Raw genomic sequence first — 142,113 nt, 5'->3', positions numbered from 1 at the left:
AACACACAGAGATCCGCCTAGCTCTGCCTCCCAATTGCTGGGATTAAGGGCGTGCCCCACTACTGCTCGGCTTCTGCTCTGGCTTGCTCTGACCTCAAGGCAACTTTATTGACATACAAATAAAATCACATTTCAATACAAATAAAATATCACTATAGGGCAGGAGAGTTAATAGATCCCTGAGGCAAAACAGTAAAGGTATACTGTTGGCCTTGCCAACTGAAAGCCAATTGCTTCAGGTGGTTCTTAAGGACAGGTACTTGAGAAAGAGGCATTTGCTAAATTAATAGCTGCATATCATGTATCAGGATGTATGTTAATTTGCCCAAGTAAGGACACCACATCTGGCACAGCAGCTGCAATTGCAATTACTACCTCATTGGGTTTTCCGTAGTCAACTGTCATTCTCCACTATCCATCTGTCTTCTGCACTGGCCAGATAGGAGAGTTAAATATAGATGTGGTGGGAACCTCACCTCTCCATCTTTCAAGTCCTTGATGGTGGCACTAATTTCCTCCAAGGATACAATACTGTTTTTTATTCACTATTTTCTTTGGCACTTCACTATCTTCCACTAAGCCTTTCCAACCATAACAGCCCTCACTCCACAGGTCAGGAAACCAATGTGAGAATTCTGCCAGCTTCTAAGAATATCTATCTCAATTATACATTCTGGAACTGGGGACATAACTGCAGGATAAGTTCAGGGACCTACTAGACCTACTGTGAGTCGGACATCAGCCAAAACTCCATTAATAACCTGGCCTCCCTAAGCTCCTACTTTAACTGGAAGGCCACAATGTTTCTTGAGGTCTCCCAAAATTAGTGACAATTCAGAACCAGTATCCAACAGACCCTGGAAATCTGATTGTTTCCTTTCTTTTAGTGTATACTTACCCTGTAAAAGGCCATAGGTCCCTCTGGGGAAGAATTGGAGAAAGGCTAAACTTTTAGGTATCTTATCAGGATCCTTCCATGGGGGAACCTGACCACCCCTTCATTCAAGGGGTTTTGGGTCTGCAAACAAGTTCAAGTCTGTTTTGAAATTGATTCATCAGCCCAGATTGCCTTTTGCCATGATCTAATGCAGCCTTACTTTCTTTTGTTTGAGAATTTTTCTGCTTGTACAGATCGAACAGAAATGCTGTAGAATTCTTATCCAGTTCATGCCTCGAAACACCATGATTGATTAGCCAGTACCAAAGGTCCATACAAATCATGCCTGTGCTGAGCATTATGGGTCAGGCCATTATGAACATTGTTTTGTCTGTGTTGCCCATTACAATAACTATAATCACCTTGCCTTTGGTGATTTTGTGCTGCCATCTGGCCCCTGCTATTTCAGGGCCCAATTAAACCCATTGCATTTAATTTGTCCAACTGAGCAGCAGCATCTCCAGCCCTAAGGTCTGGCACAAGGAAAAGGGCAATGATAAAACTTGTCAAATGTGCTGGTGCCCCTCACCATTTTGCATCTTATAGGATTCGTGAAGGGCATGTCTTCTGGGTCTTCCCGTTGTGGAAGATTGAGTTTTTCACAGCATATACTCTAGCATTACATTTTCCTGGAGCCTTAAAATCCCTTCATCAACACCAAGCCAAGGGATATCAGGCATCCCCAACTTCTTTTTCAGTAGGCCATCTTTTGATAACCACTTCAGCCAACCATTCAAACAAGCTTTTCACAGCTTTTTTTTTTTTTAACTGTGCGAGCTTCCTACAATGGTTTAATATGGAAGCTCGAATCAAGTCCTTGATGATGGCATTCGAGGTTTAATATGTGCCCATATCAATAAACTCATCCTAATCTAGTTTTATGTTCCTTCCACCATTATCCCACCCTTAAAATCCATTCACACATGTATTCCCCAGACTTACACTTGAACAATTTAACAAAATCATTAAGCTCCTTAGTAGTGTAACGTACTTCCTCATGGACCACACATTCTGCCTCCCCTCTAGGAGCCTGCTTTGCCTTGAGTCTGGTTATAGGTCTAGAGGCAACTAGTGGTGGGCCTTGGGGACATCGGTATTCTCTTGCTTGGCGATTCCTTCAGAAAAAGTCCCTGCTGGCTTAGCAGACACTGAAGGATTAATTTCCTCAGTGAAAGGTGAAAAGGGTGGAGTTGAAGGTTCTCAGGTGAGATAAGTCCTTGAGAATCTGAGGGTTCAAAGTTCTCAGCTTCAGTAGGGTCATCCCACACATCCCCATCCCAAGTGACAGGATCCCATTCTTAACCAATTAACGCCCTCACTTTAACCGCTGACACCCTCTGAGGCTGAGACTTGAATTTTGGGTATAGTTCAGCCAACCTTATAGTGAGGGCTTCAGTTTAATTTTCTGCAACTGGAACTCTGTGGCTGCTGGAGAGAAGACTCTCGTCCATGGCACACTTAGAAAACTTTAGACTGTTTATTCGCATCTGGAGCCGGCCAACTTCATCACCAAGTTCATTGTTGTCCTTCACTGTATTCTGAAGTTGGTTAATTTTATCATGGAGCTCATTCCTATCCTTTAGCAATTTATCCAGAGAGATTAAAAGCAGCCAGCAGCAGCATTTTTCTTATTTTCCCCCAAGCTGTCAAAAGTTTCATATATAACATCACTAAATCCATTGCCACTCGCTGCTGATGAATCAAGGTAATTAAAGGCATTTATCTCTTTAAGCCTGAAATACAGTTTACACCATGAGTTTTCAGTACTTTCTGAGTTCCCAAGAGAGAAAGTGACTGGAGAGGCTTCAGTAGCTGAAAGTTCTGGTGAATTTGAAGGTGCTGGTGAATTAAAAAGCCTATTCCAGGGCCGGGTGGTGGTGGCACATGCCTTTAATCCCAGCACTCAGGAGGCAGAGCCAGCTGGATCTCTGTGAGTTCGAGGCCAGCCTGGGATACCAAGTGAGTTCCAGGAAAGGCACAAAGCTACACAGAGAAACCCTGTCTCAGAAGGGAAAAAAAAAAAAAAAAAAGCCAATTCCAGACACTTAAAAGATTCATCCTTATGCTTCTGTTTCAGTCTGGTACCAAAATCTGTATTAGTCAGGGTTCTCTAGAGTCACAGAACTTATGGAATCAGTCTCTCAATCTCTCTCTCTCTCTCTCTCTCTCTCTCTCTCTCTCTCTCTCTCTCTCTCTCTCTCGACTTCTAGGCTGCAGTCCAACAATGGCTAGTTGTAAATGGAAAGTCCAAGAATCTAGTACTTGTTCAGTCCCACAAGGTTGGGTGTCTCAGCTCGTCCTCTGCAGACGCTGGAATCCTGAAGAAGCAAGGCTCCAGTGCCAGTGAAGGAATGGATGTGCTAGCAAGGTGAGGGCAAGCAAGCAAAGAATGAATCTTTTCTTCTTCCATTGTTCTTACACAGGCTTCCAGCAGAAGGTGTGGCCCAGATTAAAGGTGTGCCTTCCAACCTCAAGGTCTGGATTAAAGGCATGTATCTTCCAGCCTCAAGATCCGAATCAAAGGCATGTTGTCTTCTTGCCTCAAGATCCGGATCACAAATGTGCCCTCCATTTCTGGATTATAGTTTATTCCAGATGTAGGCAAGTTGACAACCAAGAACAGCCATCACAGCAATTATTTCAATAATTATTCCTCCAATCTCCTTAGCGTGTCTCCAGATGAATCTGCTTTCCCAAGAGTTATTCTCCAGCCAAGTAACCGATAGGCCCAGATGGATTAACTCTTAAGGGAGAAGACAACAGTAGTTGTGTTGTAATCTTTAGGGCTACATCAGAATGTCCTAGGTCCCTCAGTGCTGAGTTTACTGGCATGTATGGCCACACCCAGCTTTTACATGGATGCTAGAAAGTTGAGGTCAGGTCCTCTTCTTAACAGCAAGTATTATTCTTACACACTGATTCATCTCTACAGCTCCAGAATCTGTAAATTTAAATTTTTATTCTCTTATTAATAGATTAGGAATTTAGGTAACGTAATATCACAAATGTTAGCTAATTATTTCCTAAATATTGATTTGATTTGGTTCAGTAATCTTGATTTCATTTCATATTTTGGAGGGACTTTGCTTGTATTCTCTTTTAGTATCCTTTTGGCTTTTGTTACTGTTTGGCCTCACATATCTCAGGCCAGCCTCAAACTTGCTATATAGCTGTGAATGACCTTGATCTTCTGATTCTTTTTTTAAAAAGATTTATTTATTTATTATGTATACAGAAGAGGGCACCAGATCTCATTACAGATGGTTGTGAGCCACCGCGTGGTTGCTGGGAATTAAACTCAGGACCTCTGGAAGAGCAGTCAGTGCTCTTAACCTCTGAGCCATCTCTCCAGCCCTGATCTCCTGGATTCTTCTGCCTCTCTTTCCTGAGTGCTGGGATCACAGGTATTTTGTCACCAGGCCCTGCTATTTTTTTTTTATTATTAAAATTACTTTGTTTGACTGTTATTCTTTTTACCAGTCCCATCTGTGTAAGAATATGCCCACAGTATTCCCTGATCATGGCTCCACTCAGGAGCCTCCTCTTTGTAGATTGGATACTGAGTATAGCTCACTGGGTGAGTTCTCCCTGAACCAGAGGATGGCTGTTTCTCCGCAGTTACACCTAGTAGTCCCCTGGGATCTAATTCACCAGAGAACAAGAGAGAAAATATTCTTCCTTTTCTTCCTCTGACTGTTGTAGGGTATCCACCAGAGAAGACTACTTGAACATGGGTTTAAACCAATAGAACTATTTTATTAGCTAGCCAGCAATTACACTGGTTGTTCTGGATTCCAGTGTAGCCCAAGCCTTTCTCAAGGTGAGCCTTTAAGCACACACACAAAAAACCATCCTGATTGCCATATTTTAGTTAATAAAAAAGTTAACTTATAGCCAGAAGTGGGACTGTAGAATCCGAAAAAGCAAGGTTAGTGCACTTAGAGACTTTCCTGGAACTATGGACTTTGATAGATTAGTTTTATTTTCATTTAGGCAGGTGGTGCTATGCTGAGTTTTATGAACTTCCGTTATGAAATCAGTTTGCTAAGGTCTGGGGGTGTGTTACATGACCACATTAGTACAGCATCCAGGTATGGTTGTCGAACACTCAGGAGGTCGGTTACACCAGTCTGCTGCTTTTAGCTGCTACTGTGTAATTCTTAGACAAAGCTTGGGCAAAAGCCAAACACTTAAACCAGTCCTTGTAATTGTTACTGCGAGTACACCAATAATGACTGACTTAAGCTGAAATTTGGTATCAGTGAGCTCTGACCTTTGTCTGCCTTATGTAACTCGCTGAGACCTTTGCAACTTGTCCAGCTTCCAGTTTTCTTTCTCATTCTGGAGAAACATCCAGTCGTCTTCTGAAATATTAACAACATCAACAAACCAACAGTCAACAAGCCTTAGCCATTATCTTTCCCAAGCAGGCATGGCCGATGTCAACACGGCTTTTATAAAAAGGTCAAATCCAAGCTGTATACACAGAAAATTAATATTGCCTGTGTAGCTGCTGTCGGACTATGGGGTTTGATAAGTCCCAAGGTTAATTCTATGGAAAACACAGGACCTTCTGCACACAGCACACAGAGCAATCTGCCATCTGTGTGCTTGGCTTTGAGTGAGTGTAGGTATTGGATAGAGATACAGTTTTATACCATGAGATCAATAATACTCACAATGACTATACTCTGCTTTGCTGTTCTCCTTTCTCAGGAGACCAGCCTCACTCAGGTAAGGCGGCTTGGGAAGACATTGTGAGACAAACATGCTTGTTTGTATCTGAAGTGAAAGGAACAAATCCCATCTCCTAAGCAGACTTCTCAGTGAGCTCAAACAGCACGGGACAGTTTAATGTATATACATAAGGCATCTGTTCCTCTACCAAACACAACCCAGTGATTTCCACCCAAGCAAACTGCACCTTCTTTGGTTCCAGCTGTTACTGGCACCAGGAAAACCATGATGCTGAGACAAAGGGTCCTCTTTATTTTCTCCGCTGATTGACAGTTGTGATGAGTGCAGAGATGGAAGCCAGAGCCTCGTGTGTTTATAGGCCCGCAGCCAGCATTCCTGCCATCTCCTCCCCCCCAACTCCCCCATCAGCCCAGGGAACTCCAGAGACCAGTGTCTCCTGCAATAGAGAACTCCATATACACAACAGGGGCATGGGGAAACCTGGGCTGGATAAGATATGTGTGTGTGTAGAGGAGCCATTTGTATGTAGCAGTAGCCATGGGAGTGTTGTACAAACAGCTAAAGCCCTGCAGGATTGTCAAGTCCAGTGAAGCTTTCCTACACAGAGACAGAGCTGTCCCTCCTACCTCACTTGTAGCTGCCTCCATGGAAATTTCAGACGCTTCTCTCCTCCTGCTCAGAGGAAGCTGGATATCACTTTCCTATACAACTCTCCCCTTTCCCCTGTCAGCCTGCCCCAACTATGTATGTACACTTAGCTATTCTCAGTGGGATGAGGAAGCTCATCAAGCTGAGGTGTGACCTTTCCCCATGGACCTTTCCCAAGGGTAGTGTGTGGAGAGCTTGCCTTCTCTCACCTTCCTGGGAAGATGACCATTTCCTTGGGGTCCCGTTTGCCTTGTCTCTTGACTTAGGAGTGGTGGTGTAGGCTTCTGCCCTGGTTTTCTTGGGAGAAACCTCTGTCCTGCTGCAAAAGAATGAAGTGCCTCATTCCTTCAGAGCATGAGCCCCTTACCCTCCTTACTCTTGGTAGGGATTGGAGCTAACTAGTGGTTCCCACCATGCTAGTCCTGATGAGGGGCCTCACTCACTTTGAAGGGTCCCTGGGAGTGCTGAAAGATTATTATGTCCACTTTCAGGTCCTTCTTGGTATTCAGTGAGGTGTACTACCTTGAGAAGAAGTCTTCTCAGATTCCAAAAGAGAGACCCCAAGAAACGTAACAGGGGTGCTGGTAGTCTTCTAGGGGATCTCCAAGCATATTCCCTGGCACAAAGAATCAAAATGTCTGGGAAGACAGAAGACCAAGTCCCAGAGAAAGCATAAATTACCACTTCATCCCTTCAGGGCAGGAGGGACGCTAAGGCTGGAAGTCTGCTGGGTGGCCCCTAGCTTGGGTGTTTCATAGGGTCATCCTCTTTCTCTTTTTGGTCCTGTCTGGAAGTCCACCCCTAAGCCATCCTACTCTTTCTCTTCTCAATGTCCTCCAGAAGCAAGAAGTCACCACGCCAGGCACTTTCTTCTCTGTGTCCCTCTAAGCCTTCTCTACAATTCAGGTCTCCAGTCCTGGAAGCAAAAGCCTTTACCCATGTGTCAATCTTGCTGGTCCCACAAGTATTTTAACAGTTCAATTAACCTTGGTTGTAGTTAGCATGCTGCAGCCTTATTCCCCGTAAATGCAGTTTCTGTGAAGATCTCTAAAATATTAAAATGAGTTCACAGACTTCCATTTTTCTTATGTTTTTGACACCCAGAAGTACTCTTGAAATATATTTCAACATTTATAAAAACAAAGCCAGCTGGGTGTGTTGGCATATCCCAGCAATCCCAGAGCTTGGAGAAGGAGAGGTGTAGGGTAAAAGAGCCAAGAAGAGAACACCCCCCACCCTGACTTGACTCCAAAACCAGGGCCAAGGGAAAGAACATCCTGACCCTGACTTGACCTTGATATTAGGGCCAAGGAAAGAACACCCTGACCCTGACTTGACCCCAAGTCCAAGACTAGAGCCAAGAAAAAGAATCCCACCAATCCTGAGCTTGCCCCAAGATCAGGTCACAAAAATCCCACCAATCCCGCCACCCTGGAAAGCTCCACCCTGCCCCCCCAACACACACACACACACACACACACACACACACACACACACACACACACCTATATAAAGCCTGACTTCTGCTCAGTTCTCTGATGCCTCTGTCTGGCTCTCTCCCAGTAAATCTCTTGTATGAGGTTTGTTGTGTGGTATAACTTTGTGGTGGTATTCCTTGGTTCCTGACTGCCAGGATGCCTTTCCCCTCAGAGATGTAACAATTGCATTAGTGTAACTTGGATAGGCTCCCCTGGTGACTGTGCTCTTCCTCCGGGTCTGAGCCTCACTGGAATCCTATCCCTCATTTCTAGTCTACCCACAAAAGACTCACCTTCGGGCTTACCAATCGATCGCTCAGCACCCCATCCACCAGTGACAATTAAGTAAGGTCCCCCTTTTGGTGGGTGTAATCACTTCCCTGAGTCAGAGGAAGTGACCACTGAGTGTCTAGCACCCCTCTGGTACTCTGGGAGTTGGAGGTACACTCAGGCACAATCTTTAGGGCTACAGCTGGCTCTCTTCACCTGGCCCCAACCTGGCCCTTAGAGCTGATCCTGCAGTTTGCTTAGGCCATTGTGCCCCTTTCCTGCCCTCTTCTCTCACCTTTTCTTTGGAGCTACCTGTAATCCCACGGCTCCTCTAGGCCCTTATGGCTTTTGCAACCCCATTCCTGACCCTTTCCTGTGGATGTGACCCCCATTCTAGAGCTCTGTGTTAGTCTTTGCCTTCTGGCCTCCACAAAAGCCCTGGCACCAGGCACCAAGTCTCTCCTTGGGCTTGGCCAGGCTAGGCGCCTCACCCCTACTGAGTGTGTTGATGGCCCATGGCTTGTGTCTTCCTCCAGACCTCCTTGAGTCCTGGGATGACCTCGACGATAGGTTGCAGTATATTTTTCCTCCCAGCTCCCTCTCATCAATGGAAATGGTGTCTTCCATACTCTCTCATTTCCCCTTTGGGATATCTCTCAGAAAACCTTCAGCCTCTATACCTGGCACCCGACCTGAAGGGCCTAAACCTGTTTGCCTTTGCAATCAAATTTGGCCTCGATATCCCTTAGATAATCAATTCAAATTTCTGCCTAATGGCACCCTAGATCCCAATAGTACACAGAACATTTACAAATATGCATGCAATCAGAGAAATGGAAAGAAATATCCTATCCCTATGTTCAAACTTCCTTTTTTCTCTTCTCCAAGCTTTTATTGTCTAGTCTCCCAGCCAAACTGAATAAATGTCCTGTCTTTTAAATTTCCCTTGATGGATCTGTAAGTTTGCTGCAGAGTAAGAGTGGGGAGTCAGAACTAGCAGAAGGAGGAGACAAGCCAGAGCAGGCCAGCTACAGCAAGCATACACTGGGGACACACTCCTTGCTGGCTGGTGTGTCTTTCCACTTCCTCCTTCAGAGTCCTCTGTCCATAGCCAGGGCTCAAACATTTCCTGTCTCTAAGCCTTCTTTGTTCACAGTTTGCTAGATTCAGCTTTACATGGATCAGATGTCTTTTAGGTATGTGGCACATTAGTCTGTTGTTTTATGCCATCCCACTTCAATTAAAAGCTGGCTCTGGAGTTGGGATATGGCTCTCCCTCCTCTAGACTCAAGCATGCTCATTTAAAGGTTGCCTCCAAAATCTCTGTGCCATATCAGGTGAGCCACCTGACGGTGTAACAGAGGAAGAAGAGAAAAATTAAATGAAGGGACGACAGGCTGTACCCAAAGGGGACCATTGCTACTCATCTCCTACCCTTTTAGTTTTGGTTTAATGCTCTAAAACTTTTGCTAAGGTATAACTCTTACCTCAAGATTTGTAAGACTATTGTGTAAACTTACTGTACCTCAAGATTTGTAAGCGTACTGGGTATGATTAAAAAGCCTATAAAATCTGTAACAAAAGGGTTCACTTAAAACTCGTAACATAGGGATTGCTAGTTAAAAATCTACACCTGAGTAATTTTAAAGGAAACATGTGGCTTGGTGCCATATTAGCTACTGTCCCTGAACTGGGATGGAGGCAGCCATGATGACTGACAGCTATCTTTGCTAGAGTTGGAAAGGATGGATTTTGACATGTGACTTCACTTCCTTCTTGATGAAAGGTGACCACATGGCATAAGCCAACCAAGGAAAAACCAACTCTCCCTAGGTATAAAGCCCAAATCAGATGATTCTTCCGCTATTTTTGATTATGCTAAAGAGCCTCCTCCTCATTGTTAGTTATTATGTCACGCTGTGTTATTCATCAAGCAGTGCAGTTTACCATTCGAGAAAAGCCACAACAAAACCCACTGTAAGAGTTTATTAAGAGAAGGAACAGAGGGGCGTGTGCTTAGGCCTATGGAAGATTGTGCAGGGAGAGAGAGGAAGAAGAGGGAGGAGGAGGCTGTGACCTGTTTTTTATGGATTGCCGCTTTCCTGCAAACACACACACACACACACACACATACACACACGCATGTGCTCACACCTGCACACATATGGGTTTCCGTAGCTATGCCACGCATGCACATAGATTACGTGATCACGCTGTGCACAAATTGCTGCAGGGATAATGTAGGATGTAAGGCCCGGGGATGACTAATCCTCTTGCTTGGCTACTGGACGGCGCATGTGCAGTCATGTAGCTGGGGGAGTGGCCAGAAATTCCAACACTTATCAACTTCAACCCACAGTCCGTTCTCCTACTCTGGCCTCTTCTGTTTCCATTCTGCCTCCTCAGCTGTAGGCCACCTAAATCAACCCTCTTGGCTGCCCACTTTCAGCCCACTGGCAGCCCTTAGTCCTCTTGTTACTTGCTCCTGCTCCACCACGGAGCCCCCTTTTCTCCCACTACCTGGCCTAAACAGGCCATGGTCCTCCCTTGTGGGAGGTTGCCACAGTGGATGCCTTGGTCAGAGTACACATCCCCTTATCAGGTGTGAGCTCTGTCAGATGGAAAAGAGATCGGGGTCCTATACCACTAATTCTCCCACCTTTATTAAGAATTCCAGTACGTTACCCAATCTCACAACCTCACCTTCCATGATGTTTATGAGTCTCACCAACAATTTTCTCCCAGAGAAGCACAGAAACCCACCAAACTAATGCTACCCACCCAGTCAGGGCTGAGGCCGTGCCTCTGGAACCCTGAATGGACTTACAATACCCAAGGGGACATCCTAGCCAAGAATTCGTTTATAACCTGCCTCCTAACTGGTCTCTGCAAGGCTACCCTTAAAGCAGTAATTTATGAAAAAAGCCAAGAGACCATCCAGGATAAACACCCAAACCCACCTCAGTTCCTAGACTGCCTTACAAAGGTCCTCTTACAATACACCAATCTGGATCTCAAGACTCCTGGTGGCAAACAACTCCTTATAACCTGTCTTCTTCTCCCAGAGTTTCCCTGATATTAGGGCCTAATTTAAATGTCTAGAGAAAGGACCCCTGACTCCACAAGCAGAACTCTTAGCCATGGCCTTCAAGGTGTGCATACCACGGGAGAGATGAGAAAGCCTGAAAACAAAAATACCTGATGCTAGCCAATGCCTTTCATCTGGCTATAGCAGCTTCCCAGGCTCCCAAAGCACTCAAACCTCCAGGTCCCTGTTTCAAATGCTGTCAGAAAGGTCACTGGGTCAAGGTCTGTCTGGACCCTTGCAAACCATTCAAACCAGGCCCATGGAACCATCAAGAGGAACATTGGGTCACTGACTGTCCTCATGTCCTTTTCAGCATGGGGACATCAGGCCAAGATTGCCCTCCAGCCAACCACCTAGGTCTGGTCCTGTGTGGTGATATTTTATTTGTGCTGAAATGTGGTGATATTTTATTTGTATGTTAATAAAGTTTGCCTGGAGATCAGAGGAAATAGCAAACCAGTAAACACAAAAGTCAGGCAGTGGTAGCACAGGCCCTTAATCCGATCACTTGGCAGGGTCTCTGTGTGTTCAAGGACACACTAGGGAACAGCCAAGCGTGGTGACACATGCCTTTAATCTCAGTACCAACCACAGAGACCAGGAGATCTGTACAGACAGGCAGTGACAAAGAAGTAAGGTAGCTGGACTAAGAGCCAATGAGAGAGCAGAACAACAAGGCAATAAAGGCATGGGTAGACAGGAAGTAGAGCACTTTTGGTAGCTGCAGAGCTGGAGAGGTAAGGTTGATGGCTATCACTATTTCCCTGATCTCTAAGGCTTTCACCCCTATATTTGGCTCCATGTAAGACCGTTTAGAAATTCATCTACAGCCCTGGACAACTGAGCGGATCCAGGCTCCCTTGGCCTGACCACCACCATCTCTGACAGGAAGCCGCAGGTAGTCATCACAGTATTAAAGTGACCCATCTCCTTCCTTCCGGACACCGGGGCCACTTTTTCAGTCCTGATGGAGTTTTAGGGATCCAACTCTCCTCATTCCCCTATTTCCAGGATATGAGACAATATTGCCTTGCCAACCTCTCCAAACCCCACCACATAGCTGTATCTTTAAGGGTATCCCTCTTACCCTCTCTTTCCTAGTGGCACCAACCTGTCCCATTCCCTTGCTGAGGGTGGACTTCCTATCCAAAGTGGGAGCCTCTCTTTCCTTTGTTTCCGCAATGTTCTTGACTCCAAGCTTGCCAACCATTCCCTCATCATCATCCTCCTCCAAACCACATAATCTAATGCACCTTTCCCTTCACTGGCCCAAGTATGGGATACCCAAAACCCCACTATAGCCAAACATCACCTCCCTCTCATCATTCAACTATAGAATTCCACCAAATATGTACCCAAGCTCAATACCCACGTTCTCTTCACAGCCTCAGGGGACTTATGCCTCTCATCTCTGACCTCTAACAAAGGAATGTGCTGTGCCCCACTTCTTCCCCCTTAACACTCCCATACTTGTGGTTAAACAACCCAATAAATGGCACCTACCCCCTTGTTCAAGATCTCTGACTTACCAACTCGGCAGTGGTTCTGCTTCACCCTGTAGTATCCAACCCCTATACTCTCCTCTCTGCCATCCCCTCAGAGACCTTCCGTTTCTCTGTCCTAGACCTCAAGAATGCATTCTGTTCCATTCCTCTCAATCTCCAAACACAAAATGCCTTTGCGTCTACTTGGACTGACCTGGATACTCGCCTTTCCACCCAACTCTCCTGGACTCCCCCAGAGGTTCTGGGATATCCCACATCTATTTGGCCAGGCTCTGGCCTCTGACTTACCCTCTCGGTCTCTTCCTAAACCCAAGCTTATGTAATACATAGACAATCTTCTCTTTGTAGTCCACCCCTGCAAATTAGCCAGGCTGACACCTCTACCTTATTAAACTTTCTGTCCAGCTGGGGATAGAGGGTCTCACTTTCTAAGGTCCCAGCTGTCCACCCCTCAACTTAGTTATCTGGGATTAGCTATCACTCCAACAACCCACAGGCCATTACCCTAGATAGAAAACACATAATTTGGTCACTCACAGTCCCCACCACCAAGGATGAATTTCTGTCCTTCCTAGGGATGACTGGTTTCTTACACTCTTGGATCCCCTTCTTCTTGCCCACCCCCTATTTGTGGCAGCTTTGGCCCCTCACACAAACCCTTCTTTGTACACGTTATTAAGCCCTTTCATAAGCTTCAGCAGGCCCTCCTCCAGGCCCTGGCCCTACACTTTCCAGATTTGACTCACCCCGTCTCACTGTATGTCATAGAGAAAAAGGGAATAGGCCTTCCGGGTCCTGGGTCACCCACTGGGACCTTCCTTTGCTCCTGTTGAATACTTATCAAAAAAACCGTGGTTGGGGATTTAGCTCAGTGGTAGAGCACTTGCCTAGCAAGTGCAAGGCTCTGGGTTCGATCCTCAGCTTCAAAAAAAAAAAAAATGTACCATAGTATCCAAGAATGAGCATTTTGGCTGTATGCTCTGGCCACAGCCAAACTTCTTATACACAAATCAAAAAAGCTAACCTTTGGGTCACCCATTACTGTCTTCTCTTTTCTCCACCTATCCTCTCCTAACATACAAGGGTCTCCACACGCTATCTCCTTCCAGAGTTCTCTCTCTTCAGGTAACATTGGTAGAGGATGCTACACCTACCTTTCAGCCATGCTCACATCTCAACATTTCAAACGGATTCAGGTTGCTGGTTTGACTCTGTCCAGGTATGTACTTCAGAACATCTGTTTCTGCTGGCTTCTGCCACCCATCATATTTGGTTCCAAATTCTAGAGTCTGCCTCTTCAGCGTCTTCCTCCACCTGCTCTCACAATCTGTCTGTCTTTGCCTACTTAGTAAGCATCTGGCTCCTGGAACCTGCTGCACCCTCCAGGCCCCACCCTGTGGGCAACTCTCTAGTTATGAAGACACTTGCTCCTCTCCCTGTACTGGAATCCTCCGTTTCTTTGCCTCCATCCCCCAGCCCCAGGAGCTGCCTGCTAAGTCCCGCAGCTGCCTTAAGCCCTTCTGGGCCTCTGTGACCTTGTCCCTCCATCTCTCAGCTCCATCCGGAAGGTTCCCAGCTTCTCTGTGCCCTCCTGAGCTTCTCTCTTGCCTCTCCCACTAGGAACTTATAGAAACTCCCTGCAGCAGAGTTCATTTTGAGACCCTTCCTCTCTTCCTCCACAGACTCAGATTTTATTAAAGCCTCACTCTGTTACTGCAAACAGCTTGGCCTCAGTACAGTTCAAATGGCCTAAATTAGCATGCTCAAGGTTCAATGATGGCAACTCCTGCCACTGCTCAAATTATCCCTGCCCTTGACCAGCTGCAGCACTGCACCTCGCCAGGACAACACAGTAGAGCTGGCCCTGGTGGTGTAAGTGTGGATGAGCTGACCCTGGGGATGTGAAAGCAGAACTGGCCCTACCACTTGCTCACTGATGCAAGAGGTGAACTAGCCCTGGCCACCACATGGAAGAGGAGGGGGATGTGGCCAGCTATCCCATGCTCACACCCTCAAGGCCAGTTCACTCTTGCCTCTGCCAGGAGGGTCAGACAAGTAGTGGGGACCACTCTCCCATTCCTCCCACACCCTGCCTTATGAAGGTGTTGTCCAGACTTCTTCAACAACAGATCCAAAAGATTTCTAACCAGACTTTTAATCAGTTGCTCTTACAGGATTATTAGCCCCTAGCTACAGTGCCAGAGGTCTACAACTTCCAATCATACCCTGGTAAAGGTGAAGTTTGCCCCCAAGAGCCTCGATGCCCCCAATCAACAGGAAGTAGTCTAATGATAACACCATCCCCTGCCCAACTCCCAACTATTTATTAATAATAAACAAAAGGGGGGGGGGATGTAGGGTAAAAGGGCCAAGGAAAGAACTTCCTTACCCTGACCTGATTCTAAGACCAGGGCCAAGGGAAAGAAAAAGACTCTCACCAATCCCTGAGCTTGCCCCAAGATCAGGCCACAAAGATTCCACCAATCCCAGGGTACCCTGGAAAGCTCCCCCTGCCCAGAAACTCTATCTAAAGCCTGACTTCTGCTCAGTTCCCTGATGCCTCTGTCTGGAGCAGGGGCTGCCACCCTTGTGGTTTTTCCCTCCCAATAAATCTCTTGTGCTGTGAGGTGTCTTTCTGTATGCTGTGAATATGTGTTGGGGCAGATTCTGGGAGCTGCTACCAGGAGAAACAAGATTTGAGAGAACAGATAATGCCATGAAGCACCATGGCAAAACATAGATTAATAGGAACAGGTTGAGTTAAGTTGTAAGAGCTAGCTATCAAGAAGCCTGAGCCATAGGCCATAAAGTTTGCAATTAATACAAGTCTCTGTGTGTTTACTTGTGACCGGGAGGGACACAGGAAAACTTCTAGCTACATTTAGTGCCCATATATGGTGGCAAGAGTTTCCACCTGAAACCTGAGAGAACTTAAGAAGAGATTCTAGAACAGGGCTAAGAGCAGCTTCCTAGTTCATGTCTGTCATTATGGGCTGTGATATAGAGACACGTCCCCTGGTCATAGCAGGCTTCAGCAGACTCGGAGACTAAGGGGGTCCAGCCCCTCGATAGTCCCCTCCTAGGGTCTGGGAAGAATCTACAACTGGCTGATAATTAATCTTTGACAAAAAGAAATGAATCTATGTACACAAAACTCCTTAGTCCATACACGTTATTATTCTGAGTCAGTTCTCTCTCTACACAGTTTCTATTCTTCTCTCCGTGCCTAGCTCCTTTCTTGCCTGATTTCTCTCTACATTTATCTGCTGTCCCCTCTACATTCTATCTTAATTCTCTCATTTTAGCTCCGCCCCATCTAGGTTCTCATCCATCTAGTTCCTTCCCATATCAGCTCCTCACCCATCTCCTTCTCTCTCATCTTGTTCTTCCCCATCTTGTTCTTCCCCATTTGGCTCTTCCTCATCTTTCATCTTGTTCCTCTAGTACTCTCTTCTAGCCTTCAATCTAGTTCTTCCCGTCAAGTTCGTTCCTCTCCAGTTCTTACCCATCTAGTTCTTCTGTTCTCTTTTTTCCTCTCTCTCCTCCTCTCCATCTCCTTATTCTCTCAGTTCTCTCTACATCTCTCAGGAGTCCAGTTATAAACCCAAGCAATAGCAATCTTCTGGCCGAGCAAGGTCACCAGACTTGAATTCTTATGGGGTCATAAAGATAGGTAAGAATTTTCCTCAGGCAGTGACCACCAGGCTTTCTTTTACAACCCTAAATGGGAGTGGTAAAGGAGGAGGTCAACTAAGAGCTAATGATCTGTTAGTATATCAAGAAGGGGATCTATGTGCTCAATCAACAATCTGAAAAGTGGTTAGGTAAGAAATTAGGAGTCTATTAATAAGGATGTAAGGAAGGAAGGTCTCACCCTGAATTGCACAAGAAATAAAGCTATCTGCCTGACCTAAGAGGCAGGTGTTGTTTCATTTGGGCTTGGATGCTTGATAGGTATTTTAGATAAACACACTCACTGTTAGGAGTTCTTAGAAGCACACATAGCATTACAAGAAAATCATTGTACGAACCAACTAATATATTTACAAAAGCTAAAATATCACCAAGACTTCTTAAGCCATGGCTTGACCTTTGGAGAAGTCCTTGACTTGTCCAAGTAGTAGCTTTTGTGATAGCAGCTGGGTTCCATTGCGTTCTCCCGTGGCTTGCAGCACAGGGGCAACATGGCAGGTCCTGCTGTCTCTCATGGGCCACAACACAGAGAAGCTTCTCCCTGCCGCTGCCTGCGGATTTGAGAGCACAGCTGCAGGCTAAAAAACATAAGCATACATAGGTTTTCCAGAATTGGGGAGGTAAGCGCAACTCATTGGTACCTGCCCTGTGTTGAAGAGCCAAGTGGGGTGGAGGCAGCAGCCAGGAATGCTGCCCGCTTTGTCCTAGCCATGCAGCTTAACAGTTTAAAATCTCTCCCTGTCAGAAAAGGATTGCAGATACACAATAAGAACAGATTCAGATGGAAAAACTCTAAACGGGTCACAGTGTGCTTAAAACTATATGTAGGTTTAGGAGAATAAAGAGAAGGTATAGACAGTCATAAAAAAAGAAAGACATATCTAGTTTTAAAATAGCAAAATAAAGTCCTTAGAAAGGGAAGTAAAGTAATATAAAGAAAATGAGCCACGTGAAGATGGAAAATGCACAGAAAGTCTGGATTATGTGTATTAATGTGTTGTCTTTAAAATTTTTGACTGCTATGAGACATTTGATTATAAAACCTGCTGGATTAAATCAACCTACTACATATTTTAAAAATATCTTGACTCCAAGTCAAAAGTTATATCACTTTGGGGGAGGGAGGAGTTATGTTTTTGTTTCCACAGAAAATGAGAGGCTATGGATTTATTAAAAATTAAAGATGATCAGATTTGATCAAGGAAGATCCCCCCTGAAATCCTGACTACAGACATAAAAAAATAAACCTGAAAGAACTTCAAGACACATAATGTATATTTTACCTGTTCAAACACGTAACAAGAAATTATTGGGCTGGAGAGATGGCTCAGAGGTTAAGAGCACTGCCTGTTCTTCCAGAGGTCCTGAGTTCAATTCCCAGCAACCACATGGTGGCTCACAACCACGTGTAATGAGATCTGGTGCCCTCTTCTGGCCTGCAAGCCTACACGCAGGCAGAACATTGTATACATAATAAATAAATAAATCTTTAAAAAAAAAAAAAAAAAAGAGTCGAATAGTTAAAAAAAAATATCTTTGGCTGATTTGTATATAATACACAGTCTGTACTTGTATTAATGCAGATATGTATGTTACCTTTAAAAGTTTATGTATTTTCAGGATGAAGGGACCAGACACCAATGAAAACAAATGGCCCAGATGATCCAGCATCTCAAAATGCCTCTGTTGCAGTTTCCTCTGAGTTCTGCATCCAGAAAGGCTTCAAGGCTGCTGGCTGAGATGATCCAGCCTCACAGACTACTCCAGTGAGGACTTGACCATAATCCTAAATTTTCTTAGGGTTCCCATCAGATTAACAGCACCCCTAATCAGCAGGAAGGAGCCAAGAAAACGATGCCCACATTCCCCAAAAACCCCCCTCTGTTTAGAGGGTTGGTTACAAATTGTTATTGGTCATAGACAATCTCTTTATAGAAGAAGGAAGGGAAATATGATACAGAAATGTATGATATAGAAATGATGGGATAAAAGGGTAGATTATAGAATCTACTTTAATCTAAAAAACAACTATTAAGCTTACATATTTTACATTTCTATGGATTTTGGTTTATTGATACAAATTTAAAGTTAATTTTGTTATACTGTATATATATTTCTACTTTTGTTTAAGGTATAATGTTTATGTAGCTTATTTAAAAGTGTAACATATAATTAAGAAATACAACTTAATAGTCATTTTAATAGTCAAACTTATAGTCATGTTAGTTAGGTTTTATAGATATGCAAGATAAATTTCAGATGGGTAGGTAATTTTCAAATACTTTTTTTTTTTTTTTGCATTTATTTCTTATGCATCACAATGTGCATGTTGAGGTCAGAGAGAGCAACTTGCCCAAATCAGTTCTCTCCTTCTACCCTGTGAGTTCTGAGAATCAAACCCACATCATCAGGTTTGGCAACAAGCACCCATAGCTGCTGAGCCATTTCACTGACCCTTCTTCCTTCGTTTTAACTTTTTTCTTTTTTAAAAAGATTTATTTATTTATGTATACAGTGTTCTATCTGCATGCATGCCTGCACACTAGAAGAGGGCACCAGATCTCATTATAGATGGTTGTGAGCCACCATGTGGTTGCTGGGAATTGAACTCAGGACATCTGGAAGAGCAATTGGTGCTCTTAACCTCTGAGCCATCTCTCCAGCTCCAACTTTCAAGTACTTTAAAGACCTATAGAACATGGAATTTAAAATGTTTTAAAAACTTAGACTTTTCTGGATATTGAGACACATCTGCTCCTGGCAACACCAATCCACTTCAGAGAAGATGATGGGCATAGAAGAAGCTCCAGAGGGAGTTTGCTTTCTTTTTGGCAAAAGGTAGCCATTTTGTCAAGAAATTGCACTTGCCTGAACTACTTTGACAGTATGTTGTATAAACTGGACATACAGGACCCATAGGAAAGTGACCACTAAATTTTGCCAAAACAAGGCGAGATAGTCCTTCAGGTTCCTTCTTCACAAAAGATACTGCCAGACATTCTGCAGGACACGGAGGAAAGAGACTGATGAACTTTGCCAATAGGCGAGACAATCCTTCAAATTTCCTGCTTCACAAAACAGTCTGCCAAAGACTCTAGGTCTGTAGGCTGAAGATAGAAGTCCCAACATTACAGAGGAACTTTTGGTGACTGTCTAGGCAGCCAGACATCTCTGTCATTTCCAGAATTTTGGAAATTGCTTATAATGTACTTCCTGTTTACTTAGGTAATATTATATCCTTCTGGGGTCTTTGGTGGAGTTGAAGACTAGATAGTTATAGATTTCCTAAGTCATAATAAAAGATAAAATAGATATAAAACTTTAAACTCACTAAAATAGAATAGATGATAGAATATTTCTTTATTACCTAATATTATTATCTAATATTACCAAATACAAATAGGCAACACAGCTTGTAATTAATATAAGTGTATATTTACTTGGGACCAAGTGGCTATGGGACCAGGCAGGACACAAGAAAACTTCTAGCTACACTCTTGTGTGAGGTTTGTTGTAAGGTGTAACTTTGTGGTATTCCTTGTCTCCTGACTGCCAGGACACCCCTCAGAGCTGTAACACTTACAAGAGGAGCTCAAGGCCATCTTAATCTATATGGTTGCACATAGACAAGCAACTGAGTATGTAACTCAGTTACTAGTGTGCTCACCTAGCATTTATAAACTTCAGGGTTCAATACCCAACATCATGTTAAGAAAAGCAAACTAGCAACAAAAGGCACAGTGGCCAATGCTGTAAACCCAGCATTGGGAAGGTAGAGGCAAGAGGATCAGAAGTTCATGGTCATTCTCATCCACATGATGAGTCTAGTCCAGCCTGGGCTACACGAGACCAACCCTGTTTTATTTAAAACATCTCTAGGCATAGTAGTACATGCCCACAGTCCTGGGAGGCTGAAGCAGGAGTATTACAAAGCATTTAAAGTTGTCATAAGACAGATTAATAAGACACAAAGATAAAATTGAACAGGCAAAATAATGCTCATGTTATGTACAAGATCAGCCTTATTGCGGTCAGCCTATAGTGAGATCTTCTCTCAAAAAAGCAAAAACAAAGGCCTCGCAGTGGTGTTGCACACCTTTAATCCCAGCACTGAAGAGGCAGAGGCAGGGGGATCTCCGAGTTTGAGGTTGGCCTGGTCTACAGAGTGAGTTCCAGGACAGCCAGGTCTACACAGAGAAACCTATCTCAACCCTCTTGCCCAAAAAGCTAGGAGGCACTCAGGAGGCAGAGGCAGGCTGTATTCTGTGCATGAAGCCAGCCTGATCTATATAGTGACTTCTAGGCCAGCAGGGGTTACATAGTGAGAACTTGTAGCAAAAACTAAAAAATGACAAACAAAAAACCACAACCCTCCACTCAAGTCAAGAAGGTATAGATGATACTCCTCAATTTATATCCCCTACCCCTTCACAAAGAATCATCATAGTAGAAGTAATTTCAAGCTGGAGAGGCGTATTTCCTCTTCATTAACAATGGTTGTCAAGGCATCTGATATCCAAGAAACTAGCCCTTTCCTTGGGAAGTCCATGAGCTTCCTTCCAGGTAAGGGCACCTGATCAACAAGCCGCTCACTGCTATCAACTTGATGGTCAGTTACAAAGCCTAGGAAGAGAACAATTTATCAATGAAAAAACACCTTTGAAGAACTTTCATGAGACCAAAGGTCAAGTTCACTTGATTGGCAGATACTGACATAGGAGTTAGAATAGCTGAGGAGTCAGAGATCCCAGGGCAGTGTCTGGAGAAAGGGAGTTGAGATGAACTCCATGGGTGGGAAAAAACATTAGACATTCCTGTCCACACAAAAATGCCTTTCCATCATCCTCCCTAGGTGCTTAGGTCTCAGGCTACCAGACACACTTTTTCAGTCATTCTAATCCCCCAGGGCTGTAGACTACACTGTAGACTACACTGTTTTGCCCTGGCTGCCTAGATAAACAACTGAGGTTCCACTTTCAAAAGACAAGAGCTAGAGAAGTAAGAAGAAGGAAAAAATTCAGAATTGTCATAAGACAGACTGATAATTAAGACACAAAGATCCAACAGAATGAGCAGAATCGTGGTGAGGTTATCTAAGAGAATAGCCTTGCCGAGGCATGCCAAAGTAGTCAAACGTGAACTGACAGGGTGTCTGCAGAGACTTATTTTCAAATGGCCTGGGGTGAGGTAGTACGTGAGTAGTCAGTGAGGTAAGGGATTAGGTGAAAGGCACAAGAGTGCTCATCACACGATCTTCCCTAAGCTTAAAGATGTTCTGCCTAAAACGTCAATGACAAATATGTATAAAACATGGTCCCCCAAATACACAGCATCTACCATAAGCCCACTTATAACTCCTAGGAATGTATTGGCTGGGAGGATGGGTTCTTTTTGTTGTTATTGTGAATTATATTCATATGTATTGCTTTTATGTCCATATAATATTTATAGAAAACTTAAGCAACACCAAGACCCATTCTTCTGTCTCTCTGTTGTTTCCCATTATACCCTTGCATCTGGGACTCAGCAAAATAAACCCCTTACAAACCCTACTTCTTAATGGGAATCACTAGTTCCTTAAGCCTCCCCCAAACACTTTCTTTATGAACTACTGCCCACACAAAATAGCCCTCCAAACTGCTCTACCAGAACAAATGGCTTCCTTCACCACTGAGTGCACAAGGATCCCACCCACAAACCTCCCTTGCTCCTGTAAGGTTCCTACCCCACCTGTCATCTGAGTCACTGTCTCCTGAGGTCAGCCTTACAGAAACGCGGGCTTCAAGTTGAGGATTTCTCCATCACTAAGCTAAGAAGTTGCTCTTTCATGTTCCTCTGGAACCTGTCACACTCCCTACTCTTGCTGCTATGGAGACCCAGCCCTTGTATCCACCCTGCAGCAGGTCAAAAGAATCAGAGGTCTTTGACTATGTAATTATTGTAACACTGCAGTGCTGTGACATCCCACTCTGTGAATCAACCCAGCCCTAATGTTTTGGATGACATGAATTGAAAAGTATTTTAGACATCACGGGTAAAAAGTTTCTCTGTAAAGCCTAACCAGTAATTCTGACTCCGCTCTTCAGAATATTACCAACAACATCTTTTTTTTTAATTATTAAAAAAAAGTTTGTAGGCATGGGAGGTTTCCGTACACAGGCCAGAAGAGGACATCGGATCCCTAGGGACCGGAGATGGCTGTGAGCTACCATGCAGATGCCAGGAACTGAAACCAGTCCTCTGGAAGAGCGGCCCTGATCTTAAGCACTGAACCAGCTTTCCAGCCCCTTCAAGCTCTTTCTTGTAGAGTTCTTCGACTCTTCAGGAGAAGCTCTTTCCTGTCTTACTGTACCTCTCCAAAGTTTGCAGGAGATAAATTTGGGCCAGGTGTGGTGGCACTTACGGACCAGCCTGCCTCCATCTTGGACTTGAAAGCAATCTTATAGTAAAGACAAACTAGGTTCATTCCTGTTTATGATTAAACCTCTGTTTCTCAGGGAACCTCAACTACAAACGGTTCTGTATTGCCTATTCCTGGAAATGACAACCATGTCTTTAGTTGTTATGACCACCTTGCAACCCTACCTTGTTTCAAAAGCTGTTATGACCACCTTATTATGCTGCTCCTGTAATCCCACCTATTTGCTCTCCAAATCCCCCATCTGGAAACCCCCACCCCTGAGCTATAAAAATCCTTATCTTGCCCTTGTTCAGTGCTGACCTCTGGAACACCATCTTAGAAGGAGGCAGCCCATGCACATGATGTAAAAAGCTTGCTTTAATTAGTTGCTTGCTTTAATTAATTTGGCCGTGATGATTTGGTTCCTTGATTTTACTCCTCCTCTTCAGGATTAACAGAATTTGCCTTTAATCCCAGCACTCAGGAGGGCAGAGACAAAGAGATCTCTGAGAATCCCAGGCCAGCCAGGGCTATATGATGGGGCTGAGAGGCAGTAACTTGGGAAAGGGTTGAGAGCAGTGGGTGGGATATTGAAATTTAAACCAAGTCTAAGGCTCCCCCTTCCTCAAGCGACATCCTAGAAGGTCAGATGGGGGTTGGGGTGGAGGGATGGCTGGAGAGCAAGGGCAGGCCTACCATAGCAAGGAGCCAAGGCAGCCAAGTGGACAGTGAATAATGGGAGGGGGGATGGGGGATGGATAAGTCAGCAGCCAGCAGGGCCAGCAGGGCCAGCATGAGTTTGACTGCATGAGCTGGAAGGGAAGGAAGTCTGGTCTTGTTGCTTAGCAACAAGAGGTCCCGCCTAGTGCTGACTCAGAAAGTTGCAACTTCTGTTTTGTTTTCCTGTTTGTTTGACCAGAACCTTCCTATGCCTTTGCCAGGCGCTTTTGGCTTCCTTGCTCAGTCTGTAAAGCTACCTGCTGCCGAACCAGCTGGACTCAAATGGCCTTTTCTGCTTTTCCCCTCAATTTTCCTCCTCTGGGCAGCTGCTGAGATTTACTGTTTGGGATGCTTTTCGTTTAAACTCTAAAAAATGTGTCCGCTTTTAGTAAACTTTGCCTCTGCTTGACCTTCAGACTTGTCCTGCCTTTTAACTACTTCACTGGTAGAGAAAAGAAAGCCGTTCCTATACCTCCACACAGTATCAGAAAGAGCAGGAAATCAGTAAGTGCTGGCAGTAGCTCTTAGGAGGCAGGCGTAGGCCCCAGGCAATCCTGCCCACCTAAGTTCTCTCTGCTCACCAGGGCCCTGGCCATAGAAGGCAGGGGGAAGGTCAACGCAAAAACCACAGCTCTTATCTCAAAGGGAAAAAGAGATAGTTCATTCTGCATCCATTTTAAGTGATCATGGTTTGGGCACACAGATTTAAACCACCCCAAAGTCAGTGTTCCAATGTGGGAACAGTTTCATGAAGCTGTATAGTCTCACAGAACAGAGAAAGCCGTACATCAAAGCAAGTTTAAAATACACTGGCGGATACATCAGAGTGACAGGGACAGTGAGGCAGGGGAGCTTTCTTATAGGCCCAAGATGTATCTGATGACGTTCTTAGCTTCAGGTTTGTGGAAGCTAGTGGTCTGCTAAGTTAATAGATTCGAAAAGTTTCATTTCTTTTCTATTAATTACAACATGTTATTAGTTCAGACACAGCGGTGGTCAAGGAATGGCTGTTCAGTGGGTTGGGACTGTGGTTAAAACTTAGCCCTTAGGTCATTAGCATCTGGATCTGCAACATTCCAGTCTCTCCATAGTACTGAAATTCTAATCAGCCAATCAGTTTCTGCAGGCACAGCTTCTTTTCAGGAGGCTTCATTCACACTAGCATACAATCCTGGGCGGAATGAAAGGGGAGTGTGTCAAAGGGGAGAGATAGGGACCAGCGCCCATCAGACCTCCGACCTTTGGTACAGAGCTGAGTTCAGAGGGGCAGGAAGAGGAAGATAAAGAAGGTAAAGTTTAAGCAGGAAAATAAAATGTGGGTCCATGCGGGGCATGGTGGTGCACACCTTTAGGCCCAGCATACAGAAGGCAGAGGCAGGCTATCTGAGTTTGAGGCCAGCCTGGTCTACAGAGTTAGACCCTGTCTCAAACAAAGAAAATGTCCATGTAAAGTGGGGGCAATTGTGATCGCTGAGAATGGAAGAAGCTTTCTCATCCACAACATTAAAGGAACCCGATGGTGTCTTTGTCTCACCAACTCAAAGAATGAAAATCACAGGCTGTTGTCAGGGAGGCCAGCACCATCGAGCAGCTGGTGGGGGCTGTTTTACAGCAGTGATGGCTGAAACCCAGTGAGAAACAGGTAACCTGTCAGGACAGCTGGCGTACCAACAAGGGGTCTAGGTGCTTCTCAGTTCCAATCAGATCCTCACACGTACTTTCCTAGACTGGAGTCGGGGTGGGTGGGTGTTGAGGTGCTCATCTGTTGTGTAAAGAGGAATGGAGAAAAATAACAAGAAACCAGCAAGGAACTAGGGCACTCTCTTCTGGAATGCTTTGCCTCTGGCCAAGTCATAACCAAGGATATTTCTGGCCTCTGGCCAAGGATAAGAACTAGAACTGCTTGATTCCAAGGTTCCGTCCTGAAGACTGGCTGACCGGTTTGTACTTCCTGCTCTCGTCACTTTGGGCTCATTTGCATACCGCAGGCTTTATGTGCGTGCTCTGTTGCACATAGTTCTACTCACAACTTTATGCATCATTGTGCATCTTATATAAACAGTGTCGGAAACAGAGGTACAGCTCCACGCTGTTACCTCCAGCAGTCTGGGAAGTTCTCTTCATCTTTTAGGGGCCTTGGGTAGAACTGGATCCTTGGCTTCAACCAGAAAAAAAAATAAAATAAAATCAGGATGAGCTGATATGAAAGGAGCTGTCATTAAAAATGGAAAGAAAATTGCTGGAGGGAGAATACGGCGCAGTGAAAGCATGGGCATGGCTTCTCAAAGCCGCAGTCCACCAAAAGATGTTTTTAGCACAGATTCTCACCATGGATGTTGAAAGTGAGATGCTTGAAGAAACAATAAGACATACTCAAGTGTGAGCATGGACTTCTCAAGGGAGAGTTGCTGTTAAGCGTCTTAACAGTAGCTATATTTGCCATTTTGGTGGTTTTCAGTGTACACCTGAAAGGGCTGCTCAGATGTTTTTTCTCCTTTTCTTATGTGTGTGTGCATGCCTGATACCCTCGGAAGCCAGAAGAGGGCACTGATTGGATCCCCTAGAACTGGAGTTACAGACCATTGTGAACCATCATGTGGAAGATGGAACTCCAACACCAGTTCTCTGGAAGAGCAGCCAATACTCTTAATCACTAAGCCATTTCTTTTCTAGCCCTTATTTTTTTTATTTTTTAAAATAAAAGTGGCTCCAGACATGTCTCTAATAGAATAGTAATCTGATAAAACAAAGCCAGAACCACTACTTAGATGGGAAATAACTTTTACGATGAATAGCGGTTAAGGTAAGATTCCTAGAAAATGTGTGTTTAAAGCTGGGAAAAGAGCAAGGCCTTAATAAATGTTCATTGTGTTAGAATTGTTTTAAAATTTATTATTGTTGATGCGTGCATGCGCATGTGCCATAGCACACATATAGCGGTCAGAGGAAAACGTTTTCAAATTGTTTCTCTCCTTCTACCATGGGATGCAGGGATGAACTTGGGTCCTCAGGTTTGCTTGCAAGTGTTTTCACCTACTGAGACTCATCACTAGTGCCGTGTCGGGAAATCTGACCTTCAGCTGGCTGGAGACTTCACCCAGACTCTGGAGCGAGGGGATCCCTTCGTTTTCATGCACATAACTTTCTCCATCTTTCAGTTCTTCCTCAGTCAGTGTCTCAAATCCGCTGAGCAAGTGGATGTGTGTTTGCATTACAATGAGCCACGGGTCAATGCCAGACACTTTCAAGTGCTTTGCACCAATGCCAGTGGCCAGATTTAGTAGGATTCTGCTAGGAGTTCCAGCCTTCCTACTTGCCAGCCTGCTCTGTTTGTTTGTTTGTTTGTTTGTTTGTTTGTTTGTTTTTCGAGACAGGGTTTCTCTCTGTAGCTTTGGAGCCTGTCCTGGACTAGCTCTGTAGACCAGGCTGGCCTCGAACTCACAGAGATCCACCTGCCTCTGCCTCCCGAGTGCTGGGATTACAGGAGTACACCGCCGTGGCGCCAGCCTGCTTTTTACTGTGCTGATGTTGCCGCCTTTGTGAGGCTCCTCACTTCTCCGCCCTGTTCTCCTGCTTTATTAGTTTCATATTACGCTCAAGTCCCCATTGGTTGACATCTTTCTGTTCCTAGGTGTCTTCCATCACATAAAATAATATCAGTAATTTATTATATATTAATCTATTGTGTATAATTAATATTATTGCTATCATTAATAACATTGTTATTATAGTAATAAGGTCTCTATTTGAGGCAGGATAGAAAGGCTGGAAATTGTGGGCACATGGAAAGGAAGAGTGAAGCCTTCTTCTGCCAAGCGATAGTCAGGAATACCAGCACAATCACCCACATTTGCTGTGAAGATAGCTAACAATGTAATTACAATGCTTTTTTCGTTAAATTATTTTTTATGTGTTCTTTGATAATTTCATCCATATATATACAATATGTTTTTACAGTATTAACCACCCATTCATTTCTAGTGTTTTTGTTTTTGTTGTTGTTGTTGGTTTTGTTGTTGTTTTTGTTTTTTGCCAGAACTGAGGACCTAACCCAGGGCCTTGCGCTTGCTAAGCAAGCACTCTACTACTGAGCTAAATCCCCAACCCTTCTAGTATTTGTTTTATGTTGTGATGTTCTCAAATCAGAGTTAAAGTAATAATAAAGCGGGTGAAGACCAGATGTCTCACCTTGGATAGGGCTTTACTCCTCCCTGGAGTGTCTTGGGAATCTCAGTGTTGACTTTGCCTACAGGGATGGCTCCTTGCTGCAGCCCCAAGATCTAGTTTTACCTCACTGATGCTAATCCAGCCAGGTGGTTCCTAAGCAGCACCTGACAGGTACTGTAACTGTGGGAGTCACACTCTCTTCTGTTCACAGAGTCTGCAAGGACCAGTAAATCATCACTTGTCCTCCCCGCCCCCAGCCCATTTTATTTTATTTATTTTGATGTTTTCAGGACAAGATTTCTCTTGTAGCTCTAGATGTCCTGCAATTCCCTCTACATGTGGACCAGGTTAGCATCAAACTCAGAGATCCACCTGCCTTCCAAATGCAGGGTCTAAAGATGCGTGCTACCACGCCCAGCTCCCAATCCATTTTATTAAGGTAGGTGAAATGATGTGTGCTTATAACCTCAGCTCTGAAACAGGAGGATCAATGTGAGTTTGAGGCCATCCTAGGCTATTGAGGGAGATCTTGTCTTAAGCAAATAAATAATATAAAACATCTGCTGTGGGATGTCTTTTTGTATGCTGTGAATATGTGTCGCTCTGATTAGTTGATAAATAAAGCTGCATTGGCCTATGGCAAGGCACCTTAGAGGCAGGCAGGAATTCCAAGCAGATACACAGAGAGAAGAAAGGAGAGGAGAGAGAAACGCTGTGAGCCACCACCAGGAGAAGCAAGATGTGAAAGGATCAGTAAGCCATGAAGCTGTATGGCAATACATAAATTAACAGAAATGGATTATTTAAAGATATAAGAGCTAGCTATCAAGAAGCCTGCCATAGACTGTACAGTTTGTAAATAGTATTCAGCCCTCTGAATGATTATTTTATAAATGGATGCCAGACCACGGGGCCGGGAGGGACCAGAGGAACTTGGGACCAGAGAAAACTTTCAACTACATATATCTTATTAGGGTGTATTACATATTATAGAATTCACCTGTTTCATGTGTACAACCCAGTGATTTTTAGACACTTTATTTAGTGCTGCAACTATCACCATCAGTCATTTCTAGACTACTTTAATATTAGAGAGGAGATCTTCAGGATATTAACTGTTGTTCTATTCTGAACCACAGGAAACCACTAATCTACTTTTTTTTTTTATTATGTATATAGAAGAGGGCACCAGATTTCATTACAGATGGTTATGAGCCACCACATGGTTGCTGGGAATTAAACTCAGGACCTCTGGAAGAGCAGTCGGTATTCTTAACCGCTAAGCCATCTCTCCAGCCCCCACTAACCTACTTTTTATCTCTATAAATGCCTTTCCTGAACATTCTATGTAAATAGGATCACAAATCCGTGGTCACTTACTTAGCATATGTTGAGATGTGTGTCAGTGGTTTGGTATGCCATCATACAGGCAGATAGACACAAAAATGTATTCATTGCCTCCCTGATGGACACTTGTTTCTGGTTTCGTCTATTATGAAGAGTGCTGCTGTGGATGTCTCTCTGTACATGTGTCTTAGTTACTCTTAGTTACTCCTCTATTGCTGTGATGAAGCGCCATGACCAAAGCAACTTTAAAAGGCACTTAATTGGAGGCTTGCCCACAGTTTCAAAGGGTTAGCGGTGGCCATCATGGCAGGGAACACAGCAGGAGGTAGGCAAGCACAGCCCGAGAGCAGAAGCTGATCACCTACATCTCATCGGCAGCCAGATGGAGACAGAAAGAGAGTGAGACTGGGGATAGCCTGGGCTTGTGAAACCTCAAAGCCCACCCCAGTGACACACCTCCTCCAGCAAGACTACTTCACCTAATCCTTCCTAAACATGCCAACGACTGGAAACCAAACATTCAAATATGTAAGCCGTGGAAATAGGAAAATCTTAGAAGGAGGGTGTAGCAGGAATCTTAAAAGTTCTTATTAATAAAATCAACCTGGAGCCAGGTATCGGAGTGAATGCTGGAAGATCAGAGAAGCAGAACAAGCCACAGCTTCCTCACCTCACCAGTTCCTCACCTGATCCTGTTTCCTCAGACTAGAAGACTCTGAGTCCTCATCCAGAATGAATCTCAGCTGAACTGTGCTGTCCAGAGCCTAAAAGCTTAACCAACCAAATGCTGCTAGTTCCTGGTCCTCACACCTTATATATCTTTCTCTTTCTGCCATCACTCCGTGGGATTAAAGGCTCACTTCTTGGGATTAAAGGCCTGTGTCACCATGCCTGGCTGTTCCAATGTGGCCTTGAACTCAGAGATCCAGAGAGATTTCTGTCTCTGGAATGCTGGATTAAAGGCTTATGCTACCACTGCCTATCCTCTATGTTTAATATTGTGGCTGTTCTGTTTTGTGACCCCAGGTAAGTTTACTAGCGTGCACAGTATTTTGGGGAACACAATACCACCACATTTCCCCTTTTTTGTCTAAAATTTTAAAAAGCTTATAACTAATATAAGAGAAATTATATCCAATAAGTATATACAATATACACAGTCAAGATTACATTAACGATGTCTAGTCCATTAACATTTGACAGATTCAGACAAAAAACTCCATTAATATATAACAATGTCCCAGTCCAGTAACATTTGATAAACTCAGACAAAAAAAAAAAAATTCATTACTTATCCTATTTAAAACAAGTAATTCCCTTTTAAAAGTAGATTCCATAATCTCCCTTTTTATCTTATCATATCCATATTCTCTCATTTTTATTTTCATAATAGATCCAGTAATATACCTTTTGTCATTTTTATATCTTCCCCTTTTTCTTTTTAGAGTAGATTCAATCATCTACCCATTTATCCTATTATTTTTTTTTATTATTTTTCTCAGAGTAGATTCAATTATCTACCTCATATCTATATTCTCTTTTTCCTTTTCCTTCTCCTTTCTTTAAAAAAAAAAAATCTCTGAATCTAATCTCCATGTTCAGCTTTTTTCCTGACCATTAATAATTAACAACTTGTAACCAACCATCATAAACAATGACAATATCAATAACTCATTAAACGACCGAAAACCTCCCATCCCACCTCTTGGGAACATGGGCGTCATTTTCTTAAAATTACTTCCTGCTTTCTGGGGGTGAAGACATCTTTAGGAGATCCTGAAAAGAAAATTTTAGAGTTAATTGACAAGTCCTGTATCATTTGTCCAGTTTTTGTATAATGGGAAAGTTCAGGGCTTGTTTCAAGTCCTTGTTCGACTAGTCTATGAATCTGGATCATCTCAGCTAGCCATCTTGAAATTGTCCTGAACAGTTTGTAGTCCAAAGTCAATCTTTCCTTGGTATTAATCAGCTTAATGGCTTTACCATAGTCCATGTGGAATTATCATCGTGGACTCCTGTCCTCCTTTTGAAGACTTCAAAGTCACTGTTAGGCATGGTCCTGGTTCCCTGAAGACTTTGTGTGTGTGTGTGTGTGTGTGTGTGTGTGTGTGTGTGTGTGTGTGTGTGTGTTGGGGGGTGGGGGGTTGGAGCAATCACAGTCTGATAAATGTCTGTTTCTCAGAACCATGAATATTCTAGAAGAGAATATCTTCACACCAATTTCTCCCCACCATTTGTCTTGCCAAACTTTTCCAAACTGACCTTTGTCAATGCTTTCTTGTAACACGATGGTCCTGGCAATTCTTCTCTGAACAATCAGTCTTTGTCCCAAGTAGCAGCATCACCGCAGTCACCAACAGGATGAGAAGCAGCCTGCAACTCGGAGCAGCAGCGCTGCCTCCATGGTCTCACTGTCACCATTTGTGGCTCGGCCTAGCCGAAGCTTCTCCTAGGTTGGCCTCAAACTCAGGATCCTCTTGTCTCTGCCTTCTTCAGTAAATCCTACTGGCGTGTGCCATCACAACCGGCAAAGTGTAGCTCGAGTCTGAACTGGAGCTCACAAGGCCACAGGCAAGTAGCTTTTTCATGAATTCATACCATGAACATTGGGCACCAGATGTAGCACGAATCTTAACAGGTTGTATTAATAAAATCAAACCCAAGGCCAGTTATTGGAGTGATCTCCCCAGTGACACACTTCCTCCAGCAAGACTACTTCACCTAATCCTTCCTAAACATGCCAACAACTGGAAACCAAACATTCAAATATGTAAGCCGTGGAAATAGGAAAATCTTAGAAGGAGGGTGTAGCAGGAATCTTAAAAATTCTTATTAATAAAATCAACCTGGAGCCAGGTATCAGAGTGAATGCTGGAAGATCAGAGAAGCAGAACAAGCCACAGCTTCCTCACCTCGCCAGTTCCTCACCTGATCCTGTTTCCTCAGACTAGAAGCCTCTGAGTCCTCATCCAGAATGTATCTCAGCTGAACTGTGCTGCCCAGAGCCTAAAAGCTTAACCAGCCAAATGCTGCTAGTTCCTGGTCCTCACACCTTATATATCTTTCTCTTTCTGCCATCACTCCGTGGGATTAAAGGCTCACTTCTTGGGATTAAAGGCTCACTTCTTGGGATTAAAGGCTCACTTCTTGGGATTAAAGGCGTGTGTCACCATGCTTGGCTGTTCTAATGTGGCCTTGAACTCAGAGATCCAGAGGGATTTCTGCCTCTGGAATGCTTGGATTAAAGGCGTATGCTACCACTACCTATCCTCTATGTTTAATATTGTGGCTGTTCTGTTCTGTAACCCCCAGATAAGTTTATTAGCGTGCACAATATTTTGGGGAACATAATACCACCACTGGAGGGAGAGAAGGCAAGCATAAAATACACAGGCAAGTTTTGACGTCATGATCTCCTCACATCTCACTTCTTCACTTGACCCCAGGATGAAATACCGCAACCACAAGAACATAATAGGCTTGGGGATCGTTTCCCAAAGATGCCATTGACCCCATTAAAGAACAGTCTATTGCTGTGGCCAGAGCATTCTGGATTTCTTTCCATCAGGTTTGGTGTATCTTTTAACCAGCTGACTTGGCCTGGCACATTGATCCATGGTTACCTGCCTTAAAAGGTGTAGATAAGCGTGGACCTCGTGCTGAGCTTTATTTTCATTTAGTGTGTATGCTTTTTGTACCACATTCCAGAAGTGCCCACAGAGGCCAGAATCAATGGTTCATTAAAGCTATAGTTAAAGATGGTTGTGAAGGACTGCATCTGTGCTAGGACTTGAACCTGGGACCTCTGGAAGAGCACCTAATACTCTTAGCCACTGAGTCATCTCTCCAACCCCTTGTGCTAAACATTTTGAGAATGACCAACTTGCTTTCTAAAATGGTCAGTCAAACCATTTTTCAGTCCTGCTAGCAACAGGGGAGTGCACTGTTTCTTGCCATCTTTGCCAACACTTGTTAATATTTGTCTTATTTATCACAGCCATTCTAGCAAGTAGAAATGCTATCTCATGGGTCATCATCCTCAGTGCTAAGGATGGATTTCAGGGTCAAGGCGAACGCAACATTGAGCCAAGTCCCCAGTGAAGTGTTATCTCATTGTAACCGCTTGTTTATTTTTTTAAAGACTAAATTTTAAAAAACTGTGTGTATCAGTTGTGCTGCACACCTGTAAAACCAGCACTCGGGAGGCAGAGGCAGGCAGATCTCTGAGTTCAAGACCAGCCTGGTCTATAGAATGAGTTCCAGGACAGCCAGGGCTACACAGAGAAGCCCTGTCTGGGGTGGGGGAGGGGGAGATAAAATAGAAATGAAGCAAATAGATTACTAAAGGATTTCAGCATGTTGAAAAACAAAAAAAAAAACCAAAAAACTATGTGTATGCGTGTGTGCCTGAGTATGGGTGTGTGAATGTGAGTGCAGGGTCCCAAGGAGACCAGAGATATCAGATCTCCCAGAGTTGGGGGTACAAGCCGTTGTGAGCTATCTGACATTCACACTTGGAATGAAGTCCAGTCCTCTGCAAGAGCAGGAAGTGCTCTTGACTATTGAGCCAATTCCCCTGACCCCTGTAATTTTTAATTTAGGCATGTGCACAGATTGCATCTTCACACAGACCCACCAGGTAGGCTGTCCTAGCTCCTCAAGCCACAGATCACTCTGAAGCCTCAGGTTGGTTCTGAGTCCTGGGAAGTCTCCTTCACCGTTCTGAAGAAGTCACGTGGGGGACACACTGGAAACCTCTCACATACCCCAGGTAGGCAGGCACAGGGATCCTTCGGGACAGCTTCATTGGTCAGCTGTGGGGCAGCAGTTGGTGAGCCTTTCTCTTGTGTGGCTTCTCCTGAGTTAGCCGCTTCCCTCAGTTTTCTTGGCCTGAGGGATCCTGCTGCCCAGTGAAAAGCCACAATGGCTCAGCAAAAAGATGTTGCTCCAAGAAGCGACCAAACACCTCTGTGCTTGTTTTTGGTTTATTTGTCTTTTCTTCCATTATCTTGATTTGATTTTTTATCCTTTTTTTCTTCCTCCTCTGTAGTGGTTTGAAGGGGATGCCCCCTCCTCACCCCGTCCCCATAGTCTCAAGCATTTAAATACTTGGTCCCTGACTGGTGGCACTGTTTGGGAAAGTTTAGGAAGTCTGGCCTTGCTCTAGGAAGTATGTCACTGGAAACAGGCTTTGTGGTTCAAAAGTCACATGCTATTCCCAGTTTTTTCTCTCTCTCTTCTGTGTATGTCTGTGTGTGTGTTTATGTGTGTGTGTGCATGCACGCAAGCTCACACAAGTCTTGTGCTTGCAATTAAGAGGCAAAACCTCATCTTCTGCCCCAGCTGCTATATCTACCTCATGCTGCCTTTGCTCCACCATCATGGATTCTAGCATTCTGGAACCATGAGCCTCAGTAAACTCTTCCTTCTATAATTTGCCTTGGTCACAATGTCCTATCACAGCAATTGAAAAGTAATTTATATGGCCTTGAACTCCTGATGCTCCTGTCTCTACTTCCCAAAGACCTGAGTTACAAGTGTATACCACATCTGGCTTCATTATTTTCTTCATGTTCTTTAAAAAATATTTATTTTATTTTGTGTGTGTGTGTGTGTGTGCATGTCTGGTTGTACTTATATGCAACTCATGAGTGCTTGAGCCTACAGATGTCAGATGAGGGCACTGGATCCTCTGGAACTAGAGTTACAGGTAGGTGGCTGTGATCCTCCATGCAGGTACTGGGAACCAGTCCTGGGTCCCTGCAAGAGCAGTGATTGTTCTTAATTGTGGAGTCATTTCTTCAGGCCCTAATATTTTCCTTTTTTTTTTTTTTTTCAGGGCTGAGGACCGAACCCAGGGCCTTGCACTTGCTAGGCAAGCACTCTACCACTGAGCTAACTCCCCAACCCCATTCCTTTTTTGCATATTATTAACTTAGATGATTTTTACATTTACTTGTAGTCTGACTCCCTTAATTTAAATGTGACAACCACGACACTGTCACATGACTTTTCTCTATACTCTGAACACTAGATCATTTAAATAAATGAATACACGTACTTTACCTTTTAGGATATGTGGTTATGATAAAACACCATGACCAAAAGTGACTTCTGGAAGAGTTTATTTTGTCTCACAGTTACAGAGGGAGAGTCCATGATGGTGAGGGAGGCGTGGCACCAGAGGTGGTCAGTAGAAAAAGCTGAGAGATCTCCAACCACACACTGAAAGCAGAGAAAGTCAGCAGGGGGTGGGGCGAGGTTAGAAACACTCAAGCCCTCCCCCAGTGATGTATTTCCTCCAACAAGGCTGTACCTGCTAAAGGTTCCCTGACCTCCTCAAATCTTCACCCACTAGAGACCAAGTGTTCAAAATTGTGAGTCTCTGGGGGCGTTTCTCAATCAGCAGCCTAAAACAATTCCAGGGGCCCTGACAAGAATACGAGAATGCTTAGACTTCCTTGAGGTTTAATAAACGACACTGACCGATTATGAGTTTCGGAGCCGCATACGTGTGCTTACAAGTGTGTGTACATAGGTACACATATGCATGCGTTTCCTGGCATTCCCAGCTGAGTACATGTTAGTACATCTGATTTGTTTTCCTTTTATAACACATTTTATGTGGTGATATTTTGTTTGTGCTCTAACAAATAAAGCTTGCCTGGAAATCAGAATGAAGAGTTAACCACTACAGTCCGGGCAGTGGTGGCACACACCTTTAATCCCAGCATTTAGGATCTCATGCCTTTAATCCCAGCACTTGGGAGGAGGAAACAGGAAGTGATAAGGCAGGGTAGAGACAGGTGCTCGGCCCCTTTCAGTCTGAGGATTCCTAGAGGTAAGAAGTCTTTCTAGTGGCTGGCTGCTCTGCTTCTCTGATCTTTCAGTTTTCACCCTGATATCTGACTCGAAGTTTTTATTATTAAGACCAATTATAACTCGAGCTACAGTGTTATTTATTGGAAGGATACAGTTATGGGCAGAGATAGCTCAGTGATAGAGTGTTTGCTTAGCACTCTAGCACCACATAATTAATGAATAGAATGGGTGAGGTGAGCAAGAAGGCTCAGTGGGGAAGGACATTTGCCACCAAGCACAACAACCTGACTTCAATACCCAAGCTCTAGACAGGTAAATGAAAGAACCCTCCACATGTGCACTGTGGCACATTCATGCTCCCATACAATAAGTAATTGTGAATTTTAAAAAAGACTAAAGTTCAAAACCAGTAGAAAAAAAAATGCACACGATAAATGCAGTACAGAATTGTAAATAAACATTATGGTTCTGCAAAGCCAAGCAGCCATACTGTTGACAGTCAGTAGTAGAGTCATGGTAATAATGATGGAGGCAGACTGGTTCATCAGGGCAAAGGTACTTCATAAATCTGAGGGTGATTCTGAATAATTAGCCCGCCTCCACCTTAGGCTTAAAAGCCTTCTTATAGTAAAGACAAGCTTGGTTCATTCCTGTTTATGATTAAACCTCTGTTTCTCAAGGATTGGGCTATGCCCACCTTTAACCTTAACTATAAATGGTTCTGTGTGCATGTTCCAGGAATGGCAATCATGCCTTTGTTTCAAAAAGTTGTTTATAACCATCTTGCAACCCTACCTTTGTTATGAAAGGTTATATGACCACCCGTGACTACCTTGCTTGGTCTACCTTGCAAGCATGTCTTTGTTTCCGGAGGGACTAACTTGTTATGCTTGTGTTCTGCTCCTGTGACCCCACCTATTTTGCCCTCCAAACCCCCCATTTGAAACCCCCGACTCCTGAGCTTTAAAGGCCTTGTCTTTCTCATATCCCATGCTGACCTCTCTAGCCCCGCCTTAGGGGGAGGCAGCCCATGTACACAAATAAAAAACTTGTTTTAATTAATTGCTTGCTTGAATTCATGTGTCCATGATGACTTGAGATGGCAGTCTTTCTCCTCCACTCTTTGGGATTAGCTGTCCCTGACTATTGTGAGGGAGAAGAGCAGCCGGCATCCAAGGAAACCCAATGGCCACCCACTACAAACTTCTGACACTTTACTCTGCTTTGCATCTCAAGAGCTTGAGAAGCTCCCTAGCATTTCATTACGTTTGAGTGAGAATATTTAAAACACCTGTGCTAAAAATAACACCTGAAGCCAGTCATGATGGCAATATGCTTGTGATCTAAGCAGGCAGGAAGTGGGGGCAAAAGGATCAGGAGTTCTAGGTCATCCTCAGCTACATAAAAAGGCCAGCCAGGGCTATGTAAAACCCTGACTCTTAAAAACAAAAACAAGAGGCAAAATGCTGCCTAGAGAAAAGAGCCAGAGAACAGAGCTGTGAAAGGAAGAAATTGGCAAGTGAAATAAACCAGGCAAGAACCCAGCACACTGACATTGGGAATGAAAGTGAAAGCCAGATGGAGGAGGGGGTTCTTTTGTCTGAGGCAGGAGAATGAAGGCTCAGTGGGTAAAGTTGCTTGCTGCCAAGCCTAACCACCTTTGAGTCCTGGGAGTCACATGGTGAAAGTTGAGAATCCTCAAGCTGTCCTCTGATCTCCACACCTTTGTACTTGTCTACACACACACACACACACACACACACACACACACACACACACACCAAATAAATAAGTAAATAAATAAATAAATAAATGTAATTATAAAAAATAACCAATATGCCACCTGTATCCCCTGATTGCAATGAAATGATTTCCATGCTTTGTTGAGATAGAACGGTAGTGACTGTGTACTGTTTCTTCCAACAGAGAGATGATTCATATTCTGAGCTAGAAATGGCCTTAGGCAACCCTTGGTGAGTAAGGAACCTTTCGATGAACCAAAGCAGGTCAGGCTACAGCGCTGTACAGCATGCCATTCGCCCTTTGTTTCAAGCCATGGCGGGAGCTCGGAACAGCAGCGTTCAGAATGAAACTGGGAAAGGGGAAACCAAAGCCCAGAGCCACTAGTTCCCACGCAAAACAGTGTCCCTCCCCCAACACACAACCGGAGGAAGGAGCCGGAGAACGCACTGGGAGAGGAGGAAATTGGCAAGTGAAATAAGCCAGGCAAGAGCCCAGCACAACCCAGCACACTGACAATGGGGAGGAAAGCGAAAGCCAAATGAAGGTTTTCTTTGGTCTGACGCAGAAAGGCAAAGGAGTCTGGAAAAGTATTCAATCTAATTCAGGCCAAACCTAAAAAAATGAGGGAGACGGGTTATAGAAAAGAACATTTGCATTTTTATTGAAATGCAAACTAACAGTGGCAGAAAAACCAGGCATACAGCCAGTTAGTTCAAAAGATGTTCCTTAGAAACAAAATATTATTACACAAAGCATACCCAATCTACCAGGAAAAGGGCCACACAGATCTCAGGCAAATCAAAATTAGGTAGAAGGTACAGCATAGTCAAGAGCTCTCTCTGGCTATGCCAGGGAGAGGGTGGCATTGTCTCTTTCCTACCCTCTGGCCATTCTGGAGGGGAGGTAACCTTTCTTTTCTTTTCTTTCTTTCTTTTTTTTTTTTTTTTAACTGAGGATTGAACCCAGGGCCTTGCTAGGCGAGTGCTCTACCACTGAGCTAAATCCCCAACCCGAGGTAACCTTTATCTCGTGTGCTGACATTGTTCTTTTGTTCCCATAGACAATCAATCTATGCATTAGAAAACAGCTTTTAAAAAAAAGAAAGAAAAAATTAATATCAGAATTTTCTGTGGTCGCAGAAACACAGCTCTCAACTCAAAGTGGATAAAAGATAGTTTATCCTGGAGCCAAATACCAGTGACAGTGGCCCGGGAACACAGAATTAGGTTATCCCAAATTCCATGTTCCAACATGGAAGAGTTTTGTGAAGTTGTTATAGTAACAAAACAAAGTCGTCAATCAAGACACAATTCAGGGTGGGTCAATGGCTCAGCAAATTAAGGTACTTGCCACCAAGCTTGACAATCCAAGTTTGACCCCTGTGACCCATAAAGAAAATGAGAACCTGCAAGCTGCTCTCTGATCTCCACATGCATGATGGCACACTATGTTCACTCACGTGTGCACGCACACACAAACAGTAGATAAACGAATAAGGAAATGAATGAATAATTTTTTCCCCTGAAGGACACGTCTCAAATCCGTAAGTAGAGACATGCAAGAAGCAGGCTACAATGAAGTGGGGAGACCCATTGCTAATGTCTTAGATGTTATCTGATGACACTTTTAGCTTTTGGTTGGTGGAAATTACTGGTTTACCAAAGGGAAACTGAGGCCCTGTTGGTGCATCTACCCAGCAGCCACAAAGCTTTCAGCCAGCGACAAAGAAGGCCAGTGAATGGCTGCTGTTAAGAGGACTGAAGGTGCCCAAGGTCATTTGCCTCTGGACTTGTAACAGCCCAAACTCCCCCCACCCCTCCACCCCTGACTCTTAGAGTCAGCTTTGCTGAAGGTTCACTTTGAAGGGTAGCTTCTTTCTGGAGAGTTTTGTTCACACTCCCTTTGCTTCCCCCAAAATCAAGGCAATAAAATGTATTCTTGGCTGCATTGACTTACATTATCAAGGGAACACCCAATTTACTGGTGTAAAGTCTCTCCAAAATATGTTGATTAAAAGTGCATGATGTGCCGGGTAGTGGTGACGCAAACCTTTAATCCCAGCACTCGGGAGGCAGAGGCAGGCGGATCTCTGTGAGTTCGAGGCCAGCCTGGGCTACAGAGTGAGTTCCAGGAAAGGCTCCAAAGCTACACAGAAGAACCCTGTCTCAAAAAAACAAAACAACAACAACAACAAAAAGTAGCATGATGCAGGCCAGTGCATCTAACACACTAATTGGCATGTATAATAGAAGTATTCGATTTATCAGCCTAAATCTTGGATAAAAGCAACCAAAACTAGAATATTGGTTGTAATGGTGAGAATTTTCATCATCTACATTTTTGTAGGACTTAGGTGGTTTGGTTTCATTTTGCTTGTTTTTTGAGATAGGGTCTCTCTGTGTATCCCAAGCTGTCCTAGAAACCACTATGCAGACCAACCAGGCTGGCCTTGAACTCACAGAGATCCTCCTGCCTCTGTCTACTTAGTGCTGGGATTAAAGGTGTAGGCCACTATGTCCAGCTAGTGCTTAGTTTTTTTACTATAGGATTATATCACCCATTGCAAGGTTTTAAAATTAGATTTACTGATTTTGTGTGTGTGTGTGTGTGTGTGTGTGTAGTGCTGGGCCCTGAAGCTAGGCTCTTGTACACACGAACCAAGTGCTCTACCACTAAGCTGTCTTCACAGCCTCTAACAGCTAACACTACAAAAGAAACTGCAACCCGAATATTAACAATTTTACTATTCTAAAATTCACTTTAGGTGAACATAGCCTTTTGCGGTCATCTTTTAGGTTAGTACACATATGTCATGATGTGTCTTTCTCATTTGCTCCTCCTTTTGTACTGCGCTGCCCCGTTTCTAGCCTTTTTAAATGCTGTAGCTTATTCCTGTAACTCCAAGCTACACAGTGAGTTGAGTCCCAGTCGGCTTAGGGCTACAAGACTCTATTGCAAAAATCACCATAAATATTTGTTGATGATAAAGCTGGCCATGGTAGAATCAAGGAAAAAAATACAATTTGAGTGTAAGGTTTGATACCTTCCATGAAATCAAGGAAACCCAGTCCATTTGCAGGCACCCTGCAGGTCTCTCTACAAAAGACTAGACTCATTAGTTTTTCCCAGAAATTCTTTTGATTAGGGCATCCTTTGAAAGACCCCCTACAATAGCTTTAGCTTGACTGCTGTAACGCCATTTTGCAAGGCTTAAACATAAAGAACAGGATATCTGCAGTTCAGGGGAAGAAGGCCAAACAGGAGTTCATAACTATGGTCGGCCACCCGGCCTTGGGAGAGAAACCATTGAGTCAAAACAGGATATCTATGGTGGGCCACCTGGCCTTGAGGAATAGACAGTTGGGCTAGGAAAACACCCACTGTGCCCTAGACAAGGCCAAGTCAGCCACACACAGCAAATTTCCGAGAATTAAGAATATGTCCCCAAGTTCACCCTGGCCTTATTTGAGTCAACCAATGGGAACCCTGTAACTATGCTTCTCGCTTCTGTAACCATGCTTCTGCCCCTGGGATCCTATAAAAAGTCCCTCTTTCCCTAGGAAGGCGCGCAAGTCCTCCGAGAGGCTTGTCGCCCCAGGTACCTGTGTATTCAAATAAACCCTCTTGCTGTTTCCATCTGATGGATTGTTTCGGTGTGGTCCTTGGGTTCGGGGTCTCTCCTGAGGGAAGATCTCCACTGGGGGTCTTTCACCTTCAAGATCTAGTTCCCTTGATTTTGAGCCATTCTCTTGTCTCCTAAGATTTGTTCCGTTTTGGATGATAGGGTAGTGCAGTGTGTATCCTTAATGTGTTAGCAAGGTGATAGGTAGGTAGGTAGGTAGATAGATGGATGGATAGGTAGATAGACAAACAGACAAACAGACCAATATGACTTACAGGTTATAGTCCAGCTTATCTAACATTGGCTGACTATGAACAGAAAGTCCAAGAATCCAGTAGTTTCTCAGTCCATGAGGTTGGATGTCTCATCTGGTTTTCAGCATATACTGCAATCCTGAAGAAGTAAGCTATAATGCCAGTGAAGGACTGTACTTGCTAGCAGGGAGAGAGCAAGCAAGTCTCTCTTTCATGTCCTTGTATAGGCTTCCAGCAGGAGTGGTCCAGATTAGATATGGATTAAAGGTGTGTCTTCCCAACTAAGGATCTGAATTAAAGGTGTGACTTCCTATCTCAAAGGTCCAGATTAGAAGCTGATCTTTTCATTTCAATTAAGCAAAAACCCCTCACAGGTGTGTCCTCTATTTGGGGGTTTTAATTAATTCCAGATGTACTCAAGTTGACAACCAAGAATAGCCATCACATGGTGCTTAAAGAGAAACTGAGTGTGAATCAACTTTACAGGCTTGACTGGGGTTGGAAAGAACCTGGCCAACAGTGTGATAAATAGCCAAAGGTATTTGTTGCTGCATTGCCAGGATGGAGTGGGAAATAGTGACTGAAAAATTAGAGCAGAGGATAAAAAGAATGCATGAGGAAGTGGCAGCTAAGGTACAGAAGTGAAGCTGTGAGACAGATACTCATGAAAGTACCCAGAGCAAAGCAGAAATGAAGGAGGGAGAGAAGTCTAAAACAGTGGCCGCTCACCCCGCCCCTTACGCCACCATTCTTTCCCCTTCACCCTTCGCTACCCACCTACCACCTCTTCTCCACCCTTAGCTACTTCTGAAAACCAGAGAACCATACAAGACATGTGGTCCCAAAGCTGTTCAAGCCTATCTTGGCCCCAGCTTGATACCAAATTCCACACAAAAAGAAAGTGTTTGATCTCTTTATTCTTAAAACATTGTGGTACTAAATAAAATCCCAAGAGGTATTGGGTTGGTCTTTGGTCGCTAGTGCTTTAGGGGAAGCAGACTGAACCCAGAGGAACATGTGTATGATCTCCAGATCTAGAAGGTACTGTTTGAAGGCATATATCCCAAGTGTGGTGGGGCAGGAGCGCCAGCTCTTCCAGGAGTGGGAGTTAAACTGTTTTGAGAAGGCAACTGGGCAAGAGGGACGGACATCAGAATGGTGTAAGAACACAGGGGAGGTGAAGAGCAGGGATCCTCCTCTTCCCTTTCTGCTACAACCTAAGAGCAGAGACTAGTGGCCCCATTGAGGGAGCCAAGTAGACAGTTACTTGGACCCCAACAGGGAAGCAGCAGAGCACTCCAAGACAATCAGCTGGCAGTGTGCTCCCGGGGTGGGATGCTCTCCATGAGGATGGTGACAAACTGTTGCAATTTCTGGGCAGCTGCGTTCCCAGCCTCTAAGACTTCCTTGTGATTGGCCTTCTCCAAGTTGGCATAATCCATGACGACCTTGTTAGTGATGAGTGAGAAACCAAACACCCGAAGCCCACAATGTCGCGCAACAATAACTTCTGGGACTGTGCTCATGCCTGATGGGGAGAAAGAGAAGATGGCCCTCATGTGACTTTCCTCACCCTCCACTCTCAGGAGTTCATCAAATCTCAGAAAGCATCCGAAGCAACTAAATTAGTGTTGAGCATATGCTGTCCGACATCTCTTCAGGTAGCCTTACTAGATTTTATACACTTCACCAATACAATCTGTTTCTGTCATTTCTGGCAATTGATGATATGAGGCCAACTCCCAGCCATGGGAGAGGGCAGCTGGACTGGAATTCTGAAACAGTGTTGAAGCTCAAGCCTGTAGTCACCACGTTTCTAGTAATCTGATTCATCCTTCCCCAGATCTATACCCTCTTCCTCCCCTTCGCTATTCTACCAGATCCTTCCCTCAAACCTCCAGCTAGATCCCCCTTCTCACCAACAGCATCTGCTCCCAGCATCCTTAGCATGCGACTCTCTGCCACAGTCTCGAAGTTGGGACCTGCCAACATCACGTAGGTGCCTTCCTGTAAGTCTCGCTGCTCCCCCATTTGCTTCCAGGCACTCAAGGCCTTCTGCCTCATGTGCCGGTCATACGCATCGGACATAGCCGGGAAGCGAACTCCAAACCTGGAGCACAGATTGGATTATCTCAGATAAATGGCACCAAGCAAACTTTCTTTCCCAACTCTTGGACACACCCAGACCCTCTGCAACCAGAGCAAAGGGTTAAGATGCGTACCTTTCATCATTGGGGCCTCGGAGAGGGTTTTGACCAGAGAAACCAGGTAGGTTGATGTGGTCGCGGATCAGCATGATATCTCCAACTTCAAAATTGGGGTTGAGCCCTCCAGCTGCATTGGTGACTATCAAAGTGTCCACACCCATAAGATGGAAAACCCTCACTGGGAATGTCACCTTAGATGCAAAAGGTCAGAAGAGATGTTTCAGAACCTCACGAGCCTGCCCACAAAGGCATGCACAATACATACACACCAGGAAACAAGAAATCAAAAATCCACCTAGCCCAATAGTTAGACAATAAAGTAGGACAGCTCTTCCCATCTTCCTCCAAGTCCAACCAAGCTCGTGCCCCTGATGTACCTTTGACAGTGGGTACCCTTCATACATATGGAACCTGCCCTGCATCATCACACAGGCTCTGCCATTCAGGAATCCAAACACCAGTCGACCAGCATGACCTTGCACTGCATAGAGAAAAGGAAAAAGAAAGTGATTATGCCAGGTGTGGTGGCACAAGCTCCCCGCCCCCCCCTCACCAAGCTGAGGATCGAACCCAGGGCCTTGCACTTGCTAGGCAAGCGCTCTACCACTGAACTAAATCCCCAACCTCAGGCACACGCTTTTTATCCCAGCACTCAGGAGGCAGAAGCTGGAGACCCCTGTCAGTTCAAGGCCAGCCTTAGACTATGTATCAAGTTCCAGGCCAGCCAGAGATGCACAGTGAGACCCTGCCTCAAAAAGAAAAGTGATCATTCTTTCCTGTGAGACACACACACACACACACACACACACACACACACACACACACACACACACACACACTGGCGTTTACTAGAAGCCACTCACTGTGTTCAGCATATGGTGATATAATTAAACAAGAGACAGCAGAAGTTGGTGACCAGGTCACCATACCATGATAATGTTGAGGTTAGAGATGTGGGTAAGAATATCTGATGTGAACAGATAACAATAGAGTAACAAAAAGAATTTCAAAAGACCTTTGCAAAGATGGAGAAGCTCAGATTGTGTGTTTTACAGCCCGGCCAGAGTTTCCCCTCCCTCTTCTCCTCACTTCCTCCCCCCACCCCCTAATCCACTCCTCCGTTTCTATTTAGGAAAGGGCAGGTCTTCCATGAGTATCAACATACATGGCATATCAAAGAGAAACTCTTATTGTGAGGGAGCAACCGTGAGTACAAACCAAGGTCAGAAATCGTGGACTCAGTAATTACAAGCCTCTTCCAAGAGTTTCCAAACTCTTAAAATGTGTCTGATAGTTAACTCTTACTAAACTGTATGCCTCCTTTTTCCAGGTAGGGAGCTCCCAGTATATGCTGGCATTCTAAAGATGAACGAGGAAGAAGAGTCCATTTGAGACCGGACAACTCGTTCTTTTTGACCCATCTAAAAGTCCTGGGGGAAACAACACCCAGCCTGGGGTATGTAGGGCATGAGAGCACAAAGATTCACCATTACTACCATCCCCATTGGCTAACTGTGTCCTCCAATGGATGGCCTCCCCACACTCACTCCTTTAAAGACTGGATCTGTCAGGAAGAGGGGCTAGAATCAAGAATCATTGAAAAAATACTAGTAATAGAACAAAGTTGACACAGCTGGAGAACCCCCCCCCCCAATAAAAAGTAAGTTGATAAACTTCCAGTTAACTTGCTTATCACTTAGTCCAGGGCTCTGTACTGGAGGAGGGAGTGGCGGGAGGGCAGGACCACTACTATCTCCCTGCCCTTCTCTCTGTAAGGTTACCTTTCTCCTCCCACACCCCCACTCTGCTCTTCCAGACTGACCCCAAAGGGCTTTTATTTATGTATTTATGTATTTATTTTGGTTTTTCGAGACAGGGTTTCTCTGTGTAGCTTTGGTGCCTTTCCTGGAACTCACTCTGTAGCTCAGGCTGGCCTCAAAACTCAGAGATCCACTTGCCTCTCCCAAAGGGCTTTTACGTATTTATTGAAAGTTTCAACTCCCTTAGGAAAGAGGAAAACAGATAAGAAAATATATAAATAATAGGTAAGCCAAACTTAGTTATTTAAAGCAAAAGGGAATTAAAAAACAAAGCAAAACAAAACCTAAAACAAAGTACTCTTGTGCTTTGCTTGCTCTGTCTCACCTGGCCTTTCTAATCTGAGCTACATGGTGTTTGCATGCTGCTGTCCCAGAGCTACATGGAAATGTCAGAGCTCCACAGTACATGGGGCATATGGGTCCCTTTCCAAAGACCGCTGTAAACCAAGTGTTCTCCTAGCTCAATCCCTGTGGTCACAGTGCTTACTGTTGTCATGTACGTCTAGGCTACAGCTGGAGATAGAAATGAAGGAGGGCAGGGAGACACTGGAAGCAGGTCTTTGTCCTGGGGCTACAGATACTGCTTCTTTCACTGAAGCCACGGACTGGAAGAAACGAGAGAGAGACAGACAGACAGACACAGAGACTGAAAGAGAGACAGAACGAGAGTGTGTTGTAATGTCAAGATAACTAGTGGTGGTCTGTTCTTTCAGTGCATGGGCCTTGGGGACTGAACATCAAGTTTGGGGATAGGTAACTTCCTGCTGAGCTGTCTCACCAACAACACAACACACTACAGAATTTCACCACCCCAACACACACTGCAGAAGTAGGGTCATTTCTTTCTAAGGTCATTCTGATTCCATGATGTCTGTTTCCCTCTCTTACACTTGTCTTTGGTCAAATGATAGGGCAGAAGTCGGAACATCTTCTTGATTAGATTCCACATAAGCCCAGTGTGGTGGTTTGAGTAAGAATGGCCCCCACAGGCGCATACACCTGAATGCTTAGTCACCAGCAAGCAGCGGTGGCACTATCTGAGAGTATTAGAAGAAGTAGGAGGTGTGGCCCTGTTGGAGAAGTGTGTCACCGGGGGAGGGCTTGGAGGTGTCAAAAGTCCATGGCAAGCCCAGTCTCTTTCTTGGCCTTAGGATGTGGCTGTCAGCTACTGCTCTAGAACCTTACATGCCACCATGCTCCACGACATGATGACAATGGCCTAACCCTCTGACACTGAAAGAAAGCCCCAATTAAATGCTCTCTTTCATTAGGGTTGCCTTGGTCATGGTGTCTCTTCACAGCCAGTGACTAAGATACCCATCAACATCAACAGTCCCAGCCAATACCTGTGCTTTGGGGAAAGTTGGGTATCTCACTGTAGTCAAAGACCTGGGCCTCAGTTAATTTCGAAGTCAGACCTCCTAACCCAGAACCACAGATCACTGCCACTTGAGGTCGATGCGTAGTGTGAGATCGAAGCCACTCAGCGGTCCTCTGATAATCTTCGTACGTGAATCTACAGGGGAAAGAACGAAGTGGATTCACCTTCTTTTCTAAGCACATAAGAAAATGACTGTTGGCATAGAAACCTGGCAGGGACTCTAAGGCATCAGAGGACGGAGACGAGATAGGCCAGAGGGAGCCCACCCTGTTTACTCAACCACTTCCCCATCTCTCTTTTGAATCAGGCCCACTAAAAGTCAGACGTGAAACGCAGTTCATTCCACAGCACGACAGTTAATGAAGCCTGTTTCCATGAACGGCCCCCCTCAAGTGCTCTACCACTAAGCTGCACCCCAGCACTGGGAGGCCCGTACCTCTCCTTGTGGCAGCCAAAGAACCAAGGGTTTCAGAGCTATGCTGCAAAAATCAAATCAAGGAGAGGACTCAGAATGAACTAAGGCCTTCCTGAAGATGACAAGTTTCTTGCCGTTTTTAATGCTTTCTTCTTTGCTTGAGACAGGGTCTCCCAATGTTGCCTAAACTGATCCCCAACCCCTGGGCTCAAGGGGTTCTCGCCTCAGCCTACTACTGGAGTAGCTATGAATTTAGGCAGCTCTTTGGGTAAACAGTTTTTAATTTAATTTTTAATGTAAAATTTTAATTTAGTTGATGTATGTGTGTGCTATGTGTGCAAAGCATGCTACAGCATATATGTGTCAGTCAAAGCATAACTGGGGAATTAGTTCTCTCCTTCCACCATGTAGGTCCCAAGGATGGAACTTGGATCGGACTTTGCAGCCAGTACCTTTACCTTTGGAATCATGTCACCAGCCCTGATTTTTTTTTTTTTTACTTTTATTATTTATTAATAAGAACACTCCTAGTAAGAAGTTTATATGAGAGCCTTAGTTCCTCTGGACATATTTCTTTGATTCCTGGGTACAGACCTGTGTGATATGGAATTAACAAAGATACTCAATGATCAGGCCTGGCGGTGCACATCTTTTATCCCAGGATTGGGGTAGCAGAGGTAGGTAGATCTCTGTGAGTTCAAGGCCAATCTGGTTTACATAGTGAGTTCCAGGCCACTCAGGAACTATATATATGAGAAACTAAACTTTTTGTCTGTTTGTTTGTTTTTGGTAGAGTTTGTTGTTGTTTTGAGACAGGGTCTCCTGTAACTTAGGCCAGCCTCAAACTCAGTATCTAGCCCAGGCTGTCCTTGAGCTCCTGATCCTGTCTCTACCTTGGAGTACTGGGATGACACTGTGAACTTCAAGTCACATGGTTGTAAAACAAACAAGAACCAGGCTTATTTCACAGCATTGGTTATAAAATACTAAACCAGGCCTGGCTGCATGGATTCTCAGTTGAAAATAGAAGTTTCTGAGCCCATCCCTTCAGATTAAAAACTCACTAAGAAGCCAGGAGTAGTATCCCAGGACCCAGGAGGCAGAGGCAAGTGGATCTCTGTGAGTTCCAGGTGAGCCTGGTTCACAAATCGAGTTCCAGCACAGCCAGAACTAGTATATAGAGAAACCCTGTCTTAAGAAACCAAAGGGTTAAAAAACAAAAAACAAAAACCCCTCAACCCAGAACCTCCTCACAGCCCCAAGTCCAGGTTCCACCATAACCAGCTACAAAGATCAAAGACTGCTCTTGGGAGTGGAAGAACTGTGGTGTCCGTGGATTGAACACAACCGAAAAAGCCTCAACAAGAAGTTCTTTTCTAGTCGGGCGGTGTGGCTCACCCCTTTAACCCCAGCACTCGGGAGGCAGAGGCAGGCGGATCTCTGTGAGTTCGAGGCCAGCCTGGTCTACAGAGCAAGATCCAGGACAGGCTCCAAAGTTACACAGTGAGACCCTGTCTCTGAAAACCAAGAAGGAAAGAAAAAGAAAAGGGGGGGGGGGGAGATAGATAGAGAGAAAGAGTTTTTTTTCTCCCAGTAAGAAAGTCTTAATTAAGTCCCAGCTACATGGCAGACCAGACATTAGAATAAGTGAGCCCATCCTGGAAGTACAGCAAGCCCTCGTCACACACTATAGTCACAGGAGTATAGTATTATAGGAAACACACGACAACAGCCCAACAGGCTAGCTTCAGGGAAACAGCTAGGTAGGTAGGACGAGGACGGACAGAGCCACAGGGTGACAGAAAGAAGCAAGAAACTAATGAAACAGCATTCCAAAGGGCAACCGGTCATGCCCAGCCACAGCTCCGTCCCTGAGGACACCCCGGACTTGTGGTCATCCCAAAGCTACTGTGATCCCTACAGCTCTGCTGGTGAATTAATCTGGGAACTCCCGACGCAAAGCGGAAGAGATCTTTTTTTAAGTGGACAGGAAGGAGTTGGTGTCTTCTGAGCAGATCAATAAATACAGAAGGACCAAAATAAATAAATACAGATTTCCCAGCCATAAGGAGACTCCATTTCCAACTTGTTAATGCGACCTCTAGTTTGGAAGGAAGAGAGGGGCTGTCTTGAAAAGCGGGCAGCTTTCCTTCTAAAGGAGGAACTGCGGGATATAGCGCAACCGAATTATCTCCTGGGTTACCTGGACCCCTGGAATGGAAACTTGTGTTAGGAAGTAGGCAGGGCTCCTACCTGCTTTTCCACAAACATCCCAAAGCACCACAGAGGCACACCAGTTCCTGAAAGGAGTCGCCTACCCTGCGCTAACCTGTTCCTTCCTGCTCGGGGGCGCCCCCACAGCTGGATTCGCGCGCTAGCCGCCCCACGGTTCCGGAGCCCTGAGTCCGCCACCGGGCTCTGTGCCAGGCCTCTCTGCATCCCCAGCAGACTCGCTCCTTCTCTGGGCCCGGATTCTAAGTTCCCGGCTCTCGGCGACAGCCCGTGCCCCTGCGCGGAACGCCCGAGTCCCCGGGCCTGACACTTACTCGTTCTCCATAGTGTCACCACCGACCGCCGCGCCGAAATCCGCCCTTTCCGCTCCGCGGGCGACACCGCCTGAGTCTGGTCAACACTGTTAGTGCACCGCTCTCTGAACCCGGCTTTATACCCCCAGGCCGAGGCGCCAGCCAATGGCAGCGGCCTCGTCTCCATGGTGACACACCCTCATCCAGAGGTGTGGCAGGAAACCTCGCCAGAGTTCTTTTCGAAGGGACCCTCTCCGAGTCTAGGGCATCCGGCAGGTCGTCCCCGCACACATTCATGAGTCTCCCGGCCAGGAAGGAGGCCTGTGTGGGAACAGGACCAGAAGCAGGGTGGAGAGCCCCGAAACCGCCTATCTGCAACTCCGTCTCTCCGCTGTGTTATTGTGCAAGAATGTGAAAAGAAAAAAAAAAAAAAAAAAAAAAAAGCAAGCCGTGGATTGTGCAATCCTAGAATAAAATGAAGCAAAAACGATGTCTGAGTTACTTTCTGGAATAGGGAAATAGGGCCACGCGGGCAACAGTGCTGACTTGGTGCCTACAGGATTTGGGGAAACACACAGAGGCCCAGATCGAGGTGAATTGTAGACTGCTTGGCTCCTAGGCACGAACAGGATGGTGCCAGGTTGAATGGAGCAGTTCTGCTAACCCTGAGAACACTGTCAAGAAGAAAATTTCACGTAATAGAATTATATACACACACTCCACACAGCCCAGAACTAAAGAGTACAGCGCCATGGTAAGCATTCGGTACTCCTTCTCCTTAGAAGCCCATGCTTCCAGAGCCCATGCTTAGATCTTGAAATCCTTTATCTGCCCCTCTCCTGGGAGCTTATCTCTCCTGCTTGCCGGTTAACCACCACAACTCAAGCCACTGTTTTCCAATCCTGTTTCTCTCATTCACGTAACGGTATTTATGGAGCCTTAACTGCGCACCGGTTTTAGTGGAATATGAGAATAAAAAGAATAGCTGGAAAGCCGGGTGTGGTGGCACACCTTTAATGCCAGCGCTCAGGGCAGAAGCGGGGGAATCTCCGTGAATGCCCAGCCATCTCCGGCTGCTCACCTGAGACTGTCTCAATAGTAGTAGTAGAAGTAGCAGCAGCGGAAGCAGCTGAGTGTGGCTCACTTCTGTAATCCCAGCATTGGGAAAGGCTGATGCAGGAGATAGAAACGATTGGGGCCAGCCTGGGCCAGCCTGTGCTGTCGGTTGGGGAGGCAGGAAGAGAACAAAGAAAGAGGAAAAAGAAAACTAGTTCAAGGAAAAAAAAATCTATATTTGATTGCTCTTTTTATTTTTAATTGGTTTAAATTATTATCATCATTATTAGGCTTTTTAAAACATTAGGGCCGGGCGTGGTGGGGCACGCCTTTAATTCCAGCACTCGGGAGGCAGAGGAAGATGGATGATCTCTGTGAGTTCGAGGCCAGCCTGGTCTCAGTGTGAGTTCCAGGACAGCCAAGACTGTAACACAGAGATACCCTGGTGGGGAGTGGGGGAGAGCGAGGGAGAGTGCTTTCCCAGCAGGCATGAGGTCCTGGATTCCATTTTCAATACTGCTATGTGTGGGTATGTAAGTGGATCCAGAATGTTGGCACTGGCTGTGTTCCAGTTACTGGGAAGACTTAGGCAAAAGAATCATGAGAGCCCAGAGCCCAGAAGTTTGAGGCCAGCTTGGGCAACACAGGGAGAGTCAATCTCAAATAAATAAATAAATAATATAATATAATATAATATAATATAATATAATATAATATAAATTTAAAATATGTAAAAATATATAGACATTTAAAATTACTGAATGGTACCTGCAGGGCACAGCGTTTGGGAACCATGGTCTCAGTCGCTTTGATGTAACCTCATTCCTGAGTTGTATACAATATAAATGAGTAGGCTCTGTAACCAAACTACCCATGTATGAGTTCATTCTCTACCCTTTGCCTACCAATTATGTCATGCCTCCCAATAAAATTCCTGTGCCTAAACTGTCTCATCTGGAAAATGATTAGAGTAATTTATTTGCTACTCTTGCAAGGATCATATAAAATATGGTCAAGTGTTTCAATAAGTCCCTGGCACTATAATTATAATAAACACACAGTAAATGTTGGCTGTTATTATTTCCCATTATCTCTTTTTATCTTTTAATATCCACCTAACTTTAAATCAGATCAAAGAAAAATCAGTGGTTCATTTAGTCTATCAGTGTAATCTAGGCTCCCACAATGCTCATAATAGCCACATGGGGTTACAAACACCTAATGAAATTATGATCTTATATTCATAAGTGGTGACACACGGAATAGTTTTCCCCATTGGAAATATTTGCTCTCACTTCCACCAATAGTCTCCAATTATTGAAATTAAATTTTTTAGTTTATTTTGTTGTTTAAATTATCACTTTTGTTCTTCATTTTCATTTATCCATTTGTGCTTCTCTTAGTGTTTAGAATAACTGGGTGGACATTAAGAAGTAATCAACAGCTTTAACCCCAAGGAATGGCTCCAAAGAGGGAGAATGACCACTTTCTAAATAAAAAGAAGAACTGGGGTCATGAAAGACAGGAAACACAAGGGAGTGAAAGCCCAGGGAAGTTCCCACTCCTATCCACCTTGTCCAACCCCGACATCTGGACAAACTCACTCTGCATATTATGAAACTCATGGTTTAAGTATTTATTTTATGCAGGTATGATAGCACATGCCCTTAATCCAAGCACTCTAGAGGCAGAGGCAGGTGGATCTCTGTGAGGACAGCATGATCTTCATAGAATTCCAGGATGGCTAGGGCTGCACAGAGAGACCGTCTCTGAAATACATATATATATCCTTTAAATGTGTGTGTGTGTTTGTGAAAAGGGAGTGTACACCAATGCAGGTGCTTATGGAAACCAGAGGTGTTGAACCCCCTGGAGCTACAGTTACATGCATGCTGGGGGATGTCTTTCTATATGCTGTGGATATATGTTGTTCCCATTGGTTAATAAATAAGTTGCTTTGGCCTATGGAAAGGCAGCTTAGAGGCAGGTGGGAAATCCGAGGAGAGAGACAGGCAGGAGAAAGGCGGAGTCTAGGGAGACGCCAGCCTGCAGCCCAAGGAGCAACATACCAGCAGACTGGTAGACTGGTAAAGCCATGGAACGTGGCAAAACATAGATTAATAGAAATGAGTTAATTTAAGATATAAGAGCTAGCTAGCAAGAGGCCTGACATAGGCCACACAGTCTATAAATAATATTAGGCCTCTGAATGATTATTTTACAAATGGCTGTGGGACCTTGGGGCTAGGCGGGACCCGAGAAACTTTCTGACTACACATGCAGTTGCCAGCTGCCTGATGTGGGTGCAGAGAACCAAACCTGAGTCCCTCGCAAGAGCAGTACACACTCTGCTCCTAACCACTGAGCCATCCCTCTAGCACCTCAAAGCGTTCTTCAGTCTGGAAATGAAGTTGGTAAACCGCCAACTCGGAGGAGAAGAAAGGAGCAGAGCACACGGCTGGAGCACTGGCTCAACCGGTAAGAGCACGCCTTGCTCTCGATGACGAACCAGGTTTGGTTCCTAGCAACCATGTTGTAGCTCACAACCATCTGCTGGGGGATCTGGTACCCTCTTTTGATCTCCTCTGGAACTTACATGGCACACACATACCTGAGAGCAAAACATTCATAAACCTAGAATAAAAGTTAAGAAATGCAAATGAAAATTGGAACACTTGGAGTGGTAGAAGGCAGACAACACTGCCCCTGCTCTGCACATGCAAGCCATGTACTAGTTACTATTCGGTTGGCAAGATGAAGAAAATGTTTGTGAGCGTTTGCAGTTTCTGCCCTTATACCTTCCTGCTAAATTCACTATTTTTTCTTTATCTTTCCTCTTATGAACAATTTTATATACCGAAGCCACTTTTAATCCTATAGTTGAGGATGACCCCTCCCCACCCTCACTGCCACCCCAATCTCCACCCTCAAACCCCTTAGTCAAGATTAACCCTGACATCTCATATGTGCTGGGCATGCACTCTTCTACTGAACTCTATCCCATGCCCTTTGTATTTGTTGTGAGACAGCTTCACTAAACTATCCACGCTGGCTTTAGACTCACTATGAACTGCATCCTCCTGCCTTAGCCTCTCAAGTCTGCACCACCAGGATAATTCTTTTAAAGAATTAAGTTAAATAACATCACAAGGTGGGAGGAGCTGTTAGCTCACAGAGGTTGCTCCTATTGAGAGAATCAGCCACACTTCATGTGAATAAGAATGGCCCCCATAGGCTTTGTCAGAATGGAATACAATTGTTTTTGAAAGGATTAGAACTAGGAGGCATGGAATTGTTGGAATAGGTGTGGTCTTGCTGGAGGAAGTATGTCGCTGGGTGTGGGCTTTGAGGTTTCAAAAGCCTGTCAGGCCCAGGCTCGCACTCTCTCTCTCTGTCTCTCTCTGTCTGTCTCTCCCTCTGTCTGTCTCTGTCTGTCTCTGTCTCTCTCTCTCTCTCTGCCTGAGGATCAGGATGTAGCTCTCCAGCACCACACCTGATTGTTGCCAGGCTCCCTGCCTTGATGATAATGGACTAAGCCTCTGAAACTGTAAGCCAGCCCCTAATTAAACACTTTCTTCTATAAGAATTGCCTTGGTCATGTGTCTCTTCACAGCCATAGAACACTGACTAAGACAGAGAGGGTCCCAGAAGAGGTGTATTTCTGTGACGGGCCTAACTATGCTACTTGTTGGTGGAATGTAGACTTTGAGGTTTGGGATTAGGAAAGTAATTGAATACTTTAAGCAAGGCTGAATGAACCACCCTAGTAGGAGCATAGAAGAGAGTGGTGCTGAGAGCAATGTAGATTATGACAATCCAGCTTAATGAGTTTCAGAGGGGAAGAATATTAGTAAGTGAGCTAGAGGCTGCTCTTGCGATATTCTGGGAAACAGTGTAGCTGCTTTTTGCCTTTGTCCTAACAGTCTGTCTGAGGCTAAATTGAAGAGTTTTGGATTAATGGTGTTGGCAGAAGGGATTTCAAGACAGTCTAGTATTGACTCTGTCATGTGATTATTAGCAATCACTCCTATGCAGATTTATACCAAAAAGGAACACATTGGACAAAGAGAAATATAAAATGTACAGTTTGAGAAGAAAAGGAGCCCCAGAAAGTATAATAGAGCCAAGTCCAGTGCTCAGGGAGACATGAAGTTTAAAGAAAAGCCTAATTGATGCTAAATGGAAACAAGGAAGTGGTAACTGTTAGGGTCCGAGAATCACACCACAAAAGACCACCATTCATGTTTGCAAAAGCAAGAGCGTTTATTTCTAAAGAAAAAATTCCTGCATGCAGGGGTCAGCCACACAACAAAATGGCCACTACCCCAAGAGAAGCTCACAAGCTCCTTTTATACACCACTAGGAGAATTCCAGGGATAGTTAGATCATCTCCAGAAAACACAATTGGCTAAACAAGCAACAGTTACACTAGTTTAAACTTGATTGGCTATGGCATCTTTGGACATGTCAGGGCATGTCCAGAGACGTGTCAAAAAGAAAGAGAAGGGGAGCAGTGCAGGATCTGCCCTTTTCTGATTGGCCTGCCCTTGGCTGCCAAGATCAGGCAGGCTGCAGGGCTTGGAGCAGACAAGGAAAGTGGCCAGCCAGAATTGGGCTGCCAGCTCCATACCCACACTCACCTAGGGTACCCTACCTCAATTGCGGCTTGACCCTGGCTCCACAGGTTTCCTTGCCACCATTAGCACTGCTGGGTGTTTTCTCAGTGGCCTCAGGGCAAGACCCCACCTAGCTAAGCTTTCAACTTGTGAAAAGAAATTAAAGAAAAGTTTTAGCAGTGAAGGAAACCATAAATAATAGAAAGCTGATGCAAATGTAATTGAACAAAGGGGTTAAGTTCCAGCACCATCAAGCAGAAAGACTTAGCAGCTTCAGCCACATGTTTCTGGCTTTAGAATCAAGGATACAAGAAAAGGGCTGTGGAATCTTCCTCTGAGGCTAAGGAAAGCTGCTGAGGCCAGGCATGTGTCAGAGATGTCCCTTCATGGAGGCCAGCACAGGCCATTGTGTGAATCTGTGAATGTGAAACCTGGATACTATTGGAGAACCCAAGATGTTGTAGACACCAGAGTTATGGGATACCTGACAGGAGAGCTGCAGACTGGGTATGGAAACCAGATCAAGAGAGAGAGGTATGTGGCAGTCAACAAAGCTGGAAGGAGTTGGAGATCTGGAGAGTGCTTTGACATTTTGACATCAGACACGGAAACACAGAATTGCGAATTTTCCCTGCTGGCTTTTCGTCTTACTTTGGTCCAGTATTTTATTTTATTTTATTTTCCTTTTTGCTTTTCCATTAAATAATTTCTTTTCTTTTCAAATAAAATAAAGGGGCTGTAGAGATATGGGTGTGGTCCAGTATTTTCTCTCTATGCTCCCTTTCCTCCCTTTTAGAATGGTAATGTATATTTTGTGCCATTTATGTTGGAAGTATGTGATAATGCTTTTTGATTTTGATTTTACAAGAGGTTACAGTTAAGGGATTGCCGAGAGTCTCAGAAGAGAATTTGGACTTTTAAACAGCGCTGAGACTGTTTATAGACTATGGGGACTTTTGAAGTTGGACTGAATGTATTTTTGTATTGAGATATGGCTAAAGCCTGTGGGCCAGGGAGTGGAACGTGGTGACTTGAATAAGAATAGGCCCCACTGTAGTTGGAATCTTAAAAGTTCTTATCAATAAAATCAAACCTGAGGCCAGTTATTGGGGTGAACGCTGGAGAAGCAGAACAAGCCGTAGCTACCTCACCTGGTTAGTTCCTCCCAGAATGGGTCTCAGCTGAACTGCTGCTCCAAAGCCTATGCTTAACCAGCCAAATGCTTCTAGTTCCTGGTCCTCACACCTTATATATCTTTCTACTTTCTGCCGTCACTCCCTGGGATTAAAGGCTGGATTTCCGGGATTAAAGGCATGTGTCACCATGCCTGGCTGTTTCCAATGTGGCCTTGAACTCAGATCCAGAGGTATTTCTGTCTCTGAAATGCTAGGATTAAAGGCGTGTGCTACCACTGCCTATCCTCATGTTTAATATTGTGGCCATCCTGTTCTCTGACCCCAGATAAGTTTATTAGCCTGAACAATATTTTTTGGGAACACAATACCACATTTCCCCTGTTTTTGTCTAAAATTAAAAAAAGCTTATAACAATTTTCTTATACAAGAAAAATCATATCCAATAAGTATATACAATATACATAATCAAGATTACATTAATGATGTCTAGTCCATTAACATTTGACAGATTCAGGTGAAAAATTCCATTCTATATAACAATGTCCAGTCCAGTAACATTTGATAAACTCAGGCAAAAAAATTTTCAGTACTTATCCTATTTAAAACAAGTAGTTCCTTTTTAAAAGTTTTTTTCTTTTCATAATAGATTCAGTGATTTACCTTTTATCCTTTTATATCTTCTCCTTTTTCTTTTTACAGTAAATTCAATCATCTACCCATTTATCCTATTATTTTATTTCTTCATCGTTTTTCTCAGAGTAGATTCAATTATCTACCTCATATCTACGTTCTTTTTCCTTTTCCTTTTTCTTTTTTAAACAAAACCTCTGAATTTAATCTTCACGTCCAGCTTTTTTCCTGACCATTAACAATTAACAACTTGTAACCAACCATCATAAACAATGACAATATCCAAAACTCATTAAACGACCAAAAACCCCCCATCCCACCTTATCCCACCTTTTGGGGATATGGGCGTCATCTTCTTAAAATTACTTCCATTTTTAGGGAACCTGAAAAGAAAATTTTGGGGTTAATTGTCAAGTCTTGTATCATTTGTCCAGCCACTGCATAATGAGAAAGTGCAGGGCTTGTTTCAAGTCCTTGTTCAGGTAGTCTGTCAGGCTGGGTCATCTCAGCTAGCCATCTCAAAATTGTCCTGAGCAGATGTAGTCCAAAGTCGATCTTCCTGTGGTGTTAATCAGCTTAATGGCTTTATCATAGTCCATGTGAAATCATCGTGGGATCCTATCATCCTTTTGAAGATTCCAAAGTCACTGTTAGGCGTAGTCATGGTTCTTTTTTTTTTTTTTTTGTGTGTCTCCTCTGTGGTTTGGAGCAAATAGTCTGATAAATGTCTCTGTCTCTCGGAACCATGAATGTTCTTCCCTAGAAGAGAAAATCTTCACAGCAATTTCTCCCCACCATTTGTCTTGCCAAACGTTTCCAAACTGACCTTTGCTGATACTTTCTTGTAACATGGTCCTGGCAATTCTTCTCTGAACAAGCAGCAGTAAACTCTTCATTCCAGGTAGCAGCATCACCGAAGTCACCAACAGGATGAGAAGTAGCCAGCAACATGGAGCAGCACCCACTTCCACTGTTTGTGGCTGGGTCCTGGGTTTAGCTTCTCCTTAGCAAGCCTTCTAGGCTGCCGGCCTCAAACTCAGAGTCCTCCTGCCTCTGCCTTCTTCAGTAAATCCAACCAGTGGGCCACCACAACCGGCTGAGGGTAGCTCGGGCCTGAGCTGGGGCCCCGAAAGACCACAGGCAAGAGGCTTTTTTGTGAATTCGTACCACGAACGTTGGGCGCCAGATCTCATTACAGATGGTTGTGAGCCACCATGTGGTTGCTGGGAATTGAACTCAGGACCTCTGGAAGAGCAAGCAGTGCTCTTAACCTCTGAGCCATCTCTCCAGCCCCATACATTTGAATGCTTAGTCATTAGGGAGCTGGCTACTTCTCCAGCACCACACCTGCCTGCCACCATGCTCCAAGCTGCCATTGTTTCCTGTCATGATAATGGACTAAGCCTTTGAAACTGTAAGCAAGACTCAATTAAATGTTTTCTAAGAGTTTCCTTGGTCATAGTGTCTCTTCACAGCAATAGAACAGTAACTAAGACACCCCATATCCCTTCTAGTACCTTCCATATGTTGCTAAATTTTTAGCATGTAACAGTCCCAAGGTAGGGTGGGCCAATAGGATCAACTTCCTAAATTACTGCTCTCTCTATTTCCAGTCTAGTACCTTCTCAAATCTGCTAAACTCAGGAACCCTTTTTACATCTTTTACATTCAGATGCCTCATTGCTCTAAAGCCTACAAATGTAAGGAATTTTCTTTGTAATTCAGGTTGCTATTGTATCTCCTATTCCAGCCTCCTCTCCCACCACTTCTGTGAGTGCTCGGCATTATTAAAGGACCTATTGCCTGAAATCAGGCTCAGTGCATCTCTCTATTGAACTCAGAAAGTATCTTTATTATTTATTTTTATTTTATTTTTATTTATTTATTTGTTTGGTTTTTGAGACAGGGGTTTCTCTGTGTAGTCCTGGCTATTCTGGAATGAATCTCCATTATTTAAAACAGGGCTATATGAAATAAGAGCCATGTTCTATGAGAAGAGTGAGAGAGCCGGGCAGTGGTGGCGCACACCTGTAATCCCAGCACTCGGGAGGCAGAGGCAGGTAGATCTCTGTGAGTTTGAGGCCAGCCTGGTCTACAGAGCTAGTCCAGGACAGGCTCCAAAGCTACAGAGAAACCCTGTCTTTAAAAAAGAAGGAGGAGGAGGAGGAGGAGGAGAAAAACCAGGGAAACAGACAAAAGGCTACATGCAGACTTCAAGCAAGAAGGAGCATCATTAACTGTGAACAACTTACAAAGATCATTAGTTTTTGTATTTCTCTGCCTATTGACCTAGTGAAGATTACTCAATTTCAGTGAGTAAATTACTCATACATAATAATATAAATTTGTCTTAAAAGAAGGCAAACCTCGGGGCTGGAGAGATGGCTCAGTGGTTAAGAGCACCTGATGCTCTTCCAGATGACCTGAGCTTGGGTCCCTGCATCCATGTCTGTTGACTTCAGAACCTCCTATAACTCTGGCTCCGGGGGACTCCATACCCTCCTCTGACCTCAGAGGACACCTGCACACACACAAAAAACATAAATCTAAAAGAAATAAGCTAAACTCTCTAACCCCTTGACCTTGGATTTTCAGCCTTTAAAACAATGAGAAAAAAAATCAACACAAATGAAGGTCTGGGGTATTTTGTTGTTTGGGGGATTTGCTTGTTGTTTTGAGACAATGTTTCTTGGGATGGCCTTGAGTTTGAGATATATATAGCAGAGAGTGACCTTGAACTCCTGATTTTTCTGAAACAGTCTCTTAAATGCTGGTATTAACAGGCAAGGTCCATCAGCTTGGTCTATGATATCTTAAGGCAACTGTAAGAAAGTAACTTACCTCCATCCATTTCCCTCCCTCACTGCTCCCCTTCCCTTCTTCCTTTTGAGATAGCATCTTACTGTGTTGTCCAGGCTGGATCCTCCAGATTGGGAGCCCAGTGTACCTTGAGGCACATGCCACCATGTCTGACCTCTACTGTTTTCAGTCTGGCTATCATATTACATGAGTATTAAACATTAAACCTGGATTTTTATTCCCACTTCAGTCTCAGTTCTAATGACCATGCTTTGTAGAGTTTGGATATCCTCATCCTTAAAATATGGTCTTGATGTCCCCCTGGATTTTACAGGGAGTTTTGTGATATGGAGACATGAAAGCACTTGGGTTGCGGGTACAGCTCCATTAGTAAAGTGTTTACTGCTCAAGTATGAGGACCTACATTGATCCGCAGAACTCAACAAAAAAGCCAAACATTATGGTACCTAATTGTAATCCCAGTTTCTAAGAATAAACAGCAAGCAAGAGAGAAACCCTGTCTCAAAAAACAAGGTCAGGGTTAGAGAGAGACGGCTCATAGTTAAAAGCTAAGCCAGGCATGGTGGCTCATGCCTTTAATGTCCTCACACAGGAGGCAGAGGCAGGTAGATCCTTGTGACTTCGATGACAACATAGTCTATATAGTAAGCTCCAAGACAGCCAGGACTACACAGAGAGACCCTGTCTCAAAAAACAAAAGCAAACAAGAGCATTGGCTGTTTCTTCCTGGACCTGAGTTTGATCCCCAGTGTCCATATGATAGCTAACAACTGTCTGTAACTCCGGTTCCAGGAGATTTGAAGCCCTCTTCTGACCTCTTCTGGTACTGCATGCATATGGTGTACAGATATATATGCAGGCAAAACATCCATGCACATTAAAAAAAAATATTTTTTTTTAAAGAGTGCATGCTGTTCTTTACAGAGGATCCAAGTTTGGTTCCCAACACTCACCCAGGATAGCTTATAATTGCCTGTAACTCCAACTTCAGGGCATCTAACACCCTCTTCTGGATTCCATTGGCACATGTGTGTGCACATGTATGCACACAAAAATTTTTAAAAAGTAAGAATAATTACTAAAGAAAGGAAAGACAGAAGAACTAAAGGGAGGCAGGAGAAAAGGGGCTTTATTAACTGTGCACCAGTGATGGGAGCCATAAGCCTAAGTGACCAGTGACACACATGTCGCCATATTTGGGCTTCTCTCCCCTTTTCCTAGATCTAGACCTTGCTTAAGTCTCCATAGCACCAGAACCTCTTCTTATAAATACCAGAACCTCTTCTCAGAAATCAGGTGACCGGCTGCAGTTAGGCAGTTAGGCAAGAATAGATAATCCTCATAGCAACATTCCCCGCTGGCTTAACAACCCATGATTAAAGTCCCCTCCCTGCTTAAAGTCCCCTCCTTGCTTGCACTCCCCTTTGCCCCTGCCTATATACGCCTAAAGAGGAAAATACAATTTTGGAGCTTGCTCAGACGTCCTGTCTTGCTCTCATTCTTTGTGTCTCTCGTCCCTCTCATTCGTGGCCCTCCCGTTAGGTCCCCGTTGAAGACCCCGCTGTCTGGGGCACGAAGTTAGAAATACCATTTGCATTTCTCCGCCTACTGACCTATTAGTATACATAAGTCAATTTCAAGTTACTTATTCATGGTAACGTTATTTATTTATTTACTGAGACAGTGCCTCACAATACACATCAGGCTGGCCTGGAACTTACAGAGATGCACCTGCCTTTGATTCCCAAATGCAGGATTAAAAGTGTGTGCCACCACCCTGTCTCACCCAATTATTTTTCTAATTTTAAAGATTTCTGGGGCTTGGGAGATGGTTCAGCAGTTAAAAGCACTTATTGTTCTTGCAAAGGACCTGGGTTCTATACACAGCACCCACATGGTAGCTCACAACCATCTATAACTCCAATTCCAGATGATCTGGTGCCCTCTTCTGATCTCCTCAGGCACCAGGTGTGAACTTGGTAGGCATACACATGAGCAAAACACTTATATACATAAAACATAAAATAAATATATATCTAAAAACAAAATTTAAAAACTAAAAAAAATTTTTTCTGGGCTATCCTGACTAGATAGAAGTGAACTCAGTTTTGTTGTCATTGTACTTGTCTTGTTTTTTTTTTTTTTTTGAGGCAGACTCCCATACATTCAGGCTTTCTATGTGGCTAAAAATGAACTTGAAGTTCTGATCCTCCTTATCCTACATACAACCTGAGTGCTAGAACTATAGGCATAAATCTCCATACCCAAATGGTGTGCTGGGGACTGAACCCATAGCCTTGTGTATGATACCAACTGAACTTTACTCCTAACACTCTTCTTTTCTTATATTTGAATTACATTGTTATTTATTGGGAAGCATATATGCTATATCATGACTTTCTACCATTAATTTTTTCACACAATAGAAGATTACTAGTGTTGACATTTTTATCTGTCAATGTTTACATTATTTTGTTCCCCTATCCTGAGTGTAGGTTTCTCCTTCCTTCATGAAGAGTAGATGTACATTAAATTTCTATAGAGGTATTGATTGATGAACAGATTGGAAAACATACCCACTGGGGCTGACATGCTAGTGGGGTTATAGCACTATAGAGCAGTAATTAGCACTCATGATGCCATGAAGTTGATCTCCAAGGAGACAGAAAAAGAGAAGAGGGGAGCAAGGGGGGGGGGAGAAAAGGAGAAGGAAAAGTGTGGTAGTCTGAAAGAAAATGGCCCCCAAAGGGAGTGGCACTATTAGGAGGTGTGGCCATGTTGGAGTAGGTGTGGTCTTGTTGGAAGAAGTGAGTCATTGTGGAGGTGGGCTTTGAGGTCTCATAAAGCTCAAGCCATACCCAGTGATACAGACCACTTCCTGTTGCCTGCATACCAAGATGTAGGACTCTCAGCTCTAGCACCATGTCTGCCTGCACACTACCATGTTACACCATGATGATACTGGACTGAACCTCTGAAAATGTAAGCCACCCCATTTAAATGGTTTTCCTTTCTAAGAGTTGCCATGGTTATGGTCTCTTAACAGCAATAAAAACCCTAAGTAAGACAGAGAAAAGAGAGGAAGGGAGAAATAAGAAGGTCAGAAAGGGGATAAAAGAAGAAAAAAATTATAGTAGCTTTCATCAATGAGTAAAGTCTATCTAGATGTGGTAGTGCATACCTGTGATCCCAGCACTGGAGAAGCCAAGACAGGAGAATCACCAAGAGTTCCAGACCAGTCTGGCCTACATAGTAAAAATCTACCTTAAAAACAGCAAGAGAGACAGAGACAGAGACAAAAGGAGGTGTGGAGTCTAGTATATCACATTGAATATAGACAGGCACCATGGTTTGCTATGAACATTAGGATGTAGTAAAAATGAAATAATTGTGGTAGTGCTGTAGCCTAGCCAAATGATGCTTGGTAACTTCTCTTTTATTTTTCTTACACTACCATCTGCAGCAGCACCGTGCTCCACAGAAGCCAGGCCAATTTGATACTCGTCACCTATAGGAGTGAGGCCAGCTCTTTCCAGTAATCTTCTGAGTGTGTGTTCATGAGGAAGCCCAGGTGAGATGTTAAAAGAACCACTCAGAACATCACAGAATCAGGAGACTAGGTCACTTGTTTTCTGGGCATGTAATTTCTGATCACTAACAAACCATATTGTCACTTGAGGGAAAGACAGACTTTAGTGATCTGGATACTACTAGAGTACTCTGCCCAGAACTGTAGGCAATGTTAGATCATAGATGCCTCTCTAGAGGGGATCAGCCACACCTTATATCCTAAACTGCTATTGTAGTAGCCCCAAGGTATGGTGGGACAGTGGGATTAACTTCCAAAAATGTGACCTGTCCAGTCTAGTATCTACACCAATCGGTTAAATTCAGAACTCCTCTCCTATAGTCTCAGAGATCACTCCCTTCTAATATCTATCAAATTAAAGGACTTCCTCTGTTCTGAGTTGCTATTAGATATCCCATCCCAGCTTCTCCCTCTTTGGGTGGTGGCAATAATAAAAAAACTGACTAATAGAGATCCCTCCCAATGTATTTGTATTAAAAACAGGTGAGGGTTGGGGATTTAGCTCAGTGGTAGAGCACTTGCCTAGCAAGCACAAAGCCCTGGGTTCGATCCTCAGCGCAAAAAGAAGGGGGGGGGGGAGAAAAACAGGTAGTGAGTTATTACTCCATTCTCAGACTAAGTAGTGTAAGTAGTGGCTCCTTCCAAGAAAGTTTTGGCAGTCAAGGTTTACAGAAGGAACTGGAGAGATGGCTCAGCAGTGAAGAATGCTTCTTGTTCTAGCAAAGGACCTAAGTTCTATTCCCAGCATTTATACCTCACAGATGCCTGTAACAGCAGTTCAAGGAACTCCAACTACCTTTTCTAACCTCAGCAGCCTCCTGCATACATTTGGTGCACATCAATTCATGTGCACGCACACGCGCGTGCGCACACACACACACACACACACACCCCACACACACACATACTAATAAACACATAGGAGCTGATGTGATTACTCAGAGGTAAAAGGTGCTTGCTGCCAAACTTGACAACATGGATTCAATCACCAGGACCTACATGATGGAGAGAACTAACTCCCAAAAGTTGTCTTCTGACCTCCACACAAATGAGTACACACACACACACACACACACACACACACACACACACACTACATATACGTATATGTAGGTTAAGTACACCTTTGATCCCACCAATTAGGAGGCAGATACAGGTGAATATCTGTGAACTCTAGGCAAGCCTGGTCATCATAGTGAGCTCCAGGCCAGCCAGGGCTACAAAGTAAGACCTGTCTCAAAAACAAACCAACCAATAAATGAATGTAACTTTAAAAATAATCCCTTTTTAAAAAAGAAAGAACTTGGGCCACATGGCCCAGGGTGGAGGTAGAAGACAGCCAAGTCCCACCTCTGGCAGTTAGCAACACTACAAAGAACAAGTATGTGATGGAGAGGTGGGGAAGATGGAAGAACGGTGTGGTGTGTACTATGGAGAGAGGTGGAACTGGAGATGTGATGGCGGTGGCAGGTGAGAGAGCTAAGGTCCATATGTTGTCATTACCCAGTAGGATTATATGAGTGGTGTAGCCAGAAGTTTCTCTGGTCCTGCCCTGCCCCGCTGTCAGGATTTCTCACCCATGTCCAGCAGCCGCTTGGTCCCAAATAAATACACAGAGGCTTATATTATTTACAAACTGTATGGCCTATGGGTCAGGCTTCTTGATAGCTATCTCTTTCATCTTAAATTAACCCATTTCTATTAATGTATGGCTTTATCTATGTCCCATTTCATGTTGCTCCTTGAACGGCAGTTGGGTGTCACCCCCCACTCTCCTTTCTCCTCTCACTGTCTCTCTTGGATTTCCCCTCCTGTCTCCATTCTGCCCTGCCATAGGCTATTGCAGATTTATTTATCAATCAATTGGAGCCACACATATTCATAGCATATAGAAAAACATCCCACAGCACTTCCCCTTTTCTGTCTAATCAAAATAGTAAAATTACATATAACACAAGTTATCAAGCAAGAATTACAGTTAAAATATCTAGTCTATTTATATTTATTAAATGAGAAATTATTCTATCATCTATCCTATATTTGTGGATCTAAAGTTTCATATCTAATTTATCTTTTGGTTTTTTGTTTTGTTTTGTTTTGTTTTGTTTTGAGCTGAGGATTGAACCCAGGGCCTTGTGCTTTCCAGGCAAGTGCTCTACCACTGAGCTAAATCTCCAACCCTTATCTTTTATCATGACTAGGGAATATTACAACTATCTAGTCTTCAACTACATCAAAGACCCCAGAAGAATATAATATTACCTGAGTAAACAGGAAGTGCATTGCAAGCAACTTTCATAATTCTAGAAATGACAGAGACATCTGGCTGCCTGGACAGTCATCCAAAGTTCCTCTACAATGTTGGGGCATCCATCTTCAGCCTACAGATCTAGATTCTCCGGCATAGATTTCAATGAAGCAGGAAATCTTAAGGATTGTCTTGCCTATTGGCAAAGTTCATCAGTCTGGCAGTATCTTCTATAAAGCAGGAACCTGAAGGACCATCTCACTCTGTTTAGGCAAAGTTTGGTGGTCATTTCCCCATGGGTCCTGCATGCCCAGTCTATACAACATATTGTCAAGTAGTCCAGGCAAGAGCAGTTTCTTACTCAAATGGCCAGTTTTGCTAAGAAGAAGATAAACTCCATATGGAGTGTCTTCGATGCCCATCTTCTTCTTTGAAGTAAATCGGTGCTGCCAGGAGCAGACGTGTCTCACTGTCAAGAAAAGTCTAAGTTCTTAAAACATTTTAAATGCTAGATTCTATAGGTCTTTGAAGTGTTTGAAGATTGCCTATCTCTCTGAAATATATCTCTGCATGACCTTGAAAATATACCTAACATGACTATAAGTTTGACAATTAAGATTACTACTAAGTTGTATTTAATTATATATTACATTTTTAATGAGCTGCATAAACATAATACCTTAAACAAGAGTAGAAATATACATACAGTATCATAAAAATTAACTTTAAATTTGTACCAATAAACCAAAATCAATAGTAATATAAATTATGTAAGATTAATAGTTGTGTTTTAGATTAAAGTAGATTCAATAATCTACCCTTTTATCCTATCATTTCTGTATCATACATTTCTCTATCATATTCCCCTTTCTTTTAGAAAGAGACTGACTATGACCAATAACAATTTGTAACCAACCTCCTAAACAAAGACAAACATTCATAATCCATTTTTGGGAATGTGGGCATAGTTTTCTAGGCTACTTCCTGCTGATTGGGGAACCCTGAGAAACTTTAGGATTATGGTCAAGTTCTGATTAGAGTAGTCTGTGAGGCTGAATCATCTCAGCCAGCAGCCTTGAAGCCTTTCTGGATGCAGTACTCAGTGGTGCTCTGAAATGTTGGCTCATCTGGGCCATCTGTTCCCATTGGAGATTTTTCAGGGAGTCTTCCTTGATCAAATATGATTTTTCTTTTTTCTTTTTTGGTTTTCCTTGGTGTAGCTTTGCACCTTTCCTGGAACTCACTCTGTAGCCCAGGCTGGCCTTGAACTCACAGAGATCCACCTGGCTCTGCCTCCCAAGTGCTGGGATTAAAGGCATGTGCCACCACTGCCCAGCTTCAAATATGATTTTTCTTAATGTAGAAAGAATTCACAGCTTCTCATTTCCTGTGGAAATGGAAGCATAACCTCTTCTCCAAAGTAACATTATCTTTTGACTTAAATTTTGAAGTCAAATCACTTTCAAAATATATAGGTTGGATTAATCCAGCAATGTTTATAATCAAATGTCTCTTAGCAGATCCTTTCTTGGCTGCCATACAATTCAACACAATAACCACAATAACATTCAGTATCCAGACTTTGTCTGTATGTGCATTTTCCATTTTTATGTGGCTTTGATTACTTTACTCTCTCTCTCTCTCTTTTTTAATTTACTCCTTTTAAGGGCTTTATTTTAAAACTATACATTTCTTTTTTATGGCTAGCTATACCTTCTCTTTACTCTCCCAAGTCTATGAATATTTTTTAACACACTGTAAACCACTTAGAGGTTTATCCCATCTGAATCTGTCTTATTGTGTATCTAGAATCTTTTTTTTGATCATTGCTTTAAACTGCATTGTGGCTAGGACTAAAGCAGCAGCCTTGGCTGTGGACTCCACCCACCACAGCTTTCCAACATGGCAAAGGTATACATACCTACCACCAACTCCAGGAAGCAGTGGGTCTATGCCTCCAACAAGCAGCGTGTAGTCCACATTTTTTTTTTTTTTTTTTTTTGTCTGTACTAGCAAAAGCTAAATCCACCATGCAGTGCACTACACGACTTGGAGATGCCTCTGTGTACTGTGGCAGGAATCTGCCATGCTCTGGGTCAAGCCCACATGCTATGAACCACTGTAGCTCAAGCCTGCATGCTGCTGTGTCTCTGTATCACAGCTTGCCTGAGAAACACAACTAGGAAGCTTCTTTTGGCTCCATTTTAGATCCCTTTTAAAAGCTTTCTCAGGTTTTAGGTGAAATTCTTGCCCTACATTGGGCGCCACTTATTAAGATCAGTCCACGTTGAGTCTATTTAATGATAATAGGGATTTATTAAGATATAAATTGAGGAAATACACTCATGAATACAGAATGGAGCAGACAGCTGAAGTCATCCTCTGATCTAACCGGGAGCAAATCCACCTCACAGGCAGGAGCAGGGAGAAGGAACATGTGACCGTTCTCCCTCTCCTTTTAAGAGCTCACACACAATGGCAGGAAGCACTGACTCCTTTGGGTCCTATAGCCCAAGGTTACAGGCAAAGCAAATAGTACTACAGGGTAGCATACAACAGCTTGGAGCTTAAGCAGATGCAGACTCAGCCCCTGAACCTGCCACCTGGCATCAGGATCTGGCAACAACAGAGGCCCTCCTGAGATGAGGAAAAGTTCATATTCTGTATTGGACCTCCTTGAAGGACCACTGTGGCCTGCAATGCCACCAGAGGCCATGTTGGTATCTGTGGTCCATGCTGCTGCCCCAGGCTACAATGAAGCCTGAGATCCATGTGTTCATATGTCCTCTGTGCTGCTGCATGAGGCCTTGGTGATAATTTCAGGCTTTGCTGCCTCAGGGCGCTATGCTGATGTGACTGGCATATGTAACCACCTAAGGCCATGTCGAGGCTTGTGGCCCATGCAGCCACTGAGGGCCATGAGTGGGTCAATGGTCCTGATATAACCAAGGAACATGTTGATGTCTGAAGCTGTGTAACCACCAAAGTCCATGTGAACTCCTGTAGTCTGGGCTACCACCTGAAGCCATGTTAATACCCCTGATAGCCTGAAAGAGCTGGCCCTTCCCATCTCAGAAGAGTTGGCCCCAACCTTTGCTGGCCCACAGCACTGTTGTACATGCAGTGACAATGGCATGGGAGAGCTGGCCCCACCATGTTCCCACTGCAAGGCTCTCTTCAATTGATGGTTTCTGGAGTGGATACAGACAGAGAAAGATTCATCCTTCCATAGAGGGCTGGTCACTAGGAATTTGAACATGCTTCAGTGAATATATGTACAATCCAAAATGTACTTGGGGGGAGGGGGGCACAGGGGATATGGGAAGACTTGGAGTTCAGTGTGATTGGGGTGCATGATGTGAGATTTCCAAATAATCAATACAAAAATAATTAAAAAAAAAAAACTTCCAAGACTTTTTATTTACAACAATTTTGTCATAAGAACACTTACAAAGCCATTCTTTTCTGAACCTTTCCCACAACTGCATAGGCAAAGGTTAGTTAAGACAGAGAGGTTTAAAGGAAGACAAAGAGGGCAGTGTCTGTATCTAAACTAGGCATTGTGTCTCAAGCCTATAATCACAACATTCAGGAAGCCGAGGCAGCAGAATCATCAGTTCCAGCAGAGCCTGGGCTATATGGTAGCCTAGGTCCCATACAGAGATCCTGTCTCAAAACACAGCACAAAAAGATATAAAAATATATACTTAGGAATTCATCCATCATGTATTTCCTTCAACACTTCACATACCTGTCAGAAAATATCCGACCTATTGGCTAACATTTACTTCATTTTATTTCTAGTCATACATCCCTATATTTAACCTATAATAAAAACGTCACCTACAGGCCAAATGAAAAATGAACAAATAGTTAATACATAAACCATTCTCCTCATTTTTTCCTACTTCAATCCTTTTTTTTTTTTTTTTTTTTTTTTGATGGGGTGAGGGGTAGGGGAAGGCATGAATCCAGGGGATAATACATGGTAGGCAAGTGCTCTACCACTGAGCTACAGTTTAGTTCTATTTTTCACTTTTTGGCATAGCTAGAACCAGATTTAAGTGATCATAAACTACAACTTTAGCAAGGATGGAGGTATCACAAAAGGGCAGATTTGGGGTTTTGTGCATAACCAAGTCCCAAATAATGAAACCTACCCTGAACTCAGAATTAATACTTGAAAATCTTTGTACCAAAACATCAGCAAGAACAGCAAACTGGCCTGTTCCTTGCAGAACTATAACCCTTTCTAACTTTGTGTTTGGAGACTCCTAATTTCTTCAAGTGTGTGTTGGGGAGTGATGGAGTTCTTGTTCAAGGACCTGATGATAGAAATTGACCTGGGAAAAGTGTGTCTAAAAATATCAGAGTCAGGCATGGTAGCTCCAGCCTTTGGGGAGAGGTGGGACTTGCCAGGAATTGAAAACCAGCCTAGTTTAAGAATGAGGCCCTACTTAAAAACCAAAACAAAGACAAAAACTAAAACAACCTCTATTCAGTTTCTTGGCTGAAGACAAAAATAGCAATTAGAGACTTCCATCTACCAAATACGACTAAATATATTTAGTGGATTTGATTTACTAGGTGAATCAACAAACACTTGTGTAGGTATCTGATAGGTCAGTCTACATCAAGTACAATGATGAGCTCTCCTTCCATCAGTGGACACACTCACAAAAATATAATTTTCACTTCAGTGGTGAAGACATTTATTTTATTATTTTTGTGGGTTAATTTTAAAAAACATTTTGAGTATTCAAACATGTATCTCTTCCCCCTCCAATCCTTCTCATGCCCCCCCACAAAATCTTCTCATCTTCATGACCTCATCTTCTTTATTTATTGTTACACACACACACACACACACACACACACACACACACACACACACACGTCTATATATAAATACACCGTGCTGAGTCGATTTAGTGTTGCTTGTCTGTGTGTGTGTTTAGGGATAACCACTGGAGGTTGGATGGATACTCTATCAGAAGCCCATCCCTGGAAAAAACAGACTGTCCTTTTCTTAGCTGTTATTGCCTTCCAGTAGCTCTTCACCTAAAGGCTGTCAATGGCACTGGCATTGTGCAGGTCTTATTTCGGCAATAACTGTCACGATTTCATGGGGGCAGATCCCTGTCATATGCAGAAGACACGACTGTACACCAGACATCCTGGTCCTCTCATCCTCTCAGTCTTTCTGCCCCTCTTTTAAAATGTTCCCTGAGCCTGAGGTGTAAGGGTTGTTGTAGATGCATCAACTGGAGACAGGCACATCAGTCAGTTGTTCTCTGCATTTTGGTTAGTTGTGGATCATTGTAGTGGCCTCCATCTGCTGCAAAGCTTCTTAAACATGGTGTGTGTGTGTGGGGGGGGGAGTTACACATATTTACGTATCTGTAGACATATGGAAAGGTATTTAGAATGTTGTGGGGAATATACTGGTTTAGGAGGGCAGCAGTGGTTGGCTTATAGTACCACACAATTCTGGGCCACTAGGTAGGTGGCTGTTGGTTACCCTTAAGATATAGGCTCCACTATTGCGCCCAATCTTGCTGTCCTGGTCATTGTTGTTTGAAAGCTTTACAGCTAACTGATCAGGGTTTTTAACTGCTTTTCTTCCTTGGCAGCTTGCACAGCTCCTTGAGATGCTAATGAGGGGTTGAGGATTTAGCTCAGTGGTAGAGCACTTGGCAAGGCCCTGGGTTTGATGCTCAGCTCAAAAAAAAAAAAGGAGATGTTAACGAGAGCTAATCTTCTAGGAGGAGACTTTCAAGTCGGTTCCAACTTGAATACTGGTAGAGACCCTTGTAGAAATAATAATTTCACGGCCATGCATACTGGCAAACGCCTGCAAGCTCAATTACTCAGGAGGCCTTGGCAGAATCACCAAGTTCCAAGCCAGGGAGGATCTTGTCTCAAAACTGAAAAAGGACTGGGGATGTAGAAGCAGTAGTACTTTTCTGACATATTTGTGCCCTGGGTCCAATTCCATTTAAAAAAAAAAAGACAAATTATTATTACTTTCTTTAGGTGCTGAAAGGTAACCTCGGGCTTCCAGTGTGGTCACCACTAAGCTCACCAGATACCATCACTAGCCTGCAGGAACAGGTACATCATCACTCAATTCTCTTGTCTGTGTGTCAGATTGGTCTCAAACCCCTAATCCCCTTGCCTCGGCCATCCTTAGCTTCCAGAGTATTGATACTGAGCTAACCAATATGCTCACCATACTAGGTTTTGAGGCAGTCTCCCTGTAGCTCAGGCTGGCCTCCAACCTGGCCCTCCTGTCTCCATCTTCCAAATTCTGGGATTACAGCCCTACACTGCGACCTGCTGTTTTTTTTAAAATTTTGGGTGGCATTATTTTTATGTATGTGTACGTGTGCGCCCACATAAACCACATGTGTGTGGATAAGCCATCAATTGGCATTGGATCTCCTGGAGCTGGAGTTACAGGTAGCAACCGCCCGAGGAGGGCCTTGGGAACCGAACTAGGCTCCTTTGACTTGGCAGTAAGTACTCCTAAGTAGTAAGCCATCTTTCCAGTGCCCCGCCCACCTGGGTTCTGTTTCACCTTGTTTTGTCCAGGAGAGGTCGCTGCTTCCGCGGCTGGCCTGGAATTCCCTGGCTTCCTAACCTTCGGTGCATTTACAGACATGCGCTTCCGTGTCACCGGTTGTCTGCAGAGCTGGGGGCTGAATTCCGGGGCCTTGGGCCATGCCGGGCAAAACGTGCAAAGCCCCCCAGGTCCTCCGGGCTTTCCAACGCTTATCCAGGACACAGTGCGGTCCCCGCGGCCCACTGCAGGCCAGGACACCCGGCCTGGCTGCCCGGAAGCACGGAAGCCGCCCTCACGTTCGGGCGCTAAGTTTGGGCCAATAGCGTTGAGTCCCACGGGAGACTTCGGACCAATGAGGGGCGGCTCACGCGACAGGCGGGCCACGTGACGCGAGCGGAGCCGCCGCCCCCCTGGGCCGGAGGTAGCGCCATGGCCGCACTTCCAATGGCTCGCACAACTCGTCGTCACGTGCAGTGTTTACGGACTCAGCAGCTGCTGGCAGGTCATGTGACAGTGACGCGACACCCCCCCCCCACGTCGCTGTCCAATGGAGTAAGGGAGGCTCCATCACCAACCGGGAACTACTTTTCCCTCCGCGAATGACAGCGCGGAGGGGCGGGGCCAGCCTGTCACGTGAGCGGGGCGGGGCGGGGCGGCACTGGCTGCGGGCGAACGCGGCGCGCAGGCGCCTTGGGGACCCGGTAGCGGCGGCGGCGGCGGCGGCGGCGGTGGTGGTGGCGGTGGCGGCAGCTGGTGGCTGGCTGACTGAGCGGGAGGCGCCATGGCGGCGGACGGAGAGCGCTCTCCGCTGCTGTCCGAGGCCGGCGATGGCGGCGCTGGAGGCAACGGCTTAGCGGGCCCGGGCGGGAACGCGACAGGGCCCGGTGGAGGCCTGACGCCCTCCGCACCTCCGTACGGAGCCGGTAAACATGCCCCGCCCCAGGGTAAGCCGGCGGTGTGAGGTGCACCCGGGCCTAGGGGCGGATCGGGTCGGAGGGGGGCGGAGCCTGCTCCGGCGCCAGGTGCAGCACCATGGCACCTGTCACGGGGCGAGGCATCCTTCCTCCGCCATCGCTGCGGGAGCCGGGCACGAAAGGGGGTCTGAGCTTTTGTCAGGAGGGTTGGCCACCGCCGTGGAGCTTCCGTGGGAAGTGTCCCAAGGATGATTGGCTTTTGTCTGCTTCCTCTTCAGCATTTCCCCCGTTCCCCGAGGGGCATCCAGCCGTGTTGCCTGGAGAGGACCCACCCCCCTACTCACCCCTGACTAGCCCGGATAGTGGGAGTGCCCCCATGATTACCTGTCGAGTCTGTCAGTCTCCGATCAATGTGGAAGGCAAGATGCATCAGCATGTAGTCAAATGTGGTGTCTGCAACGAAGCCACTGTGAGTTAGTTATACCTATCTCTGCAAAAATGGGCCCCGTTTCCTGGATCCGCTTTCCGATTCTAGACCCTGTTCAAGACCTCTTCGTGAAACTCCACTTTCAGTTCCTGGATCTTCAGCAGCCATTTCTTCAGAAGCTGCTCACGAAAGACAACATCCACCAGCTCTCACTTTTACGCCTTTCCCGGATCCTGAAGCGTAGTTCTCATTGGCAGTTGTTGTAGTTGCTTTTGATTTTTGTATTTTGGGGTTCTCCTGTTTTGTTTTGTCTTTTTTTTTTTTTTTTTTTTGAGACAGGCTCACCTCAGACTCTGCACTCTTCCTTCTTCCTGCCTGCCTCTGCCTCCTGAGTGCTGAGATTACAGACTACTATATGCTGGCAACATTTGTATCTCTCAAATGTCTTGACTTTTCCTTTCTCAGTGATGTTGGAGAGGGTTGGGATAACGGGCTTGCTTGCTGATATACCCATTGTTCCTTTATTCACTGTCCTCCAGCCCATCAAGAATGCACCCCCTGGAAAGAAGTATGTTCGATGTCCCTGTAATTGTCTCCTTATCTGCAAGGTGACTTCCCAGCGGATTGCCTGCCCTCGGCCCTACTGGTAAGAGACAAGGTGGGAAGGCCATGCTTGGGCAAAACTGTAAAGAAACCAAACCAAACCTGAAGCTGGGCAAGGTGGTGCATGCCTATCATCAGTCCCAGCACCTGTGAGGTGGAGGCAGGAAGCTCTGTATAGCACTGTGGATTCTTGGTTGTTCTGCTGGGATTCTGTGTGTCATCAGATCCAGTTAAAATGAAGAACTTTTAAAAGCATACTTTTCCCTCTGTATAGCAAAAGAATCATCAACCTAGGGCCTGTGCATCCAGGACCTCTGAGTCCAGAACCCCAGCCAATGGGTGTCAGGGTCATCTGTGGACATTGCAAGAATACGTTTCTGGTGAGGAGGGATATTGGGAAACCCTGAAGGAGGCAAGTACTAGGAATAGTAATAAATCCTGAAAAAGACTATCCTATTTCTCATTTTTCTTGCCTTGGGGTTCTCATTGAGGAGAACCTTCTTCCCATGGTTGTTTTTCTTTTTCCATAGTGGACAGAATTCACAGACCGAACCTTGGCACGATGCCCTCACTGCAGGAAAGTGTAAGTGGTTAGGCATTGCACTGGTAACTGGGTAATGTATGGCATAAAATCATCAGGGCTGTTTCCAAATACCCACTTCTGTTGGCTCCCCACAGGTCATCTATTGGGCGCAGATATCCTCGGAAGAGATGTATCTGCTGCTTCTTGCTTGGTTTACTCTTGGCAGTCACTGCCACTGGCCTTGCTGTGAGTAGTCCTGGTGCAGACCTCTTATTTGCCTATCAGCAGGCTAAGATCTGAGAAGTTGGTACCTTAAAGAATGGTGAAAGAGCTGGGTGTTGGGGTATGTCCTTGACTCCAAGAATGGAGGCAGTTCTAAGGTAGCCTGGGCTACATAGCAAGGCCCCATCTATAATACAAAAACAGGGAAGGGATTGTTGCCAGTTCCAGATGTGGCTTAGCTGGTAAGAGTGTTGGCCAACATACATGAAGCCCTGGGTGTGATCTCAGCACCATATGAGCTAAGCATGGTGGTGCAAGCCTAGGTCCCAGCACTTAGGAGGATCAGATTTCAAGGTCATTCTCAACTACAGGATTTGAGGCTGCTCAGGTTGGCTACATAAGACCCTTGCCTTAAAAAAACAAACTAAAGTGAAAGAATATGGTGACAGGGTGGGGGGACACTTTCAGGTACAGGTAAACTAAAGTTAAAAGTGACTAATAAACTAAGAAGTAAAAGAAGTTATTCCCACTCTAGAGAGAAAAATGTTGTGTTATTAGGAATCCTGGTTCACTTGTTAAGACCTGAGAAACACTGGCAGATGTCTGGGGTGGCAGGAGTACTTTCCTGCATAAGGGAAGGAAGCTAAACCACCTGATCTTGGAAAGGTCCTCAGCTGAAGGGTTACAAGGGACTAGGGTACAGAGCAGAAGTTGGTGTTGTATTACTGTTCCTAACACTGAAGCAGCAAACACTGAAAGTAACCTCTTCTTTCTCTTCTTCCTCATCTGTCAGTTTGGCACATGGAAGCATGCACAGCAATATGGAGGTATCTACGCAGCCTGGGCATTTGTCATTTTGCTGGCTGTTCTATGTTTGGGCCGGGCCCTTTATTGGGGCTGTATGAAGGTCAGCCATCCTGTCCAGAACTTCTCCTGAGCCCTTGATCCAGTCTGTGCCTGGCGGCTGCCTGGTAGCAACATTAACACTACAAAAGGCTCTCTGGACTTCTGCAAGGAAGCCAAGCAGCTGCCTCCCTTTTCCCTGGGGAGAGGTAGGAAGGAACCAGTCCCTTACTTAGGTTTGGAAGGGTAGGTAAGACCATTGCTGGCTGTCTGCTTTCCTCCAAGGGTTGCTGTTTAGGCTAACTAGGCGAAACATTGCCCCTAAGCCTGGGATCCTAAAGGTGGTTCTAGCCATGTCCTTCCTGTGTGCTCCCTGAGAACCATTCCTGACCCTTATACATTCCAGGGCAGGGTGGGGGTGGGAAGTGTGGGGGTGTTGCCCTCCCTCTTGTGCACCATTAGGACCTTGCTGCTGCTATTGCACTTGACCAGGGGCTGGCTCTGGCCTATCCTCAGTCCCTTCTCCCCACATTTCTTGTCCTGTGGGGTGGGGTCAGCCACTGCTCTGTACAGAACTACAGGAACTGATGTAGATAGAACTATTTAATATGGGAAATGTCCCCCCGATCCTGTATTTCCCTGAATTCCTCCTTCCCATCTTCCTTACTTCCAGTTGCAGTACTCAACTGGGCTGAGGTAGGGTCACTGTCTCGGGAGAGGTTAGGGATTCATCCGTGCTTGTAAATAAATAATGTCATGACTCTAACCTTTCCCACTTAACACCTTTTGTGTATGAAAAAATAAAAAGGGAACTTGTAGATTCACAAAAGGGAAACAAAGTTGGAAGCAGGGCCTTTTTATTTTCAGTTGGATGGTTGAAGTAAACCACAAGTTTGGTTTAACACTTCAGACTGAGGGGGGCACATATAAAAAACAAAACCTGGGCCTACAGGACACCTAAAGAAGAGATAAGAAATACATTGGACTTTACTAGAAAGCTACTAAATTACTGGGGGAGAGGCGGCTACTTCCCAGGCGTAAAGTTACTTCAGCAGGGGTGTCACAGCGCTAGGTAAAGGGTGATGGGACAGTGATCACTGCCAAGAGCCTTGGAGCGGATCTTGCTGTCACACAGTGCAGGTAGAAGGGAGTGTGACAACAGAAAGTAGTCAAGGCGCCAACCAACATTCTTAGACCGAGCATTCATCATGTAAGTCCAGAAAGTGTAAGCATAGGCGGTGTTGGGGTAGAGATGTCGGAAGCTGTCAGCCAGTGGTACTTCCTGGAGCAACTCCCCAAAGCCCTGGCGCTCCTGGGGAGTAAAGCCAGCATTCTTTTTGTTTCCTTTGGGATTACGAAGGTCAATTTCTTCATGAGCCACATTGAGATCTCCACATAACACAAGTGGCTTTCGGGAAGCCAAGTCCTTCAGAAACTTACGAAAAGCTTCATCCCACCGCTGTCGGTACTCCAGTCTTACCAGACCCCTGCCTGCATTGGGAACGTAGGCTGTTACCAGGACGAAGGAGTCAAACTCAGCCACAATCACCCGGCCTTCTTGATCATGCTCTTCCTCGCCTAAAAAAATGAAAGCCATCACAAGATTTAAAACAACAATCTAAGAAGCAGCAGAGTTAGCAATTGGCAAACATCATTCCAACAGAAAACTCCACAGGGTCTTACCAATGCCATAAGAGACTTTGAGTGGGCACTGGCGGGAAAGTAAACCCACACCACTATATCCTTCTTTGTCTGATGGAGCCGACCAGTACTGATGGGTGAGTCCAGGCAGGTCTTGAAGTTCAGCCGGGAGTTTGTTCTCTGAGCATTTGGTTTCTTGGAGGCACAAGATATCTGGTGCTTCTTCCTTTACCCACTGAATGAAACCGTGAAAAGTTAAAATCTTTTTATGGGCTATATACTATACCCCATAACAAGAGTCCCTGTACATAAGGAATTCGAGAGGCAGAATATAAATAATCATGTGACTGACAAAAATGACTGTGAGCCGCCTGACTTGGGTGCTGGAAACCTAATTGGAATCTCCGAAAGCACAGCAAAGTGCTCCTAACTGCTGAGCCTTCTCACCAGCCCCTCCCCACTTAAATCTTCACTAGTTATTGGGATCAGGAACACGCTAGAGACCAGTTTTTTTTTTTTCACTCCGACATTCTAGCGACTAGTTAAAAAGGATATGAAACAAGGTGATTGGGATTGAAGGAACAGACAGTCGTCGCCGTACCCCCTCCCCTCTAAACAGGCAAGAGAAAAGTAACATCCTCTGCACTCAAAGGAAACAAGAGGATTGTTCTTTAGTCTATCAAGGAAAGTCTACTTCCCTCTTGAACTGTACTCACATCTAAACCTTTCTTCTTAATCCAGGCTCGAAGCCCATCCACATTCCAGGAGCATATCTTGAGAGTGGCAGATTTGCCACTGGGTGAGGTTTTCTGATCTGGAGGGTCCTCATACAGAACAGGGCCCTCCCCTGCGGCCCCTTTCTCGTTTTTCTTTGCTGCCCCTTTATTCTTCTTGGTCTCTGGCTCTGTAAAACGAGTAAAGCATTAAGAGCTGGCGGTTTCCAACCTCAGGCCAGTGTTAACTACAGTCCCATGAGACGCACACTGGCTACCCTAACTTCGCGGACTCCTGCAATGCAACTTGGTCCGTGTTTACCGTAGTTCACGGTGGCTTCTAGTAGAGTCCTATAGACTTGTCGGGGGTCGGGTACGGCCCATGCTCATTTCGCCTCCTTACCCGGTGACTGGGGTTCTTCCCCGTCTTCGGCCGCCGCTCTCTTCCCACGCTTCGGCATCCCTGTGACGAAAGCCCTTAGGCGCGCGGAGCACCGAAGCAGTGTTTACTGCGCTGCCTACAGATAAGAAACGACAGATAAGAAGTCACACCAGAGGAAGCCAGCCTCCCCCCCGGCGTTCGCACACCGACGGCCCGGTTCGCCCAGCCTCCCCGCCCCGGGCATCGCAGCCCCTCGCCCCCGTTAGGCCCGCCAGCGAGCAAGGTCGCCGAACCCGCTAGAACGAGCTACCTGACCTCCCGACGGAGCCAGGGAGCCCTCACAGCACAAAGAATGGAGCCTGCCTGCGCCCACGTGGGAGGTTGGCGTGGTCACGTGACGCGGATCGCCCTCCCCCCCACGTGGACCGGGAGTGCGGCGATTGGTCCACCTGGCTCCTCGTGACGTCACTTCTGGCGCCCGAAGGTCCCTTCGCTTGGTTCTGGGCTGTTCGTGGTGGTGCCGGTTCCGACTCGTTCTGCCCTCCGGGATCCCGAGTCGGGGCGCGCCATGCCCGCGGTGCTGGGGTTCGAAGGCAGCGCCAACAAGATCGGCGTGGGCGTGGTGCGCGACGGCACGGTGCTGGCGAACCCGCGGCGCACTTACGTCACGGCCCCGGGCACCGGTGAGTGGCTGCGGCCGGGGTCGCCGGCGCCTCGTCCCTTTCACAGGGTCTGTCCGGTTGCCTGCTTCGGCTTCCCGGGTGTTGGTATCTGCGCCCAGACAGCCTTTTACAAACGCTTGATGCGCGTTTGGTTGCTAACTCCCGCGGCTAGAAGTGTCACAGGCACACGGACACAAGTGGCTTCGTTCAGGGTTTTCTTTTTTGTTTTTTTAGTAGTTTGAGACAGGGCCTCACTGTGTAACCCCGACTGTCCTGGAACTTGCTGTGTAGGCCAGGCCGGTCTCGAACTCAGTCTCCCTATGCCTCCCGAGTGCTGGGAATAAAGGTGTGAGCACTCCGCCCGGTTGTCTGCAGGTTTTATTGAGCACCTTTTATGTGCCAAGCATTTGAAAATAAGTGTTCCGAGGCCGCTCTGTAGTCGCACATAGAGGTTGCTTTACACTACCGCATGATAACGTATAATAGTTTAGAATGAGAAAGGACAGCAGGGCGGATATCAGAAGTTACTGTATTTTCAATCTGTTTTAGGTGTCTGGTTTTCATTACTCTAATTTATTAGAGTGGAAATGAATATCAGTGGGTCTTGAGAACTATGTGAAAGCACCAGACATTGCACAATTCTCAGTTAAGATTGTTTACAAATTGCATCTTGCCTACCCTCCCCCAAAGCATCTGCACACACATATAAGCTGCATGTAGCTGTAAAGGCTCCCCAAACAGATGTGGTGTTTCAGGTTACATAGTAGAAGAATATGTGTGCTTAGGACTCCGTCCTTTAGGCACTGGGACTGGGTTACTTCAGTTAAAGGGGAAGCTACTGACACGTGTAGTGCTATAGTTAAGTCCAACAACATGACCTTGTGTACTGTAGGGTTCTGTGGGAGCACAGAGAAAGTCACTAAAGAGTAGGAGATGTGTGTAAGTTGAATTGATTCTGATGGTTGTATGTGAACATGGGCATCTCTGAAACCTAAGTAGCCTGTATAGAGTTTGGAAAGAAAGCTGAGTTGTGGTGCAATATATAATCACAACACTAGAGAGGCTGAGACAAGAGGATTTGAGTTTAAGGCCATCTGGGTTATGTGTGACCTTGTCTCAAAATTAGGGGCTTGAAACCTATGCAAGTAAATGGATTTTTTTTTTCTACATCTTTAAAACATTATTTTGTTGGTTTTTATTTCTAATAGGCCGGTGCAGAAGTAACTGCAGTTTTTGCATTGTTGACATTTGTTGTTTGAGACTGGAATAAATGTATAGTCATTCATTATCATTCTCTCCCTCTCCCTGCTTCCCCTCTTGCCAGCCTTTACCTCCCATGCGCTGGGACTGCAGGCAGGTGCTATTTTGCTTAGCTAGGAAAATTCTACAGTGTCATTATATTTCATTTTTATGAAGTGCATTTATCACATTTTGTTTGGGTTTGGGGTGAGTTTTTGGTTTTGGGGTTTTTTTTTATAATAACATTACTTGCTGTTTATTTATATTTATCTTCTACAATATGGAAATGATGTTAGACAAAAAGTAAAACCAAAGCTCAAACCTGTAATCCCAGAACTCCAGGAGACAGAAGCGAGCAGATCTCTGAGTTTGGGGCCAGCCTGGTCTATAGAGCAAATCTCAGGCCATCCAGGGCTACATTGTAAGACCCTGTCTCAAAATAAAGAGATAATAGAAATAGAATTAAGCAATTACTTTGAGTTCAGAATGGGCAGGGGGCAGTGGAGACAGCTTAAAACAAAGAAGACATAACATTTTGGCAACGGACAGGACCTTGGTTGAGAGCCCTGAAATGGCTGGCTATTGAAACTGTGACCTTGTTATTGTGAGCAGCTGTGGAAGCCAATCTACAGAAAAACTTGCCAGAGAACTCAATGTGGGCCAGTCAGTGACCATTGGATATTTGAAGTGAGTTGGGAAGTTTTTTTTAACATTTATTTATTATGTATACAGAAGAGGGCACCAGATCTCATTACAGAAGGTTGTGAGCCACCATGTGGGTGCTGGGAATTGAACTCAGGACCTCTGGGAGAGCAGTCAGTGCTCTTAACCTCTGAGCCATCTCTCCAGCCCCAGAAAGTTTTTTTAAAAAGCTCAGTAAGTTGATGCCTCATAAACAGACAAAGTTGAAATAGCCATTATCTTCAGCTCTCACCCGGGACTCAGTCAGATTATGACAATGACAAAAGGTGGATTGTATAGGAAAACTGGCCACAGCCAGCTTAATGGCCCCAAAGCACTTCCCAAAGCCAAACTTTCACCAAAAATGGTCCCAGACACTGGTGGTCTGCTGGGGCTCCGGTCCACTCTAGCTTTCTAAATCCCAGTGAAACCATTGCATTTGAGAAGTGTCCTCAGCAAGTCATTGAGATGCACCAAAACTGCAGTCTGCGTTGGCAAACAACCGGCCCAATTCAGAACAGTGTCTGACTGCATGTGGCATACATAACCAGTGCTTCAAAAAATGAATGAAGTCAACTGTGGAAGCCTCACCTCATCCACTACACTTGCCTGACAGCCCATCAACTGCCTACCATTCTTGAGCATCTTGACAACTTTTTGAAACCACACCCGAGGAGGGTGCAGAAAGTGCTTTCTGAGAATTTGTTGAAACACAGGTTTGCTTTGGGAATAAACGAACCCAGTTTTTTGTCTTGATTTTTATTTGTTTATTTTGTTTGTTTTTAAAGATGGATTTATTTATTATGTATACAGCATGTATGACCAGAAGAGGGCACCAGATCTCATTACAGATGGTTGTGAGCCACCATGTGGTTGCTGGGAATTGAACTCAGGACCTCTGGAAGAGCAGTGGGTGCTCTTAACCTCTGAGCCATCTTTCCAGCCCCCTGTTTGTTTGTTTTTGAGGCAAGGTCTTTGTACAAGGCTCTGACTGTCCTAGAACTCCCTTTGTAGACCCGGCTGGCCTCAGACTCAGAGATCCGCCTACCTCTGCCTCCCGAGTGCAGGGATTAAAGGCGTGCGCCACCTCACCCAACTAACAAACTGGTTTCTTGGCAAAATGTGTTGGTTAAAATGGTTCCCATTTTGATTAATGAAATGTGTTTGAACCTAGTTATAATGATTTACAGTTTATAGCCCCGTATCACCGTTCCCACTGCACCAACCTACCACCTACCTTCTTACACGGCTCTTGATCGGTATTCCTTAGGGTTCCTTCCAGGTGACACGGCCAGGCACCATCGTGCTGTTATCCTGGACCTCCTGCAGGAGGCCATGACAGAAGCTGGGCTCACCTCCCAGGACATTGACTGCATCGCTTACACCAAAGGTAAGTCTGGGAGAGTGGTCAGCAAGGGAGGGACGTGGGTGGAGCCACAGTCACTACCTGTACACATTCTCAAGTCTGCTTTCTTCACCTGTTTCTCCTAACTTCCAGGACTCTAATTCCCATCTGTGCCCCGTCAGGTCCTGGTATGGGAGCCCCACTGGCTTCTGTGGCTGTCGTTGCCCGTACTGTGGCCCAGTTGTGGAATAAGCCTTTGCTAGGTGTGAACCACTGCATAGGCCACATTGAAATGGGCCGTCTCGTCACTGGAGCCATTAGTCCAACTGTTTTGTATGTCAGCGGAGGAAATACTCAGGTACCTAAGAGGAATCTTCGTGTTTCTTCATAATTCTGAGGTATTCTACCTGAGTGGTAGGAGCTGCTGAGACAAAACCCAGCTCTTTTGGACCTAAGATAATATAGGAAACAGAACAGAGTGTAAAGTTGCAAGTTTTAGAAGAGAATTAAAATGTTAGAACTTTATACATGCTCCTAGAATTTCCAGTTTAAAAAGGAAGGAATGTGGATTTAACCCTTTAAGATAGATAGATAGATTAGATATATTTTATGTATGTGGGTGTTTTGCCTGCATATATGTAGGAGCCCAAGGAAGACAGAAGAAGGCATTAGATCTGAGGAACTGGAGTCATAGACAGTTGTGAGCTACCATGTGAGTGCTGGGAATTGAACCCAGGTCCTTTGGAAGAGCAGCAGGTGCTTTTAACTGTTGGGCCATCTCTCCAGCCCCACAAATATATTTTTCTCCATTTGTCCACCCTGTTCCCCTCCTTTTTTGAAAATCAGAATCTCTAGATAACCCAGCCCCAGACTCACGGTTCTCCTTTCTCAGCCTAAGCAGCTGGGGTCACAAGCCTGCCATTTGTGTTGTTTTATGCTGTCTATGACAGGGTCTCACTGTGGTAGGTAGACAGGTTTCCCTGTATTATTTTGATCTTCCCAACTCCTCCCAAGGGCTGTGATTACAGGTTTGTGCCACCATGTCTGGCACACTCTTTTTCTATTTTCTCATGGAATGTCTGTGTGGATCATCACAACAAACTCTGTTTTGGCTTTGGTTTGTATTCTTATTTTTTAGGGTTTGTTTTTGGTGTGTGTATCTGTCTGTGTCTGTGTGTGGTTTCTGTTTGTTAGACTACATAATGCAGGATGTTTGAGTTTGTGTAATCTTTGCACAGGAGCTCTGCTAATCTCTGCATCATTACAATTTTAGTATGTATGCTTCAAAGTAAACACTGGTTTATTGCTTCTTTGAACTTTTTTTTAATTTGGCAACTCTATACATGTGTGTAATATCTTGATCATATTTGGGTTTATTTATTTTGTGTATATATGAGATGTGTGTGTGTGCGTGCGCATAACTGGGACAACCTTCAGGAGTCCACCTTTATATAGGTTCCGGGGATCAAGCTCAGGTCTCTAGGCTCACATGACAAGTGTTTTTGCCTACTGAGCCATTTTACCAACTCCTGGTTTGGTTTTCTTGAGATGGGTCTTGCTGTATGTCTAGGCTGGCCTTAAATTTCACTGTGTAGCCAGACGTGGCTGCCTGCCTCAGCCTCACCAGCACTAGAATCACAGGTGTAAGCCACTGTAGACAACTTCCCTTCCCTTCTTACTGGAATGTCTAGTGTTGGCACATAGCTAAATGCTCCTCTTTATAGACTTGAAGTTTCCTGGGCATTCTCATCCTTCTTAGGTGATTTCCTACTCGGAACATCGTTACCGCATCTTTGGGGAAACAATTGACATTGCTGTGGGGAACTGTCTGGACCGTTTCGCTCGAGTGCTGAAGGTAGGCCGTTGAGACTGTGGAGTGCTAAGATGTGGATCTGGGGAGCAAAAGAAATAAAATGCAGGAAATAGTAACTAGATCTTGGGCTTCTTGAATATCTAATTTCATCCTCTGCCACTTTCTTTAACATAGGTAGAAAATAAAGCATTTATGTCTATATGTTATCTATTACTTGGTACAAACATGTTTGTTCCTCTCTGTGTATACAAATTATAAAAATACATACTGATTGCTTTTCTTCCCCTTGATTTGGGGAGGAAGCCCAGAGTGATGGGTATATTCATGTGTGTAGAAGAGTGCATTTTACATGATGCGTTCACACTTCTCTGCCTCCTTCTCCTCCTCCTGACGGTAGATTTCCAATGACCCAAGTCCGGGCTACAACATTGAGCAGATGGCAAAGCGGTAAGAGCACTGGCCACTCGTGCTTTAGAGCTTCCTTTCATGTGTAGTGGTGGGCTGTGGGAGGGTGTTTGGAGGGTGAGCAACCGGCTGACCCTGGGTTTAGTGCCTTTATTCATTTCTACATAGAGGCAAGAAGCTAGTTGAGCTGCCCTACACTGTAAAGGGGATGGATGTCTCATTCTCAGGGATTCTGTCCTTCATCGAGGTGAGAGCGTGAGAGGGTAAGAAGACAGGAGCACATCCTGCTTTTAAAGTGATGTGTCTGCTTTGCTCACTGTTTATTTCCTGCATAAGCATTCACTCCTGATAGGTGCCGGTAGATTCATTTAGCAGGTACTGTATCCTTCTGTGTGCCAGGCACTATTCTAATAATAGGGATGCAGTGTAGGGCAAAACAATCCCTCCTACATGGGAAAAAGACTTGAAAACAGCCAGGTGGCGGTGGTGGTGCACGCCTTTCCCAGCACTCGGGAGGCAGAGGCAGGCAGAGCTCTGTGAGTTCGAGGCCAGCCTGGGCTACAGAGTGAGTTCCAGGACAGCCTCCAAAGCTACAGAGAAACCCTGTCTCGAGAAAACAAAAACAACATAAAACAAGACTTGAAAAACAAATAAACAAAAAGGAAAGGAGAAGACAATGTGGGGTGCAGCACTCCTGTGATCTCAGTTGTAATGAAGTCAGCAATCCTTCCAGGTGCAGGGATTTTGGTCTTCATGGAAGCCTCATACCGATACTCATCTTCTGGGTTGTTTCCCCTTTAATTGCAGGATGCAGCGCAGAGAATGCTGGCCACGGGGGAGTGTACTCCTGAGGACCTGTGTTTCTCCTTACAGGTAAAAGAGTGACAAGCTGGGATGCAAGACTTGTTCTGGAGTAGAGCCGAGCTAAGCTGGGACGCTGCTCTGATGTCCCCTTGTCTGTCCCCACAGGAAACTGTGTTTGCAATGCTAGTGGAGATCACAGAGCGAGCCATGGCACACTGTGGCTCCAAGGAAGCCCTCATCGTAGGAGGAGTTGGATGTGTGTATCACCACCGGGCAGTGTGCCTTCCTCCTAGTCCTGATAGTCAGCCTCCTCCCGATGCCCTCAATTACCAGCGATCGGAGGAGTGTCTGTTTCATCTCCTTCCCAGTCCTCTTCCCCAGTCTCCTACAGTAAACTGCCCTGGGAGCACAGTTGGTTTGATAGTGAGATGGCCAACCCTAAGTTCACTGTGGTTCCTGTCCCTTCACAGGTAACACGAGGCTGCAGGAGATGATGGCGGCAATGTGCCAGGAGCGGGGGGCCCAGCTCTTTGCAACAGATGAGAGGTGAGGTCCTTTTCTTTGTCTCGAGTTCTTCTCTTCCCGTTATGATGGTTTTTCTGTGTTTAGGCCACAAGATGCATCCTCTCTTCTTCCCCAGATTCTGCATTGACAATGGAGCCATGATAGCCCAAGCAGGTTGGGAGATGTTTCAGGCTGGACACAGGACCCCTCTCAAAGAGTCTGGAATTACACAGAGGTGAGTGTTATCCTCCTCTGAGAGAGGAGAGAGTAGGTACGGGAGAGGTAAAATCAACAGGTAAGCAAGTCGAAGAACATGAGGGTCGAGAAGAACAGATGATGCTGTGGGTGATGGGTATGGTGGCGCGCACCTGTAATCCCAGCATGTGGGAGGCCAAGGCAGGAGGGAGGATTGTGATTTGAGACAAGCCTGAGCCGCAGACGCTGTCTCAGAAAACGAAGTGCTGAGGGGTGGTCACAGTGTTTCCTGTTTTCCGCAGGTACAGGACAGATGAAGTAGAGGTGACATGGAGGGACTGAGAACGTCAGCAGGAACAGAACAGTTCTCCACGTGGAGTGCTGGCATGGGCGTGAGTCTGGGTGACCTGCAGACTCCCCTCTTCTTTGGAAAGTGTATAGACCCCATACAAGGAATAGGGTCCCTGGGGAACCCCAGGATGACTCCGCAATAAAAAAAAAAATATTTTTGTACGTTGGTAATTGGATTGTTTTTCAGGACCAGTACAGAATTGGCGCTGAGAAAATTCTTACTGGTGAGGTCAGTGAACAAGTGGGTGAGCGTCAGAGCAGCACGGTTGATGGCGCGGATAGTTTTGATGGCTGCTGCTTGGAGGAAGCTGGGGTGCTCTCCTACCATCCCATTGACAACGGCGCCTAACTGATAGCATTCCGATGTCGCTCCCTGCGATGACTGCTCTCCACCTAATGAATTGTGTTCCCATTCACTGAAGTAGACATTCAGGACGCCCCTTAAAGAGGTCTGGAAATAGGTCTAATTCATAACTAAAACTCCTGTCCTTCATAAACTTTATTGATGTACTCCTACAAACACTTCACTGGCCAATTTGGGGAGCACCCCAATATCCAGTGCCTCTGCGCCAATACAGCTATCATGCCCTTGACCTTGTGTATATTGCCACACGAGGTCCTGAACTACAAGCTCCTCTTTTACCCACTAGCAGCCATGTGTCCTTCTGTTGCACCAATCCTAATTGGTCTTACAATAAAAACCTGGAGCCAGATATCAGGGTAAATGCTGAAAGTTCAGAGGAAACAAGCCATGGCCGCTTCTCACCTCACCAACTCCTCAGCCACAAGGGCAAGATCCTGTTGTCGCCACGAATCCTCAGACTGGATGCCCCTGAGTCTTCAGCTGAAAGGGCACCGAACTCCTGTCTCCTGCTTTATATTTCTTTCTCTGCTCAGCCTTATCACTTGCTCTATCATCCTTTCTAGTGCTGGTACCTAGTGTGCCACCATTGCCTGGCTTTTAGACTGGACTAATCTCATGCAATCCAGGGTGGCTTGTAGTAGGAAGGTTTCTCCAGTCCCACCCGGCTCTGTGGTCCCTCAGCGATTATAAAATAATCATTTATGCCAGGCCAGGCGGTGGTGGCACACACCTTTAATCCCAGCACTTGGGAGGTAGAGCCAAGCAGATCTCTGAGTTCGAGGCCAGCCTGGTCTATAAAGTGAGATCCAGGACAGGCACCAAAACCACACAGAGAAACCCTGTCTCAAAAAATCATCATCATCATCATCATCCAGAGGTTTATATTAATTATGAACTGTATGGTCATTAACTCAGGGTTATTACTAATTAGCTCTTACACTTAAATTAACCCATAATACTTATCTATGTTTTTTAGCCAGGTGGCTTGGTACCTCTTCTCAGTTCTGCATTGTCATTTTGCTTCCTCTGTGTCTGGCAGGTGGCTCCTGACTTAGCCCTTCTCTTCCCAGAATTCTTGTCTGCTTAATCAGCATTTTATTTATCAACTAATCAGAGCAACACATATTCCAGCATACAGAACGATATTCCACAGCAGTGGCTTTTTTTGTTTGTTTGTTTTGTTTGATACAGTGGTTTTTTTGTGTAGCTTTGGAGCCTTTCCTGAAACTCACTCTGTAGCCCAGGCTGGCCTTGAACTCACAGAGGTCCTCCTGCCTCTGCCTCCCAAGTGCTGGGATTAAAGGTATGTGCCAGCATTGCCTGTCCTCTGTTTAATCTAGTGGCTGGATCTGTCCCCTGATCTTCAGGCAATTTTTATTTGTTAGAGTACAAACAAAATATCACCACATCTTCCCATCTTTTTTCTTGTCCCACTTCCAAACTCCTGAAACTTAGCAGCTTTTTGTAAAATCCATATATCCTCACCCTCTTCTCTGAGTGATTCCTTCATGGTGTTGCTCCGAGACCTGGTTTCTTAGAAAGACTGCTTCTATTCACACCTTGCAGTGAATCTCTCACATCCGTCGTTCCACTGGACCTGGAGTTAGTGCACGTGTCCTCTTTTCCTCATCTCTCTTTCCCTCCTCTATCTCTTTTTGAGATGGTCTCTATGTAGCGCTGGCTGGCTTGGTGTTTGCTATGTGACTAGACTAGCCTGGAACTCACAGAGGTCCACCTGCCTCTGCCTCTGCCTCCTGAGTGCTGGGAGTATAGGTGTGCATCACCATGCAGCAGCACACTGTTCCATATCTGTGGTGATATATTTGTAATAGAAGAAATAAAACTTGCCTGAGGATCAGAAGACAGAGAAAGGCATCTAAGGTGTGAGGAGACAGGAGCTAGAGAGCCTTTCGGCTGAGGACTCAGGAGCATTCAGTCTGAGGATTCGTGGATTCTCTTTTCGGCTGAGGAGTTGGCAAAGTGAGAAGTGGCTGTGGCTTGCTTCCTCTGATCGTTTAGCTTTGACTCTGATACCTGGCTCCAGGTTTTCATTATAAGACCATTTAGGATTCATGCAGCATGTACCTCAGTCTCATCCGATTCGTTTTCCATAATCTGGTTATTCCATTTATTATTATGCTGAATTCATTCCTTTGCCAGGACCTGCAGCTCCTTGATCTTCCTTCCTTCCTGTATTATAGTTTTTCTTCCTTGGTTAAATTCCAATAATAAACACCTTGTTGCCGATGCTCCATCTCCCTTTGCCATTAAAAAACAAAACAAAACAAAAAAACAGGATCTCATCAAGCTCAGGCTGGCCTTGAACCAGCTAGCAGAGGATGATCTGCCTCTACCTCCCCAAGCATCAGCTTACAGGTGTACCCCACCACACCCAATTTACACAGTGTTAGGAACCGAACCCAGAGGTCTGCCAACTGATCCCTAACCCCCCAATCTACTTTTGTTATGCACATCACCTACTTTTTTTTAAAGATTTATTTATTTGTTTGTTTATTAATTACGTACACAGAAGAGGGCGCCAGATCTCATTATAGATGGTTGTGAGCCATGATGTGGGTGCTGGGAATTGAACTCAACCTCTGGGAGAGCAGTCGGTGCTCTTAACCTCTGAGCCATCTCTCCAGCCCCAAATCACCTACTTTATACCTATATCTGTGCAACTGATAGGGCAAGCAAAATAGCCATGCTGACTACTCTAACCAACTGATCACAATGAAACCGAAGGGACTCCTTCCTGCCACTCAGCAACATTACCTTCCTAACCCTCTCACTCACTGTCTAGTAACTCCTTATCTTTTGATCCTCAAATCCCCAACATCTCTCTCCCTGTACTCATTATTACCTTAGTTACTTTTAAACTATTTTTTAATTATTGTTTATATTTCAACAATTTTAAGTACTTTAATAAAGTTACTCTATTGCTGTGAAGAGACAGTGCATCATAACCAAAAGAAAGCATTTAATTGGTGTTCTCTGTTTCTAAGGGTAATAAAGTCCATGACCATTACAGCAGGGAGCACTAACTAATCTACAAATTAGAGGCAGAGAGAGAAAGTGAAAATAGTGTGGGTGTTTGTAACCTCAGCCCACCCCCCAGTGACACACCTCCCAATCCTTCCCAAACAGTTCCACCAAGTAGGGACCAAGCATTCAAATACATGACCTGTGGGGGCTTTCTCATTCAAACTACACCTTGGTTCTTTAAAGTAGAAGCAAGGAGAACACACTTACCAAGTTCCCAGCATTTTCACTCACATACTCTGATTCCTGTCCTGTTACCACAAACCAGAGGTTCTCAACCAGGTCTGATTTTGTCCTAGGAAGACAAAATGAGGATGCTACTAAAGAGAAGCCAAGGAGGGGCTAGAGAGATGGCTCAGTGGTTAAGAGCACTGGCAGAGGATGTTTGATTTCTGGCACCAGATGGCAGCTCACAATTGTCTGTAACTTCAGTTGCAGAGGATCTGATGCTTTCTGGCTTCAGGCACCAGGCATACATGTGCACAGACATGAGGCAAAACACCCAGGACACATGAAATAAATAAATCCTAAAAAGAGAAGCCAAGGATGCTAGAAAATACCCTACAGTATATAGCAAAGCCCTGCAGATGAAGCTCTATGCAAAAATGTCATAGGTATCAAGGTTGAAAAACGGCTCCAAACAGCCCATATTCCTGCTCCTGGGTGTGAAGTAGGTCTTGCCGTCTGGCAGAAAAATGTGGTTTGGTTTTGGTTTTGGTTTTCTAAGAACTCTATTGCTGTGGGATATCTTTCTGTACTCGGTGATTATGTGTTGCTCTGATGGGTTGATAAATAAAGCTGCATTGGCCTATGGCAGGGCAGAATAAGGTCAGGCAGTACATTCAGACTAAAGACAAGATGAAGAAGGGTGGAGTTGGGGGAGACACCAACCCGCTGCCAAAGGAGCAACAAGATGCCAGCAGACTGGTAACACCGCAGCCACGTGAGGACATATAGATTATTAGGGATGGGTTAATTTAAGATGAAAGAGCTACCAAGAAGCTGAAGCCATAAGCCATTCAATTTGTAATTAATATAAGCCTCTGAGCGGTTGTTTTATAAACGGCTGCGGGACTGCGGGTGAGAGAGATTTGTCTGGCAAGGCAGGACCAGAGAAACTTCCCACTACACTCTGGAGTACCCATATACAGTTGCTTGACCTGGGCAGTTCTGAGCTGTGTCCTAATCGCCAAACAGCTATGCACTGGGTGTGAGTGAGTTGACAGGACAGCTACTTCACAGTGCAATTTAGAAAAGTGGTCTCCAGTTTCTTTCTGAATCCTCTTTAAAGTCTGTTCTGTGGCTGAGGATGGCGCCTAGGTGTAAAATGCTTACTTAGTACAAAGCCCACCAGTGGTGATGCACACCTGGAACCCCAGTACTCTGCAGGTGGGGGCAGGAGGAGGAGTATTTAAAGGTCATCTAGGCATATAATGAGTTCAAGGCTAGCCTGGGCTATGTGAGACAATATTTTAAAAAAAAAAAAAAGCACTGGAGGCAGAGGCAGGTGGATCTGTGAGTTCAAGGCCAGTCAGGTCTACAGAGCGAGTTTCAGGATAGCCAGGACTACACAGAGCAACCTTGCCTCAAATAAATAAATAAATAAATAAATAAATAAATAAATAAATAAATAAATAAATAAATAAAAAATTATCCCAACATATTTGTTCTTCCCAGGGTAAATAAGTAAATAAATAAATAAATAAAATTATCCCAATATATTTGTTCTTCCCAGAGTCATTAATGACTTAGTCACAGATCAGGGTAGATTCATTTCTAAGTCTGTCTGAAGCATTTGACACTTGCTCTTTGAAATGGTTTTAGAGTGTGTAGACTGCTTTCTAGCTGATCATTCTTTGTCTCCTTTGCTGTTTCTCATTTCAGAGTCTTAGCTCGGAATGAGCTGTTTTCTCCCTTCAGTCTCTCGAGTGCTGGCATGTGCCACCACGCCTGTCCATTTCTGCAGTCCAGACTTCCTAGAATTTAGTCCTCAGACTGTTGACACAGGTTGTGGGGTGATTTTGTCCAGTTTTACCATGAAATTCATTTGGATACAGGTGACTCCCTTATAGTTCCAGCCTAGACTCTCCTCTCAAATACCAAGATGCCCTTTTGTATCTCCACTTGGGTACTCACTAGACAATTGGTCTTAGTTAGGATCTCTAGTGCTGGGATAAAACACCATGACCAAAATCAGCTTGAGGAAGAAAGGGTTTATTTGATCTTACGGTTTGTGGTCCATCATCTACGGGAGTCAGAGCAGGAACCTGCAGGCACTGGAACAGAGGCTATGGAGGAGTTCTGCTTACTGACTTGCTCCTTCTGGCTTGCTCAGCTTGTTTTCTTATAACACCCAGGACCATCAGCCCAATGGTGGCACAGCCACAGTCCCACATCAGTCATCAATGAAGAAGATGTACCATAGGCTTGCCGTAGGCCAATCTGGTGGGGCATTTTTTCCCACACTCAAGCTTGTGTCAAGTTGACATAAAACTGGCAAGCACACACTTCAAGGTTAAGGTATCCAAAATTGAACTTATATCTTCCCCAACTTACTCCTACAGTTATTTTTAGCTCAGTGATAACTACCCTCTGGTTCATGTCAAAAAAAAAAAACAGGCCTTGGCATTCTCTGATAGGCGTGTTTGTCTTTTACTTCCAGTTAATCAAATCCACTTGGATTTACTTTCAACCTTTAACCAAAATCCTATTTCTAAGCTGAATTAAGGCAATGGCTTATCTTCAAAATGTCTCAATTTCTTCCTCTCTTTTGATCATTTTAGGTCTCTGGCTCTCTCTGGGCAGCTTCTCGGAACAGCGCTGCTCACAAAAGGTCGTAAAGGTCATTGAGTCCTCTTTGTTTTTGAATGTCAGTAGATAGGGGATTAGCATGGATCTGTAAAGATGAGAGAGATGGCTAGCAGTCTTCCTGCCCACCTTTGCGGGGTGGGGAGGAGAGGCCCGAGAAAGTGTGAGGCCTGAAGGTTTCTCAGGTGGGAGTAGGGCAATGAATGCTTTGTAAAGCGTCGACCCACCCCAGCCACAAGGCGAAGTCTGCAGATGGAAGAACATGCTGAGGGTCTGCATGGGGAGTCTGTGAGCACAAGAGCAGTGCAAGCAGCGCATCTCATTTTCATTACTGAGCGAGAACTGTGGGAGGTGATGGCTGTAGTGAGCTTGAACAAATCCAAATGCAGCGAGGGACTACACCTGGCGTTGTTTTCTGAATATTACTTTCGATCATGTGAGAGAGTCAAGACTACTCCCAGGCCTTTCCCACAGAGATACTGTGGACATGCCAGGGGCGTTCCCTTCACATCCTTGCTTTCAGGTATGCTCATTTATCATAGTTTCTGCAATTCTTTCTAGAAGGACACCTTGTGGGAAGAACTTTCTGCAGTCTGCCCCATCCATGGTTCACACTAAGTTACACAGGTCCCCACAAAGTGCCTTTCTGTGTTTTAGGCTTGTTTGCTAGTTTTCTGTGCATGATCCTGGGACTGAGCCCAGGGTCTTGCTTGCACCATGCAAGCACTCTGCCCCTGAGCTGTCTCCCTTGCCCTTGACCTCTCAAGTGCCAGAATTGTGAGCATGTACCACTATCTCCAACACTAGTGGTGCCCCACCACCACTGCTGCCTCCTATTAAATCACTAACTTCTCTTTCTTCTCTTCCTCCAAAACAGAAAGAAATTGGGGCTTCTTAAGGTCTCATAGGCTTCCTACCTCCATCATCCCTGAGCCAGTACATGTCCACTGATTGCAGGCCCTGCTTTGACTGACTGTCACTTGAGGCTGCTAGTGTTAACTATACTGCCCCAAAGAGAAAAATGGTCCGAACTGGCTGTGGTGTTGCTCACTTGTAAGTTCAGCACTTGGGAGGCAGAGGCAAAATCATCAAGTTCCAAGCCAGTTTGAGATACTATCTAAGGGGTCTATTGCTGCAATGAAACGCCATGAACAAAAAGCAAGTTGGGCAGGAAAGGGTTTGTTTGGCTCACACTTCCACAATTTAGTCCATCACTGAAGGAAGTCAGGGCAGGAACTCAAGCAGGGCAGGAATCTGAAGGCAGGAGCTGATGCAGAGGCCATGGAGGGGTGCTGCTCACTGACATCCTCTACTTGATTTGCTTAGCCTGATTTCTTATAGAACCCAGGTCCTGGGGATGGAACCACACACTTGGACCGGGCCCTCCCACATCAATCACTAATTAAGAAAATGCTCTACAGCATCGGTTCTCAACCTTCCTAATGCTGCAACCCTTTATTACAGTTCTTCATGTAGTAACATCCAACCCTACAGTTACTTTACTTGCTACAGTATAACTAATTTTGCAGAAGCAGAAATTATAACTGTAATTTTGGAACTGCTACTCCTTTGAGCATCCTTCCCCTGCCCACTCGCTGTTTGCTAATTTTTCTCTGACCTTAACAACTGCTCATTTTCTCCCCACTATTCCTGTTTTTCGCTGTTTTGGATTTTTGTTTTATTTTGAGACAGACCTCACTATGATCCCCCTGCCTCGGCCTCCCGAGTGATGGGATTGCAGACGTGTACCAGCATACCAGAATTTCTAACCTTTTTGAGTTTCTCTGTTTCCAGTTGCCAGCTTTAGTTGTTGTACATTGCTGCTTCTCTTCCTGATTATGTTCCCACAGATTATGAAACTCATGTTCTTGGTGGAGGTCCCTACAAAATCCACCAGGGCAGGATGCTAGCTGGGGGTTGGGGGAGGCGGTCAGCATCACTGTGGCCTGTGGAAAGGATTATGATGTGGAGAGCAGTAGGCTCTTCTCCACTCATCAGGAGTTTTAGAGACACCAGGTTGAGGTGCCTTTCCATCTGTAGCATTGCAAGGGTAGCTGGGAACTCCTTGTTGGGACCACAGTCTTCCCACAGAGCCACCCTCTCAGAGAACTCTGCTGCCTGCCTGCCTTTTATTGTTACCTTTTCCTCCAGTTCCCTCACCAAATTTGAGGAAGCTGGTTTACTTCTACAGCATGGATATAAAACTCAAAGCCTGTAAGAAAGCAGTCTTTTAGTATTAGAATAAAGTGAAGTAAGTGTGGACCGCAGCATGCGGGAAATCACCTGCCATGTCTGAGGGCAGTTACTCACTTCCAGCTGAGTGTGTCATGTAGGGTCATGATTACATGGTCTCTGTACCTTAAATGTTGGTCTATTTTGAAAAATTGTAAATACTGTGCAGTTGTGGTGGTTTGAACTAGAATGTTCCCCATAGGCTCAGGTGTTTGAATACTTGGTCTCCAGTTAGTGGCACCATTTGGGTAGTTTCAGGAACTGTGGCCTTGCTGAAGGAGGTATGTCACCCGGGTCGTGCCTTGAGGTTTCAAAGCCGTCCACCATTCTCAGTTTGCTCTTTATTTCCTGCTCGTAGTTCAAGATGTGAGTGCTCAGCTGTTCCGGCTGCCATGCCTGCCGTTTGCTGCCACAGTTCCTTGCCCTGGTGGACTCTTATCCCTTTGGAACCATAAACCCAAAATAAACTCCTCTATAAGCCGCCTTGGCCATGGTGTTTATGCAGCATTAGAAAAGTAACAGGCAGGGTTGTGTGGGGATATTTTATTTGTGCTCTAACAAATAAAGCTTGCTTGGGGATCAGAGGACAAAGCCAGCCACTATATTAAATATAGAGTGGTAGCATATGCTTTTAATCCTAGCATTCAAGAGGCAAAGATTCTTTTAGGTCTCTGTGAGTTCAAGGCCACACTTCAAACACAGAGTCAGGCATGGTGGCACACGCCTTTAATCCCAGTACTAGTTAACCGTAGAGGTCTGGAGGTCTGTACAGACAGACAGGAAGTGATAGAGCTGGGTGGAGAGAGGAAGTAAGATGGTAGGGCACAGAAAGGTACTTACCTAGGCGTGAGTATACAGGAGATAGCTCTTTCTTGGGCTGAGGATTTCCTAGCAGTAAGAACTTGTGGCTTGCCTTGTTCTCTTCCTCTGATCTCTCGCTTTTCATCTGGCTCCAGGTTTTTTTTATTAATAAGACTGTTCGTGTTACAGGGTTGATTTGTTTGTTTGTTTTTCTCCTGGAGACTGCCGAGGACAATGTGCTTCATGTCTGTCTCCAGGGTCTGGCAGCTGATGTCAGTGCCTGTTGATTGCTCTGGGCTCTTGTCAGCTCAGACCTGCCACATTTCTGTCTACTTTCATGTGATCCTCTCTGTTTCTTAATATCTTATCTCTGCCTTCACTTACCTCACATAAATGCAACTGAGACTGAATTTATAGCCAAACCTAAATTCGGTAAGCTCACATTGAAACTCTCTTAAAAAATGTATTTTGATTTTTTTGCATATATGTGCATACCTGAGTATGTATATGTGCACAGGTGTGTACAGGTGTTGGGAGTAGCCAGAAGAGGGTGCTAGACCCCCTGGAACTAGAGTTACAGGTAGTCCAGAGCCACACTATTTGGGGTATGGCAGCTGAACTAGGATCTTCTACAAGATCAACAGATACATGACTGCTGAGTCCTCTCCATCCCCACCGTCTTGGGACTACCACATTAATAAGTTGATTGTCTTAGTTTCTCTTCTACTGTTATGAAAAGACACCTTCTAGATAAGGCAACTTCTAGAAGAAAGAGTTTATTAGGGGCTTACAGTTCCAGAGGGTTAGCCTCCATGACCATCATGGCGGGCACCATGGCAGCAGGCAGGCCGGAACTGAGAGTGTGCATCTTGATCCGCAAGCAGGAAGCAGAGACAGAGAGAATGATGTGGGTGTTTGAAACCTCAGAGCCCACCCTTAGGGCCACCACTCCTTATCTTTTCTAAAACAGTCCTACCAACTATGACCAAGTACTCGAACAGACGGCCCATGGGGGCCATTCTCAAACCTCCACAATGCCCTTTCCAAGACGAAGTCACACTCGCAGGTTCTGGGTGAACACGTTTTGAGAATCACGATTTAAATAACAGAGAACTTCGCTAGGGCTTCGCTCTGTGCTGCCTCCTCTGTGGAGTGTACCCCGTCATCCGGCCTCAGGCACCACGCCTTCTCTGCCAAGACTTCACTGAATTCACTGTGTTATGGTGGGTCAGCAAAGCGCGTCTCTGCGTGAGTTGCTTCACTTCCACAGATCTGTTTCCCCTCATTTTTTACATTTATTTATTTTTATTGAATGTGTATGAGTTCTTTGCCTGAATGTATGTCTGTGAATACCTGGTACCTGAGGAGGTCAGAAGAGAGTGTTGGATACCCTGGAACTGGAATTACAGATGGTTGTGAGCCACCATGTTGTTTCTGGGAGCCAAACCTCTGGAAGAGGAATCAACAACCTCTGAGCTGTCTTTCCAGGCACCCTTTTTAAAAAGACTTTTAAAAAAATTGTGTGTGTGTGTGTGTGTGTGTGTGTGTGTGTGTGTGTGTGTATGGGGGCGGGTACGTGCACATGAGTGCAGATGCCCACAGAGGAGGGAACTGGATTCCCTGGAGCTGGAATCCGAGTGCTCTGCTAGGGCAGCAGGCTCTCCTAATGAAACATTTCTCTAGGGCGTTGTTGGCTTGTTTTTTCAGCTGAGATAATGGTCCCTGCCACTTACATCAATAGCACTTCTGTTTGTTTAGTTAGTTGATTGTGTGTGTGTGTGTGTGTGTGTGTGTGTGTGTGTGTGTGTGTGTGTTGTTTTTCAAGACAGGGTTTCTCTGTGTAGTTTTGCATCTTTCCTGGAACTCACTCTGTAGCCCAGGCTGGTCTCGAACTCACAGAGATCCGTCTGCCTCTGCCTCCTGAGTGCTGGGATTAAAGGCGTGTGCCACCACCGCCTGGCTCTGGCACCACTCTTACCTGTCTAGACCACCCTCAGGAACCCACCGCCATCTACCCCTGCCAAGCTCTGTTCTGCATGCTACACCTCGTGGAATTCTTGCTACCAGAGTTGTGAAATCTTTCTGGGAGACAAATTCACTGGGGCCTTTTCCTTCTTCCAGCACAAGATTCCAGGGGAGAAATTCCAATTCTTTGGGGTGCCTAGTTTCCCAGTCTGATAATCAAGTGTGAGGGGTGTGGTGTCTCTTCAATGCGTGCTCATCCCTGCCAGGTGGGTTACAAGATAGAGAATGTGGACTTTCCTCCCCACAATTGCAAAAGTGAAAATGATCTCATTGTTCCCACATTATAAACCCTTCACACGTGAGTCACCAACCAGTCTCAGAAGTTGATTTCTGTACTAAGTGTGAATGTGACTTAAGCCTATCAGAACTAGAGTTCTATGCTAATTCCTGAGGGGAGGAGAAGACCATGCTGGGGAGTCAAGTCTCACTCAGAGCCCAGGCAAGAGCTGCTGTCTTCTATGAGATTTCCCTGGATGGGCTGAGCTTGGGGAATGGAATCTCAACTCTCTCCTACCCTAATCTGATGATTGATGTGACTCTGTCTCCAACCATAGTAGCCAAAACTATGCTGACGAATAGCGCTTCCCAGTTATAATACACTTTCAAAACAAGGCATTCTTCATTGTAGCAACTCTGGCAGATGTTCACACAGAAGGAAAAACCACAGCAATAGTCCAAAGAAAAAGATGGACTTGTGAAATTTTAGTTCTTGTCTTTAGTTTTACATAAAATCAAGCCATTTTTAATATTTATTTATTATGTCTATAGTGTTCTGCCTGCATGCCAGAAGAGGGCACCAGATCTCTTTACAGATGGTTGTGAGCCACCATGTGGTTGCTGCGAATTGAACTCAGGACCTCTGGAAGAGCAGCCAGTGCTCTTAACCTCTGATCCATTTCTCCAGCCCCTAGATTTATATTTTTTTGATTTATTAGTGAGATTAAACATCCCTTCATAAGCATGTAAAGTGTCTATTATATCTTTTGCCCAATATTCTAGATATCTAGAGATATTTGTCTTTTGTTAATAGCTTTTTGTATCTTGAGTATTTTGCAATTTTATGCTGTAAATATTTCTCAGATTACTATTTACCATGTTTTAAGGGAGGCTTTTCTTAAGCACAATTTAGGATTGTTACTACATAGGCAGTCAGTTGATGTAGCTCAGTGGTAGAGTGCTTTCCTAGCAAGCGCAAGGCCCTGAGTTCAGTCCTCAGCTGGGGGGGGGGGTTGCTTAGGAAGACATTCCTCTGGTAGCACATGTTCTAAATATTGACCACCACTATTTTTCTGATCTTTTTCAGGTTTTACATTATATTGCAAGAAAGATAGTGGCTTTTGATTCATCTAGAGCAGCTCTGTGTAAAGAGAGTGTCCTGTACCTCAGCTGCCCAGGGGTAGCCGCTGATCATTGTGATAGTCAAGGTCAAGGGCTGGTAATATTTAAATTAATTGGATAGATCTGGTCTAGAATTTTATTTCAGTGTAAGATAAGTTGTTTTTTTTTTTTTTTTCAAACCACCAGTCAGCATCCAAATACATTTATTGAAGAATCTATTCTGGCCCTGGGCTCTTTATTTTTCACACTGAGTTCTTTGTATTTGAATGAACCTCAGGGCCTTTGCATGTATCTGTATGAACCTCGGGGCCTTTGCATGTATCTATATGAATCTCAGGGCCTTTGCATGTATCTATATGAACCTCAGGGCCTTTGCATGTATCTATATGAATCTCAGGGCCTTTGCATGTATCTATATGAACCTCAGGGCCTTTTCATGTATCTGAATGGACCTCAGGGCCTTCTCTTCTATTGGTTTATGGATCTCTGGTCCCAGAAACCTCCATTTCTAAGTAAGCATAGGACAACTGTGCAAGATATGTGCAGCAGTCCACATTTCAGCACTGTTTAAAACTGGAAACCATATTAAATATTTAGTGAGAGGGTATTGATTTAAGCCACTAAGTGAAATGGTACTAGCTATATATACACATTGAGCTGGAAGTAGTGTCATGGCATGTGATTGCTTGGGGAGCAGACAACTAAATCGTTACTTATCGAACTTGGAAAATGTGTTCAGATCACATATATTCATGAGTATTATCTTTCCATCTAAATTTGGTTTTCAAATTCCAAAGCAAATTCAGGTGGTGATAATGAGTTCAGGTATAGACACAGATTATCTGAATCTATTTGGTTCTTGAATTTTGCAGAATGAGCTGTGTGTGTTTGGTTTGTACAGAGACAACAGTATGATTGCCCAAACTCTATCCAAATCTGTTTTCTGTAATGATAAATGTGAAGGGTACATGTTTGCTTAGGAATATGTACAGAAAGTAAAATTTAAATAATTCTTACCCCTACTGATGAGCATTCAGGATTTTAAATCTATTTTCTAATGTTTATGCAGTGAATATGTGTGGAGACTTGGAACTCTGGTTAAATAGGAACCCATAAGTGAAATTTACAGCGAAGCAAGCCTCCCTTTACAAAATGTTGCTATTCCATTGCTAACTTGGGACGCAGTCCTGCTAAGCTATGTTAGGAGTGAGAAGGGGGTGGGGAGAAGCAAGAACAATTGAGGTAAAGCACAGACACACTCCACACAGGAGGGCAGTACAGAGTCTAGATAAGAGTGTTCATGCCTTCCCTCGGTCCAGGCAAGCAGAGTCAAGGTAGCTTCTCTAGTAGGAACTGCTGATTTACAACTTAAAGACAGGACAACCCACAAGGAGAACTGTGGTCACTCCCCAGGTGTGGGCTCCACCTGGCAGTCTCTGCTGCTCGGTGATGTTTAGGCAGTTAACAGCACAGTGTCTGTCCCCGAGCTCACTCTGTAGACCAGGCTGGCCTCGAACTCACAGAGATCAATGGACAATGTTAAGTGAAAACTACAGCCTCCAACCTCAGGACTTCACCTTCTCGGATATGGATGTGGGTTTGATATTTGAAGAATTTTTAAATTGAGGAATCTGGCAGGGAACCTGAGCTTCTGAACCACACAAGCGCACTTTCTCACTGCCAGTTGAGACTCCTTCTCATTGGGGAGTCACAAACTTGATTAAAGGCATTTAGTTGTTGTTTGAGACAGAGTCTGGCTCTGTAGCCCGGGCTAGCCAGTAACTCATGTCAATCCTCTTGCTTCAGCCTCCCAAGCGCGGAGATTGCCCTCAGGTCATATTGACACACACACACCTGATAACATGTCCATCCACATTTCCCAGTACTCGGGAGGCAGAGCCGGGGGATCTCTGTGAGTTCAAGGCCAGCCTGGTTTACAGAGCGAGATCCAGGACAGGCATGGAAGCTGCACAGAAAAAAACCTGTTTTGAAAAAACAAAACAAAAAGAACACGGAGTATGTCATTGGGCTTCTCATAGCACAGTGGTATAGATATGTGCATAAGCACAGTAGTGAAGGGGTGGGTTTCTTCTACATACAGCTGTAGAAGCAGTCAGTCTCCCTGGTTCTCCAGAGGCCACCAGCCTGTTAACTTCTGTTATTATGCTAATTGGGTTGTATTTTTGTTTGGTTTTGCCTTGTTTTTGAAATAGGGTCCACTACGTAGCCCTACATGCACTTTGATTTACTACAAGGTGATTCTGTGTGAATAACCATGCCTAAGAGTTGGAATTTTCTTGCTCAAAATGACTCATGTGTTATTTGATCATGTCAAAAATACAGAACAAGCCTTGCTAGACTGGGGCATTAAGTCCATGCTTTATCTTTAAATGTGTGGTGTATTAAAATGTGTTCTCTGAAGACAGTGATACAGAAATTTCAAGTTACTGCATAGCTGGATACTATTTGTAATATCACAACTATAAGCAGAAAGTCATGTCTAATTTTTTTTTTTCTTTTTGAAGTATAGAAGAGACAGGATCCTGACATTTGGCAACAGATACCGTGGAAGTCACCTTGGGAGAACCAATGAAATAGGCCAAATCTTAAAATCCTTTCTTCGAAAGGGCCACATAAAATTGTTGTCCAGTGGCAACCAGCCTCTGCTATCTTCTGTTAACATGCTAATATTGTTGTATTTTTGTTTGCCTGTTGCCTTGTTTTGGAAAGAGGGTCTGATATGTATCCCAAAGTGCACTTTGACTCATTACATTTTAAAATCTTAAACTTCCAATCTTCCACTTTCAGCCACCATTAGGTTTAGGGAAAACCATATAGGGAAGTTGAGTCTCTTGTTTACATTTCTAATCCTACCTGAGTGTCTTTAAACAGACTCCAGAGAAGAGGCAAAGAGTTCAGACCAAAGATCTAGCTGGTTGTAGTCACCAGCCTTTGGTGACAGACAGGGGAAAGCTGACAGGCAACCAGCTCCTGTAACCCAGGCTCTAGGCCCTCCATGGCTACTGACCCCGTCCTTTCTAAGGCAGACTTCAGTCCCACAGTGGAGTGTGAGGAAAACATCACCGGTGCTCAGGAGGCAGCTCTGAGTGCTGGGATGTGTGAGCTGGGGGAGAAAGCCCAGCTGGAGAGAATCCAGAGCTTTCCTCAGTGGACAGCCTGCTGAAGCCATCCTTGAAATCATCGGTCCAGCTGGACCTACAGCCTCACTGCTCTGTTCCCCTCTGGTTCAGAGGCACACCCAACACTGATAGAAACCTCCTCTCTCTGAAGAAACTCGGAGTCAATCCCAACTAAGGAGCTCAAATTCTGTTAGAGCATGGCCCAGGGGGTAGGGAATGACAAGATCCATTAGAATACAGTTTTCTGGCTGCGCTGATGTTACATGCCTGTAATCCCTTCGCTCAGGAGGCTGCCACAGCAGGATTGGGACTCCAGGGAAGTGGGGGCTACACAGAAGACATTATCTACTAAAACCAGTTTTTAAAAACATACAGCTTTGATTTGCATCTTCAGTTTGGTTTTTACTGATATGTAAAGTGTTCGGCTGCTATGAGAGGCTTTTGATGAACCCTCCGGGGTTATGGAGGTACAGCAATTATATCCACGAGCCCGGACAAAGTCAGGCAGAGGTTAACGAAGTTTCTCCCCCAAACCCCACAGCTATTAAGGAGGAAGGTAAGCCAAACCTCAATTGTTGTATAGTCTAGACTTTTCAGACCCCTTCACTAGCTCCCTGTCACCTCCAGCCACCAGCTACGTATGAAAAGTCCTTCTCACCTGGCTCACGCCACCCAGTGTCTGCATTCTCTCCACCTTGCAATTTCCTTCACTCAGCACCCTCTTATGACCTACAGGTGAAAGAGGAGGGGGAAGTCATCCCAGGACTTGGCCCAGAGGATTGGGTGTCAGTTTCCAGCACCGGGAGATGAGAGTTTAGTCCTCAGGCTAGCTAAAATTAGCCAAGTGGGGCCGCTGCTGGGATCTGCACACAGCAGTCCTAAGCAGAGTGGGAACTCAAGTGAGGGCACGCAGAAGCCTGGTGTCTCCTGCCCGGGACTGAAAGACAGCAAGTGGAAAGGAGGGGGTGACCCTGGCCTAGATGGCTACAGGTGTTTACGGGTTTGTTGCACTTGGAGAACCCTAGAGTTAGCTCCCTCCATAGTCCACTATTCCAAAGTTAGTGTGTGCCCTTGGGGCGGAGTGAGGGGCTGATAGCTCTGTGAACTGAGGACAGTTCTGCTTTTCCTTCTCGCATGCCTGTCCACCTGCAGCCATCTCACAAACCTGAGCCGTGAGCTTTTTGAAGATGGCAAGTCTTTCCTCAGACTTGGAGCATGTCTCCCTTCCTGTCCGGAAGGACGGTCTTGAACTCCCTTTACCTGCCCGAAGAACCTCCTCCTGGTCTCCCTCTCCCTCTGAGGATCCCAGCTTACTTTCTTTTTTCTCTGGCAGAGCCTGACCCCAGCCCCTTGGTTTCAGGAAACCTCCCCTTTCCAGCTTCATCCCTGGAGACGGGGAAGGAGCAGGATGGCAGCGACGACTCAGCAGAACCTGAGATGCTGTGCAGCCTGGAGCACCCCAGCCAGTTCTTCGCTGAAGCGCAGAGGCTGCGGGAGCAGAAGCTGCTGCTGGATGAAGAGGTGTCAGTAGGGGGACAGGTATACGGGGTGCATCGGGTGATCTTGGCTGCAATTAGCAGCCTCTTCCAAGGCAGGCTGCTGGGCGGTGGAGGTCAGCAGCCCCGCTTCAGCCTCGATGTGACCCGGAGGGGCTGGGAGGCTGCGCTGACCTTTGCGTATGAGGGGGTGCTGGGCCCCGGCTCGCAGAGCGAAGTGCTGGCTGCTGCAGAGGCGCTGGGAGCGCCCCGGGTGAAGAACGCAGCCCAGCTGAGGACAGAAGGGCTTGGCAAAGCCAGGGAAGATGAAGAGAAGCTCAGCCAGGCAGAGGAGCTGAGGGAGAGCCTGCACACCATTGAGCGTCTGTATCGAGAGGGCATCGGGTGCGACCTGGAGCTGGAAGCAGAGGGCTACCGCCTGCGGGGTGAGGGCCCGTGGGGCAACTGCTAAGAATGCATGTGGCAGAGTTTTGTTTAGTTTGCGGTGCTAGGGGTGGAACCTAAGTCCTCACTTCCACTCTACCACTGGGTCACACCCCCCAGGCCTGTGTAAGAGTTTCGGATCATTGCTCCGGCAAGAATGTCCTTTTTGGTACTTTTCCAGCGCCACCAAGAGATGCACATGCGCAGTTGAATTGTTTTCCTAGACGCCCAGACAAATTTGAACCAATAGTTCAGGCGGCGCCTCCCCCCCCCCCCCCCCTGGATTTCCAGCCAGCTGGCTGGGAAACGTAGTACAGTTCACCGCAGTAGCACAAGCAGACAGTGAATGACTCAAACAGATTAGCCCGAGGCCCTTGACATCTGCTGAGCACACAGCACACAGAAGTCCCCCAGGGTGTCCTTTCTCCTAGGTGTGACTGACTCTGGCAGCTTCCTCTAGACCAGTAGTTCTCAATCTTCATAACACTGCAACCCTTTAACACAGTTCCTCATGTTGTGGTGACCACTTCCCCCAACCATAACATATTTTCGTTGCTACTTCATAACCGTAATTTTTCTGCTGTTGCCCGTGGCGGTGCCCCATGCTTTTGATCCCAGCAGTGGAGGGCAGAGGCAGGTGGATGACTGAGTTCAAGGCTAGCCTGGTCTACAGAGTGAGTTCCAGTACAGCCAGGGATACACAGAGAAATCCTGTCTCAAACAAACAAAATTTGCTAGAGTTATTATGGATGGTCTTAGGCAACCCCTTTGAAAGGGTCACTCGACGTGGAGCGGTGGTGGCGCACGCCTGTAACCTCAGCACTCGGGTGGATATCTGTGAGTTTGAGGCCAGCCTGGTCGACAGAGCAAGATCCAGGATAGGCACCAAAACGGCACAGAGAAATTCTGTCTCGGAGGGGGAAAAAAAGGATCATTTGATCTCCAAGCGGTTATGACCCACAGGCTGAGAAAAACTGCTCTCTACTGTACAGTGTCTGCTACTCAGTTATACCAAGACCCATCTGACCTGGAACCCACCTGACCTGTAGCCTGTATGTGATGCAGCAAAGTTTAAAGTTACAATAGATTTGTTTAGAGGTTACCTAGTTCAAGGTTGATGATACTTTAGCAAAGAACAAATCAAGCCACATGTGGTGGTGGCTCATGCCTGTGATCCTGGGCTACATAGTGAGCTCTAGGCTGGTGAGGACTACATTATGAGCACCTATCTCACAAACCATAAAGGAAAAGGAAAGAAAAAAACAAATCTCGTAGGGTCGTGTGACGACACATAGGCAGCTAAGCAAGGAGGGTTGAGATGAGTTCCAGGCCAGACTGACTCCAAAACATGCCCAGTCACACCGTGAGGTTCTTAGTGGAGGTACTCCAGAAGGAAAGCTATCCCTAAAGGCTTTCTGCCTCATGGCATTAGCTGGAGGGTGATGCTTCATTCTCACAAAAGGTTGGGGTTCCCACATATTCATAAAACTTCGGGGGAACCCATCCTTTTAAATCTTATGGTACAGCAATGAGTAAGAGGGAGATTCCTAGTATCTGAGAGCCACTCACAACTGAGTCTCAGGTACAGATACTGATTAGTGATATCAAAGCTGAGCTGGTTTAGCTCATTTCCCAGAATGTCGATTTTCAACATAGAATAGGAAACTGTAACTGGTGTTTGTTATTTCTGGGAAGCACCAGACCACTACCTACTGCTTTTTTTTTTTTTTTTTTTTTGTTGTTGTTGTTGTTGTTGTTTTGTTTCTCGAGACAGGGTTTCTCTGTGTAGCTTTGTGCCTTTCCTGGACTCACTCTGTAGCCCAGGCTGGCCTCAAACTCACAGAGATCCGCCTGCCTCTGCCTCCCGAGTGCTGGGATTAAAGGCATGTGCACCACCACCGCCCGGCTACCTACTGCTTAAAAAGGCAACAGAAGAATCATCACTATCATCAGTTGCCCTTTGAGAGGTACGCATTCCACAACTGGCCCAAAGAGCATGGGATTCATAAGAATCACGGGGAACACAGAGGCTTGACTAAGACTTCCTGAGACAGTTCCTAGCAGAGTGTTCTTCTTTCTATCGCAAAATACTTCAAGCACAAAGCAAAGATTAACACTCAAACATTCATCACACTGGCTTCCCAATTAATATGCTACTTGTCTGTTTCATCTCATTATTTCGGCTTGACATTTTCCTGAGGAATATACACGTAACAAACAAAGGGCTAGGTGACTGCTACTTAAAAGCTCTTCCTGGTCTTCCCAGCATCCACACTGGGCAGACCATAGCTGCTGTCCAGCCTCCATGAGAACCCATACTCCCATGCACCTACCCACACACATAAACATAATTGAAATAATAAAAACAAATCCTTAAAAGGGATATTTGAGCTTTTACTTTCTGTTTTATTTTTTAATTTTGATAAAGAGTCTCACCAAGTTTCCCAGGTTGGTCTTGAATGCATTCTTCAGCCCAGGCAGGCACTGAACTCTATGTAAGTGGGATTACAATGCCTTCAACACAAAACCCAATTCTATTAAAACAAAACCTTTTCTATACTTACAAAATAGTGCATTTAGCTATTCGTGTGTGTGTGTGTGTGTGTGTGTGTGTGTGTGTGTGTGAGCAGCAGGGCCTTCCAGTACTACAGTGCTTGTGGAGTCAGAGGACAGCTTGCCCTCCCCTTCATGTGATTTCTAAGGTTAGAACTCTGGTCATTGGTCTTGATGACAAGTCCCTTTACACACTCAGCCACCTTTTCCTGCCCCCCCCCCCCGTTATTTCTTTCTTTTCCTTCTTTTGTTATTTAATTTTATTTTTAAATGTTTGAGACAGGGTTTCTCTGTGTAACAGTCCTAGCTGTCCTGGAACTCATTTTGTAGACCAGGCTGGCCTCGAACTCAAAGAGATCTGCCTGCCTCTGCCTCCCAAGTGCTGGGATTAAAGGCGTGCGCCACCACCGCCACCCCACCCCCACCCCACACCCCAGCTTCTTTCTTTTCTTAAAGGCTTATTTGTTTTATTTTATGTGTATGTGAGTATCTGCATGTAATTCGTGTACCACATGTGTGCCTGGTGCCTACAGAGGCCAGAAGAGGGCGTCCAGTTCTAGGGAACTGGACTTATAGGTGGTTGTGAGTTGACAGGTAGGTGCTGGAAACCAAACCTGGGTCCTCTACAAGAGTAGTAAGTATGCCAGCATGCCTGGCATGGATGGGAGCCATTTTGCTAGGATGGCTGATGGCTGTGGTGCTTGTGGCTATAAATGAAAAGCCCTTACTCTGTTCACCATGCAGTGGCACCTTTGTAAGTTGTATCCTGCTCCATTCAGTTTAGTTTGTGTTTCCTATTAGCAAGTGTTGTCTTTAGGATTTTCTCAACTGGTTTCATTAAGATCATTTTTCTAGCGAGGCGACAGTGGCACACACCTTTAATTCCAGTACTTGAGAGGTAGAGGCAGGTGGATATCTGTGAGTTTGAGACCAACCTGGTCTACAGAGCAAGTTCCAGGACAGCAGGGCTACACCGAGAAACCCTGTCTTTAAAAAAGAAGGTTTTAATTAACATGGACCTAAAACGCTAAAGGGTCCTCCAGACACTAACATGAGAATAATACCGGGTGCTTGAAAATTTTAGAATAAAGACTGAATACATCAGTACATGTCAAGTCTCCATAGTAAGTTCCAGGCCAGCAAAGACTACATCATGAGACTCCGTATCCAGAAAGAAACAGAAAGAGAGAAAGGTATTAAAGCACAGATTCCCCAAGTTACTATTTAGACCTATGGAATCATAATCTAGAGAGGGGCAGAGAGGGGCTTGAAAGCTGCATTGTGCTTGTTTATTTATCCATTGCGGCACTGGCGAGGGAATCCAGGCTTTGCACATGCTAGACAGATGCTCCACCACTGGACTGCATTCTAATGAAAGCTGCAAGCATTCCATGCTATTCCAAAGTATATCACGGCTTGGCCTATGGGTGACTGGATCAGTCACAAGTTAGACTTGCAAGTTAGCTAACTGTCTTGCAACAACAGTCTGAGTTTCTTTGTTTCCTCTCCACTACAGTGCACCGAGTAGCCCTGGCCTGTGGCAGTGAGTTCTTTGGGGCCATGCTTCTGAGTGGGATGAGGGAGTCCCAGGGCACAAAGGTCTCTCTGTGTACCATCTCTTCTCAAGACCTGAGATTCCTCGTTTCTTTTGCCTACTCTGGAGTTGTACGAGAAAGATGGCCAGGATTGCTAAGAGTCGCCCAGGCTGCGCTGCAGTACCAGAGCTCCTCCTGCCTGGATTTGTGTCAGAGAGCCTTGGCTCAAAGCCTCTGCCCTGCCCTTTGCCTGGCTTTGTTTCCTATGGTTGAAGCCCCTGGTTTGGAGAAAGTCTGGGGGAAAGCGCATCATTACCTCCTCACTCATCTGCCTGCTGTGGCTCTGTGCCCTACTTTCCCGGAGTTACCGGCTACCTGCCTGGCGGAGCTCCTGGATAGCGATGAGCTCCACGTACAAGAAGAGTTTGAAGCTTTCATGGCTGCCCGGCGTTGGCTGGCTGCCAACCCCGAGACCCAGGAGTCAGAGGCCAAGGCCCTGCTGCGATGCGTCCGCTTTGGCCGCATGTCTACCAGAGAGCTGAGAAAGGTGCGGGCAGCTGGGCTCCCCCCTCCTCTGTCCGCCGATCTGCTGTACCAGCTGATGGTAGAAGCCGAAATTCCAGGTCAAGAGAGGTGCCGGGAGCCTGACCAAGCACTGGTGGTGATTGGTGGGGATGGGCTCAGACCTAACATGGACCGGAGACAGCCGTCTTGCAAAGTGTGGTGGGCCCGGGCTTTCCACTGTGGCATGGGTCTGGTGCGGACTGTGGAATGGTGCCGGCTGCCGGACCTGCCTGCCCCCGGGCGCTTTCGCCATGGAGCTGCGAGCCTAACAGGGAGTGAACTCTATGTGTGTGGGGGACAGGATTACTATAGCCACTCCAACACTCTGGCTTCAACTCTCAGGTATCATCAATGTGTAGCTGGCCCCCGTGTGGGCAAGCAGGAGAAAATGCTAATCCAGCCGGCCATAGGCTCCCAGGGTCACCCTTTTTTTGTATCTTGCCCCATTGTGTCCAGGTGGAGCTCCAGTCAAGAAGACTGGGAGGAAATGGCACCTCTGTGCCAGGCTCGGAGCTTCTTCCCTCTGGTGGTGTTCGATGGACATCTTTATGCCCTGGGTGGACGGGACAATGGTGTTGCCCTTAATTCTGTTGAGACCTATAGCCCTGAACTCAATGTCTGGAGGTGAGCAGGCAAAGGGGCATTAGGGAGAAACTAGATTTGGAACAGGAGAGTGAACCTGGGCATAGGGGCACACCCTGTAATCCTAGAGCGTCAGAGGCTAAGGCGGGAGCCTAGGCTATATAGCAAGATCTACCTCAAAATGAAATCAAGTCGAGCATTCTAGTTGCCTGATCTTATATTCTGTTCTCCCTTAGGCCAGCACCAGCTCTTCCGGTACCATGTTTTGCCCACGCGGCTGCAATCCTCGAGGGCCGGTTGTATGTAAGCGGTGGTTATAGTGGGACCGGCCAGTTCTTGGATTCACTGATGCTCTATGACCCCAAACTTGAGAAGCCTGAGACACTTTTGAGCCCAATGGGTGTCGCTCGGGCTAGTCACGTGATGGCTGCTCTGGGTGGGAGGTTGTATGTGGCAGGTGGGATAGGGGACACTGGGGACCTCCTGAGCTTCGAGGTCTATGAACCAAAGACTGATAGCTGGACTCACCTGGCACCCTTGCCCTCCTCCCATGTGGGGGCTGCGGGGGCTGTGCTCCAGGGGGAGCTACTCATACTGGGGGGCTATAGCCACCGTACTTACGCCATCTCCCACCTTGTCCATGCCTACTGCCCTGGTCTGGACCGCTGGCTGTGCCTGGGAACTCTGCCAAGGCCTCGGGCTGAGATGCCTGCCTGCGTCTTGACATTGCCCAGTGTGCGGCATATAGCTTTGGTCCCTACTCAGCACCAAAATAAACCTGCTGGATGATTGAGGGCCAGCAGTGTGGGAGGGAGGGAGGGAGGGATAAGAATACCATCACAAAAGGACGGAAATTATGAGAGGGTAAGAAAGTTGTACTTGCTTGCTTACTTTTAAAATTTATTATCATTAGAAACGTTCTTGTTATTATAGTAGCTCTGACTGGCCTTGAACTTGATGTGTAGCCTGGGCTGGCCTCAAAGTCCTGCCTCTGAGTGCTGGGGTTGTATGCACTACCCCACCATGATTGAGAGGTCTGATGATGATTGACAGGGTCTCTTGTATCCCAGGCTGCCGCACAACTCCCTATGTAGTTGAGAATGACCTTGAGCTTTTAATCCCCCTGCTTCCATCTTAAAAGAACTGGGTTCACAGGCATGTACTGCCACACCTGGTTTGTGCTAGAGATCAAACTCAGGACTCCCTGCATGCTCAGCACGTATGCTACCAACTTAGCTACTTACCTAACCCTAAAAGAAGGTTCTATTCCTTTTTTCCCTCGTTTTGTTTTTAAATTGTTTAATATTCATTTTATAGGTATGAGTTTTTTGCTTGCATGTATAGTGTGACCCATGTGTTTATCTGGTGCCTGCAGAGGCCAGAAGAGGGCAGCAGATCCTCTGGACCTGGAATTACAGATGGTTGTGAGCAGCCATTTGGGTGTTGGGAACTGAACCCTGGTCCTCTATAAGAGCAGCTAGTGCTCTTAACCTCTGAGCCATCTCTCCAGCACCTTATTTTGTGTTTTGAGGCAGTCTCCATTATGTAGTGCAGATGAAGATGCTTTATTCTTGTTAGTATTTCACTCTGGACCTTGCAGCTAATAAACTGCTTTTGTACATATATGCTCTCTGCTAAGGAAAAGGTGGTTCTGGAACTCATGGGAAATGGGTCTTGGGGAGAAGGACTGGCAAATAAATACTCAGGTAAGAGAGGCAACCAGGAAGACTCCACAAGGATTAATGAGGATTTTTTCATGAAAGAAGTACAGTTAGTTGGGAGCTAAAGGTGGAGCTCATTGATGGAATGCCCACTTAGCGTGGGTAAGGTTCTGGTTCAATACTCTGGCATCAAAAAAAAACAAATTAAAAGTAGAAAAACCAGACTTCAGTAGTCAAAGTATAGGGACCAAGAGAGGACACGGAGACAATTGGGAAATTGATAGAAGAGTATGAAAAGAACTAAGGTGTTCCCCTTTCTGGGCACGTACTCATTTGACTCCCTCATCTCAGGATCCCTAAATCCTCCCAACCCTATTTTTCAAGGTAGTTTTGTAGACCCATCCTTGGCTCCATGGGCTGCCTGTAGAGTCTTCTGGTTCCCACTGGAGACAGGAATCCCCATGAGGTCTAGACGTGGTGGTGCACACTGGGAACCCTGACATTGGAAGTGGGAAGACCAAGACTTGAGACTGTCTCAAGAGAGCCAGACCCAACCAACAAAACCACCATGATGGGGAAGCTCCCACCAAGACTTGGACCACGTGGGACCTGAAGCTGGGGTGAGATGGGAGGACTCATGGGGGGAAGGAGGAGAAAGGCACAGGCCAGGAGGGGGTGTCCCTGGTGAGGTGGAGAAGATGGGGAGAATCCGCTCCAGTGTCTTTCCTTCCCTTTGATGAACTCAAGAAACAGGACTAGAGAAGGGACAATTGTGTAAGGTGCCGTGGGATCAAGAGGGTGGGAGCGCATTGGTGAGGAAGGTGAAGGCCAAGAAGACTTGGGAAAGCACTGTCTTCCTGTCAGTCTGTCCCCTCATATCATGTTGGACTTATTTCCCTCTATTTTTTTTTTGTCTAGGTTTTTGTTTGTTTTAGACATGGTAACATATAGCCTAGGCTAGTCTTGATCTCCTTGTGTAGCTAAAATGACCTTGAATTTCTGATCCTCCTGCTTCCAACACCAGAGTGCTGGGATCACTGGTGTGGGCCGCCATGTTGAACTATATGTCTCTGTTTAAGATAGACAAGTAATACAGTTGGAAATGAAAGAGGTTAAGTAGAATATATAAAAGAGAAAGAAGATTGAAGCAGAGAAGAAAGGAGGACATTGGGGGAAGAGCATTTTGCTTGTGATGTGTTCATGAAGATGTCTGTGAATAAAGGTTTCATACGGATGAAGTCATTCTTGTCTGAGTGTCTCTGCTATAAACAGCATTCAAAGTAGAAGTCCCTGTAATTTGGCTTCTGTGTCATTATTCTCTGAAACTACCCTCCATTCATTGTTACCAATGGAGAGATCCATGGCCACTCTCATTTCCCCTCATCTTTCTCCGGGATCTGACTGGCTGAAAACTAAATCTCACCCTTTAACTATCTCTTCTCTTGGCTCCAGAGGTAGCATAGCCTCCTAGGTGAGCTTTTCCATCTTCTCCAACCCAAAGGCAGAAAGCCTCTCCAAGGGATGTGACTTTGTCCCAGGTGACGCTGTCAGCGAGGGTTGAAAACTAGGCTTTAGGTTAGAGCACTGACAATGTCTGACCTAGATTGAAAAACTGAACTGACCACATTTATTCTCTGACCTCCACACATGTGCCATAGCACATGCACCACCCCCACATATCATGTACTCATGTGGACAATAATATATAATTTTTAAAAGTGGAAACTGTATGGAAAGATTATTTAATATAATTGTGGAATGGAGATATTTTGGAGGTAACATAATTCAAACATTTTGTTTTCTTTTTAAGATTTATTGTTTGAAAATTCAAAACATGTATATGCTGTGTTTTCATCAAATCCAGCCCCCATTCCCCTCTAGCCCCTCCCATGCTCCCCCACTTTACCCTCCCAATTTCATGTGTTCTTTTTTTAATTCAATGATTCTACTTAGTGCCACCAGTGTAGGGGGGGTCTCTGGGAACACCAGGGCTAGCAATGATCTGAGAGAGGCGAGAAGGAAATCAGGTTCAACAAGACTTAGCCTGTGCTGGTTCAAACTTCTAGAGTCTGACCCCGAGCATTTTATTGTAAGCATATTTAAATAAGCACAGTACAATGTGGAAAACACTTCCCTGGTGTAATATAATCCCTTGTGCACAAGGAAGCATAATTACATTGAAATGCAACTCAAAGTACATGTCACTTCTTCCAAGAAGATGCTTTCTAGAGATGGACGCTGTATTAGCTTAAGGGTCAAGGGTGGGGGGGATCTGGCCTGGTGTCAGTCATACAGATAGCATAGAGGTCATTTGGGCTATTAGCAACCTCTGGTCCTGGTTGTTGGGACTTGGGAGATCCTCTGACCATACAGAAAATGCAAAGGTCACCTAGACTATTATGTATTTCAGATCCTGGTTGTGAGAGGTTGGTATGGCCTGGCAGTTCAGATAATACAGGGCACTGGGCTATTAATCACATTTTTCTCAGCCTTATGGGTGGAAAATCAAGTTATATATCTTTTTCTTTAAAAATACGACCCTGCAAACATTCCTGGTTTCCCCAGTGATCTGAGAGTGCAAGGATCTTTATGCTCCCAACACTGCCAGCATGGGCATAGGTTTTCTGGACAGGACAGGGCTGCCACACACACAAACTCACATGGACTGTCAAACACACTGGCCTGCACACAGTCAAGCAAGACAGTAACTCTGATATAGATAAGGGAGGGTTTCATAAAGTAACACCCCTGGCTGGGTAGCCATTGGCAATGGATGGCTGCTAGGGATGGGAGAATGAAACTTCTTTTTCTTACTACATTACATTTATTTATCTAGCTGTGTGTGTGTGTGTGTGTGTGTGTGTGTGTGTGTGTGTGTACATGTGCAATTACCTCAGCACTTGTGTGAAGGTCAGAGGACAACTTGCGGAATCAGTTCTTTCCTTCTACTAGGTGGGTCCCAGAGATCACTCTCAGATTGTCAGGCTTGGTGACAAGTACTCTTATCCACTGAGCCATCTTGCTGGCCCAACTTTTTGTTTGTTTGTTTGTTTTTGTTTTTCGAGACAGGGTTTCTCTGTGTAGCTTTGGAGCCTGTCCTGGAATTCACTCTGTAGACCAGGTTGGCCTCGCACTCACAGAGATCCACCTGCCTCTGCCTCTCAAGTGCTGGGATTATAGGTGTGCACCACCACTGCCCGGCTCCAACTTTTTTTTTTTTAAATTGCAGTTTATTTGTGTGTGTGTGTGTGTGTGTGTGTGTGTGTGTGTGTGTGTGTTTTATGTATGAATGTGGGTACTCATGGACCATGGTGTATATTCTGTTTTGCTTCTGTTATTGTGATAAAACACTGACCAAAAACAACTTGGAAAGGAAAGGGTTTATTTCATTTTTTTTTACTGCTTTAATTATTTACATAATACAATATAGCATCAATGCTGAATAGCATGATTATGTGCAATACATAAATATGAACTATCTGTACACATCTGCAAATATAACTCAGAACTGAAGTAGGATTTATTTCGTTTTACAAGTTAGAGCCCATTAATGGAAGGCAGGAGCTTGAGGCAGGTACCTGGAGGCAGGAACCGAAGAAACGACCATGCAGGAATGCTGCTTACTGGCTTGCTCAGCTTGCTGTCTTGTACAACCTAGACCACCTGCCCAGGGGTGGAACCACCCATAGGGCCCACTGACATTAGTCATTAATCAAGAAAATGCCCCACAACATGTCTATAGGTCAATATAATAGAGGCAAATCCTCAATTGAAGTTCCCTCTTTCTAGGTAACTCTGGTTTTTATCAAGTTGACAAAATCTGGCCAGCACAGTGTATATACAGAGGTCAAGAGGAGAACTCTGGGGAATTAGTTCTCTTTTTCCACAGGGGATTCCAGAGAATGAACGTGGGTCATCAAGCTTTCAGAGTAAGTGCTCTTACACACCTGCAACCCATTCTTTTTACACACCTGCAATCCATTCTTTATAAGGGAAAGAAAATAAAGGCAGGTGCTATATCTGCAGAGTTTAGGAAGTGAAGAGGAGGGGTTTTTTGAGTGTAGCTTCTAAGTGATATAACAACATGAGAACTGAAAGCCTGGCTGGCAGGACCATCCCAGTCACAGGTTTGAAGACAGGACTGTCCTGATTACTCTCTCATGAGTACAGACTATGTTCTAAATTCCAGCAAACCTTTGGGATCCAGGAGTTGTAGACAACAATTACAAATTTTTACAGCTCCTGATAACTACTGAAAACTTACATGTTTGTATATGCATTCATACACATGGGGGTCCACCTCCGAAAGACGTTCATGTATTGTTACCATAGCTGACTCAGCATATAGTGACCTGTGTCCCCTCCTAGAATAATGGAACAGATAAAGCCTCGAAAGCTACTCCCAGTTCAGTTGCTGCTTTGGTATCCACAACTCAGTCATTCAGTCAGTTTCTATGCCAATGTCCTAATCCGTAATATTGGCTTATACTATGATTGCCTATACTATAAACACCACAGTATTACCACTGTTCTAAATATGGGGGCATATTTGGGAGAAGTGGCCTCCCGAGGCCACAAATCAAGTTCCCAGGTGTCTTAGTTAGGGTTTCTATTGCTGTGAAAAGATACCACGACCACAAACGACTCTTATAAAGAAAACATTTTGTTAGGGTGGCTTGCTTACAGTTTCAGAGGTTGAGTCCATTATCATCATGGTGGGGAGCATGGCAGTGTGCAGGCAGACATGGTGCTAACTACATCTTGATCAGAAGGCAACAGGAAAGTGGACTGTGACACTGGGCAGTATCTCGAGCATAGGAAACCTCAAAGCCCACCCCACAGTGACACACTTCCTCTAACAAGGCCACACCCACTCCAACAAAGCCACACCTCCTAATAGTGCCCCTCCCTTTGGGGGCCATTTCCACAGCATACCACCACAGCATACCACACTGAAGAAGGGGATTGCCCTGGTATGCCTCCCCAACTCCTACTCCCACGGTTGCTCCACTTTCACATGTGTGCTCAAGCCACGCCCAGTGTCTCAGACCACTTCCTGTTGCCCGCAAGATGTAGAACTCTCAGCTCCCTCTCCAGCACCATGTCCTCCTGCACGCCACCATTGTTGGAGCACCTGCCACGGTGATAAAAGACTAAACCTCTGAAACTGTAAGCCACCACCTCAACTGGATATTTTCCTTCTAAGAGTTGAGTGGTCGCCAGGCAGTGGTGCACACCTTTAGTCCCAGCACTGAGGCAGAGGCAGGCGGATCTCTGTGAGTTCAAGGACAGCCTGGTCTACAGAGTGAGTTCCAGGAAAGGCACAAAGCTACACAGGGAAACCCTGTCTTGAAAAACAAAAACAAAACAAAAACAAAACAAAAACAAAATAAAAATAAAACAAAAAGTTGCTGTGGTCATAGTGTCTCTTCACAGCAATAGAATCCCTAACTAAGACATATGGGATGACATACCTCCTTTGTGAATCAGGCCCACCTCATGAATAAAATGATGTTCCCCAAACAGCTGATTAACTAAAACATGTATTGTCATCTTTGAAACAGGGATGCAACAGCCTGTCACAGAGGCACATTATACAGATCCTCCAGCCTTACATAACTCATCCTTGGTTTTATGTCCCAGTATCCATGCAGGGCCACACAAACTCCTCCATGTAGGTCATCTCATAGGTGATAGGAATGCAGTCAGGCTGTGGCAGCTGTTGCATGTCTTTTGCTGTGAATGAGAAGACCTACAACTGAGGCCAAGCTATCTGCCTAGAAAGAACGTGCCCACGCAAGAGAGGAATTATGACTAGAGAGACCCATTTCCCCTATCTTCACTTTAGTCCCTGATTTGTCAGGAAAAATGGGAAAGGGATTATGAGATGGAGTGTTGGCTTGCTGTTTCTTCTGTCTAGTAGACTACAGGGGAGGGAGTTATGCTAAAGAGCCTTTCCTAGGGTCCAAAATCTTGGAACCCATGGCAAGAATTGGATGGTGAGTATACTAGTTGCTTTTCTGATAAAACACCATGGCCAACAAAGAGAGAATCCATTTGAATTTGTGGTTGGCTTGCAGTTCCAGTGAGGTATGAGTCCACCAGAGTGGGGAGGTGTGGCAGCCCGGAGGCCTGGCTGCTGGGGCAGTAAGCTGAGATATTATATCCTCAACCGCAAGCCAGAAACAGAGAGAGAAAACTGGAAGTAGGGTGAGGCTACGAATCTCAAAGGGCTACACCCTCCTGAACTTCCTTAGAGAGTTCCAACGGGGGTGAAGTTCAGGTACCTGTGAGCCTGAGGGGCAATTTCTCACTCAAGCCACCAGTGAGGACAAAAAGAACTTTGTGGAAGTAACAAAGGATATCTCCTAGTTCTGACCTTGAATAGAAAGAAAAAGACAAGACAACAACAACAAAAAAAAAAAACAACCAAGCCCATGGTTCAGAATAATGGCCCTCTACAAGAAACCATGATCATCAGTGAGCACGCCAAATCTGAATTGCTTGAATTGGAATGTATTTATGTATGTATTTATGTATGTATGTATGTATGTATGTATGTATTTATCTATTTATTTATTGAGGGTGAGAGGCTCTTAAGGCTGTGAGACCCGGTGCCAGATTGGATCAGTTTGAAGGCTGTGGAAGTGGAAAGATTGAGTAAAAACAACTATTCATCCCTTTTTAAGATAGAGCTTAACCTGAAGCACTGGTGGGCTTAATAGGACTGAGTTCCTAGGATAGTTTAAAAGGAACCTGAGCTGGACATGGTGGCACACAGGTGGACATCAGATGACAGCCTGTAGTAGTCAGCTCTTCTACCACACGGAAGGAAGGTATGGAGAGCGTGGGCCAATCAGGAAAGCACGGAGGGACCCCACCAAGGGGGGCTGCCTGTTGCTTCTGAGTTGCTCTGTGCCATGATGCCAACTGTAACAAACTGCTAACAGCTGGAGGAAAAGAGCTTACCCGAGGGAGGACACTGGGAGTGGGACAAATCAGGGAGAAGGAGAGGAAGTCAGGAAGGGGTAGAGCCAGGAGCTTTAAATCCCACCCAGAGTCCCTGTCGGCCTCTCACCTTTGAAGCCTTTCCCATCTCTTTGATGGGAGCTGTTTGTCTGTTCTTTTATGTTATTTTTTTTTATTTTTTGAAACTATAATGTAATTACATAATTTTCCTCTTCCTTTTCCTCCCTCTAAGCCCTATCATATAGCCCTCCCACCGCTCTCTTTCAAATTCATGGCCTCATTTAAAATATGTAGTTGTTATTACACACATATGTGTGTGCACACATAGATCTATTCCTAAGTGTATAAATACAACCTGCTTAGTCTGTATAATGTTAGTTGTATGTATGTTTTCAATGCCGATCACATTGTATAGGAGAACCAGTTGGTGGGCTCGATCACATTGTATGGGAGAACCAGTTGGCGGGCTCTTCCCTGGGGAAGACTATTTCTCTCAATCTCAGCACCCCTTAGTTGACTGTAGTTCTTTATGTGGGAGGGAAGCCTCCTTGGCTTTCCTCATCCATGTTAACATGTCTACTAGTGTCCTCCTTGTTCAGGTCATGCTTGGGCAGTCATGTTGGTGAGACTTCATGGGTGTAGCTTCTGACATTTCTAGAGACACAATCTCATAGTAAACTCCTTGATGCCCTGTTTCGTACAATCTTCCCACCCTCTCTTCCACAATGACCCCTGAGCCTTGGTTGTAGAAGAAGTTTTATAGATGTGTCTACTGGGGTTGGGCTCCACAGTGCATTTTGATTGGCTGTGGTTTTCTGTAATGGTCTATGTCTGTTGCCAGGAGAAGTTGCCTTGATGAGGGGTGAGGACTACACTTACCTATGGGTGTAAAGGCAAATATTTAGAATGTAGTTAGGACTGTGCTGGATAGTTTTATGGCAACTTGACACAAGCTAAAGTTATCTGAAAGGAGGGAACCTCAATTAAGAAATTACCTCCATAATATCGGGTTATAGATGAGCCTGCAGGGTGTTTTCTTAATTAGTAATTGATGGGGGAGGGCACAGCCCATTGAGGGTGAGACCAACCCTGGACTGATGATCCTGAGTTCTATAAGAAAGCAGGTTGAGCAAGCCATGAGAAGCAAGCCAGTAAGCAAGCAGCACCCCTCCACAGCCTCTGCATTAACTCCTGCCTCCAGGATCCTGCCCTGCTTGAGTTCCGGGCCTGACTTCTTTGACATTGAAATGTGATATGGAAGTGTAAGCCAAACAAACCCTTTCCTCCTCACCTTGCTTTTGGTCATGGTGTTTCATCACAGCAGTAGATACCCTAATGAAGACAGGGATCATGATGGTTTAGTAAAGTGGAGTCTGTCTGTTCTAATAAAGTTTGTCTTTCTTCCCTGTGTCTGCTGCTCTACATCTCCATCATCTGTCACTTGTATTTCCTTGGTGTCTGCTCCTGGTGTTCCTTTCACAATTCTTTCTGCTGTCTTTCCCAGAGTCCAATCCTTTGTCATCCCACAGAACAAACCCCGCTGATTCTCTAACCAGGTGCCCATTTCCCCTTCCTCCCCCATAACAATGTGGCTTCCAGGGATCAAAACAAGGTTGTCGGTCTTGACAACACATGATTTTACCCTCTGAGCCAATTCATATTTTAATATATGCAAAAAATTTAACTTTTTCCTAGCAAGAACTAGTACAAATTAATGGAATGTGGCAAAACCTATGTTTCTAAAAACCTATGGGACATCAATAGTTCATGTGGTAGAAATAGAGAAATCCTCATAAACATTAGGGAATGGTGCAGACATCTCACAGTTGGAACAATGAAATCTTATAAATCTATGCCTTCTGAATAGCTTCACTATTAAAATTGGATAAAGTAGGGCTGGAGAGATGGCTCAGAGGTTAAGAGCGCTGACTGCTCTTGCAGAGGTCCTGAGTTCAATTCCCAGCAACCACATGGTGGCTCACAACCGTCTGTAATGAGATCTGGTGCTCTCTTTGGTATACATAATAAATAAATAAATCTTAAAAAAATTGGATCAAGTATAGCTTTCACATAGTCCATTATCTGAAGAACAAGATTGCTTCCCGAGAGCTTATAATTTAATTACTGTTTCTTCCAGATAAAGACTTTAACATTATATGTGAGCCTAATTTTTTTTGTAAATAAAAGTAATAGAACCATGTCTTTTTTAAAAAGTAAAGTTGATAGTGGTTTTACAGAAGAAATATACACTATACATCTAAAGACAGTTGACGGGGATGAAGGGAAAATATTGAGGCAAAACCGATGGTGTTTTCATTCCTGATTCTCTTATTCCCTTTCTCCATTCTTATCCGAGGTTGTCCTTCCCAGTTCAAAGTCTATCTTCTCCAGGAAGTTGCTGGAGATTCTTTAGACCCAACACACTATGTATCCCTGTAGTTTATGCCTTGCCGCGCCCTTTGCACTAGGCAGAGCTTTGTTGAGTCCAAGTGGAGGAGGACAATGAGTGGGGAATGAAACTGACTGCTACAGCAAGCAACTTTAATAGAGGGAAGCGTCTTTCCAAAAGGGCTTCCTGGGCTGGCCAGAGGGCTCTGCTGGTAAAGGCATAAAGCCTGACAACAGAGTTTGATCCCCGGAGCCTACCTGGTGTAAGGAGAAAGGCAACTCCTGCCCATTATCTGACCTCTGCATCGGTGCCATGAGCACACATTATGTGTGCATACATACAAACTAACTAGATAAAAATGTAAGAAGAATGTTTAAAAGGCTTCCAAAGATTGAAGGGAAGGAATACTGTCAGCTCAGAGTAAGTCGGTGTAGATATTATACTGATCCAATAGCCACTGGAGCTCAATGTCACTCAGCAACAATTAGGGGTGTGGGTAATAGAGAGAGGAAAACGTGTTGGGGAGGAAGAGATCGAGACAGGGTTTCTGTGTAGCTTTGCACCTTTCCTGGAGCTCTCTCTGTAGACCAGGCTGGCCTCGAACTCACAGAGATCCGCCTGCCTCTGCCTCCCGAGTGCTGGGATTAAAGGTGTGCGCCACCACCGCCCAGCTGGAGGAAGAGATCTTAAGGGAAGGGTAGAGAAGGGAAAAGGGAAGGTACTGGAGTACACATGACAAGATAGAAAAAGGGGCAGCTACTGGGGAGAAGGAGTGGAGAAGAGGGAGATAGGGGGTTAGGGTCAGGTGCTGGGGGAAAAGATAGAGAAGAATAAAGTATAATGACTTGTGTATGAAAATGTCATAATTATAAGGGGAAGCATAGGGGTGAATATAATAAAAATACATTGTATATTAAATTCTCTAAGAATTAATAACAATATTTATAAAATAAAATGTCATAATTCAATCCATTGTTTTATATGCTAACTTAGAAAAAATTAATTTTAGAGGCAGGAGATATGGCTCAGTGGTTAAGAGTATGCACTGATCTTCCAGAGAGCCTGAAGGTTCTATCCCCAGCACCCATGTCAGGTGACTCATAACTACCTGTGACTCTACTTCCTGACTCCAACACCTCTACCCACCCCTTCTGAGGGCACCCATGTACATACCCCCACACAGACACACTTGTACATGTTGTTAAAAGTAAGTCTAAAAAAAATAAAATTTAAAGTTGAGTGGTTCTTTAAGCACTTGAAAATAAAGAAAACATGAGATTTGGGAATTAAATGAATTCACAGTGGTGGAAAATGACAGAGTGTCTCATGGGCTCTGAATAGTTAGTTGATTGGCAAAACTCCTAATTCAGCAATGATAGTAATGTAAAGAAAGAATATTTCAACTCAAAGAAGCTCCTGCTTGGGGAAGTAGGACGTAAGGAAGTAAATGTGGGCAATGTGCAGTTAGCACCATCCACTCTGAAGACAAGCTGAGACTGGACTTGGTGACATTAGGAAGTTTGAAGGCTAATGGATGAAACCAGAAAAAAATCATCCTAAATGAGGTAACCCAGACCAGAAAGACAAACATGGTGTGCATTCACTCATTCATAAGTGGCTATTAGCTGTAAGTAAAGGACAACCATGCTACAGTCCACAGACCCAGAAAGGCTAGGTAACAAGGAGGGCCCAAGGGGTGTGTGTGTGTGGGGTGACTGGATCTCCCTGGGAAGGGGAAATAGAACAGTTTTTTTTTTTTTTTTTAAACCACAGCAACAGAAATAAAACAGCCATCCCATTCTAGTAACCTTGCACGGCCACTTCTTTTAGATTTTTGGGTCTTACCACTAGGGTCAGCAAACTCACCTCCTTTCTCTATGGAGAGTTTCATTGAGACTGGAAATTGACGTGGGTGGTCCTGCACACTGGGGATGTTTTTACACGCTTGTTCTCTGCACACATACACCCCCATTTATCTCTCACAGTCAGGCTTATTTTTGGCATTTAATATTTAATAGGTGGGACCCAAGATTGCTAGACATTTAGAAATTGTGTAGAGTACTTCCACAGTGAGGGGCATTCTTATACTTACAACTTTAATGATTCTGCCAGCCTTTCATGTTTATTAAAAATCCACTGAAATGACTATTTATCTTTAGAGGTTTTTCTTTGTTTTTAATTTAGAGACAAATGATCCTTAAGTAACCTGGGTGGAATTTGGGATCCTCCTGCTGTACCTTCTAAAGTCTCTGAAATTATAGGGGTGTGGTGTCTTACCTGGCTATGAGCACTTAAAATATGAAACAGACTTTTTTTTCCCACTTTGTGTTTATGAATGTTTTGCTTCCATGTACATGCATGCCGGGTGCTTTCGGGGGTTAGAAGAGAGCATCGTTGGTAACTGGAATTGCCAATGGCTGTGTGGCATGATGTGGGACCTGGGAACTGAACCTGGGGCTTCTGCAAAAACAAGTTCTCTTCATTTCTGAGCTATCAGAGGCAGGTGGATTTCTGTGAGTCAGAGGCCAGCCTGGTCTACATACAGAGTTCCAGGACAGGCAGGGCTACATAGAGAGATCTTCTCTCAAAGCAAAGCAAAGCAAAGCAAAGCAAAGCAAAGCAAAACAAAAAAAAACAAAAAAAAACCTCCCAAAACAAACAAACAAAAATGTTATTATCCCAGGTATTTTGTCACAATAAAAAGAAAAAAGTTAACCAAAATGATAGCTCAATTACCATGGGCAGAGTTAACTCTATGATCTTCCTGCCTAAGCCTTCTGAGTACTGGGATTAAATGTGTGTGGCACCATTCCGGATCATAGCTTCAGTTCACAATCTCCTCACTCTGTTGCTTTTGGCCTGGGGCAAAGCAGTTCATGGATGGGGTGGGGTGGGGTGGCAATCACTGGCAGAAGAAACTGTTCACTTCCAGGGTGCATGGAAGGAAAGAAGGAGAGAAGGGATCTGACTTTCATAGTCCCTTCAAGGGCACACTCTCAGAGATTTAACCACCTCCCCATAGCTGGCCCAAACTGGCAGTCATGCTTTTAGCACATGAGCCTTTGGGGGATTTTTAAGATACATAATACCATCAGAACATGACTGTACTGGGTAGGGATGCAGTTAGTAAAGCTGGCCTGGCCCTGAGTATGAATCAGGGGAAACGCGCAAACCAACCCGGGCGTGGCTCGCATTCACTCCCCGCGGCAGCCCCGCCCTCAGCCCCGCCCAGGTCACTGTCCGCCCCGCCCACAGCCCAGCCTCTCCCTTGCGCCTCCTTGGGGTGCCGGTGTCCTTCCAGTTCCGTTTCCAACCTTTCCACTGGCTGACCCAGGCTGCTTGCTGCTTCCTGTTGCGGCGAACCAACGCACCCCTCATTGCGCAGCCTTTCCAGTCGCGAGCGCAGGTAGAGCCCATGCTGAGACCCGTGTGGCTGGACTCTGGGAAGGGCCTCCGGGCGAGCGCAGTGCAGCCGCCTAGTCCTTCCGGGCGGGCGCCCTGAGGGTGTGTGTGTGGGGAGGTGGAGGCAGGTGCCTTTTGCCTTAAGTGCTCCTAGAAGGAATGAGTGTCACAAACGAGGGGTGTTGTGAGCACTGTTAGCCACAGAATCTCACCACCTAAACTGTCCACCACGCTTAACAGAGAGGTGGACGCCAAGGTGCTAACCTAGCAGGCCTTCACGACCTCCTGAGACCAGGATAAGGGCTGAAGTATGGCCCCAGTTGTGAGGCCAGGGGAAAGGGGCGGGAGGTAGAAGTGGAGGCAGATATACATACTTGTATCTGCACAGAAAGTGTTTGAATGCTAGTATAAATAACTGCCAAAAGCAGTTATCTCTGGGACGTGGGGAAGAACGTCTAAGTTTTCCGATTTGGCTCCTCCGAATCTCCATAAACTCCAGGGAGGAGAAAAATTAACATGTCTTTGTTTTTCTGTTAACTTAATTTTTATTTTGAGAACTTGTTTTTCAGTCTTGGACTATGTGGTTGGATAGTGTGTGGTTGTATCCTAGCACTGGGGAGGCAGAGGCATGTAGTTCTCTGTGAGTTGAAGGCCAGCCTGGTCTATATCATAGTTCCAGGTCAACCAGACCTACAGAGGGAGACTTTGTCTCAACAACAGATAAACAAACAAACAAACAAACAAACTATAGGATTAATTCTGAGAGTCATTATTACTCATGTGTGGGGTGTGTATCCATGCTTGTGTGTATATACAAGAGTATATATATACAAGTGCAGAGGCTGAAGGGCACATCAGGTGTCGTACACTGTGGTTTCCCATCTTACTTTGGTAGGCTAGCTAGCTGGTCAGCTTGCTGTATGAATCCTCCTGTAGACACTTTATCAGCTGACCTATCTTTCTAGCTCCTCACCCCTTTTGGACAAAAATCTCCTGTATTCCAGGGTGGCTTTGATCTTTTAACTTGACCTTGAACTCCTGATCGTCCTTCCTCTGCCTCAAGTGCTGAGAGGGCAGGTGTGTGCCACACATGCCCTTATTGCTGCCCCCCCCCCCCCCAGTACGGAGACACGAGGGGAATAAGCCGGCTGTTTCTTTTGAGGAAGGGTGTGTCCCTGTAGCTCCCGTGGACCTGGAATTTGCTATGTGGTTCAGCCTGGTCTTTCTCATGCCCTCTTCAGCTGGGTCACCACCATGCCAGGCTTTCTTTTCCCTCTAAGCTTTACCTTTTTCCACCTTGTTCCCTTAGAATTCACCCTGGATGAATGGAAAAAAAAGGGCCAAAAGATGGCTCAGTGGATGAAAGTCTTGCTGTGTGATCCTGACTGACCACCTGAGTTCACTCCCTGATCCCAAGGGTTGTCCTCTGACCACACACATGTTATGACACATGTGCCTGAACTTATACATACACCTCTCCCTGCAACACATTCATACACATGCATACACAGTAATAATTAATAATAATCCATAATCTAATTTTAAAAAGAAATAAAAAATATTGCTTGTTCTTTGCCTGTCACTGCTACAAAACAGATGAATATGGAGTTGGTGTGTTTCTAATGCAACTCACCACCTGTTCTTTCCCTCTAGGCATATGTTGGTTGTGCTGAAGCTATGGAGAAACTCTGTGGGCGTGTGCCTGTCCACTCAGACATCCTCTCCTTGGAGAACCAATGCCTGACCATGCTCCCTGACCTCCAGCCCCTGGAAAAACTACATGGACGTACATCTGTCCATTCAGACATTCTCTCCTTGGAGAACCAATGCCTGACCATGCTCCCTGACCTCCAGCCCCTGGAGAAAGCTACATGGACATACATCTGTCCACCCAGACATCCTCTCCTTGGAGAACCGGTGCCTGTCTATGCTTCCTGACCTCCAACCCCTGGAAAAACTACATGGACATATGTCTAGTCACTCAGACATCCTGTCTTTGGAGAACCGATGTCTAGCTGCCCTATCCACTGTAAAGAGCACTGTATCTACCAGCCCCTTGCTTCATGTATCTCACAAGATGCAAGCTGATGTGTGTAGCCCAAACACTAGCAGTTGCCTGTTCCCTGAGCCTCCTTCCAAGAAGGTCCCATGTTTCTCTGACAATCTAGACCTTCCAACTTGTTCCAGGGCTCCGAAATCCATCTCTGCTACTACTCAAGTTCAAGAAGTAGCTTTGGTAATTGTTTTTGGATGCTGGTCTTGACTCTAGCCTAATCTGTTACGTTGTTATCACTAGATTTCAGTTCCTTAGTTTCCTTCTCTGATGACCTGTGTCTAGGGACCTTCTTCTCTCAGAGCATTTTTAGTATTAGCCTTTTGGTTATTTTGGTATTAGCACATGGTAGATAGGTGCTCTACTACTGAACTACATCTCCAGTCTCTTCTGGCCTTTTCTGAGTTAGTCTTTACCGTAGGGCTGCCCTCACTGGCATCTTTATTCTTATCAAGTATCTAGTACAGAGATTCTAGGTCCTTGTCTTCTAGAAAGCCTCTGATTGATTGGGAAGAATGCCAGCATAATTATTACAACAGAGTTTGCTGGGTGTGTCCAAGGTTACACACGCAGTGTATCTACTATGTCAGAACTCACTTCCTTGTATACTTGTGTGCTAACACATGTCCACTCAACAGATCCATATAAGCTCATTTAGTATATAGATCAGAATTGCCAGACATGAAGACATTTCCTCTGTGAACACTTGGGGGAAAGTTTACCAGAATCTTATGGTATCTCTGTTAACTGTGAAGTATGCAGCTTTAGGCAAAGCTAATAATATCCCCTTTGGAGCTTTAATTTCCCCATTTTTCAAATCAAGCCAGTAAAAAGGAGCTTCACAAAGTTCTGTTTTAAAGTATTACTGCTGTTACCCTACTGTGATTTAGGGCTTTGCAATTTGTAGAGTCAAACATGACATTATTCCATTGAATTTTCCAACAGCCCTATCAGGGAGATGGTAGTGAATGAAGAAACTCTTTACTTATGGGGGATTGATGAGGGCTTGACATTCTTCTGACTCAGGAAACACCGTACTGCATTTAGAAGGTATATGAGAGGCCTTGGGCTCCCAGACTGGCAGTCGTGTGATGGCAGTGTGGAAGTGCTGGTAGCCATGTGTGTGTGTGTGTGTGTGGGGAGGGTAACAGGTGACGATTGAGGTTCAGAATGGGATGTTTCCATGAGATAAACACATTACCTTACAGGCAGTGGGGAGTTTCCCCACACCCAGGTCAACCATGTCAGATATCATAGAGCAAGAGCAAACATGCAAAGGCAGAGCAGAAACAAAAGACGTTCCAGGGTCTGCGGCCTCGGGGGCCTTGCCTACCCAAGAATTATCCCCCAGAGGGTTGCCTGGCTGGGCTACACACTGAACCTCAACCGTCACCTGTTGTGCCCTGCCCCCCCCCCCCCCAACATGGCTACCAGCAGGGAAGATTGCAGAGCATCTGAGCAAAAGTCTTAGAAGCCTGAGTCAGTCAGTGTGAAAAAGAGTACCAGGCTAGAGACAGGGCAGCCCCGTGTGGGAGTGCAGGCAGGGGGTTTATTAGTCTAGAGATGTGGACCTTCCCTGTCTCTGGGAGACACTTCCGATCCCGCTTTGAGGGCTGTGAGCACACAGTGTGATTTGTAACTGCCACTGTATCTAGGGTCAGCAGCACTTCTCAGAAGACAAGAAAGTGCAGGAAGAGAAAGAGAGAGCCCAAGTCCAAATGCCTCTGTATAGTCTAAGCCTGGGAGAGGAAGAGGAGATGGATGCACCAGTCTTGAAACTCACATCTGGAGACCCGGAATCTTATCCTGAAACCACTGACCGAGTCCTCCAGGAAAAGAAGGTAAAACTTGGGAGGTTGGTGGTGGAGGGAATGGTGAGGATGGAGACCAGAACCGGGGCTTCTCCCCAGGAAGGTGGCAGAGGGGACATGATCCTGTTCTTATTTCCTACTTCTTTTTTGTTTGTTTGTTTTGTTTTGTTGTTGTTTTTAAGACAGGGTTTCTCTGTAGCTTTGCGCCTTTCCTGGATCTGTAGACCAGGCTAGCCTCGAACTCACAGAGATCCACCTGGCTCTGCCTCCCGAGGGCTGGGATTAAAGGTGTGCGCCACCACCGCCCGGCTGTTTCCTTCTTTTTCTTCTTCTTCTTTTTTTTTTTTTAAAGATTTATTTCTTTATTATGTATACAGTGTTCTGCCTACATGCATGCTTGCAGGTCAGAAGAGGGCACCGATCTCATTACAGCTGGTTGTGAGCCACTATGTAGTTGCTGGGAATTGAACTCAGGACCTCTGGAAGAACAACCAGTGCTCTTAACCACTGAGTCATCTCTCCAGCCCTGTTTTCTACTTCTTAATTCACTTGTCCAACCTGTCAGTTGAATAGATGTCTCTGAACCTGGAGTCCATTCTTTATGTTTTTTTGTTTTTGTTTTTGTTTTTGTTTTTAATGCCTGTTGAGTATTTGTCTGCATGTGTAGACATGCACGGTGTGTCTTGTGCTTGTAGAGGTCAGAAAGGATCTCAGATCCCTCTCCGTATGATGAAACATGACTTTCAGTCCGAGTGCATGGGAGGCAGAGGTGGATGGATCTCTGGGAGTTTGAAGCCAGCCTCATCTATAATACTGAATTCTAGCTAGAGCCACAAACTGAGACTCTGCCTCCTCCCCCTAAAAAAATGGGCGCATGCCTTTAATCCTAGCACATGGGTGGCAGAGGCAGGCGGATCTCTGTGAGTTCGAGGCCAGCCTGGGCCACAGAGTGAGTTCCAGGAAAGGCACAAAGCTATACAGAGAAACCCTGTCTCGGAAAAAAAAAAAACCCCAAAAAAACAAAACCAAGTTGCATCCTCTGGAGCTGGAGTTAAAGGAAGTCATGAACCACCATGTGGGTCCTAGGAACTAAACCTGGGTCCTCTGCAAGGGCAGCAAGTGCTCTTAACCCCTGAGGCGTGTCCCCAACCCCTCTGTCCTTGATTGCACATGTTGGACTGTGTAGATCCTTATTTACCACCCCCTTTCTTCTGTGTTGCCCAATTCTTAGATGGCTCTCTTGACCTTACTGTGCTCTGCTCTGGCCTCACATATAAATGTAAAAGATGCATCTGACCCTACCCGGGCATCCATCCTTGAAGTCTGTAGTGAGCTGGCCCCCTTGGAGCCTGAGTTCATCCTTAAGGTATTGTGGTATGAAGGAGTGGGGAAAAGAGGAAAACTGGGAGATATTAATGTGGTTATGATATGAAAAGCTGGTAACGGGCTTCTTGTAAGGGCTGGAAAGCTTGTTTGCTCGGGAAGGGAGCAAGACGCCTGAGGGAGTCTGGGACCTATTCCCCGGGGTTCTGTGGAGTGGGGAAGGGTGAGATGGGGGAAGGTATACTAGGATTGGGTTTATACAAGCTAAATGCACAGTACTAAGTCTTATTAACATGATGACACTTGGATCTGGTTCCAAGACAGTAAAATCATGTGTAGAGTCAATAATGACTGTTTCAGAAGCAGAGAAGAGGCATGTTCTAGGTTCATTCTGTTGCTGTGGTAAGTCACTCGAACCAAAAGCAACATAGGGAGGGACAGGGGATTTTTTTGTTTTTGTTTTTGTTTTTTGCTTATACTTCCAGGTCACAATCCATCATTGAGGAAGGCTAGTGCAGGAACTTGAGGTAGGAACCATGGAAGAAGACTGTTTGCTAGCTTACACAGACATGCTGATGCTTAGTTTTCTTTCTTTTCTTTTTTTTTTTTTTAATTTTTACTTTTATTTAATGTAACAAGAATATGCACATGTATATGTATACATAGAGCTCAAAGGACTGTCACAACATGAACACAGTTGTTTTATCTGGCTAGTTAGCTCCTGACACAGAACATCACCACAGTCTCTCCCAGAACCTACTGCAGACCCAGTCCCTGTCACTTCCTCCTTCAGTAAAAACAGCCACTGCCCTTAGAGAAGTGGCCCAGTAAGGAAAAAGCAGCCCTGAGTGGAATCCTCCTTGCTTGGGGGTAGGGGATGGGGCCAATTAGTATACTCCCTTCAAACCCTGATTCTCAGTTTCACATCTAGAGAGAATTATCCTGTGGGCTTTTCTGGGGAAGGAGGGTAGTGCTTTGCCAACGTTGTAACATTGATTCACAGTGTTGTTTACAGCAGAAGCTTGCTGTTGTTGTAAGGTAGACTGTATACCACAGCTTATCTATGGTACACGTTAGTAGTGAATTGATTGTACTTCTAGGTCATCACAAATCATGTTGTTATGAACACACGTGCCATTTCAGTGTACACATACAAGCATTTTTATTGTGTATTTTTGCACCAAGATTTAAAATTTTGGATGCTGGGCAACCATAATTCAGAAGTATTTATACCAATTCCAACTCTTTAACTAGTTTTCTTATACAGTCCAGGATGACTTGCCTAGGGACAGTGCCACCCACAGTGGGTGGGCCCTCCTTCACCAATTAGAAATTAAGACAGTCTTCCCGGAGACATGCCCATGGGCCAGTCTGAGCTAAGGGGGGAATGTTTTCTATGGGGCTTTGGAAGACAACAGGTTTAATCAGCAATTTGAACCCTGGGTAAGCTTTTTTTTTTTTTTTTAAGTTACAGTACTTTATTTATGGTGAATATCTTTCTTAACATAATTTATCATAATTCTGAGGCTGAAAGTCACCAAAAAGATTTCAGAAATTGCCTTCAAAAAGATCTTAACTAGTTATCAGCTTGTTATTTTTCTCTTAACTTCTTTACAACACATCTGTGTTGCAATTGGTAAGTTTTTGATAGATGCTGGCATTTAGGATCTTCCAAACAAGGCCTGGTTGACTTGGAAGATGGTCAGTAGACTAAGATGATGCTTGTGCTTTATATTTTGTGGGTGTTGTGGGGTGCTCAAGAAAGCTTTGGTTTTATACTGACAGATTCAATGAGCGAGCTAGTTTAGGGCATGGAGCTATAGATAAGTGACCAGCATGCCAATCTTTTCACCCTCCACCCTAGGCATCTCTGTATGCGAGGCAGCAACTTAACATCCGGGAATTAGCCAATGCAGTTTTGGCTATAGCTGCCTTCTTGCCTGCCTGCCGTCCCCACGTGCGACGGTATTACTCTGCCATTGTTCACCTGCCTTCAGACTGGATCCAAGTAGCCGAGTTCTATCAGGTATGGTATCTAGTACCCTGCACTGTGACCTTCCGGTTTTTGTTTGTTTGTTTGTTTGTTTGTTTGTTTGTTTACTGTTTCCTTTGTTTGCCGAGGAGATTTTCAGACAGGGTAGTCTTTTCCTGAGTCTTCTTCCATCCAAGTGCCCAGAGGGAATGTGTTTTCTCTGTAAGAACCGAGTGGACTAATAAAATAGTGAGACAAGGAAGGGCTGGACGGAAGTTTGAGAAAAAAAAAAGTTGACCTTATTCTGGAGATCCTTTATAATGATGACAGTGAGCTCAGAGAAGATGGCTGACTGGCCTTGTTCACGGAAATGTAGGAAATTGTTCCCTCTTCTCGTTTGTGTGTAACTCTAGGGTTCTGGTGTGTGTGTGTGTGTGTGTGTGTGTGTGTGTGTGTGTGTTAGGGGTGGGAGGTCGGGTCTCTCTTCTGCTGATCTCTTCTTTCCTCCACAGAGCCTGGCAGAAGGAGATGAGAAGAAGTTGGTGCCCCTGCCTGCCTGCCTCCGTGCTGCCATGACTGACAAATTTGCCCAGTTTGATGAGTACCAGCTAGCTAAGTACAATCCACGGAAACACCGAGCCAAGAAATGTCCTCGCCAGCCACCCCGCCCCCAAGTCAGTCTTTGCCTCAGCCCTGGGCCTGCGTTCACAGCGCCTTTTCTCTGGGAAGGGAGGGATAGAGGAACATGGTGAGCTTTGGGGAGCCAACACAAAAGTATCTGATATGTTCGTACATCAGAAAGCAAAGGAGCCAGAGAGGTCCAGATGACCCGCGTGGAGCTCGGGGCGAGAGAGAACAGGGTCACCCTCTGTGAACTCGCCTCCTGATTGGCAGAGATAGTCTTTCAGGGCTACTGGAATGGGAATCTCCAGGGGCAACTTCTGTTTCCCTGTTTGAAAACATTTCTCCTGTCACCGTAGAAAACAGAACCACCATTTTCAGAGCGAGGGAGATGCTTTCCCAAGAGCCTTTGGCCCCTTAAAAACGAACAGATTATGGTGAGTCACTTGCTTGGGGGTTGTCTGTATGCGTGCACAATGCCTTCTGATTTAGAAATTAATTTAAAAATTTCTAAAATTCATTTTAAGATTATTAATTTTTTATTTTTATATTTAGAAAGTAATTTTTAAAACTTCCAGTAGCCAGTGTGGTAGACACTTGTCTTTACCTGGACATTCTCAGTTGTGATTATATGGTTTGGTTTGGAGGATAAAGAGAAGGGTCTTTTTAAAATCTCTTGTTCTTGGTGTTATGCCTTGTTGACAGATGACATACCCAGTTGGATAAATGAATTTTAAAATGTTATAAAAGTGTCTCTACACTCCATATAAAGTTTTTTTAAAAAACTATTTATTTGTTTATGGGTACCTGTGTTTTGTCTGCATGTACATGTGTCTGGGTACCACATATATGCCTAGTGCTCTTAGAGGCCAGAAGAAGAGGGCCTCTAAGATCCCTCATGTGGATGCTGGGAACTGAACCCGGGTCCTCTGGAAGAGCAGCCGGTGTTCTTAACCACTGAGCCATCCCTCCAGCCCCTCATAGGGCATTTTCAAAACAAACGGATGCTGCCCCTATTTTAGGCTCATGATACAATTAAGAGTTGCCTTCTTTTTCCTTGTCTGAGAGAATAAGGAAATATTCTCTGTTTGTTTTTTTTGTTTTTTTTTTGTTTTTTTTAATAAGCTAATCACCCCATAGTCACCCCTGATGGTTCGATCTTACATAAATGAAACACAGGGGCTCCCAGAAGCTGTTGTCTTTTTTCCCCGCTTTGCTATCTTTTGGAACCCAAAGAGCTACTAACTTCTATTTCCGTTTCTGTTTCCAGCCCGTAGTCCGTGCTGCGCGTGCTGCCTTGCATGCTTGGGACCTGTTGTGTAGTTCTTTTGCCTTGGCCTTCCTGTTGCTGGGGCTGTAGGAGTGTTGTTGCTGCCGTGTGTAGCGGCAGCTGTGTCCTTGGGCTGCAGGTTTTCCCTTGCTGTTGCTATCCTTGGTCCAAATCGGCTTTAGAGAATGAAATTGCCTCCATGGTATATGATCGCTTTATGCTTTACTTCCTGATATGGTATGGCAGGCTTATTTATGGTTTTATTTCTGATACCCCATGATCATGGATGAAACAAACCCTGGGGTGCTCGGGGCTGTTTCCACAGTTTGAAGCAGCTTACAATGCGGTGCCAGAGAAAAGAAGTCCGCCAAGGTTCACTCTGAAGAAGTTGGTAGCGCAACTGCACATCCATGAGCCTGCCCAGCACGTCCGGGCCCTGCTGGGCTACAGGTGAGACCCTGGATTTCAGACACATTCCCTTGCCGTGATCATCCCGGTTCACCCTCGGCTCTACCTGGCAGTTCTCAGCGCCCGCAGTGAGAGTTTCGGCAGACCACAGTGTGAGCCGAACTTTGGCTCATTTCTACCTTGGTTTGAAATGATAGGTGCTTTCTTCCCTCTCCTAGGTACCCAGCCACCCTAGAGCTCTTTTCTCGGAGTCGCCTCCCGGGGCCGTGGGATTCTAGCAGAGCCGGGCAGCGGATGAAGCTCCAAAGGCCAGAGACCTGGGAGCGGGAGCTGAGCTCGCGGGGGAACAAAGCTTCTGTCTGGGAGGAACTCATAGGTAGGTGGCCTTGACCACCATATTCCTTTCCGGTCTTCTCCGTTCATGTGTTGAAGATTTCTGCAAAACGGTGCAGTTGTTTTGCAATTTAATTTACATAACGAAAAATGATGGGAATTTTGAGGTTTGTTCACTCTGTGGACAGTGGAACTTGCTTTAAGTAGTGTTGATGTCTTAGGCTGATCATTAAGTCTTCAGAAACATAGGGCAAAAAAGTGGTACCTCCAAAAAAAAAAAAAAAGTGGTACCTCTTCCCTGTTTGTACCTGTTTCAACATATCTGTAATTTACTCCAAATGAGTTAGGATTAGATCATGAGATGTTAGAACTTCTCTAAAAATTCATGCAGGAAGGACCTGGAAATTTTAAATTACCTCTTTTCTTTCTCCCTTTGTTGAATATTTTTTACTTTGAAAGGCTCTGTCATGCTTTCTTTTTTTTTAAGGGTTTATTTTATTGTGTGTAATGTGCATGTGAGTGCAGGTGCCCTCAGAGACTAGAATCTGGCATCAGATACCCTAGAGTTGAGTCATAGGCCCCCCTGTAGATGTTAGGAGTCAAACTTAGTTCCTCTGCAAGAGCTGCCCTTACTATTGACTGCTGACTCACTCTCTTCAGCCCATTTTGAGGGCCTGGAAGATGGCTTAGTGGTTAAGAACATGTGTTCCTCTTCAAGAGGGGCTGAGTTTGATTCCCAGCACCCACATGGTGGCTCACAACCATCTGTAATTTCAGTCCTAAAGGATCTCATACTCTCTTCTGGCCTCCACAGGACCAGGCATGCCTGTGGTTCACAGACATACATGCAGGCAGAACACCCATACACATAAAATAAATGAATGATTTTAAGAAGAAAAAGAAAGGCTCCATTCTCTGTTTTATACACATTTCCCTTTGCTTCCTCTCTTGTCTTTGGAAATTTCTCTTTGTTGAAATGTATGTAACTTTAGACCTTAATGGAAATTTTGTAGACATGTAATTTTGGAACTTGAAAAGCCCAAATGTCCTTTGCTGGCAATTATATACTATACCCAGGGCAGCCTGAATTATTATTATTCTCTCTGTGGGTGTCTCTAGTGATGTGTGTATCAGAATTACCTGGGAATTAAATGCCCACCCCCATCTGACAGCCTTGTCACCAATTCACAAGTTAAGATATAATGATGAAGGGACTTGGATGTGGTTAGGTGTGGTGATGCACACTTATAGTGCTTGGGAAGCCAAGGCAGGAGGTTGGCTAATTTGCGATCAGCCTGGAGACCCTGTCTCAAGTAAACAGCACAAACAAATAACCAAGAAGGATTTGGCGTTGGGCTGAGTCTATATGCATGACTTTACTTCCTCCTTTTGGCTGAGAATCACTAACCCTGAAAATTTAAATTGTGACATTTACCTTGTTTGAGACTAATATCCATAGACTAAATCCTCTATGGTTAATTTCTTTTTTCAAATTTTTATTTTTATTTATTTATATTTTGGTTTTTTTTTTTCGAGACAGGGTTTCTCTGTGTAGCTTTGCGCCTTTCCTGGAACTCACTTTGTAGACCAGGCTGGCCTCGAACTCAGAGATCCACCTGCCTCTGCCTCCTGAGCTCTAGGATTACAGGTGTGCGCTGCCGCCACCACCACCCGGCTTCAAATTTTTATTTTATTTATATTTTATATGTATAGATAGAGGTCTTAGTCAGTGCTCTACTGCTGTGAAGAGACATCATGGCCAAGGCAACTCTTATAAAAGGAAGTGTTTAATTGGGGACTTGCTTAAAGTTTTAGAGGTTTAGTCCATTATCATGGAGGAGCATGGCGGCATGCATAGCTGGAGCAGTAGTTGAGAGGTATATTCTGATCTTCAGGCAGAGAGAGGGAGGGAGGGAGGAGGAGGAGGAAAGGAGGGGGGGGAGAGAGAGAGAGAGAGAGAGAGAAAGAAAGAAAGAAATAGGACCTGGCGTGGGCTTTTGAAAACTTCAAGGCCACACCTCCTGATCCTTACAATCCTTTCAAACAGCATTTAAAGATTTGAGTCTGTGGGGGCTGTACTTATTCAAACCATCACCATCACAGTGGATATTTTGCTTGCATGTATGTCTGTGAACCACATTTGTGCTTGGTGCCTGAAAATGCCAGAAGACATTGGATCTCCTTGGACTGGAGTTACAGATGGTAGTGAGCCATTGTGGGTACTGGGAATCGAACCCAGGTCCTCTGGAAGAGCAACCAGTGCTAACGGCTAAGCCATCTCTCCAGCTCTACTTTTTTATTTTGCGATAGAGTTTCTTTATATTGTCAAGGCGGTCATAGTCTCTGTGTGTGTGTGTGTGTGTGTGTGTGTGTGTCCCCGCTGAGATTGGAGGCATGCACCTAGCCCTAAAGGCACTTATTTTCTCTCTCTTCTTCTCCCCTCCCCTCCCTTTTTGAGAATGTCTACCTGTATAATCGAGGCTCATCTCAAGCTGGAAATCTTTATTCTTCAGGCTCCCCAGAGCTGAGATTTTGTCTCTATGTGTAGTCACCTAGAACGGTCACCAAAGACAGAACATTGGTTGAGCTGGATATGATGCTCATACCTATAATCCCACTGACTTAGGTCCATAACCAAACAGCTGTTTTCTTTTTTTTTTCATTTTTTGAAATTTTTGAAATTAAAATATAATTACAGGGTTTCCCCTTTCCCCTTTCCTTGCTCCAACTTTTTCCATGTACTGAGCCGTTGCTGTCTCTCAAATTCACGGCCCTTATTTCTTTGTTATATTCCTAAATATAGAAACACAACCTGCTCTGTCTGTATAAAGTAACCTGTGTGTACGCGATTTCCTCTGTAGAGGACCTGAGTTCAGTTCGAAGACCCACATCAGGTGGCTTACAGCCACCTGTAACTCCAGCTCCGAGGGATACTATATCCTCTTCTGGCCTCTGTGTGCGAGCAATTGGTATACACTCCCTATACATGTACATGAATAAAAATAATTTTTAAAAGAAAAGAAATGGCGCACACCTTCAATCCCAGAACTCAGGAGGCCGAGGCAGGTGAATCTCTGAGTTTGAGGCCAGCCTGGGCCATAGCGAGAGTTCCAGAACAGCCAGGACTACACAAGGAGACTTGGTTTTGAAAAAAAAGAAAAGAAAGAAAAAGAAAAAGAAATTACACTATCTATTTGCTTGGGGGCACTGTGTGAAAGGTCAGCTTGCAGAAGTTAGTTCTCACTTCCATCAAGTGGATGGAAAAAGAGGAATGCATTCTACCGTTCGAATCACAACAGATAATGACGTAAGTTGTTATTGAAACACCTATCCCATAAGTAGGGTTATATAAATTTTACTCTCCAGTTCGGGCCGATCCTTGTGTTGTATTCTTGGGTCTCTAGAACATTTTGAGTAGAACATATTGCAATCTCCCATTTGAGCTTCTGTGAGGCTCTGCCTTTCCTGCTGTGGGCTGCAACTTTGTGCCTGTTACTCACTCACTTTGTCCTGTCCCCCATGTCTGAAGACAATGGAAAACTCCCCTTCATGGCCATGCTCCGGAACCTGTGTAACCTGCTGCGGACTGGGATCAGTGCCCGCCACCATGAACTTGTTCTTCAGAGACTCCAGCATGAGGTGGGTGTGATTAGTGGGGCGTATGTGTGTGGCTTAGCAACTGGATGCTGGTCAAGAGATGCTGCATCCCTGGTGGCCAGCTTTTCCGCATGGCTGAGAACGGTCATGGCTAACGGCTGGTTTCTGTGTGAGATGTAAGAGGTGGGGAAACACGGATATCCTGGGAAGGACAAGTCTTGGGGGTCAGTCTTTCAGAAATTACAATAGAGAGTAGTAACTTTCCCGTTTACTTTGTAAACTCAAAAACATACAGAAAGATCCTCATCTATAAATTAACTCACTTCAGGAGCAGTGTTGTATAAAAAAGTGGGGCTCTGGGGCTGGCTAGGTAGCTGGAAGAGGGTGCGAACACCAGCTGCTCTTCCAGAGGACCTGAATTTGATTCCCAGCACCAACATGGCTGCTCACAACCATCTGTAACTCCATTTTGAGGGGTTCTGGTGCCCTCTCCATGCCTCTGTAGGTACTGGGCATATATACATGTGCTGCATATACATACCATTAGGCAAAACACCCATACACATAAAACATTTTTTTAATTAAAAAAATAGAAAGAAATGGGGCTCCTGTTAATCCTCTTTTTAACCTCTTTTCATACCTTTCTTTCCTTTCCGCCTCTGTTTCTTCTTGAAATCTATTGTTCTCTCTTTACCGTCCTCCAGGCCTGGTGGAGTTAATGCTTCATTTCCCTGGTCCTCTAGGCCCCATGACCCTCTTCTGTCCTGGTCCTCCGCTCACAATTCTTCCTTGTTTTTCAGAAATCTGTGATTCACAGTCGGCAGTTTCCCTTCAGATTCCTTAATGCTCATGATTCTATCGATAAACTTGAGGCTCAACTCAGAAAAAACGGTAATTCTTTCTCTTCAGCTTCCTGTTTGCCTCTCGAGTATAAATGAGACAAAGCTCAGATGTTTCCAGCCTCTTGCTTTGCAGACTTAGGGTGTGGTGGAGCCACTGTCCAGACCACTGCCAGCCAGCCCTAAGGATAGGGGTTTAGAATATGAAGGTAATAGACATTGCCTGATTTGGATATTCTCCTGTTACCACACAGCATTGCCCTTCCCTTCCAATACAACATTGATGAGGCAGATAATGATCAGAAACTCAAAAAGTATCAAGAGGCCTGCCAACCGGAGGCACCTGTGTACCCTGACACGTCGGCAGCTCCGGGTGGCCATGACTATACCTGTGATATACGAGCAGCTGAAACGGGAGAAGCTAAGGCTGCACAAGGCCAGGTATGTGCTCGCCAGCTGGGAGGAAGGCAGGACAAAGGAGCTCAGGGAGAGGGTGAAGGAGCCATCTGGGAACCAGCATCCGTTACCCTCTAGAGATGTGCTTGTCAATCACTTAATGCCGCACACCTATTTGGTTCTCGTCACTTTTACACCAAAACCCAGTCTTTAGCACTTATATTTAACTTTGTTCTGTGAAAATTATGAAACCCAGACTTCTCTAGCTTCTACTTTGTTGCTTGAGATTATTTTAATTGGTTCCGGTGGTGTCTGTGAATGTGTGTGTGGCATCTCTTGCTGCATGCTGAGTTATAATTGGGTGTGAACCACCTGATGTGGGCTGTGGGGAGTCAGGGGCTTGAACTTGGGTCCTCTGCAAGAGCAGTAGACACTCTTTATCACTGAGCCATCTCTCTAGCCGGAGACAGAGTCTCTTGCTGTAGCCTAGGCTGGCCTTGAATCCAGCTGTTCTCAAATGTGAGATCCTCCTGCCGCAGACTCCTCAGTACTGACATTACAGTTGTGTGCCAGCATGCTCAGCCTAAACTCCTTAGTTTAATTGATGGTATTCATTGATGATTTTTGCCTTAGCCAGATTGTATTATTGGCAATTGGAGAATGAGTTTTCTGTCATTCTGTTGTATTTATTAGCTGGAAATCTAAAAAGTGATTCCCCTCATCTGCTATATCCATTGGGAGGTGGAGGCCTGAGGATCAGCAGTGTGAAGGCAGCCTGGTCTATGTGAGACCTTATCTCAAAAATAAAGCCCCTATGGCTAGAGCGATGGATGGTGAAATGGTTAAGAACAATGGATGCAAATCCTACCCCCTCAGAGCTCAGGGAACCCCGCAGAAAAGGAAGCAGAAAGAGTGTAAGAGCCAGAGAGGATGGAGGACACCAAGAAAACAAGGTCTTCTGCAGAGGCTGAGGCAGCGTGCACAGGGCCTGCACGGTTCTGCACCAGATCCTCTGTGTGTATATTATGGCTTCAAGTTTAGTGTTTTTGTGGGGTTCCGGAGTATGCGGATGAGTGGGTCTCTGATTCTTGCACCTTTTCTTAGGCTCTATTCCTTCTGTTGGTTTGTCTTGTCCAACTTTGATGTGATAGTTTTTGCTTTCTCTTATATTTTATTTTATTATGTATTATTATTATCTCTTAGAAGCCTGTCCTTTAATAGACAAAACGGGAGTGGATCTGGATGGGACAGGAGGTGGAGAGGACATGGAAAGAGTGGAGGGAGGGGAAACCATAATCAGGACATATTATGGGAAAAAATAATCTATTTTTAATAAAAGGAAAACAACAACAACGAAATCAAAACTATAAATAAAAATTTTAAAGAAAACACTGGATGCTTTTCCGACAATCTGGGTTCTAATCCCACCCGCCGGGTGGTAGCTCACAGCTGTCTTTAACTCCATTCTCAGGGGATCCAACACCATCTTCTGGCCTCTGCAGGCTTTGCACATGGGTGGTGCACAGATGTACATGTAGGCAAAAACACTCTTCCACACACAATAACAGAATGGTATTGAAAAATGAACATCTCCTCAACAGACTTGTAGCAGTCAAGCCCTGCCTCTTGAAGCAAGTGCAGATGAGCATGGCAGGCAGTTTCTTTGGGCACTGGCTCTGAGTCCCTGTGGAGAAAAGGAAAGCCTCTATGGCAGCCCAGCTGGGGAGGGTGGAGGGGCAGGGGAGGCAGAGCTGGAGGAGGGGGAGAGAGGATGGGAGTGGCACATTTTTGTCTTTCCAGCTGCTTCAGAGTTGCAGAGCTTCTGAGGCCCTCCCCCGGCCCGCCCCGCCATGTCTGTGTCTTTTCTTGCTGCAGACAGTGGAACTGTGATGCTGAGTTACTGGAGAGGTATCGCCAGGCCCTGGAAAAGGCTGTCAACCTCTCTGCGAAGCACAACCTGCCCCCCATGCCAGGCCGGACCCTCTTGGCCTACCTCACAGATGCAAACGCCAACAGGCTCTGTCCGAAGAGTCACTCACAAGGGGTAAAGGAATAGAAAAACCTCTTCCAAGGGGCTGGCAGGGTGTAGGTAGGGTCTCGAGAGGATTTCGTTTCTCTCTGGTTCTCTGAGAGCCACACAAGGTGAAAGAAGTGGTGTGGATTTGCTTCCAAAAGAGTTGTTGTTTCCCTAGGATAATTTTAGTCCGCCTTGCTTATGCATCGTAATACTCCCGTTTCAAGTTTGGCTAGCTAAGAATGATCTCTAAATGTCTGTCACAAGTGTCTCTCGAACCCGCTTTGCTGTGTCGCAGTATTGACTGGGGCAGGGATTCTGACTGCTTCCTGCTCCCCCAAGTCCGTTTTTCCAGATGGCTGCTGACGGTGACCCCTCCAGAGAGACCCACAGCCCTTCTCCCATTGCTGGGTAGGCGAGGGTGGGTTCTAAAGTTTGACTCACGACGGAGCTTTTTTCTGTCAGCCTCCCCTGAACTATGTGCTGCTGTTGATCGGAATGATGGTTGCTCGGGCAGAGCAGGTGACCGTTTTGTTGTGTGGAGGAGGGACTGTGAAGATACCCGTACTTGGGACAGATGAAGGTGTCCTCAAGACTGCCGTCAAACTCCAGGCCCAAGTCCAGGTCAGAAGTGTACCTCCACTACCCCAAAATACAGAAATGACAGGAGCTGGGAGCGTCTCAGGTAGTGCACACCTGCAAACCCAGCACTCAGGAAGCAGAGGCTGGAGAAATGCACGTTTGAGGTCAGCCTGGGATACATAGCTGGGTTTTTTTTTTCTTTCTTTCTTTCTTTTTTTTTTTTTTTTAGAAGCATATATGCTGGGCATGGTGGCACACGCCTTTAATTCCAGCACTTGAGAAGCAGAGGCAGGCAGATCTCTCTCAGTTCAATGCCAGCCTGACCTACATAGTGAGTTCTAGACTAGTCAGTACTACATAGAGAGACCTTGTCTCAGGAAAAAAAAAAAGAAAAGAAAGTAAATAAAAAAGAAGCACAGACATACATAACTTTGAAGATTTCTCAAATAAATCGACACTGCTTTTTTATTAGTTATATTGCCCTTTCATTGCCATAATGAAATGCTGGAGGCAAGCTAACTTTATAAGGGAAGATGTTTATCTTGATCACAGTTCTTGAGGCTCGAGGGCATGGCACTGGCATTGGCTGACTCTGGTGAGGGTCTCACGGCAGGTGGGGTGTGGTAAATACACGTGGAAGAAAAGGGTTACACCCTGAAACAAGCTAGAGAGTGATTTCAGCTTATTTTTGCAGAACCTCAGACTTTCGGAGAGTGTGTTCCTAATAGCTAAGGACATCTCACTTATCAATACCGTGGTCCGTGGTGCACTCTTCTATCTCACAGTAGGATCAGATTTCAACACATGAGCCTGTAGGGGATACCTTCAAACTGCATCCAGGGCAGAGCATCTGTATGTACCTCAGGCACAACCTTCTAACCCAAGTTTCTTTCCATCAGGGGT

General features: G+C 45.2%; 6 protein-coding genes across 10 annotated transcripts in view; 4 read left to right on the top strand and 2 right to left on the bottom strand.

Moving 5' to 3' along the window:
- Positions 1 to 42,289: 42,289 nt before the first annotated feature.
- LOC118591633 (purine nucleoside phosphorylase) lies at positions 42,290 to 50,090 on the bottom strand. The gene is made up of 6 exons (XM_036200083.1): positions 49,762 to 50,090; positions 46,766 to 46,935; positions 43,977 to 44,080; positions 43,615 to 43,790; positions 43,312 to 43,502; positions 42,290 to 42,920 (listed from the first exon to the last, which is right to left on the bottom strand). The coding sequence occupies exons 1-6, from the start codon at positions 49,770 to 49,772 to the stop codon at positions 42,700 to 42,702; spliced, it is 873 nt and encodes a 290-aa protein (XP_036055976.1). The 5' UTR covers positions 49,773 to 50,090; the 3' UTR covers positions 42,290 to 42,699.
- Positions 50,091 to 73,094: 23,004 nt separating this feature from the next.
- On the top strand, positions 73,095 to 76,698 carry Pip4p1 (phosphatidylinositol-4,5-bisphosphate 4-phosphatase 1). 4 transcript variants are annotated; one of them, XM_036199176.1, is made up of 7 exons: positions 73,095 to 73,323; positions 73,593 to 73,783; positions 74,281 to 74,387; positions 74,619 to 74,724; positions 74,875 to 74,927; positions 75,023 to 75,113; positions 75,883 to 76,698. In XM_036199176.1, the coding sequence occupies exons 1-7, from the start codon at positions 73,182 to 73,184 to the stop codon at positions 76,024 to 76,026; spliced, it is 834 nt and encodes a 277-aa protein (XP_036055069.1). In that variant the 5' UTR covers positions 73,095 to 73,181; the 3' UTR covers positions 76,027 to 76,698. The 4 variants fall into 4 exon arrangements, with proteins under 4 accessions (XP_036055069.1, XP_036055068.1, XP_036055071.1 ...); XM_036199175.1 differs by having other exon boundaries at positions 73,095 to 73,344; XM_036199178.1 differs by lacking the exon at positions 74,619 to 74,724 and having other exon boundaries at positions 73,117 to 73,323.
- Positions 76,699 to 76,772: 74 nt separating this feature from the next.
- Positions 76,773 to 79,067, bottom strand: Apex1 (apurinic/apyrimidinic endodeoxyribonuclease 1). 2 transcript variants are annotated; one of them, XM_036199174.1, is made up of 5 exons: positions 78,984 to 79,067; positions 78,690 to 78,804; positions 78,290 to 78,477; positions 77,616 to 77,808; positions 76,773 to 77,510 (listed from the first exon to the last, which is right to left on the bottom strand). In XM_036199174.1, exons 2-5 carry the CDS (start codon positions 78,745 to 78,747, stop codon positions 76,993 to 76,995), a joined length of 957 nt encoding a protein of 318 aa, XP_036055067.1. In that variant the 5' UTR covers positions 78,748 to 78,804; positions 78,984 to 79,067; the 3' UTR covers positions 76,773 to 76,992. The 2 variants fall into 2 exon arrangements, with proteins under 2 accessions (XP_036055067.1, XP_036055066.1); XM_036199173.1 differs by having other exon boundaries at positions 78,979 to 79,061.
- Positions 79,068 to 79,117: 50 nt separating this feature from the next.
- On the top strand, positions 79,118 to 86,829 carry LOC118591095 (O-sialoglycoprotein endopeptidase). Its single transcript, XM_036199172.1, has 11 exons — positions 79,118 to 79,351; positions 82,521 to 82,640; positions 82,778 to 82,953; positions 84,355 to 84,450; positions 84,806 to 84,855; positions 84,982 to 85,060; positions 85,621 to 85,686; positions 85,783 to 85,873; positions 86,088 to 86,163; positions 86,258 to 86,356; positions 86,619 to 86,829. Exons 1-11 carry the CDS (start codon positions 79,237 to 79,239, stop codon positions 86,656 to 86,658), a joined length of 1,008 nt encoding a protein of 335 aa, XP_036055065.1. The 5' UTR covers positions 79,118 to 79,236; the 3' UTR covers positions 86,659 to 86,829.
- Positions 86,830 to 103,604: 16,775 nt separating this feature from the next.
- On the top strand, positions 103,605 to 110,370 carry Klhl33 (kelch like family member 33). Its single transcript, XM_036199533.1, is given in 5 exon segments — positions 103,605 to 103,730; positions 103,732 to 104,338; positions 108,406 to 109,330; positions 109,445 to 109,612; positions 109,807 to 110,370. Coding segments are annotated over 5 exon segments (2,379 nt in total). The 3' UTR covers positions 110,360 to 110,370.
- A 13,477-nt stretch (positions 110,371 to 123,847) lies between these two features.
- Tep1 (telomerase associated protein 1) overlaps positions 123,848 to 142,113 on the top strand; it is a 65,994-nt gene continuing 47,728 nt past the window's right edge. The window contains 16 exon segments of the mRNA XM_036199024.1: positions 123,848 to 123,995; positions 125,645 to 125,854; positions 125,856 to 126,227; positions 127,700 to 127,885; positions 129,087 to 129,221; positions 131,043 to 131,204; positions 131,663 to 131,824; positions 132,131 to 132,208; positions 133,367 to 133,491; positions 133,668 to 133,825; positions 137,312 to 137,421; positions 138,180 to 138,270; positions 138,473 to 138,659; positions 140,490 to 140,658; positions 141,094 to 141,252; positions 142,110 to 142,113. The exon segment at positions 142,110 to 142,113 is cut by the window's right edge and continues 74 nt beyond it. Coding sequence (XP_036054917.1) covers positions 125,669 to 125,854; positions 125,856 to 126,227; positions 127,700 to 127,885; positions 129,087 to 129,221; positions 131,043 to 131,204; positions 131,663 to 131,824; positions 132,131 to 132,208; positions 133,367 to 133,491; positions 133,668 to 133,825; positions 137,312 to 137,421; positions 138,180 to 138,270; positions 138,473 to 138,659; positions 140,490 to 140,658; positions 141,094 to 141,252; positions 142,110 to 142,113 — 2,284 coding nt within the window. The 5' untranslated portion in view covers positions 123,848 to 123,995; positions 125,645 to 125,668.

Source organism: Onychomys torridus, chromosome 9 (genome assembly GCF_903995425.1).
Source record: "Onychomys torridus chromosome 9, mOncTor1.1, whole genome shotgun sequence".
Classification (NCBI taxonomy): Eukaryota; Metazoa; Chordata; class Mammalia; order Rodentia; family Cricetidae; genus Onychomys; species Onychomys torridus.
This window is presented reverse-complemented; position numbering and strand designations above follow the sequence as displayed.

Bases quoted from the DNA above. Each gene is read 5' to 3' on its own strand.
- Pip4p1 (XM_036199175.1), top strand. From the start codon at position 73,182: ATGGCGGCGGACGGAGAGCGCTCTCCGCTGCTGTCCGAGGCCGGCGAT. The intron at 74,388-74,618 runs GTAAGAGACAAG...CCCTCTGTATAG, and splicing joins GCCTGCCCTCGGCCCTACTG to CAAAAGAATCATCAACCTAG. The intron at 75,114-75,882 runs GTGAGTAGTCCT...CTCATCTGTCAG, and splicing joins TCACTGCCACTGGCCTTGCT to TTTGGCACATGGAAGCATGC.
- LOC118591633 (XM_036200083.1), bottom strand. The intron at 44,081-46,765 runs GTATTGGCTGGG...TTCTCTATGCAG, and splicing joins CAACTTTCCCCAAAGCACAG to TGCAAGGTCATGCTGGTCGA. The intron at 43,791-43,976 runs GTACATCAGGGG...TTTGCATCTAAG, and splicing joins AAGGGTACCCACTGTCAAAG to GTGACATTCCCAGTGAGGGT.
- Apex1 (XM_036199174.1), bottom strand. From the start codon at position 78,747: ATGCCGAAGCGTGGGAAGAGAGCGGCGGCCGAAGACGGGGAAGAACCC. The intron at 78,478-78,689 runs GTAAGGAGGCGA...CTCGTTTTACAG, and splicing joins GGAAGAACCCCAGTCACCGG to AGCCAGAGACCAAGAAGAAT. The intron at 77,809-78,289 runs GTGAGTACAGTT...GGTTTCATTCAG, and splicing joins TTAAGAAGAAAGGTTTAGAT to TGGGTAAAGGAAGAAGCACC.
- LOC118591095 (XM_036199172.1), top strand. From the start codon at position 79,237: ATGCCCGCGGTGCTGGGGTTCGAAGGCAGCGCCAACAAGATCGGCGTG. The intron at 82,954-84,354 runs GTACCTAAGAGG...CATCCTTCTTAG, and splicing joins TCAGCGGAGGAAATACTCAG to GTGATTTCCTACTCGGAACA. The intron at 85,874-86,087 runs GTGTGTATCACC...GTCCCTTCACAG, and splicing joins CATCGTAGGAGGAGTTGGAT to GTAACACGAGGCTGCAGGAG.